The sequence below is a fragment of the Bos indicus genome, chromosome 10 (genome assembly GCF_029378745.1).
Source record: "Bos indicus isolate NIAB-ARS_2022 breed Sahiwal x Tharparkar chromosome 10, NIAB-ARS_B.indTharparkar_mat_pri_1.0, whole genome shotgun sequence".
Taxonomy (NCBI): domain Eukaryota; kingdom Metazoa; phylum Chordata; class Mammalia; order Artiodactyla; family Bovidae; genus Bos; species Bos indicus.
Window position 1 is genome coordinate 20666732 of NC_091769.1, and position 128426 is coordinate 20795157.

Here is a 128426-nt window from a genome sequence, read left to right on the forward strand (position 1 = left end):
TTTATTTTTAGAGTAGTTTTAGGTTCTTAGCAAAGTTGAGTGGAAAGTGCTGTACGGAGTTCCCATATGCCTCCTCCACTCACATATGTGCCACTATCGACATCCCACATCTGTGTGGTGCTTTTGTAACAATAGATGAATCAACACGGACACTTCAGTGCCAACCAAGGTCCACAGTTTACATTAGGGCTGCATTAGGGCCATATTTAAAATTGTATGTATACAATAATGTGAGAACACTGAGACTCAGAGCTGCAGGCGGTAGGGAGCCTACAACCTTTCTAAAAAGGAAGTGGCATGCTTACATTAGTGTTCTGCAAACAATTCATTCACTGCTTCTTCTTATCTGACCCATGAATGTGCCCTTATCTTCTGATATTTATTTGGTTTAGATGCCACAGACACCATTTGCCCAGGCTGTGGAAGTGACCTTTACACTCGTCTGCCGGTCACCAGATGGTCCCACCACCTTCACCCCTGATTTGACTCGGAATCCAGATCTGCAGGTTACAGAAGAATGCCACTTTCTCTGTGGCATGAGTTTGCTCAGACATTTACAGTAACTCCTACCAATGGTTTTCCAATATTCTTATCCATGGAACCCATTTGGTGATGGCAGCAGAATATAATGGTTAAAAGCATAGGCTCTGATATTTGTAGTCCAGAGATGACATCCTACCTAGCTCTAAGAATCCCAAATTCGTCTTTAAAGAGACGATGATAATACTACTTGTCAAGGAGATGGGAGATTATGGGGCTTTAAAGGAGATAAAACACATAAGGTACTTGCATGCATGCTGAGTCCCTTGAGTCGTGTCTGACTCTGTGACCCTATGGACTTGTGGCTCACTAGGCTCTTCTGTCCATGGGATTCTTCAGGCAAGAATACTGGAGTGGGTTCCCACACGCTTTTCCAGGGGCTCTTCCCCACCCAAGGACTGAACCTGTGACTCTAACATCTTTTGCATTGGCAGGCAGTTTCTTTACCACTAGGGCCACCTGGGAAGTCCAAAGTGCTTACTAGCATATATAGTAAATATTTGACAATCATTAGCTCTTAGTGGTTTTGTTAATACTACTTCTCATAGTAAATCTTAAAGGAAGTCTAAAATATGAGATATAAAAATCAGTGCATATTATCTGAACATTATGATTCTACCCAGCTTACAGGACTAATCACTCAGCCCAATCTGATGTCCTTCCACCCCCAAATGCACTGTTCACCTTCACAACATTCATACAATACTGATCATCCACTTTGCACAAAGGTGACACAGACTCTGAATTTTTGTCCATGCTATTCTTTCACTTCCTCTACCCGTCAAAACCTTATCTGAAGTCTGAGGTCCCAATCAAATACAACTTCCCACTTCCTTCTGAAGGCTTCCCTGGTGGCTCAGATGGTAAAGAATCTGCTTGCAATATGGGAGACCTAGGTTCGATCCCTGGGTCGGGAAGATTCCCTGGAGGAGGGCGTGACAACCCACTCCAGTATCCTTGCCTGGAGAATCCCCATGGACAGAGGAGACCAGCAGGCTAAAGTCCATCGGGTCTCAAAGAGTCAGGCACGACTGAGCGACTAAGCACAGCAGAGCAATGAAAAATGAAGCCAGAGCAAATTTTTGTGACAGCATCACATTTCGGAGAACAAGAGATCACCCTCTTGTTCTACTCTCTTGTACTACAACTTCAGGGAAACAATGCGGAGTCTTGATGGAGGCAGGAAATGGAACATAGCCAGAGCCACTCAAAATAGAGTGACTCCCAAATCAGGTGAGGCAGTAGCCAGTGGGGTGCTAAGTTGGAAGTGCTAACATTTTCAGAGTGGAGAAAATAATACCAAAACAACTTAAAATGGCATTGGAGTTTAGCCTCTTTCGCCTTGGAAAAACCTTTCACGCTCTGTATCTTCACTCGTGTTAGGGGTGATAAGATGCTTCAGCACTTGGTTGAATCTAAGTGGTATGGCTTTGTAGCTTTCTTCCTCTGCCTGTTGCCACCATGAGGGATAAGGGATGAAGAAGACTTCTCTGAGACTGAGCAACATCCTTAAAGGACCTAAGAATGGATGTGGAGGGGGCACAGTGAAGGTTCAAAGCAAGTTCTGCCCCTTGTCTCTACAAACACCCAGCCTGTTTACCCATCCCCACTCCACCCAATCAGGGAAGGACTGGGGGGTTGGGGGCAGGGCTTGGACACCCTGTATTTTATCTAGCAACCTTGAGAAGGAAGGTCACCTTCTGTAGCCTCCTCTGCACTCTGCCATTTGTTACATAAAGCTCTTCTTGTTGTTGCTGTTCAGTTGCTCAGTCACGTCCAACTCTTTGTGACCCCATGGACTGCAGCACGCCAGGCTTCCCTGTCCTTCACCATCTCCTGGAGCTTGCTTCAACTCATGTCCATTGAGTTGGTGATGCCATCCAACCATCTCATCCTCTGTCACCCCCTTGTCCTCCTGCCTTCAATCTTTCCCAGCATCAGGGTATTTTCTAATGAGTCAACTCTTTACATCACGTGGCCGAAGTATTGGAGTTTCAGCTTCAGCATCAGGCCTTCCAATGAATATTCAGGGTTGATTTCCTTTAGGATTGACTGGTTTGATCTCCTTGCAGTCCACAGGACTCTCAAGAGTCTTCTCCAATACCACAGTTCAAAGCATCAATTCTTTGGTGCTCAGCCTTCTATATGGTCCAACTCTCACATCCATACATGACTACTGGAAAAACCATAGCTTTGACTATACAGACATTTGTCGGCAAGGTAGTATCTCTGTATTTTAATATGCTGTCTAGGTTGGTCATAGTTTTTCTTCCAAGGAGCAAGCATCTTTTAATTTCATGGCTGTAGTCACCATCTGCAGTGATTTTTGAGCCCAAGAAAATAAAGTCTGTGACTGTTTCCACTGTTTCCCCATCTATATGCCAAGAAATGATGGGACCAGATGCCATGATCTTCGTTTTTTGAATGTTGAGTTTTAAGCCAGCTTTTTCACTCTTCTCTTTCACTTTCATCAAGAGGCTCTTTAGTTCTTCTTCTCTTTCTGCCATAAGGGTGGTGTCATCTGCATATCTAAAGTTATTGATATTTCTCCCAGCAATCTTGATTCCAGCTTGTGTTTCATCCAGCCTAGCATTTCTCATGATAAACTCTACATATAAGTTAAATAAGCAGGGTGACAATATACAGCCTTGTCATACTCCTTTCTCAGTTTGGAACCAGTCAGTTGTTCCATGTCCAGTTCTAACTGTTGCTTCTTGACCTGCATACAGGTTTCTCAGGAGGCAGGTGAGATGGTCTGGTATTCCCATCATACCATAAAACTCTAGCACATTGGAATTGGAAGCAATCTCAGATACAGTTTGGACCAGCCCCACCTCTGCATTTCACTACTTAAAAAATGAGTGATATCCAAATGGGAGCATGAACCCCAGGGCCTTTGATTCCAAGTCTAAAGTTCAGTATCCGGACTGTCTGTCTGCCTCATGTGAAGGCAATCCCGCATGTTTACTTTTCATGTGATTTCACCCATGTGATAAGGAACCGGCTGCAGTATCGTGGAAAACATTGCTGGACCTGGAGTTACAAGCTAACCTGCGAACCCCAGCTCTGTCCCTGAGGAGCTGTGTGACACTCGACATTACTTAAGCCTCCTGTGTCTCAGTTTCCTCATCTATGAAATGGGAAATAGTAATAGAACAACTTCCCAGGATTGTTGGGAGAGGATTAAATGAGGTGGGCTTTTTGAGGGTTTGGTGAGATGCTTGGAGCAGAGTGAGCCTTCCCCAGATGTTATCTACTTCTGTTGCTGCTGTTCTTGGTACATATTTCTGAACCTTGGTTGCAGCAAGCACGGAGTTAAAACACATAATGTATGCTCCTAACACGCATCAGAAAAATGGCAGCTTTTATTATTCACTGTGCAAGGAGAGACGGAGTTATAAACATTGACTCTGCTCTTTAGGACCTTACAATCTAGTAGGAGAAAACAGGGAAAGCTCTCTTAAAAGAATACAATTAACAGGCAAATCTATGATTCCTAGGGGCCACATGACTGTAAATTCTTAGAAAGGGGAATTGATCTTCAAGGGATGGTCTGAGAAACCGAAGAAAATGATATAGCATGGGACGTTCGTAGGAACAGGAACAAGGTCTTGCTTTTTCTAACCTTCCTCCTCCCATCTGCCCACCCCACCCTCCCCCTTGTTACTGCTGCCCCCTGGTGTCTATCCCCTTCCTAGCGCGCCTGGGCGCTGTTCCCTTGTTGACTAGGAGGAAGGGGCCACCACCTGCCCAGGGCACAGCCAAGCGGGACAGAAGATCGGCTAGGTCCTGCTGGGAAGGAAATGAAAAAAGTCAAAGTATTAGTTGCGCAGTCGTGTCCGACTCTTTGCGACCCTATGGACTATAGCCTTGTCCACGGAATTCCCCAGGCAAGAATACTAGAGTGGGTAGCCATTCCCTTCGCCAGGGGATCTTCCCTACCCAGGGGATCAAACCTGGGTCTCAGATGCTTCACCATCTGAGCCACCAGGGAAACCCACTGGGAAGGAAGGGATCTCTTTTCTTCAGGTTCTCCAGCCTGGACAAGGACACAAACAGCAACTGCCTAGATGGAGGGGAGGGAAGAAACCAGGCATTTATGGTTCGCTGGAGAGTGCATCCAAAGTGCCTGGGACACATCCAGTGGCTGCGAGACCTGGGAGCAGCAGACAAAGGGGCCGAGTCTCCAAAAGGGAGACAATTGTGACACGTGAGAACAGGTTGCCCCTCCCCCTCCTAGAGCTTCAGCTTCACTCCCTCATTGGCGTCAGTGTGTAAACATGCTTGTTTTTCCTTATAACAAAGATAAACATCTCAACCCTTTTCAAGATTCACAGTTATATATTTTGTAGAATGCTTGCCAACTTGGGCTTGTTTGGTGCTTTCTTATGAATAGACTGAGGTTATGGGTTTGGAGAAAGAATATCATGGAGGTTATATGAGATTCTTAATGTATCATATCAGGGACCCCCTGATATCAAATGACTTATTGCTGGTGATGTTAACCTTGATTGCTTGGTTAGGGTGGTATTTGGCTGGTTTCTCTACTGTGAAGTTTTTAATTTTTCCCTTTCCATACTCCATTTGTTAGAAGCAATCACTAAGTCCAGACCATGTTCAAGGCAAGAGTTATTAAGCTCCATCTTCTAGAGCAAGGGACAGTACATTAAAACCCTCACAGTAATTAGTAGGGCTAATTTTGGAGCAGATACTTTGAGGCTTTACAAATATCCTGGTCTCCCTGAAAGTTTTACCTACAGATTTTAGCACTCATCAATGGATCTTGCCTATAGCAAGATGGTCTAATGGTGATTTCCTATTTCCCTTATTCCTTCTACACATATTAAGAGAAATTTTTTCTGAAAAGATTATCCCTTCTCTCATTTATTCAGTCATTTATTTGTAGCAGTGTGGACTTACAGAGATTTATTATTTGAATTATAATCTAATATTATCATTACTTTTTACATTGCTCAAATTGTTTCAGCTCTGGCCACTGGAACGTCATTTGAGTTGGCTCTTGTGTCTTTTGAATAGGTGCCTTGCCTTTTTGGCACTTACTTTCTGGCAATGTACATTGCTCCAGAATTACGTCGTATTTTCCCTGTTCCAGTTCTAGAATTAGCCATTTTTCCAAAGAACCCTGGTTCCTTTTATTGGAGAATGGTATTTAGAAGCCAAAAGCTAGATGCTAGGTGTCTCCATTGCTAATGAGTGCCACTCATTTTAGGCTTTCCTAGCAGACAAAGCTTCCAGAGAAGGCAATGGCACCCCACTCCAGTACTCTTGCCTGGAAAATCTCATGGATGGAGGAGCCTGGTGGGCTGCAGTCCATGGGGTCGCTAAGAGTCCACGACTGAATGACTTCACTTTCACTTTTCACTTTCATGCATTGGAGAAGGAAATGGCAACCCACTCCAGTGTTCTTGCCTGGAGAATCCCAGGGACGGGGGAGCCTGATGGGCTGCCGTCTATGGGGTCACTCAGAGTCGGATACGACTGAAGTGACAGCAGCAGCAGCAGCAGCAGACAAAGCTAACAAATATATGTATGTATATTAACCCCTATATACACACAATATCTATATTTATCTCGGCATCTATTTGTGTGTTTATGTGTGTGTAATATGTACATATATATCATAGAGATACCTATGGATTATTGGTCTATGTAGATATTTATATAGCTCTATTATATATATTCTATAACATGTATAATATTATGTTAATAGACATAGACATAGATATCTGTAAAGTGAGAATGAGTTCATTCTGATATCTCCAACTTGAATCCAGCACCACAAAGTTTATTCTGGCCTTCCACTCCCCACATTAACCTAACCACCCCCTTCTTTCCCTGACAGTAGAAACCCTATCTCACTACAATTTATTTACTTACTGTTCAACACTAGTATACAGGTTAAGTAGTATCAGAATTGTTAACCTGTGACCCTTTTACCAGCTATAACCTTTATGTATGATTCCTTTTGTCTTACAGTATCCAGTCAAAACACTGTTTTCCAAAACTACCTGTTTTAGCTCCTCCCCCACATTTTCCGTTTATATTCATAATACAGTTAGATTCATATATTACATTTTGCATTCTATTTAGGATTGAATGACTTTTAAAAGTTTTGATTACAATTAAGTTCTGTCTTTGTAGAGTTCTATAGATCTCGACATAGAAAAGTGGCATAGAGTCATGTGTTCAGCATCATGATAATCACCCAAAACAGTTCCATCACACTGAAAATTCCCATGTGTGATCCCTTTGCAGGCAACAACACCTTGTTCTCTAAGTATTCCCCCTGCAACCACTGATCTGTTTTCTATCATTTTGCCTCTTCCAGAGTGTCATGTAAATAGAATCACACAAAATGTAGCCACTTGAGTCTGGCTCCTTTCACTTAGCAAAGTGCGTTTAATGCTTATGTATATCGTTGCATGAATCAATAGTTCATTGATTTTTACTGCCGAGTAGTATTCCACTGTACGGGGCTTCCCAGGCAGTGCTAGTGATAAAGAACCTGCCTCAGTGCAGGAGATGTAAAAGACACAGGTTCAGTCCCTGGGTCGGGAAGATCCCCTGGAGGAGGGCATGGCAACCCACTGCAGTATTCTTGCCTGGAGAATCCCATGGACAGAGGAGCCTGACAGGCTGCAGTCCACAGAGTCACACAGAGTTGGACATGACTGAAGTGACTTAGCACATACGCATGCATTCCACCACATGGACGTACTACACTTCATCTGTTTACCCACTGAAGAACATCTTGGTTGTTTCCAGTTTGGGTTGTTAATGAATAAAGCTGCTATACACATTTGGGAACAGATTTTTGTATGAACATATTATTTTATTTACCAGGGTCAATATGTAGGGAAGAGATTGCTGGTGGTATTGCATGGCAAGTCTATGCTTAATCTTATAAAGAATACCCACACTATTATGTCTTTAAGTCTTGTATAGTCAAGAGGTTCCTTCCCCATATCCTTTTTTTCCCTTTTCTTTTCTTGAAATGTTTTGTGGAATCCACTAGACAATGATGCCATTAAAACCATCTTCCAAAAATATACCAAACCCCTGCATACTTCCCAAACTGCGTCTGGAGTTTCCAGGAGGTATGTGAGATGTTAATCCTCTGCAGCCTTCTTCCAGACACTTACCAGGTCTGGCAAGGGGTGCTCCAAGCAGAGCCCAAACCCACCTGGAAGCCTGCCCAGGGTGCCCTCCCCACGTGCCTTAGAGGTCCAGACATCCAGCCAGAGAAGGCGACTCGAAAGTTCTAGGGCAGCTCATCCTGCACCAAAGCTCCAGGCTGCCCGGAGACCATCTCAGATTGTCCAGGGAGCAAGACAGAGTCGGGTGAGGGGAGTGGTAAGCTGCAATAGCAAGAATGTGTGTGCCTTTCCCCTCCCCCAGCACACCTTTCCAGGTGACCTTCCACCCAGAGTAGGCCAGACTAGATCTGTGAGAAGGGGGCAGGGAGCTGTTTTAGAGCCTGAAGTGGGAAGGAATGACCCTTAGTTGACAAGCAACTCTAGTTCTCAAACTTCCTTGTCCTGGAGAATCACCTAGGGTACTGTTTAAAATGCTGAAACTCAGGCCTGCCCCCAGAGAATACAACAGAGCAGGTCAGGGGTTGCCTAGGAATCTGTATGAAGAACAAAAATGAAAAAATAAATAAATAAAGCCAAAAACCCTCCCTAATGACTCAAACACAAGTGATCCTCAGACCACACTTCGAGAAACCCTGGCCAAGAAAATGTTTTCTGGCACCAACCGAAGATCCACCCCCCTTCTCCTCTCTCCCCCAACTCCAGCCTCAGGGAGTTGGATGTCTTAGGAACCTGGGAAGAGACAATGACCCTGGGAGCTGACCTACTTTAGGATTCTAATGGGAAGAGGGGTTAGGCCTTTAAATTGTGGGCCCAGAGGGCAGAACAGTGCCCTGGCAGAGCAGTCACAAGGAAGCAGATGAAGAACTGTAAGGCAAATCTACTGTACCAATCCCAACCTGTTGCTGTCGTGATTTAGTCACTAAGTCGTGTCTCTTTGCAACCCCATGAACTGCAGCACACCAGACTTCCCTGTCCTTCACCATCTCCTGGAATTTGCTCAGATTCATGTCTATTGAGTCAGTGATGCTATCTAACCATCTCATCCTCTGCCACCCTCTTCTCCTTTTTGCCTTCAATCTTTCCCAGCATCAGGGTTTTTTCCAACTCATTGGAAAAGTATTGAAGTTTTAGCTTCAGCATCAGCCCTTCCAATGAGTATTCAGGGTTGATTTCCTTTAGGATTGACTGCTTTGATCTCCTTGCTGTCCAAGGGACTCTCAAGAGTGTTCTCCAGCACCACAGTTCAAAAGCATCAGTTCTTCAGTGCTCAGCCTTCTTTATGGTCCAACTTGCACATCCATACCTGACTACTGGAAAGCCTAAGCCCAATCATCTAGTGGGAAAGCACCCTTTACCTTTGGATAGGTTTCCCACTATGGCTACAAAGCGCCTCAGAATCCAGCTGCTGCTTCCCCCTAGTCCTTACTCATGGCGCCCCATTTCTAGAACTTCACCAGTTCTATGAGTGTGCCAAGGCCCTGATTTGTGGGCCCTCCCTCCAGATATAGTCCATTTGGGGGTACTGCCTGGGCCTGCCCTTGCCCCACTCTCAGCCCAGTCAACCCCCAGGTCATGCTTCAGATCTCGGTCTAGAAGTCAACCCCAAAGTTCCCTCTGACCCCCACAGCTGGATGGAGCATCCCTACTCTCTGTATCCCATATTAAAATTATTTATTCCCCCCCACCCATCTGACATACTGTCTGTATAAAACACCTTTACTGAGTTGAATTGTTGAGTTATAATGCGCTGTTTTTAATCTGTCACCCCATGAGGCTACGGGGTCCTCCAGGACCCACTAGCTGGCATTTAGTAGCTGCTCAATAAATGCCTGGCAGTGAATCAATGGCAGTGCCCTGGCAGAGAGTAAAACAGTCTGCCTGGGGAGGCAATGAGCCCTCATCACTAAAGCCTTTCATTCACACAGGCTGATGCGTCCCTGTCAGATCTTGCAGGGGGAGTTGAAGAGTGCTGGCTAGGACATGTGCGCCCTGGGTCCCTCCTGCCGTGGGAGCACTGGGTGACCACACTAGCCCTGCTGGAGGATACCTTTGAGGAGCAGCCATGCCCCAGCGAGCCAATCACCTGATGTCAGTCTGGTTCGCAGCAGTTTGTGTTCAGGAAGATAAAGCAAATTCATTGCAAATCAGCAATGACCAGACCAGAGGTCACCCTGGTTCTCTTGTCCTCCATTCCAGAGCCAGCTTCTGTCACACCCACTCCTGAATACATGGGGACTTGCCAAGCCTGTCTGGACACACTGGACACAGAGAGGCCCCACCAGCCTTGAGGCAAGGCAAGTTCCTAATACCTGAATATCTCTGGGCCATGGCCCCTGCTGTGTGCCAGGCTCTCCCCAACCCACTGGGACTTGGGCCCCCTAGGCTGTGAAGACAGGGGGCCATCCAGCTTTCCCAGGCTGGGCTTGTCAGTGGTGATAGCTGCACATATAGAGCCGGCCGGAGTTCAGGCAAAGCCAGGGCTCCCAGGGAGCTGCTTAGCTTCCTTCAATCTACCTCTGAAGCATAGATCTTTCCCAAATGTCTTCACAGTCCCCGAAGAGGGCAGAATCCAGAGCACAGATGGGCCCAGGCCATTCCTCCCTCAGCCCCTACTCTGCTCCAGAGAAATAAGCTTCGGGGGCCTGACCCCCATGGGTTAGGACATCTGAGGGTGGGCTGGGGGCAGGAGCCCAGGAGTGTAGCGTTCAACCTGCTATTGATTAGCTGTGTTATAAAGGGCAAGTCCATTTCCCTCTCTGAACCTTTGAGCTCTCCTTGATAAATGAGGGAGAGGGACTAGACAGGTGTTTCCTGACCCTGGCTATGAATCAGAATCATCTCAGTGATAGTAAGAGAAAGTAACTTGAAAATACACACATTTTCCCAAAGCTCCTAAAGGAATCTGAATCCCCAGGGAGGAGAGGTTTACAAGCTCTCGCTCCCAACCTTGCCCTGGTGGGTCAGGGGGAGGCTCTGTTGTTGGTATTGTTTAGTCCCTAAGCTGTGTCTGATGCTTTGTGACCCTATGGACTAGAGCCCGCCATGCTCCTCTGTCCACGGCACTTCCCAGGCAAGAAGATAGAAGTGGGTTGCCATTTCCTTCTCCAGGGGATCTTCTCAACCCAGGGATAGACCAGTGTCTCTTGTATTGACAGGCAGATTCTTTACCACTGCACCACCAAGGAAACCCCCTAAGGAGCCTCTGGGACCCTTCAAACCCTCCCCAGCCCCCTGCACCATGACTCTGGGATGCGGTCTTCCCAGCCACAGCCCACCCCTTACCAGGTTCTAAGCTTCCTCCAGCCAGGGCTAGAGTAAGCTGCCCCATATCTCTCTCTCCAAAGAGTTCTGGAGCCGGAAGCACTAGTCAGCGAGCAGTTTATTAGCCATTAGCCTGTCCGGGCCTCCCCTCGCCGAGGCCTGTACACAGTCTAGACAGGGCCTTTGCTCCCGGCAACCCTCCAGTCCTCGTGTGCAGGCCCCACCCAGAGTCCACCCCCACCCCAGTCCTCCACACTCTCCTGCTCCCACCCCTTCAAGGCAGCACCAGATCAGGGGCCACACCTCAGCTAGAGGAGGGGAGAGAGGGCAAGGGAGAGGAGGCGAGAGCTAGGGAAAACGGAACCAGATTGGCCCCCAAGCCTCTGGAACCACCACCCCAGGACAAGGGAAAGTGGGTAGGGCTGGGAGCAGGGTGCCAGGCGATGGTTCAGGCGGGAGGCTCTTCTCCAGGAGGTGCAGGGAAGCCACTCAGGTCTCGGCCAATGATCTCACTCACTGTAAAGGAGGGGCAGTTGAGAGACTGGGAGCAGGGCAGGTCGCCTCCTTTTCCAGAGACCCCCAATCCATTCCAGGCAGGCCTCCCTCTAGGATGCCTCTAGATTTCTCCTGCACTGGCTGGCTTCTCTTCCACTGGGCCTCAGTTTCCCCACTGTGTCCTAACACCTGCTCTCAATCAAATCTTGCTCAACTCTGTCCACGTGGGCTCTCGGGCCCTCATGCCAGCCCCTTCCTGCTGGCTCAGCCCGCACTGTCAGCAGGGCCGGAAGTGGGTGTAGCCGATGGGAAGAAGAAGAGTAGAAATAAGTGTCCTCATCGCCACTCAAGACCACAGTCACCATGTTTGGGGGGAGGTGAGACAAGGGAAAACTTGACTGAACACCAGCAAACCACTGCCCCTCTCTGAAACTCAGTGTCTGAATCTGCAAATTGAGGGAGCTAGATTGAATGGTCTTGCAAGTACTTCTAGCCCTGTGTCTTTGTGATCTGGGGTCGAGGGCCTAGGCAGAAGGGTGGGGCAGGTACTCCCTGCCCCCTTCAGAATTAAGTTAACCGGAGTCAGCTGGCCACACGCACCAGGCACTTGCCTCCTGAGGCCCTCCAACTGGCCCCGAGGGGCCATCAGGGCCCAGTCTCTGGAAAGCCAAACTCCAGCCCTCAGTAAACATGCAGAGCAACCTCTTGCACACACTCACACTCGCAGCCCCGGGTCCCACACCCACCTTCCTCCAGCGTGATACCCTGGATAGGGACACTGTCTCGGAAGCCGCTGCCGTAGCCACCCCTGGATTTCTCCTGCTCCGGAGCCCCCTCCCCAGGGCCGTAGCTTGGCCCTACCTCACTGTATCCCTCAGCAGGTGGGGGGTGAACACTGCCCTGGGGAGGGAAGGGGCCTTCAAGTGGTGGGGATGAAGGCATCGGGGGCCGGAAGGGGGAGGGAGGAGGGAACTGCAGCCCCAGGGGAAAGGGGGAGCCCCGTCCTCCATAGGGGTCACTAGGGAAGGGCCGGGGAAGGAGAGAGACTGGAGGTGGGCGGGCACAACCTGTGGCACCCCCAGTCTCAGGGAACATCCGCAGGCCGGGTCTGTAGGATGGTGGGGGCCCCGTCTGGGGGTACAGAGGGGGCGTGCCATAGCTGAAGCCTTCTGACAGGTAAGGAGTTTCATAAGCAGGGTCTTCATGGGGATAGGAGGGGTAGGGGGGCCTGGGTGGTGAGAAGTCCATGTCAGAGCCAAAGGGGGGGCCCGATGCTGAGGGGAAGCCCCGGAGAGATGCATCCGGCAGAGGCTCCTCCTTGAAGATCACTGGATGGAGGGGAAGCAGGAGGACATGCTGGTGAGAGGGCTGGCAGTCTCCCCACCACATACCCGCTGACCCCACCTCTCCAGCCCAGGTTTCATCCAGCCCTTAGCCCCTCCCCATGGGGCACTGCATCCCTCTGCCCCTGCCTTAGCCCCCACATCCCAACCTGCCACCACAGGCTGTACCAGAACGCACCAGGCAGGAACTTGAAACTCTGGGTAGGACTGCGCTTCCTCCGCCCATTGGAGACGTAAAAGTAGACCTGGACCGGCCGGGACACGCGCTTGTTGCTGTACTCAGGGACGGCCAGGGTCAGAGTCACCTGGGGAGGAGCAGAGGATGAGGCACGGAGCCCTCTGGGATCTAGGCTCAACCCAAACACCACCTCCTGGCTTTTTCCATTTGCGAAGGAGCAAAATTCATCCCCCAGAGGTGTCCCTGCTTCCAGAATGGCCAGGATGCCTCCTCTAGCAAAGAACAGGTCACTTCTGGAGTCCACTCCCAAGGCAAGGGAGTCAGCTGAGAATTTCCTGACTTCTCCCACCCCCAGGGTGGAGACCCTAGGAACACGGGTACCTCATTGCTCTGCAACCGGTTCACCGTGGCCTCCTCCTCCCATTGCAACTTTCCATCTGTGCAGAAAGAACAGGGAGCTCCAGCCCAGCCCCACAGTCCCTGCCCACTGCCATTTCCCCTCTTGCTGAGCTAAGGCCACACTCAGAAGGTCCTAACAAAGCCTGTTTCCTCAATCGAATGGAACAGCCCACTGCCTGTTTACTCAATCGAATGGAACAGGCCGGGTTTACAACTGTCTCCAAGATCTCAAGCCATCAGTTGAGCCAAGAGGAATGGCAGGACCAATCCAGGGACCATAAAAAACTCCTGAGCCCTCCCACCCAACTCCAAACATCATCCCCTCGCATGATAGAGCTGGAAAGAAGTTCAAGGGTAGGAAAGGGTCTCAGCTTGAAGGGAGTCAATAAGACTCCAAGTCTCAGGACCCAGAACCTCTGACTCTGCTCTGATATGGTCCTAGGGTGCTAAACTTGAAGGCAGGGGCTGGGGCTCTGAGCAGGCAGGGTTAGGGGCGAGCTGAGCCTCAGGCTGGGGGGTGTAACTGGGCCCCTCAGTCTTCCCTTCTCACCCCTGCAGCTCTATGCTGGATGCCTCACAGGCTCTTGTCATCATAGCTGTGCTGCCAGTCCGGAAACTCAGGAGGGGCTCAGGGTCTGGCATAGTCCCTGAGGGCTACGGGTATAGTCCCATAGGGCTATAGTCCCATAGTCCCATAGTATAGGGCTATGAGTCCCATAGGGCTCAGGGTATAGTCCCCTCTTCCTTTCTCATCTTCCCCGTCCACATGAGGGTAAATTAGCTCACAGCTGACTCATCTTTAATAAAAAGAATGTGTATTTCTTACATTTATTCACCATCTTGAGCATTTCAGATGGCTGTCATATGCAGGGGAAGCAGTGCAAGAGGAAGGGCATCTTTCCGTTCCATTTTACAGATAAGGAAATTGAGGCTCCACTTGCTAGTGCAGAGACTGTTCACCCTCCCCGTTCCAAGCTCTTCCTCCCAGAATGGGTACTCACCAGGGCCCCTCTCGATGAACACCACCTTGGAGTCTGGCAGGAAGTTGGAGCCAGTCAGCACGAGCTCCTCCCCTCCCCTGACAGAGCAAGCACTGGGGCTGTAGGCCTCCACCTGGGGCAGCTCCTGAGCTGATCGCTGGGCTGCAGAGCAGTGCAGGAAAGGCCTGGCTGGGCTGCTATGGAGAGGACAGGCTCCTGCGCCCCCACCCTGCCTAGGATAACTGCCACAGAGCCTGAAGGAGCCCTCCTCAGCGGCGGACACACAAGAAAAACAACAGTCTTCCTGGGGTCACACAGGCCAGGTAAGGAACCCCTCCTGGGCGGAGAGAGAGGCCAAGGGGCTGCCCAGGGGCAGATGGAGGCTAGGGTTGCTCTGGTCCAGCCTAGGGGCCGAATCTGCAGCCGGGGTAAAATAGAACACTTCCCCCAGCCCACCCACAATAGAAATAAAGGCTGGGTCCCTTAGGGGACCAGCCAGGCACGGCACACTGCGGAGGCCATGGGCAGACAGACACACGGACAAGAAGTTAGCCAGAGACAGAAGGATGGCACAGGGCCTCTTTGCTCACAGCACTCGATGGGTACCGATGCTGTCTGCACCGAGACAACCTTCCCGCTGCCTTGGGGCACGTGTACTCGGAACACCAGCCGCACGCGTGTGTTCTTGCGCCCAATGTCCGTCTCGCCCTTCCGCAGTTCAATATCTGAATTCCGCAGCTTCAGGATTCCGGCACAGTCAATGCTGAAGCCAAAGAACGGAAGGCAAGCCCTCCCATCTGAGGCCAGAAGGGGATGCCTCCCAAGAAGGGAGTCCCCATCCTCCATCCAAAGCCCTAAATGACCTTCTCTGGGAGATTATGGGGGTGGCTGTTTTAACCCAGAGTGCTCCCCACCCCCAAAGTCCTCCTCTAGATAGTAAGAGGGCCTGACACCTCCTAGGGATGATGTCTAACTCCTCTGGGGAGAGGAAGAGTTGGCCTAGCTTAGGCCCCATGGAAAAGGCTAGTCCTAAAGCCCGGAGACCAGAAGGAGATGGAGTGAGAACCTACTTGGCTGCCATGTTGTTCTCAGGGAGCAGGGTCATCTCCAGCACCTTGGTGCCGCTGACTACGGCTTCGTAGCTGGCCGTGGCCACCATCTTGCCGGTGATGCGGTGCACCTGATAGAAAGCGTGGGGCCGCAGGTTCCTCTCGTCCGCCGTGCCGATGAACATCTGCAGGGTCAGGGGCTTCTCGCTGTAGCCCAGGAGCTGGCAGAGGGAGACGGAGGCCACCCGGCTGAAATTTCCCCTGTCTCATCCTTCACCCACACCCAAGTTTTCAGTCCCCCCACCCCCCACCACTCCAGAGGAGTGAAAGATAAAGGACATCCTGGAAGGGATTCCCAGGGGGGATTGGGCACCAACTCTCCACCAGCTGGGGAGAAAACGTGGCCTGGAGTTCACAGTGTTATTCTTGGAATGAGGCCCAAACTGGGCTGGGTGAAGGGGAAAATCTTCCAAGAGAGACTGGCCCAAGTGGACAGAGACAACCTAACTCCCAGTGAACTTTGGCCTCAGCCTAACCCCTCCCCCACATCTGGCAGCCCACCATTTTCCAGAGTAGAGAGGAGGCTGGTGTCCCATGGGATGAATGGAGTGGGGGTGGAGGCACAGAAGAGTAGAAAGTACATCCGGGTCCCTGAAGTGCACCCTTCCTCCCCAGCACTAGTCCCTCCCCCAGGCCGCCTGCAGGGTCATTGCTGAGAGGGAGTGTGGGAAAGGGCAGTGCCATGGGTCTGCACAGCTGCGGCCCATCTGCAGGGATCTGGGACTGGAGAAGAGACAGGCTATCAGGCCTGGCTTCTACCACTTACCTTCACTACAGGGTGACCACCAGGGGCTGCTTTGACAGCTCCCCGGCTGCCCTCTGTCTCATAGTGGGCCCGGTGGTGGGCTCTGGGCTGTACCTCGATCCTCAGCTCCAGCTGCTCATACTGGCTGGGCAAAGGCCAGTCGAGTGGGGGTAGGGCAGAGGTCCTGGAGAGAGACACAGAGAAGCACTGATCACCTGCAGCCTCAGACCTGAGTCAGGGCAACCCTGGGTCCCAACTCCCAGGGGTGTGATGGAGGAAGGGGCGGGGTGGGTTTGAGAGAAAGGAAGTCAGAGCAGAAGTAAAATGGTCCACAAGCCTATAATCAGGGGCACTATGGGACAGGCCTCTCAGAGGCCCTCGAGATAGGGGGGTGGGGGACACCAGGAGTGAGACTCCCTTCTTCCCAGCTCTGAACACTGGGTCTGGTGGGGGTGGGGCAAGGGTTCCCCTGGATACAGAGGAACCCCAAGATGGGGTTCCTAGATGGGAAGAGTCAAATAAAGAAGCACAAATTCAGGGAATTCCCTGGTGGTCCAGTGGTTAGGATTCTAAGCTTTCACTGCAGGAGGCACAGGTTCCATTCCTGGTCTAGTGATCAGGAGCTAAGATCTCGCATTTCAAGTAGAACATAGTGGGCTAAGCAAGCCAGCAACTAACAGAGCAGGGCCTGATCGCATCCCTTCCCAGGCCAGCACACTTTCCACTAGTTGGAGCTGGACGGGTGGGTTCCAGAGAGCTGGGGATACAGATGTGCAACTTCCCTGTAGTGAGCACCCAGACACTCTGCGCCAGGGGATCTCAACTGGTAAGTGCCCGCAGGTGATACTCGGCAATGTTTGGAAACAACTAAAAAGTTGTTACAACTAGGAGAGTGGATAGAGGCCAGGATGCTGCTAAACATTCTACAATGTCCAGCTCAACCGACACAACAAAGAATTATTCTGCTCAAAGTATCAGGAGTGCTGAGGCTGAGAAACCCTGCCCTACAGGAGCCCAGAGGAATGGGTGTTAAAGTTTCTTTCCCCCAGGAAATTTTTCTGGATGAAACCAGCTCAATCTGACATCCAAGATTTAGGATTATAGAAATAGACACGGTTCTTTGAGGGTGAGAAGTGTAGAAGGGCAGTAAGAACTGCTTGTTTGAACATGAATTCTTTGACTTGCAAACACATGCTACTTCATCTAAATTTTGCAGATATACTTTTAAGCCACAAGTCAGGGCCAAGGAATTGAGTTAGAGAAAGGGGACTTCCTGCTGCCCATTGCAGGGCAGAATTCCAGCCCAGGATCCAGCACAGAGCTGAGAGTGGAGGACGCCTAGAGGAATTCCTCCTTTACCTAGGTGGTCCTTCTAGGGCTCCAGGGGCTTTTTCTAATATACAGGGAGTGACTGACCTTCGGCAAATCATCTGTCCAAAGGAGATGCCTGTTAAAAAATTCTTCCTAAAACTGAGTGAATGGCAGCAGTCAAGCTGGTAGTAGAGTCTCTCTTCTGTGCCCTAGGACCTTTTCCAAATTCATCCCTTGACCCTCCTACTCCCTGGGTGGGATGGCTGGAGACAGAGGTGATTTCAGGCACAACCCTCACCTGAAGATGGGGCTGTGTCCCCCAATCCGGGCCTTGGACCACGCCAGTGGAGAAGGCACCGCCAGGTAGTCCATGCCAGCCGCCTCCTTCCGAGGACCCCCAGGAGGAGCCCCGGCCTCCTCTGCTCCCGAGGGCAGCTTCCCATTGCATGGGGCAGGCTCCTCAGACCGAGGCAGAGCCACGGCCTGCTCGCTGGAAGTCCTCCGGGTCTTCTGGGGTATGCTTTCGGCTGATGGGGCTCCCACATAGTCAAAGGGGCCAGGGGAGCCAGGATCCCGGACCAGAGGCAAGGGGGGTGGTGGAGGTGGTTCAGGCCCCTCCTCCCCTAGGCTGCCTCGGCGGGACAGAGCTGGGGAGGCCGAAGATGGGGTTCCCGAGCTGGAATAGCGCCTCTTGCCACATGGAGAGGCAGGTCGTGGGGAGGCTGGGGTGGGCCCAGGAGCGCTGAGGAGTAGCCAGCTATCCTCTGGCCCCCGGCCTCCAGGACTCGGACCATACAGGCTCCAGGGGTCATCGGGGGTCCACGGCCTTGGGGAGGCCCGGGGTGAGGGCAGTGGGGAGCCCAGGCCAAACCGGGAGGCTGCCTCATTTAGCTCAGACTCCACCTCGTCACAGGCCGCATACAAGGCTGCCTCGTCCGAGGCATCCGAGAAGAAGCTCCAGGAGGACAGGCTGCTGCTGCCCGGGCTCGGACTGAAGAACGGGCCCCCACCCTGCCCCCCTGCCTCTCGGTAGCCTCCAAAGCCTTCCGGTGGGGGGTAGTCCCTGGGGGAGCCTTCCCCCCAAGGATCTGGGTTGTCCTCCAGCGCAGCTGGTGGGTCGGGAGTGGGAGAGATAGAGGTGATGCGGATGCTGGGGCACTCAAGAACACGGCCTCCCCCAGCCCCCCCGGAGCTCCCTCCTGGCCCCCCCAGCCTCACTGACCGGGCTGGCTGGCTCTCCCAAGTGCCAGGTGAGGGGGCCGGGCGGGGTGGTGGGGAGTGCATGCCAGGCCGAGGGGGTGGAGGCCGGGGAATGCCAATGGGAGCAGCGCCATAGGGAGGGGGCTCCCCCAGGGCCAGACGGCAGCATGGTGGGGTGTCCTCTGAGTCCAGTTCTGTGGAAAGGGAAGGAGACAGAGACAGGGATGACACAAAAGGCGGGGAGAGAAAGAGGCAGGTGAGATGTCTAGGTTCCTGGAGTGGGCAGCCACCCCTGGCCAGTATGCTACCCCCGCCTCAGCAAAGAGAGGTCTCTGAAATGCCCTTCAGAGCCACAGAGACAAAAGCAGAGTTGGACTTGGGAAGGTGGAGAAGATAGATCCAGAAGTGCCGGACCTTTTCCTACTCAGAGAACTTCAGGGCTCTGGCCCTGGGACCTGGGGTACCAGACAGGGGGCGGGTCCCAAGGCGGGTCGAGAGGGGCTGGAGCTGGGTTTGGAGGCGTGTTTAGGGAAGCATTGGGCTGGGCTGGGGGCGACTCACACATGAACCCAATTAGCAGCGGTTCCCAAACCCCCAAACGGCGCTGGCAGGAGCCCCAGTTGCCATCGCAACGGTGGCCAGGGGAAGGGGGGCTCCAGGGCTGTGATGACGAGGGAAGGTGGCTCCTCCCTCACTCCCCCCAATCCGGGGGCGGGGGTGCAGCGAAGGGGGTGCTGCGCGCCGGCCCGGGGAGGCGCGGGGGGGCGGGGGCGCGGGCTGCGCGGATTCCGTGCGAGCGGCGGCCGCCGCCCCCGGCTCAATCCCAGCCATCTGCCTCTCATTGCGGCCAGACGGGGGAGGGGGAGGGGCGCCCTGGCGGGGCCTGAGAGCGCCCCCAGCCCTCGGCGTCCCGTCTGCGGGCCCAGAGCTCCGTCCCCGAGGGGCAAGCTCCAGAGCGTAATGTCCCCTTTCCCTGGCGGCGCCCTGGGCTCTCAGGACCGTGTTCCCGCCCGCCCCGCATCCCAGTGACAGTCGGCCCTGCCGAGAGGCGGCGCGCAGCCAACGGCACCCCCACCCCCACCCCAGTCACGACCTAAAAAGGAGAAAGTGGTGCCGGGCCCCCAGCCTCACGTCTGCAGATCCCCCCGAGCCCCGCGACTCCCCGCAACCTCTGACCCCCTCATCTCTCACCCCAGGCTCTCTCCCCTGAAGCCCCCAGACTCAGGACACCCGCCCCCTTCCCTCACGGAGCCCCAGACCCCTTCCCAGCCCCGCACTGACCTTCCCCCGCCCCACCCGCGCCCAGCGGGGGGGCCTCCTTTTCCTCCCCGAACACCAGCTTAAACTCCAGCTCCTCATCCTCGCAGCTCGCTGCCCCCATGGGTCCGGCCGGAGCCCCCAGGTCCCGGTCTGGGCGGGAGGGGGGATCTCAGGAGGCTGCAGTGTCTTGACCGGAGACTCCCTCCCTCCCTTCTCTGAGACGCCCCCTCCTCCGCCGCTGACGCCTCCCTCCGGACGCCCCCTCGTTATTATAGAAACTTTTCCAAACTTTTTTCCCCAAACTTCTTCAAAGTGCCCCCCCAACCTGTCTCTGATTGGCTGCCGGGGATGCTCCAGCCCCTCCTCCAGGGATGAGATGGGAAAACCACGCGCCCCTTGTGCCCCCTCCCTCCCGCAAGCCTCCCCGTCTCCCTCCCTCGGTCCTCTCTCCAGTCCCTCCCCCTCAAAAAAAAAAAAAAAAAAGAACAAAACTGAATTGGAAAACGGTCTCTCCAGCGTTGGTAGGACCATAATGATGCCTATTGGCCCTCAGTGGTGACAATCATTTCCCGCAGGGCGCAGTCCCACCGCAATCCCCAACTTAGTCTGAATTCGAGGGCTCTGGGTTCGAATGCCTTAAAGGGGCCACATCCTGGGTCCACAGTGTAGAGGACCCACGGAAGACCCTTTCTGAAGAGTTGTGCAGCCAGCCAGCAACTAGCAAGGAAGCACCACATTTTATCCCCTTTCCCTTGTCTAAGGGCAACCAGGCTCTGGGGTGCAGAATGGCTCCAGGCTGCTCTGAAGTGGAGAAGGCCATTCCTTTGAAGTCCCTAGCCTGAGGCCGCCCCGCCTAATTCTTCTGGAAGGAAGCCTTTGCCTGGCCGAACCAGCCCCTCCACCGGTCCATCTCTCCCTGTCCCCCAAAAGTGAAGAAGAGTTATTGGTCTTGAGGCACTGTTCAAAGGTCCATGACTCCTGATGGGCGACAATCCAGGCCGGACTTTACTGCTGTCCTAGTCCCAGCCACCCGGAGGGGCCATTAACTAGCCTCCAAGGGAAGCCGGCTCTCTCCTCCCTAGAATCTTAGTCGGGAATGAATCTCGGTTCCGCTGGCATCCCGCTCCAGCTCTCCCGATAATCCTGGCCAGGTTTACCGGCGCCCAGCAGTCCCAAGACCGGGTGGGCCCCTGGGCTGGACACCTGTCACCTGGGCGGGAGAAGGAAGAAAGACTCGGACTGGAGTTCCTAGAAAGGCCAGGCATATTGGGGTCCTGTTGTGCGGGAGGGATTTAAGTCGAAATTAGTTATTCAGATGCCGGTCGGTTAGGGTGGGTGCATGGGTGTTGGTACCATTCCCCCTACGCAGACCTTAGGCTACAAACCTATCAGCAGGCCGCAGCTACCTTTAATCTAAAGACCTCCAGCTGAGGGCCCAGCCCGCAGCTGTGCTCGGGCCCCGCACCGAAGGGGTTAAGCGACGGCCCTAGGCTCAGACGTTTACAAACACTTGGGAGCCGGGCGGGGACCGCGCCCGCTACTCTAATGAGAAACAGGCTCGGCGGGGCCAGGGCGCAGGGGAGGGCTGGCCCGGCCGGCCCGAACTCCGCCGCGGCCGAGGCGACTGCCCGCCCCCCTCCCCTCCCGCCCTCCCTCCGGCCCGCCCTGGGGACCCCCCAGCCCCGGGGGACCCCAGTGACGTGCGGAGCTGCCCCGGCGGCGAGCCCAGGACCGCGACGCCGGAGGGGCGGGGAGAAGAAGCCAGGCCGGCGGGGAGAGAAGAATGTTCCGAGGCCGAGCGGGGAGGTGGCCTGGTTTGATTTTTTTTTTCCTTTCTTATTACCCCCGCTTTGGTTTGTCGCCTCAGGTTACATTTCCCTTCCAGCTTCATCATGGAAATAAAGAAAGGAGAGACCCAAGGAGAGAGAGAGTGAGGAGCATCCTGAGACGGACTGCCAACCCGCACCTAAGAGGCTGACCGAGGGCCGTGGGAAGCCGAGGCAAGGCGGGAAGGGGTAGAGACCCTGCCCCTGCTCTAGCTCACCATCCCCGACACGCCGCCTACGCACCCCGCAGCCCCCCCGCCCCCTGCTCCGCAGCACTAGCAGACGTGCGCATTCTTTTCAAATGTCATATTTCCTTTGATCCTGGGCAGCGTTTCTCCATGTGTCTGGCTCAGCTCCTGCCCAGCCAGCCGCTCCCCCCGCCCTCACCCCACTCTGTGTATTTTCCTGAGGTCCCTCCCCCTCCTCCCAGCATCTGGAAGGCCCTGAGGACTGGCGTTGGCGCACATTCCCCTGGAGACTCTGGCCTCGCCTTCCAGTGACTCAATTTCCCCTCTGCGGGTGGGGGCCGGGAGGTGTGGTGCGGGCGGAGAAAAGAGTTGTTGCGCGTAAATGTGGTATGAACAAGCCTGCAGACTGCTCAGAGCGCTAGCTTTCCTCGTGGGGCAGAGGAGGGGGGGCTCCCCTCGACTCTGAAAACCCTCGGATCTGTCTGAACTGCAGCTAAGGGATGGAATTTATAATTTCTGCGAAGTCCTGCCCGGGGAAAAGTGGGTAGTTGTAGGTTTGGGTTGCTCCGCACATCTGCCCCCTGGCGACCACAAAGACCCAGCCGCCCTCCCTCCCGCGGGTCCGGTCTCTCGACCGCCCGACCTTGGTCCCCGATCCCCTAGCGCGCACATCTGAGCACAGCTCCTCTTTCTCACCTTGTGTTCGTGGAGCGTTGACTTCCGCTCTCCACTTTCACAAGCGTGACTCAACGGCCTTGGAAGCGGACGTTTCTTGTTGTTTCTAAATTACACAAAATACAGTCTCCTTGTAAAGGATTCAAGCCATACAAAAATATATAGTAAGCTGTGATCCCCCACCATTTTGTCTAAGTTTATTAACCTGTATATGGTACATATGGCTGGGCTTCTCAGGTGGCTCAGTGATAAAGAATCCTCCTGTCAATGCAGGAGGCACAGGAGACCCCGGTTGTATCCCAAGGTTGGGAAGGAGGAGGAGGAAGTGACAACTCGCTCCAGTATTCTTGCCTGGAAAATCCCATGGACAGAGTTGCCTGGAGGGCTACAGACCCTGGGGTTCCAAAGAGTCAGACACAGCTTAGCGACTGAGCTTGCACACACGCATGCCTGCCCTTTTTGTGTATGTCAGACCATGTTGCAAGCATTTTTCTTGACTTGCTTTTTTTTTTCCCCTCAGTTAACAAATGACTTGGAGATCTTTTCCTGTCAGTACATGTACATCTGAAAATAGTAATAAAAACACTCCTCTTCATTTGAGATTGGTGAGAAAGCTAGGTCTGGAACCCAGGTTTTCTGGGTCCTTGTCCAGTGCTAATTCTACTATACCACATTTTATGTAGGAATCTGTCTCAGAGTGGCCTTCCCCCACCGCCGAAAATCAAACCCTTAAAAAAGAATGAGATGATGCAGGTAGGTTATTGTGGAGAGCAACCACAGGGGACAAAAATGGGGAACTGGGAAGAGTGAAATGGGAAAGCGGAAAAGCCATCCAAACAAGTGATGTGGAGCTGGTGGCCACTTCGAACAACTGGAACATTGTCCCAGCACTTTCTGTGGAGCCATACAGAATGTGATTCCAGAGACAGGATATTCGTCTACTCACCCTCACCCCCAGTGGTCAAAAGTTCCCCTTTAACTGTTAATTCCCTCACTCTTCCAGCTTTACACAAGTGTCAGAAAATGGTAGGTATTCCACAGTGCTGCAGCAAAGACGCCCCCGAGCAAGAGGCGTAAAAGATAGGAGCTATACCTGCAAGCTGGTACTCTCAGGTGACAGGGGCAAGCTATTGGTTGCCATAGTAATAGCTGGAGTAAAAAGATGGATGGAAGATGTGTCCTATCTAATCTTTAATTCACACAAAAAATATGTATTGAGGAACTTCTATGTTTAGAGGCATTTCTAGGCATTGGGTGCCTGTATTTATAGACCAAGCCTCCAAGAATTGTTGGGTATTATCAGGTTAGAGATACATTTCATACTTGACATCTCCTTCTTCCTTTCCCCCTAACTGTACAGAACTGTTTTATTCACAGAGTATCTATCTATCTGTACTTAACTTATCTATCTCCTTCCTTTGCATTCCCTTCATTGCCATTCCAGTGTAGACCTTGATTTTTTCTTAGACTCTCAATAACAGTATTAACATCAATGACATACTTTACACATTTGACAAAAGAAGCATATAATTTTTAAACCCTATCTATATGATTTTCAGTATTAATCATGTATGAAACAATAATAGCCAGAAAAATTGGAAAATAATAATTTTCTTTTATTGACTTTATATGCTCATATGTTTAACAAGGCAAATAAATATATCTATATATATGTCATATAGATATACATGCCATATAGTTACAGATTATCTACATATATATATATATATATATGGCAGTACAAGACAGAAAAAAGCAACAGATTAATAATTGTAATTTTATGCATATAATTTTTATTTTAAATATAAAGGGAAAACATACACTTACATATTGGTCTGTCATAAGAATGAATTATAACGTTACAACTTCTGTCTTAATTTTTGCAAATTTGTCAATGATTTTGTCAAAATTGATCTTCACATATAGACAGTATAGCCAGATTTGTTGATCTCACTTATGGCTGATCAAAGAAAACTTTAATAGTCTTAATTTTTTGAGATATAATCCATATACCATAAAATCCACTCTTTTGGAATGTACAACTCAGTAGGTTTTAGTATATTTACAAGGCTGTGCAACCATCACCATATCTAAGTCCAGGCTATTTTCATAACCCCCCAAAAGAAGTGCCATACCCACTAGCAGTTACTCCCGATTTCCCCCTTCCCTTTCTCCCTGGAAACCACTAATTCACTTTATGTCCCTATAAATTTGCCTCCACTTAGCCTAATGTTTTCAAAGTTCATCCACTGGTAGTACATACCAGTATTCATTCCTTTTTATGACTAAATATTTTAATTTAAAAATATTTTTCACAGACACCGATAGAAAAAAATCTAAGGAAAAGATTGGCACAATTCATTAACAATCCCATTTCACAGTAAGTTCCAAAAATTGCAATATGGTTTTGTTTCTCCTTGAAGCTAACAGCTTTCAGGTGCCTCCTTCACTGAAAAGTTTTAAATACAAACACTTCACATTTTTACTGTAATAGTTTCTATTACTGTATAACAAATCACTTTCAAAACTGGGTGCCTTCAAACCACAATGATCATTTGTTATCTCGAATAGTTTCCATGAGTAAGAAATTCACTAGTGATGAAGGCTCCTTATCTGCTCCACAACGTCTGGTGAGAGACTTGAAGGCTAGGAGCTGTAGCGGTCACATGTCTAGCTATTGACGTTGACCGCTGCATGAAACTAGCCAGAACAACTGGTTGCACCACATACATATGACTGTTCGGTGTGGCTTGGGCTTCCTTACCAAACAGCAGCTTTGAGAGCACGCTTCAGGTAGGCACTACATTCTTTTCATGACCTAGTCTTTTTTTATATATATAATTTTTTTCATTTATTTATTTATTGTTGGCTGTGCTTAGTCTTCATTTCTGTGCAGACTTTTCTCTAGTTGTAGGGCACAGGTTTCTCATTGCAGTGGCTTCTGTTATTGCAGAGCAAGGGTTCTTAGGTACTCTAGCTTCAGTAGTTTTGACATGTGGGCTCAGTAGTTGAGGCTCCCAGGCTCTAGAGCACAGGCTTAACAGTTGTGGCACATAGGCTTAGTCGCTTTGTGGCATGTGGGATCTTCCCAGATCAGGGATTGGGATTGAACCCATGTCTCCTGCATTGGCAAGCAGGTTCTTTACCACTGAGCCATTAGGGAAGCCCATGTCCTAGTCTTGAGTCACAAGCCCCTGGCCAGAATCAAGGGATGAGAACATAAACCCCCCACCTCTGGGTAGAAGAAGTATCGGTTATATTGGAAGAAGAGCATGTAGAATGCACTAAACACATACATATGGTCTTCTTTAGAAAATTAAATCTGTCACCATTTGGTCATAACAATCCACATTCCTCCCACATTCATCCTCTCCCCATAAGATCTTAAAGTCTCATCCCATTACAGCACCAAGCTCAGGCACAAGGGCCCAGATCTCATCACTTAGATCCTGGACCTCAAGCCTGAGCAAATGCTGTTTAACAAACCACCCTGATACTTAGTGGTTCCTTCCAGCTACATATTATGTAATTGGGAGATAAAATATAAAGGTGAAAGTTATAAACTAATAAAAATGTTTAACAATAACCAATAATTCAGGCAATGTAACAAAACAATTCTATCCATAAGAGATGGTTGGTTGGAAGCAACAGAATATGGCTCCCTGTAACTTAAGCAAAAGAGGAACATTTTGACAGGAGAGATAGCAGAACTAAGAGAAAAGGAGAATCCTTATGAACTTGGGGCTTCCCGGGTGGCTCAGCTGGTAAAGAATCTGCCTGCAATGTGGGAGACCTGGGTTTGATCCCTGGGTTAGGAAGATGCCCTGGAGAAGGGAACGGCTACCCAGTCCAGTATTCTGGCCTGGAGAATTCCATGGACTGTATAGTCCATGGGGTCACAGAGTTGGACACAACTGAGCGACTTTCACTTTCGCTTTCTTCACTTATGAACTTGGGTTGAATCTCTCTTGGTCATAGTATATGATCATTTTTATGTATTGTTGGAGTCTGTTTGGTAATATTTTGTTAAGAATTTTTGCATCTATATTTGTCAAAGATATAGGCCTGCAATTTTCTGTTTTGATAGTATCTTTAATTTTGGTTATCAGTGTGAGAGTAGCTTCATAAAATGTTTTTGGAAGTATTCCCAACTCTTCAATCTTTTGGGAGAGTTTGAGAAGAATCAGTATATGGTCTTCTTTGTATGTTTGGTAGAATTCACCTGTGAAGTCATCTGGTCCTGGACTTTTGTTTGTAGGGAGTTTTTGTTTTGTTTTGTTTTTTGGCTATGCCAGATGGCATATAGGATCTTAGTACCCCCACCAGGGATCAAACTCACAGCCCCTGCATGGACTCAACCACTGGACCATCAGGGAAGTCCCTGTAGGGAGTTTTTAAGTTCCAGATTCTACTTCTCTTCTAGTGATTGGTGTGTTCAAATTATCTGTTTCTCCTTGATTCAGTTTTGGTTGGACTATATGTTTCTAGAAAGCTGTCCATTTCTTCTAGGTTGTCAGATTTGTTGGCATATAATTGTTCTTTTTGGTTGTTTGTTTGTTTTAATTTCTGTAGTACCAGTTGCAATTTCTCCTTTTTCATTTCTTATTTTATTTATTTTGATTCTCTCTCCTTTCTCCTTGTTGAGTCTGGCCAGAGGTTTGTCAGTTTTGTTTACCCTTTCAAAGAACCAGCTCTTGATTTTATTGATTTTTTTCTATTGTTTTTTTTAATCTCTATTTTATTTATTTCCTCCCTGATTTTTATTATTTCCTTCCTTCTGCTGACTTTATGTCTTGTTTTTTCTTCTTTTTATAATTCTTTTAGGTGGTAGGTTAGGTTGTTTACTTGAGATTTTTCTCATTTTTTTTTTTTAAGGAAGGCCTGTATCACTATGAATTTCCCTCTAAGAACTGCTTTTGCTGCATCTCATATATTTTGTATGCATTTTGATTCTCATTTGTCTCAAGGTATTTTTTAATTTCCTTGTTAATCCTTTGTTTTTTTAGTAGCATGTTGTTTAGTCTTCATGTAATTGGGCTTTTTTGTCCTTTCGCTTCTTGTGGTTGATTTCTAGTTTTAGTCCATTGCGGTCAGAGAAGATGCTTGAAATAGTTTCTATACTCTTAAATTTATTGAAGTTGGTTTTGTGCCCTAGTATGTGGTCAGTCCTAGAGAATGTTCCATGTGGACTTGAGAAGAACGTGATTTGGGGGGTGGGCGTGGGGGTGTAATGTCCTGAAAACATCAATTAAGTCTAACTGTTCTATTGTATCATTTAAGGATCTCTGTTGCCTGATTGATTTTCTGTTTAGAAAATGTGTCCTTTGATGTTAAAACCTTCTACTACTGTATTCCCATCAATTTCTCCCTTTATGTCTGTTAGCATTTGTGTATGTACTTGGGTGCTCCTATATCAATGAGTGTATTAATAAAATCCTCTTCTTGATTGGTCCTTTTATCATTATATATTGTCCTTCTTTATTTTTCTTTATAGCTTTTGCTTTAAAGTCTATTTTGTCTTGTATGAGTATTATAACTACCACTTTCCTGTCACTTTCATTTGCATGAAATATCTTTTCCTGTTCCCTCACTTCATCCTATGTGTGTCCTTTGCCCAAAGGTGTGCCTCCTATAGACAGCATATGGTAGATTCGTGTTTTTTTAATTTTAATCCAGTCTGCCACTCCATGTCTTTTGATTGGAGCATTCAGTCCATTGAATTTAAGGTAATTGTTGATACATATGTATTTATTGCCATTTTAAACTTTGTTTTCCAGTTGATTCTTTGTTTCTTCTTTTGCTTCTTTTTGTGGTTTGATAATTTCCTTTTATTTCATGCTTGTTTTCTCTTCTGTTTGGCATTTGTGAATCTATTGTATGTTTTTTATTTGTGGCTGCCCTGTTTTTCAAGTATGTTAACCCCTACCTACCTGTTTGCTTTAGGCTGATACAGCCTTTAGTATTGCTGTATTCTTTTAGTTTTTGCTTGTTTGAGGCTCAAACACATTCTGGAAAAAAAAAAGAAGAATCTGCATGTTCTTACTCTCTTTTCCCACATTTTATGATTTTGATGTCCTTTTTTTTTTTTCACATTTTCCTGTTTAACCCTTTTGCTGTTCCTTTTTTTTTTTTTATCATCACTTTCACAAATAGGTGTTTTTTTCCCTTTGATCTCTATACTGGCTAATTTAAGTGATTTACTTTCCAATTATGATTTATTTCTTCCTATATCTTCTTGCTTCTTTTCTATATAGAAAAGACCTTTTGCTATTTCTTTTAGGGTAAGTTTAGTATTGCTGTATTCTTTTAGTTTTTGCTCATCTGAGAAATTACTTATTTCTCCTATTATAAATGATAATCTTACTGGGTAGAGTATTCTAGGATGTAGATTTTTCCCTTTTAAGACTTTTGAATATATTTTTCTACTCCCTTCTGCCCTGCAGTGTTTCTGTAGAGAAATCAGCTGACAGTCTTAGGAGGGTTACCTTGCTATTAAACCTTTTTCTTTTTCTTGCTGCCTTTAGGATCTTCTCTTTACTTTTAATTTTTGAAACTTTTATTGTAATATGTCTTGGTGTAGGTCTGTTTGGGACTCTCTGTGGTGGACAATCCCCTGTGAGCACAGGCTCACGCATCGCTGGTAGGAGTGTAAAGTGATACAACCACACTGACAAGATGTTTAGAAGTTTCTTCAAAAGTTAAATATACCTATCATGTGACTGAACATTCCACTCCTAGATATTCACCTGAGAGAACTGAAAACATAGGCCTATACAAAGACTTGTACATGACATGTACATTTGTAAGAGCCAAAAAGCATTGTCCATGAACAGATGACCTGATGAAGAAATTGTGGTACAACAGAATACTACTCAGCAATAAAAAGGAATAAACTATGCATGCATGCTAGCACTTCAGTCATGCCCAATCCTTTGTGACTCTTTGGACTGTAGCCTACAGGCTCCTCAATCCATGGGATTCTCCAGGCAAGAAAACTGGAGTGGGTTACCATGCCCACCTCTAGGGGATCTTCCCAATGTAGGGATCAAACCCGTGTCTCTTATGTCTCCTGCACTGGCAGGTGAGTTCTTTACCACTAGTGCCACCTGGGAAGCCCGAAACTATTTATACACACAACAGCATAGGTGAATCTCAAAATAATCACATTAAGTGAAAGAGATCAGATAAGAAAAGAAAACATGCTATGTGATCCCATTTATATTAATATAAAATAGAAAAGGCAAACCAATCTAAAGTGACAGAAAGCAGATTAGTGGTTGCCAAGAAAGGGAAAATAGCATAGAAAGGCAGAGGGAAAGATTAGAGGGAAGTTTCAGATGTGATACATATGTTCACTATCTTAATTGTGCTGATGGTTTCACGGGCACATAAGTATGTCAAAACTCATTACATTGTACACCTTAAATATGGGCAATATATTGAATGTCAACTCTACTTAAATAATGCTGTTAAAATATTTAACTTAAAAAAGTTGATAGGAACTTCCCTGATGGTCCAGTGGTTAAGAATCCAAGCTTCCAGTGCAGGAGACATGGGTTCAATCCTCGGTCAGGAAACTAAGATCCCACATGCCAGAGGATGAAATAAAAAAAAAGAAAGAAAGAAAAACTGATAAACTTACTTGATTGATTCAAAGTCCAGCTTCCAGAGGACTCTTTCAGAGGATCTCACCCATAAAAGAAGGCAGCTGAAAGAGCATCAGTTCAGTTCAGTTGCTCAGTGTCTGATTCTTTTTGACCCCATGGATGAAAGAGCATAGACCTGCCTTTTTAAAGTTTTTGTATGACCTTAGACTGTTTACTTAAACTCTCACAGCTTCTCATTTTCTTCATCCATAAAATGGGGCTAATAATAATCTGCCTCACAGGTTTGTTGCTAAAATTTGAGTGAGATAACAGATGAGAAAGCTGTAGGTACATAAAACATGATTTCCCATTTCCAAAGGAGTTAGATTCATTTCTGTTCCCACTTTTGCCCTCTTTCCTTCCAGACAGGGAGGGATCCTAGACACAAAGACATCCAGAGGATAAACAATGAGGAGGAAACATGGCAGAGGGCTGGGATTGTGTTCCCCTGAAAACACCGTCTGAGGCCAAAACATGAGACTTCCGGAGGGTGGTCCCAAAGGTCAGAGAGATGGAGTAGAAAATGTGAGTCAGGGAAGGAGATGATGCCCCGAAAAGCCATCTATTGAGCTAGCTACTGTTGTGGAGCTCAGTCCTGTCAGAGATGCTCTGAAGAGTAATAGGGCATAGCTCAGAATTGACCCTTTGGGGCTTTCCTGGTGACTCAGTAGTGGAGGGTCTGCCTGCCAATGCAGGAGACACAGGTCTATCCATGATCCAGGAAGATCCCACATGCCATAGAGCAACTAAGCCCTGAGCCACAACTATTGGGCCTGCGCTTGAGAGCCTGAAGCCTCACCTAAAGAGCCCTCATGCTGGAACTACTGAGCCTGCGCACCCAGAGCCCATGCTCTGCAACAAGAGAAGCCACCACATTGAGAAGCCCACAGACCGCAACTAGAGAGAAGCCGGAGCAGCAACAAAGACCCAGCACAGCAAAACAATAAGTTTATTTATTTATTAATTTTTTAGATGATAAGGGCCTTCCCCAATGGCTCCGCGGTAAAAGATTCTGCCTGCAATGCAGGAGACACATGAGACATGGATTCAATCCCTGGGTCGGGAAGATCCTCTGGAGAAGGAAATGGCCACCCACTCCAGTATTCTTGCCTGGGAATTTCCATGGACAGAGGAGCGTGGTGGGCTACAGTCAATGGATCCATAAAGAGAAAAGAAAAAAGAGAATTGACCCTTTGAAAGACAGGAGACTGGGGCACTGACCCATGTCCTCCACCACGAGGGTTGCCCCCAAGGCATTAACTCTCCTCTCCTCTCACCACAATTCTGTCAACTGAGAGAGAAAAATTGAGACAGGCCTTTTGGATGGGGTGCTGGCAGGATGGAGGCCGGTTGAGGGGGGCGGGGGGCATATCCACTGTGGGCACAGCTCAGATCAAAGGGGGCCTGAGAATGTGTGGCGGGGGAGCACCAAAAGCAGCTGCTTGGGGCCCAAAGCCCATCTTTGGGTCAACCACGTGACCTCCTCAACCTTAGGCAACCTGACAGTTGAGAAGCTTGTGACCCGGGATTCAAGTCCTCCCTTAGACCACAGGCAGGGACACAACTGACTTCCTCAACTGCTCCCTCTGGACACTTGTCTGGGAGAGAGGAGTGAGAATACCTGAGGGGTGAGTCATTAAAGGGGCCCTGGGAGGAAAGGGCGGGGCTGGGAATTTACCAGAAGGAAAAGCTAGCTATTTCACTCAGCAGCAGTGAAATCATTTTTCTCTGCTCTACAAATAGTGAATTAGCAATACTCCTCAGATTGGAAACACAGTGATACTGATTGTATTAGTGTCTATCACTTATTAAGCACACAACATGCACCTGGAAATGGGCTGTATTCTTTCCCGTGTTATTTCATGTCATCCTCTCAGCCACCCAGTCCAGTCGGTAGTATAATTAATTGAAGTGCAGAGAAACTGAGTAACTTGTTAAATATTAAACAGCTAGTAACTTGCAGAGGCAGAATTAAGTTCCAGGTAGCCTAACCTCAGAGCCTGGACCTTTGACCACTAGATTATAGTTAACTCCCTATGAGAGAGAGCAGAACATTCAGCTGGGAAAGCTGCCTTACTGGGATGAGAGAGACTAGGAGAGCACAGAAATTAAATCATCAACATTAATTAGACACAGAAAGCAAAGAGAGAAGGACTCCACACTGATATTAGAAGGTGAATCATGGTTGTCTGTGTATGGACAGGCTCCCTGGTGACTCGGTGGTGAAGAATCCACCTGCCAATGCAGGAGATGCAGGTTCAATCCCTGGGTTGGGAAGATCCCCTGGAGAAGGAAATGGCAACCCATTCCAGTCTTCTTGCCTGGGAAATCCCATGGACAGAGGAGCCATGGGGTCCATGGGGTCACAAAAGAGTCGCACATGACTTAGCAACTAAGCAACAGCATGTATGGACACTTGTCATTGATGGTTGTTCAAAATCTTTTTAGTCTCTTCATGATAAGGTAGAATAGAAAGAAGCTACCCTTCCAATTTCCCTTGCCTTGAAGGTGCAGACAGCTTAGGTTCTGCCAAACCCGCTCTGTGAAGAGCCAATGGTGAGCAGAGATTCCATTTGCTGAGGCAGGTGGCCCTAGACAGAGTAGTTCTTTGTGAAAGCATCGGTCTCTCCACTTTGCTGAGGAAAACAAGTGAAAAAAGGCTTTTGTCCTCCTTGGAACACTAAAGGAGAAAAGCATGCCCCAGACACTGAAAAGGTTTCCCTCCAAAATGGATCCAAAAGCAGAGAGAAGCAGGAGCCACCTCAGTAGGGATCCTAAAGGTTCTGGACCCAATTCCAATGTGTGTCAGGAAGGGGCAGGTGTCTCACAGCACCAAGGAATTCTGGGACACCAGCAGGGTGTCCTACAATTCAACTCAACCCTGACACTACCTGGAGAGAGCATCAGATCCCACAAGGCAGTGAAGGGCTCTGTTCTACAAGTCTGCCCCTCCCCCAACTTCAGATAGTAGTCTCAACTCCAGGTTATCACCTGGGTTTCTAGCCAACAGGCAATAGATAGAAGTTTCCATCAAATCTTGCCTTGGTGTCAATTAATTGACTAGAGCAATGCAGAACACAAAGAAAGATTGTGCTTACTAGATCTCTGGTTTATTAGAAAAGGATTTAACTCAGAAACAGACAGATGGAAGAGATGCACATGGTGCGGTATGGGGGAAAGGGCACAGAGCTTCCGTGCCCTCTCCAGGTGCCACTCTCCCAGAAAATCAATGTGTTCGCCAACCTGGAAGCTCTCCAAATTCATCCTTTCAGGGTTTGTGGAGGCTTCATTACATAGGCATGATTGATGAACTCATTGCCATTGATTCAATCTCCAGCCCCTCTCTCTGATCCAGAGTTTGAAGATGGATCAGGTACCAAAGGTTCCAGCCCTCTAATCACAAGGTTGGTCCCTCTGGCAACCAGCCCACATCCCTTTGGTACCTAAGGGTTTTCCAAAAGTCACTTCATCAATGTAGCAACATTCCTCTCTCAACACTGGAAATTCCAAGTGTCTTAGGAGCTCTGTGCCAAGAATGGGGCCAAAGAGCAACTATTTCTTGTTAGATCACAATACCATAGATTCCCCTCCAAGCAGAACATTTTCTCCATAACTCTTCTCTGCTCCCTGGATGGGGGATGGGGGAGGGTTGGTTTGTGACTTTTCTAAGTAGGATGCAGCCCAGTCTCCCAAAGTGACAGTTAATTTCCCCATAGTTGTACCCTTTCCCTCGCTGGGGAGGGTGTTTTTTAGCAGCTTGGAGCAGAGAGAAGATTTCCCCCGATAAGCAGAAGCAGCTGTGTGCCAGTGAGGGGAGGACCTGCCCTGCCACAGTAACAGAGGTTCTTGATTTATGTTTGTTCTTCACATCCAGAACAAAAAGAGAGAGAGAGAAATAAAAAATTTCTTCATCTACAAAATTTGACAATAGGTCTGACCTCTCAGAATTGTGATGACATTCTGTGAAAGGACTTTGTAAACCATCAAGTGTAAAAAAGACTAGCTTTTTATCATTGATGATAATGATGATAATAATGACTTATGGTAGGGAAAGGTGACTTAACCAGTCTGGACCCCTTGTCTTTCCCAAAGTTCACACTGTAAAGTTTGCACTTTTGCTCATGACATCCTCTCTGCTGGAATCACTTCTCCCAGGTTTTGTCTGTCGAAACCCTATTCCTCACTGGAACACCAAGGGCCAACTTCAATCAGGTATTAAATGTGACACCAGCAGATGGATAGCTGCCAAAGTCAAGAGGAAGCAGCAGAATAGATTTCCAGGTCAGGGTAGTGATAGGTGGGAGAGGGAAGCTGCTGCACCTCCAGTCCTGCGGGAAAAGGGAGGCTGAGATGTAGCCCTACCAAATAACTTTCATAAATTGACTTTTGTGTTGTTCAGTCGCTCAGTTTGCAACCCCAAGAACTGCAGCAAATCAGGCTTCCCTGTCCTTTACCATCCCCCAGGGCTTGCTCAAATTCATGCCCAATGAGTCAGTGAGGCCATCCAACTATCTCGTCCTCTGTCATCCCCTTCTCCTCCTGCCGTCATTCTTTCCCAACATCAGGGTCTTTTCTAATGAGTTGGCTCTTTACATCAGGTGGCCAAAGTATTGGAGCTTCAGTCTCAGCATCAGTCCTTCCAATGAATATTCAGGGTTGATTTCAATATTAGGATTCGATATTAGGATTGACTGGTTTGATCTCCTTGCAGTCCATCAAATTCACTTTAGGAGAGTTAGAAAATACAGATAAGCGGGACTTTCCTGGTGGTCCAGTGGCTAAGAATCTGCCTTGCAATGCAAGGAATAAAGGTTCAATACCTGGTCAGAGAACTAAGATCCCACATGTCTTGGAGATCTAAGCCCACAGGCTACAACTATTGAGCCTGTATGACTCAATGAAGATCCTGTGTGCCACCAACTAAGACCCAGGACAGCCAAATAAATAAAAATTTAAAAATACATAGAAAAAAAAAAGAAAAAATACATAGAAAAATATGAATATAAAATATAAGAAAATAAAAGCACCTGAAAACCTACCATCCATCACTTTAAACATTTTTCTATTTGTACATTTGGATATTTATATATATCTAAAGTTTAATGTTTCTTCCCAGTAAAATTTAATGTGTGAATTTAACTCAGATGACCATTATATCTACTACTGTGGGCAAGAATCTCTTAGAAGAAATGGAGTAGCCATCATGGTCAACAAAAGAATCCAAAATGCAGTACTTGGATGCAATCTCAAAAACGACAAAATGATCTCTGTTCATTTCCAAGGCAAACCATTCAATATCACGGTGATCCAAGCCTATGCCCCAACCAGTAACGCTGAAGAAGCTGAAGTTGAATAGTTCTATGAAGACCTACAAGACCTTTTAGAACTAACACCCCCAAAAGATGTCCTTTTCATTATAGGCGACTGAAATGCAAAAGTAGGAAGTCAAGAAACACCTGGAGTAACAGGCAAATTTGGCCTTGGAATACGGAATGAAGCAGAGCAAAGGTGAATAGAGTTTTGCCAAGGGAACGCACTGGTCATAGCAAACACCCTCTTCCAACAACACAAGAGAAGACTCTACACATGGACATCACCAAATGGTCAACACTGAAATCAGATTGATTATATTCTTTGCAGCCAAGATGGAGAAGCTCTATACAGTCAGCAAAAACAAGACCGGGAGATGACTGTGGCTCAGACCATGAACTCCTTATTGCCAAATTCAGACTTAAATTGAAGAAAGTAGGGAAATCCACTAGACCATTCAGGTATGACCTAAATCAAATCCCTTATGATTATACAGAGGAAGTGAGAAATAGATTTAAGGGCCTAGATCTGATAGATAGAGTGCCTGATGAACTATGGAATGAGCTTCGTGACATTGTACAGGAGACAGGGATCAAGACCATCCCCATGGAAAAGAAATGCAAAAAAGCAAAATGGCTGTCTGAGGATGCCTTACAAATAGCTGTGAAAAGAAGAGAAGCAAAAAGCAAAGGGGAAAAGGAAAGATACACGCATCTGAATGCAGAGTTCCAAAGAATAGCAAGGAGAGATAAGAAAGCCTTCCTCAGCGATCAATGCAAAGAAATAGAGGAAAACAGAATAGGAAAGACTAGAGATCTCTTCAAGAAAATTAGAGATACCAAGGGAACATTTCATGCAAAGATGGGCACAATTAAGGACAGAAATGATATGGACCTAACAGAAGCAGAAGATATTAAGAAGAGGTGGCAAGAATACACAGAAGAACTGTACAAAAAAGGTCTTCACGACCCAGATAATCACGATGGTGTGATCACTGACCTAGAGCCAGACATCCTGGAATGTGAAGTCAAGTGGACCTTAGAAAGCATCACTACGAACAAAGCTAGTGGAGGTGATGGAATTCCAGTTGAGCTATTTCAAATCCTGAAAGATGACACTGTGAAAGTGCTGCACTCAATCTGCCAGCAAATTTGGAAAACTCAGCAGTGGCCACAGGACTGGAAAATGTCAGTGTTCATTCCAATCCCAAAGAAAGGCAATGCCAAAGAATGCTCAAACTACCGCAGAATTGCACTCATCTCACATGCTGGTAAAGTAATGCTCAAAATTCTCCAAGCCAGGCTTCAGCAATACGTAAACCGTGAACTTCCAGACGTTCAAGCTGATTTTAGAAAAGGCAGAGGAACCAGAGATCAAATTGCCACCATCTGCTGGATCATCGAAAAAGCAAGAGCGTTCCAGAAAAATATCTATTTCTGCTTTATTGACTATGCCAAAGCCTTTGACTGTATAGATCACAATAAACTGTGGAAAATTCTGAAAGAGATTGAAATACCAGACCACCTGACCTGCCTCTTGAGAAACCTACATGCAGGTCAGGAAGCAACAGTTAGAACTAGACATGGAACAACAGACTGGTTCCAAATAGGAAAAGGAGTACATCAAGGCTGTATATTGTCACCCTGCTTATTTAACTTATATGCAGAGTACATTATGAGAAACGCTGGGATGGAAGAAGCACAGGCTGGAATCAAGATTTCCGGGAGAAATATCAATAACCTCAGATATGCAGATGACCCCACCCTTATGGCAGAAAGTGAAGAGGAACTAAATTATGACCAACCTAGATAGCATTTTAAAAAGCAGAGATATTACTTTGCCAACAAAGGTTTGTCTAGTCAAGGCTGTGATTTTTCCAGTGGTCCTGTATGGATGTGAGAGTTGGACTGTGAAGAAAGCTGAGAACTGAAGAATTGATGCTTTTGAACTGTGGTGTTGGAGAAGACTCTTGCAAGTCCCTTGGACTACAAGGAGATCCATGCAGTCCATCCTAAAGGAGACCAGTCCTGGGTGTTCATTGGAAGGACTGATGCTGAAGCTGAAACTCCAGTACTTTGGCCACCTCATGCGAAGAGTTGACTCATTGGAAAATACCCTGATGCTGGGAGGGATTGGGGGCAGTAGGAGAAGGGGACGATAGAGGATGAGATGGCTGGATGACATCACTGACTCGATGGACGTGAGTTTGAGTGAACTCCGGGAGATGGTGATGGACAGGGAGGCCTGGTGTGCTGCAATTCATGGGGTCACAAAGAGTCGGACATGACTGAGCGACTGAACTGAACTGAAAGTTTAATGTTTCTCCCTAGTAAAATTTAATGTTCAAACAAAATAACTAAATGTTAATAGAAATCTTCATATCTCCCTAGCTAATATATGGAATCACATTTTTATCAGGTCTTTTTGTGGTGAAATATACATAACATAAAATCTACCATTTCAATCATTTTTAAATGTACAGTTTAGTGGCATTAAGTACATTCACATTGTTGTATAACCACCACCACTATCCTTCAGAAATTTTCATCTTCCTAAACTAAAACTCTGTACCACGCAAACAGTAACTCCTCATGGCCTTCTCCCCTTAGCCCCTGGCAACCACCATTCTCCTTTCTGTCTCTATGAACTGATTATTCTAGGTAGGTCATAACAGTATAATCATACAATATTTGTCTTTTTTGTGACTGGCTTATTTCACTTAGCATAATAGCTTCCAGGTTCATCCACATTATAGCATGTGTCAGAATTTTATTCCTTCCTAAGGATGAATAGTAGTCCATTGTATGGCATAGACCACATTTTGTATTCATTCGCTGATGAACATTTGGGTTGTTTCCACGTTTTGGCTATTACAAATAATGCTGCATTTACAAATAATATTGTAAATAATGCTTACATTTCACCAATAAATACACTGGTGTATAAATATGACTTTGAGTCACTGCTTTCAATTCCTTTGAGTGGAATTTCAATTCCAGAAGTGGAATTGCTGGTAACAGATCCTTTTTGCTTTTTTCTTTTCTTCTTGGCCATGTGGCATGTGAGGTCTTTGTTTCCCAACCAAGGATCAAACCCATGACCCCTAAATTGGAAACTCGGTTTTTAATCACTGGACAGACAGCAAAGTCCCAGCAGATCCTTTTTAAAATCAGTGAACCACATCTTCTCATTTCTATGCGTCTGATATGATGCTAAAAGATTTTGTGGTTGAACTTATGAGAAAACTGATATTCCTTCTTGCATTTCACATGTTCCTTCTGGGGTAGGTTTTCTTCGTATTCCTGGTGCACATCCACTGGAAATTTCTTTAGGCGACTCTTTAGAAATTTCTTTAGAGGACCCTGTAGGTGTTAAACTCAGTTTTCACTTATTTGAAAGTGTCTTAAAAAAAAATAAACTTTGTCCCCAAAATAACTTTACTGAGGATACAATTCAATGTTTATAGATTTTCCCCCCTTTATTTTAGCACTTTGAATCATTCCAGTGTCTTCCGGTTTCTACTGGCTGCCGAGAATTGTGCCACTGGCTTAGCTGTATTTCTTTGCAGATGCTCTATGTTTTCTCTCTAGCCTTTAGTTTGTTGTTCTAAATTGTTCTGCAGTTTTACTGAATTGTGTCTAGATGTGGATTTCTTCAAATTTATCCTTCTTGGCATAAATCATGCTTCCTGTATTTGTGAATTCCTGTCTTTCATCAATTCTGGAAATTTTTCAGTCATTTGCTCCTCAGATATTGCCTTGCCCCATTTTTTCTTTCTCTTCTCCTCATAGAGAAGCCAATTTGATGACTGAAAGATCACCTCGCTTCTTTTGCCTCAACTTTTTTTATCAGCTTGTCTCTGTTGCTGCATTCTGATTAATTTTTTCAGGTCCATCTTCTAGTGCACTTTCTTCAGCTGTGTCTTCTGTATGACAGTTTTAATTTTAATGGTTACATACAATTTTTTATTTCTTGATAATTTATTTTTTTCCTACATCTCTCCGGGCATTTTTATAATCTCTTATTTCTGGTTTATGTTTTCTATTCCATCTTCTGTTTCTTTAAACACTTCCCAACAGCTTCAGATTCTTCATCTGATTGTTCCAAATTCTGGACCCCTTAAAGATTTAAGCCTGTTGATTATCATTCCTGCTGATACTCATTTGTGGTGATTTGAATCCTTACATATTTATATTCAGTAATTTTTTGATGAGTTTATATTTGGCTGAATTTAATCCAGAAGTTTGGATTTAAGATGCTTTCCTCTAGGGAGAATTCCATTTGCTTCTGTTGGACTTCAAGGAGCATTAATAACATGGGGCCATTTAACGTTTTAAGCTGATGGTTTACTTAAAAAAAGGGAACGTTAAAATTCCAACCACAAATCCCTATGTTAGCAGATCTCACATGGAAGCTAACGTTTTTGTTGATGTTAACATCTAGTGCTGCAGTCTGGATAGGTTTGCTTGTAGGTTCCCTCTGCAAGCAGGTGGACTTCTTCCTTTCTGTTAAGAATGTAGCCCCTTGAGGATCCAAGCTTTGGGGAGAATAGAGTTGTCTCACATGTAGCTCTTTACTCTCTGGTTCTCCCCCAAACTCTCTTACCCCTACCCAGTTCCCAAAGCTCTAAGTTTCTACTTAGTTGACCTCTCTGTTTACTTACGATTTCCTTTTTGCTTTGTATTATTTTGTTTGTTTCAGGGGGACACACTTGGGAAATTATCCTTATTTCCGCAGGACCTCACCAAGTTACTTTAAAAATATGTTTGTTGTGCTTTATATAGCATTTAGGTATTCTGCCATGGGAGGCTTCTATGAACTCTGTCACACTACTGGAAGAGAATTTTTGAAGGAAACCAAAAAAAATGTGATGATATGGTATATATTGTTTTATAACCTGCTTTTTTTCCTTTGATATATGATAAACCCTGTTGTACTAATAAATGCAGGCCTAGAGCAGCATTTTAATGGCTGTATAGTCTTCCACTGTGTAATGTATTCAATCTTTTTCCTATTATTGGGTATTTAAGTTTCTATTTTTTCACTATTTTAAACAACATTTCAGTGAATATCCTGAATCTTTGGCTAAATCTTTGCATACATCATAACCTTTTTCTTTCTTTATCTGTTTATAAAAGTGATACCTGTTAATATAAAATATTCAAATACTAAGGAAAACAACGGAGAAGACAATGGCACCCCACTCCAGTACTCTTGCCTGGAAAATCCCCTGGACGGAGGAGCCTGGTAGGCTGCAGTCCATGGGGTCGTTGAGGGTCGGACACGACTGAGCGACTTCCCTTTCACTTTTCACTTTCATGCATTGGAGAAGGAAATGGCAACCCACTCCAGTGTTCTTGCCTGGAGAATCCCAGGGATGGGGCAGCCTGGTGGGCTGCCGTCTATGGGGTCGCACAGAGTCGGACACGACTGAAGCGACTTAGCAGCGGCAGCAGCAGCAAGGAAAACAAAAATTCTCCATAATCTTTCTTGCTGTCACCTCAATTAATACAATTTGGTCTATAATTGAAATCTCTTAATCAAACAACAGAGGAGAATTAGGGCTAGAATATGCAAGAAGAGAGACCACAGTCTCTGCCCCTACTTGCATCCCAGCAACTAGAAATAGGGAATCAGAGCAGGTACAAAGGATGGTCTGAAGGTCACTGAAGACAATCAGCTATAGAGAACTGAAGGGATGAGAGACACCCAAATAGACTCCAAAGGCCTGGGACAACCAGGGTCAGGTGTCCCCGGCCTCAGAAAAGGCCAGAGCTTCAAAATCCAGGAATCAACTCTGCCTTGCCAGTTCCCCACTGCTGGAAGAAGAAAGCAGAGGTCTTCTCAGGCACTCACTCCAGGCTCCTCTTCCTACCCCTCCTTCTCTTAAAGACGCTTGGTTTGCTTTTTATATTTTTTTAAAATTTCTTGATGATGTGCCTGAGTATGGACTTTTTTTTCTTCGTACATTTGCTGGAAACTAGTGGGCACTTTTGTTTATTTTTGGCTTAGCTAGGTCTTTGTAGCTGTGTGGGCTTTTTCTCTAGTGGCGGCGAGCAGGGAAGACTAGTTGCAATGCGAGGGCTTCTCGTCACAGCGGCTTTTCTTATTGTGGAGCATGGGCTCAAATGTGCACAAGCTCCAGCAGCTGCAGCTCATGGGCTCTAGAGCACAGCTCCAGTAGTTGTGGCACACGGGCTTGGTAGCCCCACAGCATGTGGGATCTTCCTGGACAAGGAATCAAATCTGTGTCTTCTATATGGACAGGCAGATTCTTTACCACTGAGCCATCAGGGAAGCCCAAGTTGGTTTGAGTCAAAAACTATTATAGGTTCTGACACCATCCCCAATCTTACACTTTACAGTAACTTCTTCCGATTCTCAGGCTCGTAGGTCAATCTAAAGAAATCTAGCTGTAAAAGGTTTTTAAATGCACCTCTAACTCCTTTCTGACTACTCTCCTCAAACGGAGGCCAGGTGTTGAGACCATGAGCTCAAAAAGAATCATGAAAGGAATGACTGTCCTCTCTGATGGCTCTTAGCTCCTGAACTAGACTTTTTTGAGGAACTGCCAGACTTGCATTTATATTCTGTGAGATACCACCATATCACCACAAGACTTCAGATGAATTCTGTCAATTCTGCAGGTACAAGAAGACACCCCAAACCATAAAGAAACCCAACCTCCTAGCTCCTCTCAGTTGAGTATGGAGCACCACCTGGGATGATTAGCATCTCAGTGAAGCCTCAAAAAGTTAGGGTTGTTCATTTATTAATCCAATTCAACAAATATTTATTGGGTACCTACCTTGTACCAGCTTTTAAACAGACTACAGTTTAAGAATTCCCTAAATAGGTCAAAAATAGCATGCACTGACTCCATCAGAATTCCAGATGTGTATCCTGGAGCTCCAGTTTCTGGAGAAACCACAGTTAACTGCTGGCTGCTTTTGCTCCGGCTAGAGGAGTCCATGGACCCCTGGACAGGATGGAAAGTTCCACAAGGTGAGCACCTTCCAGTAAGTCTTGCCCCACAACCCACAGGGTTGAGTCTCCCCATGAAGGACTGAGTGCATAAGGCTGGTCGTATCTAATTCCATAACCTTCAGCTACGGTCAGGCCTTGGGCAGGTAAAGTATGAACACCTTCTGTCAACCCTGAATCCTTAAGTCTCCCCAAGCTCCTGAGTTCTCCAAGACCCTTGTCCAGAGCATGTTTGTCAGGAAGATTTATTAATATTAACCAGAGAATTTGCAATGGAGGAGTGGCTGTGGGGAGAGAGGGCAAAGAGGCTCTGCGGTGTCTCCACTGCCGTGTACACCACAGTATCAGCAACTCTCTGGTGGGCTAATTCACCTAGCTGACCACAGCACCCTGGGAGAGGTCTGTATTCGGAAGGAATAGAGCCCAGTGGACACGCCACACTTTCCCTAGTCACCTTCCCCACCAGCTGACCCCTTTGCGAAAATGGCAAAGCTTCACGGTTCAGAGCCAGCTTGACCAGGTGCTTAAACGCTGAGTGCTTTCTCACCTATAAAGAAGTAACAAAAGCAGTACCTATCCCCTTGGGGTTGATGTGAGGATTAAATGAGCTAATGGCATGTGGTGAGCTTTAGAAAAGTGTTAGCTATGATCTTAGGGCAGCTGTGGGAGAACAGAGTCCTAGGACCATGACATCCTACTCAGCGCCACCCCCCACCCAACCCTCCACTCCCCCCAACCCCGCCGCGGAATCCCAGGCTTGGCGCTGGAGCTGGGAATCCTGTGGAAGAAGGGAGAGAGACCAGCGGTAGGAGGTGGCTGTGGGTTCCTGGAGGGTGAGGATACCCAGCGACAACTGGACCTGACCTGACACCTTAGGAACAGCACTAGTTTCTGTTCTGCACCCTGCTCTGTGCCCTTCCCCGCCCTCGGGGCGGGACTGTAGAGGCATCAATTAAAGAAGGAAGTGGTTCGGGCAGAGAGATCAACCCGGCGAAGCGGGAAGCGGAACCGTGAAGGAGCCTGGAGATTGACCCCTCTCCCAGCCCTCAACTCCTCTTTCATCCATCCGTGGGGGCTCGCAACTTCCAGAAGCTTCTCTCATCTTCCAGCCTGATGTCTGGCTCTACGTTATGGTGAGTGGAGAGTGAGATATGGATGCGCCTCGTGCCAAGACCAGGGCACAGTGGGTCACACGGGAGGGGCTGGGGCTCGAACTAACAGCGCTGAGCCGAGTCACGGAGGTGGCGGTGGCGGGGGGTGGGGTGGGGGGGCGGTTAGAGGGGTGGGGATGGGAGGGGAGCAGGGAGGCCTTGGGCCCACGGCCGGCTGGTTACGTGGCCCCCTCTCTCAGGCCCAGCGGTGCCTCAGCCCCGCTGGTGCCCATCGAGGAACTGGAGAACCCGGAGTTAATAGGCAAGGGCGGATTTGGCTCTGTCTTCCGGGCACATCACAGGAGTTGGGGCGTAGAAGTGGCGGTCAAGATCGTGAACTCGTGAGTGACCCGAGGTGGGGGTCTGGTCCGGGAGGCTGGGCCGGGGAGGAGGGGCCGCTGTGCCGCGGGGCGGGGCCTGAGGGCGGCGGGAAGGATCTCTCAGGCTCAGAGCTGACGGCACCCCTCTCCTGAGGGCAGGAGGGCCATATCCAGGGAGGTGAAGGCCATGTCCAGTCTGCGTAACACGAATGTGCTGCCCCTGCTGGGGGTCACCGAGAAGCTGGTGTGGGAGTACGTGTCTGGGCCGGCTCTGGTGACTCCATTCATGGAGAACGGCTCCCTGGCGGTGCTGCTACAGCCCCGTTGCCCTCGGCCCTGGCCGCTCCTCTGCCAGCTGCTGCAGGAGCTGGTGCTCGGGATGTGCTACCTGCACAGCCAGAACCCAGTGCTTCTCCACCGGGACCTCAAGCCCTCCAACGTCCTACTAGACTCAGAGCTGCACGCCAAGGTCAGCCCATCCCTCACCCAGCCCATCTTCTGGACCAAGTCCTGCCCCAGAGCTGCTCAACCCCATCCGCGGGACATAGGACCCGCATCTGCTGCAGCCCTGTCTCCTGAATACCCTCAGCATCTCCCTCTGGACACAGGGCTGCCCAGGTGTCAAGGCCCAGCCTGGAGCTCTGGCCCCTGCCACACCAGGTGATAGAGGCCTTGACCAACGTGGTCAGGTCCACAGGTCCACCCCACCGGGCCCTCCAAAGATCCGTGGCTGATCTAGCCCAGGAGACTCAGACCTCAACCCAGTGCCATGGAGAGGGGACCCAGACCTCCAACCAGAGGCCCACTGGTCCTACCCTTCCCCTAACCCTCCATACTGTCTTTACAAGGCTGGGCCTGCACTTTTGGGGGGAGGGGGGTAAGAAAAGCATTCTGGGAGTTTCTTGGACCTGCCCATTCCCTATCTCCCCCTATTTATCTCCCTTTTCTTCCATCCCCTATCTCCTCGTTCTTATCTCCCTTTTGCAGGTGGCAGATTTTGGCCTGTCCACATTTCAGGGAGGCTCACAGTCAGGGGCAGGATCTGGGGAGTCAGGGTGCACCCCAGCCTACTTGGCCCCAGAACTGTTGGCTAATATAAACCAGAAAGCCTCCAGGGCCAGTGATGTCTACAGGTAAGGCACCCACTCCAAACATATATCCAAACATATATCCCCAATTTCTACACCTGTCTGGATCCTTCGAAGGGATGCTGTATGAAAAGGGATCTTGCCAGCAGTTGGGTCAGGCCTCAGCTTTGTGTCTACTGCAGCTTTGGGATCCTAACGTGGGCAGTGCTAGCCGGAAGAGAAGCTGAGAGTAAGACAGACTCTGGGATCCTTCACCTCAGGTGCCCCCCTCCCCTAAGCCCCCAGTCTCCCAATCTCCAAGCCCTCCTCCTCCTCCAGTTTACCTGCTCAGACTGCCCGACTCCCTCCTCACATCTCCTGCACTCCCCACCCCTTTCCATGATGGGGTAGACTTCATACTCTGAATGCCTTCTCTTCACACCCCCACCCCCACCCTATTAGTGCCCCAGACATCATTGGTGCGGGAAGCAGTGTGTGAGAGGCAGATCCGGCCCCCACTGACTGAGCTGCCCCCGTCTGGGCCTGAGACTCCCGGCTTGGAAGAACTGACAGATTTGATGCAGAAGTGCTGGAGCCATGAGCCCCAGAAGAGGCCTTCCTTCCAAGGTGTGCTGGCCATCCAGCTGGCAGTCGAGATAGGCCTGAATTTGTCAGCAGGGGCTTTTCCCCCGGAAAAGAAATTTTGTTCACCTGCCACCCACTCTGCCTTCTCTCTAGAATGCCGAATAAACACCAAGAAAGCCCTTGATCTGGTAAATAAAGGAGATGTGTCTGGGAGAAAGATGAATGCTGCAGTCTTCATGGTGAGTGCTCAACACCCCCATCCAGGAGCTGGGCAGGATGGCACAACGTGGCTCCCTTGGCCACTCAATGACCCCACTGACCACCATTCTCTAAGCTTTGACTATGGTCCCCCCTCTCTTCACCCCATCCCTGAGTTCCCAGGCAACAGACATGGACCCAACTCCCTTGGGTTTACTCCTGCTCTCCCACCTCCATGCCCAGCCAGCTCCCCATCCTTACAGGTGAAGGAGTTCCTTTCTGAGCACAGGGGCAGCAACAGCCCAGGCCTGGAAAGGACAGAAATAGACAGTCCTAGGGAAACCACAGGAAGCCATGACTCCTTGGTCTCTGAAATGATGAACCTGAATCTCGAGGGGTGCCCCAGCTCTGTTCCTGAAAAATGTACAAACCTTCTTGAGAGCATCGGGGTCCAGAGAGAGCAGGTTCCACCTGCCTGGACAGCAGAGACATCTTCAGATTCAACAGCCCGACCTCCTCAGACTCCAGAGACTTTACCTTTCAGAACCCAGAATCCCTGCCCCACCTCTGCTTGGACCCCAGGTCCTGGACCCCAAGGGAGTCAGGTGAGACACTGGCAGGACTACAGGATGCGCTGGGACTCCTGTGAATCCTGTCCGCTTGCCAGGGGACACTTGGGGCTGAGGGTGTCTGCCATAAGGGAATAGGCCCCAAGACAGGGAGCCTGAGAGCCTGTGTTGTTTGTAGGGGGCTGAGAGATGTGACACCAACTGGCATCCCAGAGGGCTGGCACCAAATCTGGTACCAGGTACCCACTCTCCACTCCTTCCTTTCCCTGCTTAATTCTTCTACTAGCTTCTTCCTCAAGACCAAATACAGATCCCAGGTACTTGGGGAGGGGGAATGAGAAAGGGCTAGAGCCCACCTACCCCAGCCTTCTCATTTTGTAAATGAAGAAACTGACAGCCACGGAGGTCACACAGCAAAGCCAACCTGGCTCCTGAGCATTTGGACTTGCCCCAACACCAGCTCTGTGAACCTCTAAATTCCATTCCACTGTCGCTGTGTTGGTCCAGAGGGTCACCCATCAGAAAAGACCCAAATATCATCAATCCAATGGACTTGAGTTTGAGCAGACTCCCAGAAATAGTGAAAGACAGGGAAGCCTGGCGTAATGCAGTCCATGGGGTCACAAAGAGTCGGCCACGACTGAGTGATTGAACAACATCAGAGTCTCAGATGTTAGTTGCCACTCCTCTTTAGCTTCTGCAAACCCAATTCTGAAGGTGCAGCGTGAAGGGAAAGGCTGAAGACAGTCCGAGACCCCACACTTGCATTTCCCCAGGGTGAACACGAGGTGTCGCTGCCCCTCCATCCTGCTGCTCCTCCTTACTATAAATCTCCAGCCACTTAATCCTCCCAACATCCTCACTCTTTCTCTTAAAGGGCCATGGTTTCCTACCATCTTTAACTGCCAAGGAGTACAGATTGGAAACAACAACCGCCTGATTATACAAGGAGGAACTGCCTTATCCACGAAGGGCGTGGCACCTGGGGGCGTGGATAGGGGCCCTCAGTGCAGCCCTCAAGGAAGAAGTTCAAAAGAAGGACCGCAAGAACCTGAAGCCTGGAGTGGGCCATAGGACTGGTATCATAATAGCAAGAATTGAAGCAGCTTCTCAACTGCCTCCTGGACTTGAGGCTGCTAGCCTAGACTTTCTCTGAGGGCCATCAAGCCTTCACCTGAATTGTCTTTGTGGCCCCAGGAGACAATAAATGTGGAATTTTAACCAAAGCACCATGAAGGAGGCTAAAGCTTCAGCCAGGGGCAGGAAGAGACATGGATGAGAGATGGGGGAGCTGACATCGAGGGAATGGGAGGCACTGTGGTTTCTCTGTGTGGCCAGAGTGGGATGCTGAGGGTTGTGGGTGGGCAATGTTGTGGCACACAAGGTCAGGGCCGTGTTGGCGGTGGGGGCAGGAAGGAATCCTGGCTCCTGGGGCAGCTCTAATCTCAGGGCAGAGCACTTCCTGTAGAGCAGGCAAGACCCCACCCTAAACCAAACCCTGAGGATACAGGCTAAGGTCCTGCCACCACCTTTTCTTCTGAGCTGTAGACACTTGGCAGTGGAGTCCTGGGGAGGGCGCTCTCCCTGGGAATTCTCAGACCCCAGCACATCTTTGCCCTGCATGATGCCCCTAGGCTCTCTCATAGGTCAGCCCCCATACTACCACCTCCCTCCCCCACATATATTCACGCACACATTGCTTCCATGGACACACTGGAAACCTTTGATTCTCAGCTGGTATTTGGGAGTGGACAGCAATGGCTCCATGAAGCTACACGCAGATGTGCCCCTCCCATGGAGCTGGACACCACTGGAGTATAGACCGCTCAGACGTGGCCACAGCACTGCCATCCAGGCTGGAGGGGCAGGGAAGGATTGCCTCTCATCTGGACCTAGACCCTGGTCCCCCTGTGCCACCATGCTTTTCTTCCCCACATCCTTGCCAGCTTTTGCTCCAGCCCACCCTCAGTCTCCCCACACCCAAGGTTTGGGGCCCATTTTGACATTTAACACTTGGTACGGCCCACACCACCCCTTGCATCTCTCCCGAGGTCTACATTCCCATTCCTTGAGGGGAACAGATGTGGGGAGGCTGTGGTGTCAGGAGAGACAATCAGAGTGGGGGAGGAAGCGGGAGTGCCGAGCATGGCTAGGGCACAGGAAGGGCCGGGCCATCCCATCGGGGAAGTAGGAGGGGGCTGAGGTGCCTGGAGGGAAGCGCCTGCTGCCCTGGGCTCAGAGCTACTAACCTAGCAGCACGCTGACTCCATAACGGTGCCCCAGAGTTACTTGGTTCAGCTGCAGCAGCATCGCGGCCGTGAGTTGGGGGGAAAAGGAGGGGGGGGGCTGGGGCTCCTTTGCTTTAACCCTAAATCCTGTGCCCCTGGCTTTTGCCTGAGCACCTCTGCAGTCTGGGTTTGAGGGTCGACATCAAACGAGTGGGGAGTCCCCTCACTGCCAGCTGGAAGAAGGCTGGGAGGCCCAGAGAGTACCTGGAAGGAGATGGGATTGCCGTGAGCTTGGGAGGTCTGGGAGCAAGTGGCGTGGTCCTGGTGAGAAGGGCACAGTTGGGGCTGGTCTGGGCCTCAGACAGTAACTCACCCTGGCCCTCCTCAGCCCCAGGGGTCCACCCCCAGGCAGTGTGGCGCAGGGCCTGGCGAGACCATGGCCCGCCTCTTCAGTCCACGGCAGCCCCCCAGCGAAGACCTCTTCTACGAGACCTACTACAGCTTGAGCCAGCAGTACCCACTGCTGCTGCTGCTGCTGCTGATCGTGCTCTTGGGGCTCCTGGCGCTGCTCCCTGTGGCCTGGGCAAGTGGCAGGGTGAGCAGGGGAGCGGAGGAGGGCTCTGGTGCAGGTGTCCTTGAGGACTTCGGGACAGGCACTGCCTCCAGGGCATTTTCAGGGTTGGGATTAGTGGGTCTTCTTTTCGATGTGTTTTCTTTGCTGGGACCCGGGAAGCAAGTGCTGGACCTTGCTAAGAGCTGCAGTGACCCTGCACAAGTCACTGCCTCTCAGGGCACAGTTCTGGGTCTATGCAAGAAGACAGCTGGCCCCTCGATGCTTCTAATTTTTCTGTGGGTCTGACCAATCTTACCCGTGCCTGTGATCCGCTGGTCCTAGGATTAATCCAACGCCGGGTTTTCCGATTTTCCAGGGGGGAAATTACACTGGGCCCCATGGGAATCTGTTTCCTGGTTTTCTTTCCCTCTTCGGGGGCTGTGCCACAGTTGTACCCACAGACTCCCAGAAAGCACTTTCCATCCTGCTCTCATTTAGTCCCCAGATAACCTATTTCCAGTTTCTTTTGTGGGGGAAAAGGGCTCTTCAGTTCCATTTCTGGAAATATCCTGCTACATGTTTTCTTTCCACATTTCGGAGGCAAGGTGGGAAACCCACTGGATGAGACCAATGGTCCTCCTCCAAGTCCAGGAAGAGGTGGGGACAAACGGTGGAGCCTGGGAACGGGGTGGTGTTTCTGCGCCTTGAGGAATGGGGAGATCCAGCTCCTAAGCAGGCAAGGGAGTTTCTCGGTGTCCCCCTGCCAAAGCACTGGGAGGTGGGGACAGGTTGAAACTCCAAGTCTCAGGCCCCTGGCAGGGAATTTCCCAAGCCAGTTGGCCTGATTGGATACACTCATGCTAAGTCCCTCTGTGAGCTAGAATTTTTCACTTCCTTTGGGATTCCAGGGGTGGGGTGGGGGTGGGAGGGGTGCTACAGTTCCTATCTGACAGATGAAAAACCTGAGGCTCGGAAAGGACATAGATTCACAAGCAGCCAATATGAGGTTGGAGCAAGGTCTTCTGGGTACATGGTCCAGGTTCCATCGCCCTGCAGTATGCAAGTGAGATAGTGAGTTGAATCACAAGAGACTGCTGGCTCTGTTGATTAAAAACAGATTATTCGCATTTTCGTGTATTTCAATCTAATGTGAAAGACAAGTGGAGGCGCTTTGCTCACTGCTGTCTGCTCCTCCTCTTCTTGGATAAGCTCCCCAAACCCCACATTCCAATCTTGCCTCATGTTCCCCCTCCCCACCAGGAGCTGGCCGCAGACCCAGCCTTCCTGACCACTGTGCTGTGCGCTCTGGGTGGCTTCTCACTGCTGCTGGTCCTGGCTTCCCGGGAGCAGCGACTGCAGCGCTGGACGCGTCCCCTGTCAGGCCTCGTGTGGGCAGCACTGCTTGCACTAGGCCACAGCTTCCTGTTCACTGGGGGCGTGGTGAGCGCCTGGGACCAGGTGAGCAGGTGGAGCAGGGCAATGGGGGTTCCTAGGCCTCAAACATGCACCCAGGCCTGGAGGAGCAGCATAAGCTTGCAACTTCCCGTGCCTCTCTCCCCTAGGTGTCCTTTTTCCTTTTTGTCATCTTCACTGTGTATGCCATGTTGCCCTTGGACATGCGGGACGCCATCACCGCGGGTGTCACCTCCTCACTCTCACACTTGCTGGTCCTTGGGCTGTATCTTGGGCCTCAGCCCGACTCTCGGCCGGCGCTGCTGCCACAGGTGAGCACACAGGAAGCACAGGCTGCATCCGGGGCTGGCTCTGCTGGGCGCTGCTTGCTTCCTCTGGGCGTTCACCAGCTGTTTTGTTGAGCTGACTCCATGGCAGGGCTCAGGGTTGAAACAGACTTGGCGGAGCTGGTCCACAGTGCCAGCGCGATGCCTGCAAACGCCAGAAGAGGGCTCTGGCCCCCAGGGAAGGGAGTTCGCCAGGGGACCAGGGTGATGGGGACAGATGTGGATAACAGAACCTTCACAGAGAATGTAAAAATTAGAGCTTGAGTAGTTTCCTGCTGCCGCGTGGGCGGGGATGGTGGAGAGGTATTCTGGCAGAAGGGTTCTAGGCCTAAGAGGCTATGTTGGTGCAGCAACCAAGGGTCTGGATGGGGTGGCGGGGTGAGGGAGAAGAGCCCCCTACAGACTCCACAATGCGGCACCCGTTGCCTCGAAATACTCTTAACTGTAGAGTCCTCCCTGCCATCTCGGTTAGCCCCCCGCCCCCACCCCGGGGTGCCGCGTTGCCTGAGACTGACGCTCCCCGCAGCTGGCTGCAAACGCGGTGCTGTTCCTGTGCGGGAACGCGGCCGGAGCCTATCACAAGGCGCTGATGGAGCGCGCGCTGCGCGCCACGTTCCGGGAGGCGCTTAGTTCCCTGCACTCGCGGCGGAGACTGGACACCGAGAAGAAGCATCAGGTTCTCCGGGCCAGGAGGCCGAGCGGGGCTGGGGCTCGGAGAGGGGAGTTGTTTGGGTCACACAACCGAGCTCCGGAGACTGAATGACTTTAGGCGGGTCACTTGACCTGTTTCTTCCTTTATAAAATACAGCTATTGTCTGCCTTGGAAGGCTGCTGTGAGGTTCAAAAAACCTGAATCTTGTGAAAGCACTTTAGAGCTTTATGATATTAAACGAAGGGCTCTAATTCCTGTGTTGGTGCTGGAAGTTTAATCCCTAACATCGATCAGTGCAGGGCAGAGCTGGAGCCGGGCTGTGGGCGGTGGGAAGGACCTGGGCCATGGCTCTGGTGAACACCTCTGGGGCTGGGGGAGTCTGTGGGCTCCTAGGAGTTTGAGGGGGTGGGGTTCCTGGCTTTAGGGAGTGGGGTGAGGGTTGGTGCTCATAGTTGCCTCCCTCAGGAACACCTTCTCTTGTCCATCCTTCCTGCCTACCTGGCCCGAGAGATGAAGGAGGAGATCATGGCACGGCTGCAGGCTGGACAGGGGTCACGGCCAGAGAGCACCAACAACTTTCACAGCCTCTATGTCAAGAGGCACCAGGGAGTCAGGTATGAAGGATGGCCAGAGGGGAGGGGGTGTGGGCTGAGACCCCAGCCCCACTGATGCTGTCTCCCCTGCCCAGCGTGCTGTATGCTGACATCGTGGGCTTCACGAGACTGGCCAGTGAGTGCTCCCCTAAGGAGTTGGTGCTTATGCTCAACGAGCTCTTTGGCAAGTTCGACCAAATCGCCAAGGTCAGAGGGGGCTTCCTTCCCCACCTTCAAACTCCCCACCCTGGAGAGACCCTGCCAGGGAAAGTCCTGCCTTATAAGATCCCTGTCCCACTTCCAAGCTCACGTGGGCTCCCAGATACTCCACTGCAGTAGGAAACCCTCTCAAACATCCCCAGGTATGGAACTACTCACGGCACACCTCAGACTTGGAGGGATCTTTCAACATCCTCACAGATGTCCCAAACACAACACCCCCGAACAGGCTCTGAGTCCCAGCACAGGTGTCTCTGGACACCACAACCAAATCTAGATGGATTTTTCTGATGCACTAATGTTAGGAGGCCCTTCCAAGGGAAATCTCTGCCCTCTGCATCCTCAGCTTAGCTACCTTGTCAGTCCCCAGGGATGCCCCCAAGGAATTTAATCTTGGGTGTCCTCCCAAAAAAAACCCTCAATCCTGAGATGACTTTCATATGCTCAAATCTGGATACACCCTACATGTGCCAAAGCTGGAGAGATTCACAAACATCCCAACTCTTCAGATGCCCTTCTGAGAAAGACAGCCACATACAAAACCTCAGCCAGCCCCATATCAAGCTGAGGGAGGCCCTAGATCTGATCTCGACACTCTCAACCTCAGAAGTTCTTCAGGGCTACCACATTTGCTCCCACTTGTCCCAGCTCCTTCCTGCCTCTTCTGGCTGCTAACCAGCTGCCGCCACCCCCTGCACACCCTTCCCCTAGGAGCACGAATGCATGCGGATCAAGATCCTAGGAGACTGTTACTACTGTGTCTCCGGCCTGCCGCTCTCACTGCCTGACCACGCCATCAACTGTGTGCGCATGGGGCTGGACATGTGCCGGGCCATCAGGTCAGCTGGGGGGGGGCAGGATGGATGTGCAGAGGAGCAGGCAGGATGGTGGAAGTCCTCCTGGAAAGAGGGAGGGGTACAGTACACCATGGGTAGGGCTGAAGTCAGCATTCAGACTGTTCTCTACACATCTCGCTCAGGAAACTTCGGGCAGCCACAGGCGTGGATATCAACATGCGTGTGGGCGTGCACTCAGGCAGCGTGCTCTGCGGGGTCATCGGGCTACAGAAATGGCAGTATGATGTCTGGTCCCATGACGTCACTCTGGCCAACCACATGGAGGCGAGTGGAGTGCCAGGGTGAGAGCTGGGGCTCCAGGAGGCTATAGCGAAAGACCCATCAGGCCTCCCACATGCCTGGTTTTTATAGTTCTTTAAAATGAGCATGTTCTCAAGTGGGGCTCAGGGAGATCCTGGGGACAGGAAGGGGAGCTGGGAGACACCTCCTGTAGCACAGGATCTTGCTGGAAGTCAGACCTCCAGGAATGATCCTCGAAAGAAATGAGAAATTTGGAATCCCTCCCTCCTGACTCCCCTTGCCCTCTTCTTCCAGACGAGTACATATCACAGGGGCTACGCTGGCCCTGCTGGCCGGGGCTTATGCTGTGGAGGATGCAGCCATGGAACACCGGGACCCATACCTTCGGGAGCTAGGGGAGCCGACCTACCTGGTCATCGACCCCTGGGTAAGAACCCAGCCTGGACCCCATGACCTGGCCCACCCCGACATCCACAGCCAATGAGCCTGATCTCGTCCATGCCAGAGATTGAGCTCCTGGGTCCTGATGTGTGTATCACGAGGGAGGGGACACAAGCCTTAAAGGAGTGTGGGGAGAATGGGGAAGTCAAGTCAACGTGATCTTGACTCTCAGCCCTCATATGGCCCAGGCTGCAGAGGAGGACGAGAAGGGTACTGCAGGAGGGTTGCTGTCCTCTCTTGAGGGCTCCAAGATGCGTCCATCACTGCTGATGACCCGCTACCTGGAGTCCTGGGGTGCAGCCAAGCCTTTCGCCCACCTGAGCCACGTAGAGAGCCCTGTGTCCACATCTACCCCTCTCCCGGTACGTGCACCTCCTTCATGAGCCCAGCACTTAACATCAACCCACCCCCGTGGCCCACTTCCAGCCCTTCCTGCCCCCTCCACCAGTGAGTCACTTGATGACATCCCAAGGTCCTGAACTGTCTGGTCACCCCAGTCACTGGTTCAGGACCTTCCTTGCCCTTCTTTCCAGAGAAAGGACAAAGATGACTTCCCTCTGAGCTGAGTTCAGAGAAGACTCAAGACCCCATAGACTCCGTGCCCATTGCTCCCCGGCCTCCATTCAGGAAGCCCTTCCCCTGGAACCATACTCCCTCCTAACTCTGAGGCCCATGCTACACACCCCTTCTCGCCAGGAAATGGGTCTGTTTAGCTCAGACCGCACGCTCTCTTCTTCAGTCCCTACTGGGACCAGGACAGTGGGGGCCAATCACTCGTTGCCCCCACTCTCCAGCACTTGTACACAGATAAGATGAAGTGAAAGTGAAAATCTCTCATGGGCTTGAAGAAGGAAGTAACAATGAGTGGGCAGCATTGGGGAGAGGACAGGGAGACTGGCCTACCCCTTGTCTGGAGAAAGCTAGGGCAGGATGTTACTGATCTATGCAAAACACTTCAACGTAATGAGTGATTCATCATCTGCCGGGAAAGCCTGCATCTCCCCCACAGGCTCTTGGTACTTGATGACGAGTGGCCTGAACCCCCTCATGCAGGGACCCAGGCCATGTCCCTAAAGGCTTGCCCTGGGATTCGATTCCTCAGCCTCTTCTTCTCCATTGTACCCCATCTTCCCGAAAACTGTTCAGCATTCCTAGCCACTTGTCCACAGATCTTCCCAGAATCTTCTCAGCAAGGTAGACCTGCTTGGATTTATGGGGTGACTCCAGAGTACCCTTTCTGTGTCCCATCCCCCCTCCTCTCCCATCCAACAGGAAAGCAGACCAGAGATCAGTGAGCAGTGGGGTGCGGGGAGGGGTGGAGGACCTTGGCAGCAATGGCTCAGTGGCTGAGTGCCTCAGCGTGGGGAAGGGGAGAGGTCAGAATGCTATGCTGGCAGGATGGAGAGGAAGGAAGGACCCAAGACCCAGTGACTATTGCAGGATGAGGCCGCCTGCTGGGGGTAGGAGAGAAGGGGGCTTGCCCAGGGGCTGTAAGACGGTGTTGAGTGCAGTCCTCATCCATCATGGTGGGGATGCCTCCTCAGAACCCTGCCAGATCTCCCTAAATCCTTCACTGTCATGCAGGCTGATAAGTGTTAGGGCAGAGTGGCAACCCCTTATTCTAAGGTATCTTTCAATGCGGGACCACACCAGCCCAGAAACTCCTTTCTCAGTTCCTGACGTTCCAGGGTCTCATTTAAATGTTAGGGATCCTGAGAATCACACTTGGATTACTATTAAACAGTGTGGAACTGTGGGGTGACTGGGCAGTGTTTGTGTGGTGGCTACCATCCATCCATATCTATTCCTTCTACAATCTTTCATTACCTACTATGTGGCATGCACTAGGGTAGTTCTTGAAAAGACAGAAATGAATGAGATAGTTCCCCGCCTTTAAATAATTTATAGGCATAGGCGTGGGCAGGAGGTAGTTTGATAAAAGTTAGACTCAGGTGTAGATGTATAGATGGTTCCATGCCTAAAACATCTCTCAATCACTCTGTCTCTCCCTCTCTGCTCCTCTCACGTACACAGGGTTTTGGTTTGTGGGCCAAGCCCACAGGGTGGCCCTGCTGTGACCTGTTTTCTTCACGTGAGCCAGGGGAGTGGGGAAAAATGATCACCCTACATCTTGCCACAGGTCGTGGCTGTGGCACTTCACCTCCTTCCTTGGTACTCATCCTCAGTTGCAGGCTGAATCTCACATCTCTGCACACATTGCATATTCCTTTTGGTGCAGAAGAGAATGACCTCAACCAGGTTTCTCTTCCTCTTCCCCATTGTTTTCCATTTTTGGTTCTCTCCCCTACCACCTCCCAGCTCAGCCTGATCATCATGAAAGGGCAGAGGAGATTCAAAGTGTTCTGCATTGCCATTCCAGTTTCAACCAACAGGGATTTTTTTGGCATGGGGTTATGGGCAAGTCACTGCCTTTGGAATCTGTTGCAGCCCTTAGGGAAGATGAGACACAAGAAATCACAGCCATCAAGCCTACAGAAGATCCAGGGTTGCCTCTTAAGTGATAGAAACTATGAGGAAATCAGAGGGCATAGAGATTCTCAGAGTCTGAAAGGCCAGAAAGAAGCTTGAAGAAATAAATGTGGTTTGTGGGCAGGTGGGATTTGGTAGAGATGGAAATGGAGAGAGAAATGGTGATGTGTATATAGAGAGATAAAGATAAAGATAGAAAGGGAGAGAGAGAGAGTTGAGTCAGATGCTCAAGTCAAGGCCCGTGCAAATTTGAAATGCCTCGCTGCAGAGAGGCTCCACCATGGTGAAGGATGCTCACTGTCTTTCATCTTCCTCCATCCCTGTGTTCTCCGTGCAGGAGAAGGCCCTGTCTTCCTTCAGCCCCCAGTGGAGCCTGGACCGGTGAGGTGGTCTGAGCAAATTTGAGTGGGATTGTCCCTGCGACCAACTTCCATCCTCCCTCAGGGGCTGCTCCTGCTTTGCCCAAATGCTTTTGAGGGTCTTCCTGGTGACAGGCTGGGCTCTCACTGTGCAGGAGCCGTACCATGAGGGGACCTGATGAGGAATTAGACACTGGGGATGCCAAGTTCTTCCAGGTCATCGAACAGCTCAATTCTCAGAAGTATGGAGATCTGAAGAGGGCTGGGAGGGCTGGAGGCCAGGGCTCGGGTGGTAGAGGAGGGACAGTGCTTCCTCTGCCCAGAAATGAAGGGAAAACCTTCCCAGCTCTAGCCTTTCCACTCACCTGACCACGCCCCACCCCCCACCCCCCGCCCCTTCCTCTTCCGGGCTTACTGCCCCCCACCTCCCATCAGACAATGGAAACAGTCAAAGGACTTCAATCCACTGACACTGTACTTCAGAGAGAAGGAGATGGAGAAAGAGGTAGGCTGGGAGATGGCACCAGAGGACTTCCCAACCTCAGTTTCTCTGCCTTGGGGAGGGGCAGGCCCTGTGGTCCCACCTCCCTTTCCCAGTTCTGGGCAGTTTGTGACCTTGAAGGGGTGAAGGGCTCGTACTAGTCCTTTGGATTTCTGGTTGGTGATGAGAGGAAGGAGGACAGCTCCTTGGAGAACCGGTAGGGGCTTCCTGGGTCAGAACTGGAGGGTGGGACAGTGAGTCTGGGGCCCACTCCTTGCTCAGGATTGACACCTTCAAGGTGATGGGCAGCACTGGTGCTGACCCCTCCCCATCCCTTGCAGTATCGGCTCTCTGCACTCCCCGCCTTCAAATACTATGCAGCCTGCACCTTCCTGGTTTTTCTCTCCAACTTCATTATCCAGATGCTGGTGACAAACAGGTGAGCGACCCCTAGACAAAGGAAGCCCTGATTCTCCAAAAGAGATCCCCTGGCTCTTCCAGACCCCTAACCCACACTTTCTTCCCTTACTCACTTCCCCTCGGCTCAGGGCACTGAACCACAGAGGAAATGGAAATACTTGTCGTGGGGAACCAGTAATCCTAGCCCTCATCTCATTGTCTTACGTCCTGTGCACTTTCTGCATACCCCCAAGCATTTTCACGTGTCTATCTCCCTGTTCTAACAACAGTCCCACGAGATTTGGATTTCTTTTGTTTCCATTAAGAAATCCAAATCTCACAGCATATGAGCTTAGAGAGTAGGTCCCCACTCCTAGTTCGCTGCTAGGAAGGGTGAGGACTCATTCAGAACTCAGCCAGGTGAAAGAACTTTGGCCCAAAAGCCCAGAGACCAGTCTGATGCAGCCTCGGCCACTCTCATGAGCCCCCGTCCCTTCAGAAATTGTCCCTGGGTTATCCCAGTACTGTCCAAGACCCTGCAGCTTTCCCAGGTCATCAGTATGTAATGTCTTTCATCTGCCCAGGCTTCAGCAGCAGCCAGTTCAGATCCCCAGGACCACTTTTCCCTGTGTCCCCCACCCAGACTGCACACAGAAAGCCTGTTCTGGCTCTTCAAGGCCTCATTCTTGTCTCTCTGTAGGCCTCCAGCTCTGACCATCACCTATGGCATCACCTTCCTCCTCTTCTTCCTCCTCCTCTTCGTCTGCTTCTCAGAGCACCTGATGGTGAGGTGGGCTTAGGGGCAGAGTGGTGAGCTGGGGCCCCGACCATGACCTGGCCTGTAGTGGGTGCTCCAGCTGCATGGCTAAGATTCGCATGCTCCTTCCACAGAAGTGTGTCTTGAAAGGCCCCAAGATGCTGCACTGGCTACCCACCCTGTCTGTCCTGGTGGCCACACGGCCAGGACTGCGAGTGGCTCTGGGCACCGCTACCATCCTGCTCGTCTTCGTCATGGCCATTACCAGTCTGGTGAGAGAGAAGGGGCCCTATGCACCCCCATCAGGCCATGCTGGACCTTCCAGATGCTGAAAGAGGACCCTTGGATTTGGGAGAACAGCTGGACTAAGGCCAGGGGATACTGGAAATGTTGGACAAGTATAAATGAAAATTACAGTCATGCACAGCCTACCACCTGGGCATAATTATCATTAATAACACTTTGGTGGACATCCTTCCTATCTTTTTTTCTATGTAGGCAGCTTTCCTTACTTACCTTGAAAATGAAAATAGTATTAGTCACTCAGTTGTGTCCAACTCTCTGTGACCCCATGGACTATAGCCTGCTAGGCTCCTCTATCCATGGGATTCTCCTGGCAAGAATACTGAAGTGGGTTGCCATTCCTTTCTCTAGAGGATCTTCCCAACCCAGGGATTGAACCTGGGTCTCCCAAATTGCAGGCAGTCTCTTTACCGTCTGAGCCACCAGGGAAGCCCTACCTTACACAATTATGATTTTGAAAGCTGAGTTTGGCAGGTTTTTTAGAACTTAGAATCATTCCTAGAATTCTATCCCTGAAAAACACTTTAGGAATCATCCCCCAACCAAGTTACAAAACCAGAAGCTGAGGCCCAGAGAGATTATGTGGTTGGCAAAAGATCACACAGTGATCTTGGATCGTGGATCTTTTGATCCATGACGGTGCTCATGACACCCACTCCCCCAATCCCTGCTCACTCCCAGCAAGGACCCCAGCACCGAGACTCCCTCACCAACCAGGGAGGATAGCAAGATCTGCCACTTTGGCAGAGTCTGGCCCCGACTCACCCTTGGGTCAGCTGAAACCCAGATGAAGTCACCATCATGCCCAAGCAGCTGCCTGCTGCCTCAGCTCCTTGTCTCCCGCAGGTCTTCTTACCAGCAACATCAGCCTGCCCTTTTCAGGCTCCCAATATGTCCTCCATGGCTTCCAACCTCTCCTGGGAGCTCCCTGGGTCCCTGCCTCTCATCAGCATCCCAGTGAGTGTCCCCCACAGCCCTGAACGTCCCTCCCCCACTCCATCCTGCGGACAGGGACAGACACAAGTCCCACTCGGTGTGTGTTTGTGTGGCTGTCACCTCTGCCCCTCCTTGATGGGACAGGAGCCCTGGGGTGTCCCTCGCCCCTGCCCGTGGGACAGGCCCCACCTCCTGACCGCCCTGCCTGGCCCCACAGTACTCCATGCACTGCTGCGTGTTGGGCTTCCTCTCCTGCTCCCTCTTCCTGCACATGAGCTTTGAGCTGAAGCTGCTGCTGCTCCTGCTGTGGCTGACGGCCTCCTGCTCCATCTTCCTGCACTCCCACGCCTGGTTGTCCGACTGCCTCATCGCCCGCCTCTACCTGGGCACCTTGGACTCCAGGTGCGCATGGCCGCTGCACAGAGGGGCCCAGGCTGGGATGGGACAGAGCAGAACTGTCCGCATCTCTCTGCCTGAACCACCCACAGGGCAAAGAGAGAGGGAGGCAGAGGGTTACATGGGAGCCGGTGCAGGAAGTGATAGGGAAGCCATGGGACAACGCTTATCTGTGGCCTCCTCAGGCCAGGGGTGCTGAAGGAGCCCAAACTGATGGGAGCAGTCTCCTTCTTCATCTTCTTCTTCACCCTCCTAGTCCTGGCTCGGCAGGTAAGTCTCCCAGCTCACCACTCCAGGGCCTCCCTAGGAAGGGTGAGGCAGGGTCCCCATATATGTGACTTAGTCCCTCTCACCCTTTCCCTTAATTTCACATTTCCAGGGGCGAACCCAAATGGTCTGTCCATTGGCAGCTTAAAGTGAAATTTCCTGCTCCCTTTCTTCTTCTTTGCTCCCTAAGGGGTGTGCCCTTAAATCCTCCCCTCCACCCCTCTCTCCCACCCCAATCTAGGAAAATCATGTTTAAGAAAAAAATCCTCCACCCCTACTGCCCTCCCTCATTTGAATCTAGATTTGAGGCAGTCTCCCTGGGCAGAGTTGCACCTTAAGCTTTTCTCTAAACTGGGGGTATGGTGTGGTTTTAAGCATCATGTGTGAGGGGTGAATGCTCAGAAGCCGGGCCCTCCTGTACCGTGCCTCCCCATGGCCCGCTGTGACCCTCCACAGAACGAATATTACTGCCGCCTGGACTTTCTGTGGAAGAAGAAGCTGAGGCAAGAGCAGGAGGAGACAGAGACAATGGAGAACCTGACTCGGCTGCTCTTGGAGAACGTGCTCCCTGCGCACGTGGCCCCCCAGTTCATTGGTCAGAATCGGCGCAATGAGGTGACTCCCCATCCCCAGCTCCTGAGCCCCAGAGGACGAGAGCCTTGGCTTGGCCCATCTTGTCTGGACTCCTGCCTGACGGGTTGGGCAGCCACCCAAGCCCCCATGCCTGTCAGGGGCCTCCGTTTTCACAAGTTCTTAGGCTCTGTCTTTGGTGAGCACAGTCTCTGCCTCCCAAGGTCTTACTGGGAAGGAGTGTTCTCTCTGATGGCTGCTCCCTACCCTTCAAAAGCCTCATGGAGTGTCAGTGGGAACTGTGTGAAGGACATAGTCCTCCCATCCCTCTACCCCTTCACTGTCCACTTTGGTAGCCATTAGCCCCAGTGTGGCCATTCTTTAAAATAGAAGATTCAGTTCCTTGGTCACGCTGGCCCCGTTTCAAGTGTTCCACAGCTGCTTTGGCCAGTGGCCACCATATAGAGCAGCGCAGCCAACAGAACATTTCCATCACCACAGAAACTTCCGCTGGGTGATGCTGCTCTAGACTCTTCTTTTCCCTACTATTGCTTTTTTTTTTTTTTTTTAGTTTGAATAGCAAAATTTATTTCTCAGAGTTCTGGAGGCTATTAGTGCTTCATTTTATCTTCCAAAGTGTAGCTATCTTTGTAAGCTGACTTAACACTTTTCAGCAATAAGATATAAAGATAATTCCCATGGATATGATCCTAGTTCCAAAAGAGACTCCCTTCACGTTGCCGTGAGGTGATCTTGACTCCGAACTTCTCTCTTTCCTGGAATCACAGTGAGACCCAGTCTTTAACTCCTGCGTCACATCCCTGGAGCAACCTGACCCTACCCCTCTGCTTCCTTCCTGATCTTTCTTAAACTGAGGGGGAGGAGTGTGGACACAGGGAGGAGGAGCCATACAGACCCAGAAGGGGGAAGAACAGGGCATAGCCCCTCATGGCAGCCCCCTGGCCCCCCCAGGACCTCTACCACCAGTCCTATGAGTGTGTGTGTGTCCTCTTCGCCTCGGTCCCAGACTTCAAGGAGTTCTACTCTGAATCCAGCATCAACCATGAGGGGCTAGAGTGTCTGCGGCTGCTCAATGAGATAATCGCTGATTTTGATGAGGTGACAGCTCCAAGGGTCACCCCCAGACCCTATGTCCTGGATTCTAGAATTTCCCACCAGGCCCTCCTTCCACTTCACTCTCCTGGCCGGGAGGACCATCCTCCCCTCCCCAGCCCTCCGGCTCCTCCTCTGATCCCCCAGCTCTGCCCTCCCCAACAACTCTGCTCACTGCGACTCTCGCCGTGCCACCATCCCTGACCCCACAACTGGTCCTTTAGCTTCCAAAAGCCTGGGGCTGGGCTTCTGGGAGAGAGCCAGAGAGACTGGGGACACAGCCTCCTTTCTGTACAGCTGCTCTCCAAGCCCAAGTTCAGTGGGGTGGAGAAGATCAAAACTATCTGCAGCACCTACATGGCAGCTACCGGCTTGAACGCCACCTCTGGACAGGATGCACAGCAGGTACCACGTATCCCTTCCTTACCTGCTGACCCTCTTCTGGGCTCTCCTTGGTGGGCCCATAAGTGGGCCTTATCCCTGTGCCTTCATTGACCCGTCCTGGTGGGCTGGCCCTTTGCCAGGATGCTGAGCAAAGCTGCGGCCACCTTGGCACCATGGTAGAGTTTGCTGTGGCCCTTGGGTCTAAGCTGGATGTCATCAACAAGCACTCATTCAACAACTTTCGCTTGCGTGTAGGTGAGGACCCTCCCTTCCTGGGGCAGTTTGGGACTTCCTTCTCAGCTTCCCAAGCTCTCCCTCCCCCAAGTCCTTTGTTAGCTGCTCCCCAGCTCATCCCGGGAAACCCCTGCAGACTCACCCCTTGGGATGGAGCATGAAGCTAGAAGGCCCATACACTTCCTTCCCTAAGCAGCACTCCTCTGGCCTGTCCTTTCCTCCAAGGCCCCCAGCCCCTTCAGTCTAGTTCCCTGAGCTTTCTTCCCCACTCTCCTTCTTCAAAATTCCCCCTCAGGGCCCCTCTTTACCACACCTCTTGTCAGGGTTAAACCACGGACCTGTAGTGGCTGGAGTGATTGGGGCCCAGAAACCACAATATGACATCTGGGGCAACACGGTGAATGTGGCCAGCCGCATGGAGAGCACAGGTGTCCTGGGCAAGATTCAGGTGAGGGAGCCACTCAGAGGCGTGGGGGCAGGGGGACAGGGTTAAGGATACCCCCACATTCCCTCACCCCTTTCCAATTGCAGGTAACAGAAGAGACAGCCTGGGCCCTCCAGTCCTTAGGCTACACCTGCTACAGCCGGGGCATCATCAAGGTCAAAGGCAAAGGGCAGCTCTGCACCTACTTCTTGAACACAGATTTGACACGAACTGGACCTCCCTCAGCCACCCTAGGCTGAGAACCCATCCCCGTCCTCTCCATCTGTAAGCTCCTCAGTAAAGAGACTCTGGTATGTCTGGGTTAGAACTGATGTCAGGAGCTGCTAGTTTAGCTGAGGAGCATCTTCTCCTCGCCTCTCAGTAGGACTGCTTCTTCCCAGGCCACACTGAATATATGTGTGCAAGTGTGAGCATGAGTGTGTTAAAAAGGAGTGATTTTTTTCTCACAAGCTCAGCAAAAGGACTGCCTCTGCTTCCCTGCCTGCCTGCCAACCTGATTCCAGTATTGGGTACCCTTGGAAGTAGAATTTTATCCACATGACTCAAAACAAAGACTTGTCCTCTCCTGCTTCCCACCCACAAATACTGGAAAGAATCTCCAGGAAAATGTCATTTGATTTTTATTTACACAACAAACACTAAATAAGCACCTGTTATGTGCTCACTATGTAGCATAGGTAGGAGGCCTGGGATATAATCTATTAGGTCCCTCCTCATTTCAGCTGCTGTTCTCAAGCTGACCCACCATGCTTTCTAGCAAGGACATGTATACAGTTGGGGGTCTCCAGTTCTCAGGTCTCTCAGATTCTCCATTGCTTCCTTTTGCCTCCTGCCCAGATGCTGATATTACATAGGTCCTAAAGCATCCATGGCTCATTCCTGCTCACATTTTGGGGTCCATGAGAGGTATCTTGATGTGCAGAAGTTACACAAGGATTTTTGACTTTTCTCCTAGGTGTCTTTCTCTTTTTATGCAAGAGATTCAAAAAGTAAACTGCCGCTACCATCTTCTTAAAATGCTGTCAGAACACAGCCAGTCCAAGGCTCTCCAAGACAACAGTCTTCCCAAGTAAAGAATGACCCAACCTTTTCGCTTTTGCAAATCTTCATTTCCTAAGGGTGACCACATCACAGAGGGCCTTCAGCTCCAGCCTGTACCACAGCATTTTAGGGGCTGGCAAGATGCTGATGTGCAGAGTTCTAAGGAATAAGATCTGACGACTTGGCTCGCTGGTGAGACTGCCTCCAGAGAGAGAGGGAAAAGAGGCAATCCCCCAAGACATCTCCCATTGACAGGACAAAGAGTACTGGCAGGAGGTTGGAGTCCCACTAACAAAGATCCCCACCCCAGCCCTCTGGGCAGACACCTCATAGCAGGTCTAAATGTTCTTCCTGTGCTGAGTCAGGGAGTCTGGAGTGATGGGCACGCCTGGGTGGTCCTCCTTGGCCAGCTCCTTCAGGGGTCTGCAGACCTGTGTTGTTCCAAGTATGATCTGCAGATCGCCTTCCTCAGAATGGGGGTGGGAAGGTCTGATTTCTCCGTCTGTGTCCCAGAACTGAAAAGGACAGGGGACTAAAGGACGTGCCACTCTGCTACTGAGAAGGAGCAACCAGGAGCACCCCAGTCTCCCGTCATGAATGCATCACACACACCCGGGGGGACCCAGTTTCAGACTTCAGTTTTAATTGTAAAGCTGCCTGTGGGGACCCGGTTCCCATTCAGCCCTGAGTTGTGCCCCTCCCCGCCTTCCGCTCCACTTTCCCACCAGCGTTCTCTTCCTCGGGGAAGGAGGGGGCTGGTCAAAAATTGGGTCAGGCCAGCGGGGAGGGCATTCCCCCAGGAGGAAAGCTATGGTCCTTGCACTGCAGCCACCCAGCAGGCCTAGTTGAGTTCGCTTCACTCGAGAGGGTTGGTGGAGGCAGTGAGGCTCTCGGCGGGGTCAGGCTCAGGAGAGGCGGGGGTGCCCCTCACTGTCTGGGCCAGGGTGCCCTTGCGACGGCTGCTGGACGTCTCGGAGCCGGTGCCCTCTAACAGCTTGGCGATGAAGCCCACGCCGGCTGAGCGCAACAGGCCGCCCCCGGCACACGCGTACAGCAGGGGGTTCACGCTGCTGCTCAGGAAGGCCAGCGTGATGAGCACGTGGCGGGCCAGGAGCAGCCGCCGACCCACCGGTCCGGAACCCAGGGCCTTGCCCGCTGCCGCGCGGAACCCCTCGGCCAGGTTCACCACGTGGTAGGGCAGCCAGAAGGCGGCGAAGGCCAGGATGATGAGCGCCACCAGGCGGCCGGTGCGGCGGCTGCGGCGGAAGCGCCGGGCCCGCAACCTGCGCCCGATGTCGCAGTAGCTGGCCACCACGACCAGGAAGGGCAGCAGAAAGCCGGTGATCACCTCGAAGAACAGATGGAAGGCCCGATGTCTTTCGCTGGGGTACTTCAGGAAGCAGGTCAGGCTCCTATTGTTCAATCCCAAGTGCACCGTGCGGTACAAGAGGACGGGAGTGGCCAGCAGAACAGACATCACCCAGATGCCGGCCAGCACCCGCCAGGCGACTGCCTTGGTGCGCAGCTTCTGGGACACAAAGGGGAGGGCCACCGCCAGCGAGCGGTCCAGACTCATGGTCATGATAAGTAGGACGCTGGCATACATGCTGACTCCACAGATATAGTGGAACAGGCGGCAGCTGGACAATCCAAAAGTCCAGGTCCCTTGTGCCACAGAGTAGAGGAAAAAGGGGGCAGTGAGCAACACGGCCAAGTCGGCCAGGGCCAAGTGCAGCACCATCAGGGCAGTGACAGAGCGCTTCCGCAGCTTTGCCAGGATGCTCCACACTACAAAGCTGTTGCCAGGAAGCCCTACAGCCAGCGCCACTGACAGTACGATGATGACCAGCAGAGAGATGAAACTGACTCCTGATGAGGAGGGTGCTGCAGGAGATGTAGTGTTCATGGCTATAGCAAGGACCTGAAGAGTGAGGGTGACACGCACATGAAGGAAGGGTTTCCTGACACTCCCGATACACCTAGTCTGGGTACTCTCATCTGTCTTCAAGGTCAGCACCATCAGATGCTGCTCACCAGGGTATACTACCCTTATCATCACCCACTGACCTGTCTTAAGAGGATCTGGCTGAGTAGAAAGATTAATTTCCTAACTGTGCCACATACCCCCTTCCTGCCCATAGACCCAACTGCAAAATGTACAGCAACAGCAGAGGCAGTATTTCCAGACCTGTCAGCCTCCATACCTTAGGAGACCCTAAAATCCAGAACCAAAGTGGAGGCTTTTCTTAACAATGCTGTACCTCTCAAAAGGCTAGCTCCTTTCCCCTACCACCACCCGACCCCTGCCAGACCCTCAGCCCACTCAAGTGCCACTGCCCTCTTCCAATCACCTACCCACTCACCCCAGAGGTGCCCAGGCTCCACCAAGAACAACAGGGATGGGGAAGATTTCATGGACAGGAGACAAGACCAAGTCCTCTCAAGTTCCTTTACCACTGGTCAGCTTTCTTTGGAAGTCCTTTGGACCTTACAGCTGTGCTCCCTCCCCCCACCTCCCCTACTCCCAGGGTACTTACTTAAGGCTTTGCCGGGCACTGGTTGGAAGCTGGTGCCAATCCCAGGGTGAGGGCAGAATGGCGTAGCCTATCCCCAGATCCGAGCCGGTGCCAGGGGCCTGGCCTGGGGTCTGGGTGCTATCAGTTAAGTCAGCTAGAGAGGAAGTACCACAGAGCAGGGGAGGGAAGATGCATCTTCCTAAGGGTGGGGCCGAAACTCCTACCCGCTCCCTTCCCTAGGTGGGGTGGAATAGTCTTTGTGTTCCAGAGTCCAGTGGGGAGGAGGACTCCTCAGGGGTGGGGCCAGAAGAGAAGATCCCCGAAGGGGTAGTGAGAGAGGAAAGAGTGAGGGGGCGGGTAGGCTGCAGTGTGGCCTCAGATGCAGGTCTAGATTGAAGAATTGAACAGAATGATGAATTGTGTCATGCAGGAGAAGGGGGGAAGGAAGCCAGAGAGGGGAAATGGACTCAGACTGAGAGGTCAGAATGTTGAGTATCTTTATATCTTCTGTGAACGATGTAGATTTTCAGATTAATAGGAAATGTGGGCTGGGGCTGGGGCTCAGTTCTGGGCTTGGGTCAGGTGACGTCATGACTTAAAGAGGACAGCAGTCTGTCTTTGCCTTGGTTTCAAGCCATGACTGGGATTTGGTGGAGAGGACTCCCTTCCAGTACCCTCCATCCCTCCCCTCATTTAAAAGAACTACTTCCATTCTAGGTCCATCTCCTTTTTCTTTCGTAGAAGCCAAATGGTCTCTCTAGTATCACAGAGAATGACAATTTCTTCCCCTTCCTGAACCACTTGTCTTGCACTTGCCAATGTGGCTAAGCTGCCACATGAATTTGGACTTAAGATGTGGGCGCTGGGCAAGTAAGTCAGCACCACATCTTTCCTACTTTCCCACAGCTGACTTCTGTCCCACCTTAGACACAGAGGGAAAGCAGAGATGAGCACAAGAAGCAGACATGAGAGAGGGGGGAAACCAGGAATGTGGAAAGCGAAACAGCCCCCAAAAGGATCACTCTTCCCCCTCCCTGGAAGGAGGGCAGTCTCCTCTTCTTGACTCACCTGCAGAAGCTAAGAACCAAGAAGTCTAATTTTCAATCCAATAACTAGCCTTCCTGCTTCCCTTCCAACTCCACCCCTTCTTGGGAAATACGCGTAGTGGTGCTAATGGGTACGAGTGGAATGGTGGTCATTGAGGTCCCTTAACCTTTGTCGTGGCCCCAGCTTTCCTGCTTTGAGAAAAGCCAGAGCAGGACTTCCCTGTGGTTAAGAATCTGCCTGCCAATGCAGGGGACATGGATTCAATCTCTGCTCCAGGAAGATTCCACATGCCAAGGGGCAACTAAGCCCGTGTGCCACAATTCCTGAATCCGAGCTCTAGAGCCTTTGAGCCACAACGAGAGAAACTCACACACCATAACTAGCGAGTAGCCCCCACTCACCACGACTTGAGAAAGCCTGGGCACAGCTACGAAGACCCAGCACAGCAAAAAATAAGTAAATTAAATTCTTTTAAGAAATAAAAAAAGAGATGAGCCAGAGCAGAGTTGACCCAGCAGCTATCAGCTAGAGGATATGATGAAAACAAATGGGCTGAAACCGCAGCAGAAACTGGAGGCAGAGTTGAGGAAGAGCTTTCTGACCACAGCCGGCCTGTGGGATGGGGAATGTGTAACAGAAGTTAGGAAGCCTCTGCTCTGGTGTGGGAGGACAGGAAGAAAGCCATGAAGTCAGTGTTTGAGGGTAGAAGCTTCTGGCTCAGAGCTCTGGGGTCACCCAGAGGCCCCTTCTGACAGGAACTAGGTTGTCTTTGCCTCCTCTTCCACGTTGCTCCCCACCTCCATCTCTCTCTCCCATCTTTCTCCCTCTGCCCCAGACTAGACGCTCTAACCATACTTTCTGCCCGCCCAAGTCCAGAGCTCTGTCCAACCCCAGTTTTGGTGGCCCTGGCCTGACCCTGAGGACTGGATTTCCTCTAACTTGACTTCTGCCTGGGTGGTGTGAACAGTCACAAAAGCAGAACCTAGGGTGATGGTCGGTGTGACCACTCAGGTAATCAAGCATCTAAGTTTGTTAGAGACTCAGGGGTCTGGGACAAGAGACTTGCAGTGCTAAAACTGAGAAAGTCCTAGGCAAATGGGGATGAGCTGGTTACCCTAGTGACCACACGTGTGTGCACATGGACATCCCCTAAAAAGGACTCCATCCTACATTCCCAAACTCAAAAGTGTCAGGATCCAGAACAATTTTGAGACCTAGAGAGATTCCAAAAGATGGGAACCGAGAAGTATTGGGAAGCCAAGACTTGGCAGAGAGGAAAAAGAGAGAAAGGAGAAGTGGCATCTCCCTGAAAAATTCTTTCGTCTTCCAGATATCCACACCGTTCCTCATACCCCTCAACTCCAACCCCCAGAAGCCTCCTGGGTGAATGAGTGTCTGCCCCTGAGCTCCTTTTTTGAGTCAGGTGACCTTTTCAGGGAGAGTTACATTCAGAGAAGGTTAAGTCTCCGACTTCAAGGTCCCTCCCCCGCTGTTCCAACCACAAGACAGACAAGAAAACTTTCCTTCCAAACCCTACAGACTGACTTTCCCCTCCCAGAGCCAGTTTCCCATCCACTTAGCTCTAACAGACCCGGAGAGTAGATCTTATCACCATCCCTCTGCCAAGCACTCACACCTCTCCTTCCTCCTTCTCCTTTCATTTCCAGAGCGATTCTATGGGTTGGCTTGGGGGAACCAGGCCATCTGGGCTGGGGAGGACAGGGTAAGATTGAGGGCTTGCATTGCCCAGACTTGGCCTGACCCAGCAGTGAGCTAGGTGAACATGGGGTAGTTTCACTCAAGTAGGATGAACCACTGGAGGGAGCACTCTTAAGCCACCCTGTAATGTATTTCACACAATTTCACAGTATCTTTCACAATAGCTATTGGCAACAAGTTATCAGCTCTGGCACCGGGCACAAGCCAGCCTGCAGGTACGTGATACTCTTTAATACAGGCCATCACCACTCCCAGTCCTGGGAGGAACCTGGGCCTGCCCCAGATGTATAATAATTCTGCCCAGAGAGATCTCAACGCTAGCGGGAGAAGGATCCCCAAACCATCCAGAGTGGTTCCCTGAGTTCCAAGGGGGCGCTGGAAGGGAACAGGGAAGAGCCTGGTGATAGGGTTTGACGTCAAGGGCCCCAACCCTGACTATCCTTCTGCGCCCCGCCCCCAGGGTCTCCATTGCCGCCGGCCCGCCCCACCACTTTGAGCCGAGGGGTAGTTCGGAGCTCCAAGGTCCCCTCCCTAGAGCGGCCGCCCCCTCGGGCCTCTCCGGAGCCCTCAAAGAGCCGCATGAGGAAGCGGGGACCCGCCCGGGGCAGGAGATCCCCGGCGGTGAAGAGGTAGAGCACCGGGTTGACGCTGGAGCTGAAGAAGGCCAGAGCCGTAGTTCCGGCTCGCGCCGCCTGGCCCGCGCCGCCCAGCCTGGCGAAGGCCCCTTCGGGCGGAGCCAGCGCGGCGAGCGCCTGCAGCACGTTGACAGCGTGGTAGGGGGCCCAGAGCAGGCCGAAGGCCAGCACGATGGCGCCCACCAGCCGGCCCACCCGCGTCACGCGCCGCCCGGCGCCCCAGCGGACGCCCCGCAGCCGCGCCAGCGTCACGCCGTAGCAACCGAGCACCAGCCCGAAGGGCAGCACGAAGGCGGTCAGGGTCTCCAGGCTCAGGTGGGCAGCGGCGTGGGCGGCCGACGGGTGGCACAGCTGGCACACATGGTCCGCCCCGAGGTGACGGTAGACAGCCGCCGGGGTGGCGAGCACCAGGGCGGCCAGCCAGACGGCCAGCAGCAGGCGGCGGGCCAGGGCCGGGCTGCGTAGTCGGGGCGCCAGGAAGGGGCGCGTGACGGCGAGGCAGCGCTGCAGGCTGAGCAGGCCGGTGAGCAGCACGCTGGCGTACATGCTGAGCGCGCACACGTAGTACACGGCCTTGCAGCCCGCCTGGCCCAGGGGCCAGGCCTGCCGGGTCAGGAAGGCCACGAAGAGCGGCGTGAGCAGCAGCACGGCGCCGTCGGCCAGCGCCAGGTGCAGCACGAGCGTGGCCGCCAGGGGGCGCCCTCTCGCGGACCGCCAGCCGGCCAGGCTCCACACCACAAAGCCATTGCCCGGCAGCCCCAGCAGCGCCGCCAGCAGCAGGAAGGCTGTACCCGTGGCCCGCGAGGTCTTCCAGCTCAGCAGCGTCTCGTTCCCCGGAGGACGGTAGCAGACTGACATTCTTCTGTCCTTCCGGGAGGCTGGAAAGAGCCGTGGGGCGCATTCAGGTGGGGCAGAAGCCCACGTTCCGCCTGATGCTAGTGAGAAGGGACTGAGCGTCCCTCACTCCCCTGCAGCCTGCCTCTGTTCTGTCTGGGGGCCTCTGTCTCTACCCCCCACCAGAACCCCAGCCCCAGCTCAAACACTACTTCTTGTAACCCATGTCCCCTGCTCTCTGTCAGGCCACCTCCCCAGTCCTGACTCCCAGGCTGTCCCTGCCTCCACCTCCACTCTTCTCACCTGGCCTCTCCTTGGTCCGGCCCCATTCCCTATATGTATATACCGCAGGGCAAAAGTGAGTGGAGGGGAGTAAGGTCTAGTGGGCAGATCTACTTACCCAGCTGGGCGGGTGCAGGGTTGGGGGCTCTCCAGGGGCCTGGGGAAGCCCAAAGGCAAAGCGGCAGTGGGCAAGTTGCCTAAGTCTGTCCTGTGCCTGTCAGGTTGGCAGAGGGTGAGGCAGAAACAGGGAGGGACAAGGTGGGGCTCCTCTTGGGCCTTTCCAGGAGCCCTCCCTCACCCTGCTGCTTCCCATCACTAACTCGTCCAGGCATGTGAGAGCCCGCCTCCCACATGTGGGCTCCAGGAAACAGGATAGGCTGAGGGGGTGCAGATAAGGTTCCCTGGGTGTGTGGGTGAGTAGGGACACTGCTGGATCCTGCCCCTGGGTCCTGCCTCTGCGCTCATTTCCCCCCTGCAACACACACACACCCCCAGTTCTCAGCCCTCCCACCCTGCAGCTCTTACACTGTCAGGCATCCCTTGCCAGCTCTCAGCAGAGAAGGCAACCCAACTCCTCATTCCCATAGCTGCTGTATCTTTGCCTGTTTTCCGACTCCTGACACTGCTAAGCCCCACATTTCCTCAGCTTCCTACCTACCCCCTCTCACCTCCTGCCTTGGGCCCTGCCCCAGTCACTCCAGCCTCACGGCTCTCAGAGGACTATCAGTGACAGCTTTCAGTGTAAAGCATGGGGCTAAGTTCCCGGGGGGAGTGGGAGATGCACAGAGGTGTGACGGGCTTATAGGCTGCGTGAAGAGTTGTGACACACACCCATGAAGAGGCCACACTGCTGGGCTGCACCGGGATACGAGGTGAGGAAAAAGGAGAGGCTGCGGTGAGAGACACACTGGAAGGAAGCCGTCTCTGGGTGGCGACGTCAGGCAAAACTTAGGAAGGACATTTGGCAGATTGATAAAATTGAGGGAAGAAGGAAAAAGGCTTCTGCCTGTCAACAGCCAGAAAGGGGCTCCCTGGGAGCCAGGACACCAGTATTGTCTCAGTTTGGTTTTCCTCCCAGCAGAGCTTGAGTCGAGGGTGTGGATATAGGTAATCCTGTCTTTAGGCAGTCAGCTCGGGAAGCCAGAGTGAGAGCAAGGGAAGGGGAAGAGGGGAGCCAATAAGAGGGCGTTATTAAGTTCCTTCAGTGGGCTCCAGGAACCTCTGAGCACACAGAATACCTTCCGGAAAGACAGAAGGCAGATGTTTATGTCCAGCTCACCTTCCCCATTGTTTGAGGGTTGTCCTAGAGGCTTTAATGCCCTGACGCACACTTGCAGCCTGTCCTGTACAGCTTCAGACAAGGCTCCTGGACAGTGTGTGTGTGATGTGTTCACTGACAGTGAGAGTCTGAGCTTCCATACAACTGTTAGCACAACCACAGCTGAAGTGAGAGATGGGACACGGGATACCTCAAGTCCATTAAAGGAGGCATTTTCTCTGCCCCCAGCCATGACTGTGTGTGCTGTCGCTCAGTCATGTCTGACTCTTTGCGACCCCATGGACTATAGTCCACCAGGCTCCTCTGTCCATAGGGACCATAAGAATACTGGAGTGGGTTGCCATGACCTCCTCCAGGGGATCTTCCTGACCCAGGGACTGAACCCGCATCTGTCTCCTGCATTGGCAGGCGGGTTCTTTACCATTAGCGCCACCTGGGAAGCCCCCATCCATGACTCCTTCATGCTAATTAAGTGGCCAGTGGAAGGGAAAAGTGAGTGACTAATCCACTGTGACTGAAACAGGCAGTTCTAGAGAAGGAAGTCAGAGAAATGTTAAGCCAGCCCCTCCCCTGGACCACAGAAGGAAGAGCAGGAAAGCAGGAAGGCCAAGGTCCCAGACAGGATCCTGATGATCCTGGATCCATAGATCACACCCCGTGGGCGCACACTGCCTCCTATCCTGTTTTCTCCAAGCCCTGCAGGTCCTCAGCACCCCCTCCCTTTTCCTAAAACTGCAGTAAATTTTTTTTCAGTAGGTGGCAGCACATACAAAGCAAATCACACAACGCAGCTTTGCACAGATTGGCAGCTAGAAGTTCCCTCCATATAAAGAAAAACACCAGAGATTACATTCCATAGCTCCTGTTTACTCTCACATCACACACTACCACCAGAGACACACTCACAAAACCTCCATGGCTTCTGCCTTCCACCACCACACCCCGCCTCCACCCCCACCTTGGACTTTGCCCTGTGTATTGGCCAGGCAGAGGGGGCCAGAGTCCAGGCTTGACTCATCCCCCTACTCACTGGGGCTGAGATCCCAGCTCTGGAACAGAAAACACCACCACTTCAGCTCCAACCCAGCAGAGAAGCACCCAGCCTAGGACGCCAAGGAGAGGCCCCTCTCCGGGTCCCTCCCTCTACCATGGAATACCTCTCTAACCTGGACCCCAGCAGCCTGCTCAGGTGACTCCTAACCCTCCACTCCAGCTCTGGGTGTATGGGCAGAGCCACAACACTCCATTCAGCCTTGAGTTTCCTAGACTCTCCAATTTGTACCCCTCCCCCTCCCTGCCACCACTTTTCACAGTGGGCTTGTCTAGATTCTGACCCACACCCAGTCCCCCATTCTCCTCATTCTCCCCATTCCCCCGCCAGCCCCCTACTTCCTCCATCCCCCACTCGGTAGTCTCTTCCTCTCCCTGGGCTACTCTAATCTGCACACCTAGATCCTCTCTCCCAACTCCCCTAACACTGCAGCTACCCCACCCACGCCCATCACCCCCAGTGCACTCAGCAGACCTCTCACCCCTTCCTGACCTTCATTCCCACCTACCAGGTCAGTATCCAACATGAGCGCCGATTTGGGCCGAAAGGTCTGGACCTCGGCTCCACCACGCCAGCGACCTTTCCGAGTCTGTGATAACAAGCGGACCACCCGGAAAGGCCTGACAGCCGCTACCCGTCAGGAACTGCTAGACAAGGCAAGTGAGTCAAGTCCCTGGGTTCCAAGAGTGGGGACAGCCAAGGAGCTAGTCAAGAGGGAGAGCTTGGAATGACGAGCAGAAAGAGCGGTGGTTATTACATGGCTGCCCCTCCCTCTGAGGGCTGAAAGCAGGGGGGTCAGCCCGATGGCTTCTACTGCATTTGAGACGATTCATTTTTTTTCTAAGGAGCAAGCTTGTCTTTGGGGGTGGGGAAGGAGTGGATAGGGTTGGAGCAATACATTTCAGAACTCCAATGTATGGAACGGCAATGTCTGACAGATCAAATTCAAATCCTGATTCTGCCACTTCCTACTGTCAGACCTTGGGTAGGTATTCAGCCCATCAAAACTTGTAAAAAGGAAACAATACAGCTGCCTCCTTGGGCTGTGGAAAGATGTAGAAGATAAGGTATGAAAGTGCTACAACAGATACTTGACCCTCGTGAAGACTCAAAAAGGTGAAAAGTCACCATTACTGCAAACAGCTCTGGAGAACTCTGTGGGGTTGGGGAGAGTGAGGTGGGGCGTTGGAGATGAGACCCCATCATGGCAGGCCTTGTCAGCATAATACCTTGACCCCAGAGAACTTGGCTAGCTTTTCAATTCCAAACCGGCAGGGGTGGCTTGGAAGCTGGGAGAGGTGACAGTGCCATGGCAGGAGCAAAACAGGACAAATGGGAAACAACGGGCCCTAATGAGGGTTTCCCAACAACCAAAGAACAGCGCGAGCTGGAGCCTTCTGCAGGGACGCCGGAGAGCCGGGGTCATCACCCAGCACCCAGGGCCAACCGTTGGGTGCTGGGCAGCTGGGCAGGGACAGGGCACAGGATAAGCTCTGCCCCTCCCCTCCTGCTTCTTGCCACTGGGCAGGCTCTGGAGGCCCTGGTGCTGAGTGGAGCGCTCACACTGGTGCTGGAGGAAGACGGGACCACCGTGGAGAGCGAGGAGTTCTTCCAGCTGTTGGAGGATGACACGTGCCTGATGGTGCTGGAGTTGGGACAGAGCTGGAGCCCCCGCAGGGTGAGAGGCCCATAGTGGGGCTGCAGTAGACCACTGATCCTTCTGTCTCTCCCAAGCCTCTTGTCTCACCTAGCCCTGATCTTGGGGACAGAGGCTGAGAGAGGTGAGGAGTTGTCAGACTCCCCATAGAGGACAAACAATCCAGGCAAGGGGCAGGGGGTCAGTGTCTGTCCCAGGGCTGACAGGGTTTAGTGGTGAAGCTTCAGTACACTGATGAGGGGGTGCCCTGCAGAGTGGGGTGCTGTCATATGGCCTGGGCCAGGAGAAGCCCAAGCACAGCAAGGACATCGCCCGCATCACCTTCGACGTATACAAGCAGAGCCCTCGAGATCTCTTCGGCAGCCTGAATATCAAAGCCACGTTCTACGGGCTCTACTCCTTGAGCTGTGACATTCAAGGACTCGGCCCAAAGAAAATACTCAGGTCAGAGGCCACACGTCACACTTTTCCACCCCTACAGTTGCAGCCCCAACAATTCCTTCTCACGCTCTCCCCCACCCTGTTAGCTCTCCCTTGTGGAAAACCCCCAGCCTCCAGCCTGTGGCTGCCTCCCAAGCTCCCCCCACCTCTGACTTCCTCTTGTCTCCGCCCTGCAGGGAGCTCCTCCGATGGGCCTCCTCACTGCTGCAAGGCCTGGGCCATATGCTGCTGGGGATTTCCTCCACCCTTCGTCGTGCAGTAGAAGGGACTGAGCGGTGGCAGCGGCAGGGTCGCCTCAAACCCTACTGAGCAGGGGGTCTGGCCCTAGCCTCATTCCAAGACACAGACTGGAAAGGACTGTGACGGCGTCGAGCCTGGGGGCCTGCACAGTGCAGACTGGCCAACTCACCTCATCTCCCCACTGTCCTCTGATGTGCTGACAACAGGCCTGTTGGCACGATCCTTCCAGTCCCAGCCTACACCCGTTCCTGAAGAACACTATCCCTTCCTGACCATCGTTCCAGCCTCCCACTTACCCTGAAAAGCCACAGCCTGTCCCCAGGTGTCTGGATCCCATTCTGATTGCCACTACATCTAGAAGTCATACTCCCCTGCTGTCCCTAGGCTCCTCAGTGCCCTGAACAGAGCCCTCTCTAACCTCACCTTGAGATCTCTCTTTCTCTGTACCCTTCCCCCTGCAACATAACAAAAGTGTTTCCAATAAAAATATAAAAATGTTTATTGGTAAGACATTTGACTCCAATTTAAACTAGAACAGGGCAAGATAGATACTTCCTCTCCTCACCCCCCCATCAACACCCAGTCCCAGATCCAAGCCCTCAGTCTTCAAGTATGGAGTTCAAGGCCCGCCTCCGCTTGGCCACCGCCCCCTGCTCCTGTTCCCAAGCCTCTCGACGCTTCAGGAAGGTAGTCAGGGCCACGTTTCGAGCCACATGGTGGCCAAAAGGGTCTCTTATCAGCTCCTGGTTCCGCTCCCCTGCAAAGGGAACCATTCATGTTCAGTATCACCACGCAGTCATCCCCCTAGGCTTGAAGAGACTCTACTTGGGGAGAAGGTCCCTCCATTTTTCTGGAATCCTGGGTCTGCCTCAGGATAGAGTTAACACCTCACCGTCCAAATAACAAAAATGGAAGCGAAGGGCTACACAGAGGGGCAGACTACATGGAGGGGCAGGGAGAGCAGACTGCTCAAACCCACAGCCAAAACCACCCTTTAGAACTGAAGTCTCTGCTGAATTTAGGTCCACTCCCAGCCATCCAGCTTTTCAGAATAAGGAAAGGGAACGTTTGGAAAGGTCAAAGAGAGGAGCTCACCCAGCTCGGCAGCAATTTCCTTCCGGGCCCCCAAGGCTGCTCCGCTCCAGATAGCATCTAGCACACGGCTGCCATGGCGACTACAGGCCAGCGTCACATAATGTCCCTGCATTGAGGTAAGTAAGGTAGAGCCATCTACTGCTACTGCTAAGTCACTTCAGTCGTGTCTGACTCTGTGCGACCCCATCTAGGGCAGTCCATAAAAGGGTATTGTTGGTGGGGGTGGGGTGGGGAGGTGAAGTTAAGAGGCCAAGTTGAAGCAGTCTAGGAACTACGCATCCTCTCTGTGACTGAAGGCCAGTCCCAGGGAAAGCACACACTCTCCAAATGGAGGGATGGCAGAGGAATCAAACAGGAGCCAAAACTCTAACCTTTAGTGTCTTTAGCACCCGGCGGCGCTGCTTGCGTGTCACGGAGGGGCTAGTGAGGACGGCATCGAGCACATGGGAGCCGGCAGGGCTTTGGGCCAGAGTCAGGAGCTGCGGTCCTGTCAAGGCACTGAGACTCTGGAGTATGAGACAGGGACTGGAGAAGTGCAGCAGATGCTGCAGCAGGAGAGACCCAAGAACTGCCACTTCCCCCAGGCCCCTGGCAGCGGCCATTTCCACCTGAGAGGACAAAGACAGGCAGTTAGGAGGCAGCCACCAAACCGCCACCTTCACTTGGATGAAGCCAAGAGATCCCACCTCCCTCACCTCTGTGGCGAGGGGCTTCCTCAGCTCTGGGAGGCCTGGTTCCCAACTAGTCACAGGCTTGGCCTCTCCCCTGCCTCACCCACCTGGTGCTCCATGGGCACTGCCCCCTCCTCCTCCGCCAGTCCATAGTACACCTCATAAGCCATCAAAGCGGCAAAGAGGGGCACACAGGCCACTTGCCGGGAAGAGGGCTCTGCACAGTGGAATGCCTAGAAGGGAAGACAGAACGTGATGAAGCTGAGAACTACCTCATCTGACACCTCGGCTTTCCAGCCAGGGGAAAGCGTTCAGGACAGGTGCCTGACTCCACAAGAACATAACCTGCATGTGGAGAGGATCTCATCTTCCTTGCTGTATTCACAGCCTCCATATATATAACAGGGGCTGAATAAGTTTTTTTTCCTTAAAAGTTCTTTCTTTGTCCAGGGAGACACTTTTCATTCCAGGGCCATGAGATGGCTCTGGCTTCATTTCCCCCATACCTGTGAACTCGCTGGGTATCAGATCCCACGGGTCCAGAAACACAACAACTGAAGATTAGCTAAATCCTAGCAGGTAGAACTTGAACTCAGGGTACAAAGGGGTTGCGGGTAACCCCCACTCACCTCCAACAGCAGCTGCAGGACCTGGGCTTGGTGGGTCCCAACTCTGCGGCAGGCGCCAACCAGGGCAATGACTACCCCTGGGTGACCCTGGGCCAGCACAGCTTCCAGGGCGGGGCTCAGCTCCTCAAACACAGGGGACAGCTGAGGGGAGACATGGGGTAAAGAATTTGACATTCTGGTAATGGTGGGCTAAGTTATTCGATGAAATCTTCCTGCCAAAAGCAACTAAAAATGCTAGGTGAAACATAAAAGCATTGGCAAAAGCCAAGACTTTGGTTTGGATGGATACGGAAGGCCCAGAACAAAAGGAGTCTTAGAGGGGAGGCCTCACATGGGGAGGGGGGAGCAAAAGGGAGGGCTAGAGTTAAACCTGCCCTTCCATCCTAGCTCTCAACCCAGGGGATCCTGGCAAAGCATGCCTTGGCACTAAACAGCAAAGAGAAAGAGAAGCTACGGAAGCAGTTTTGCTGCTCGCATGGATTTACAGCCAAGCACCCAGAGACTGAGCAAGCCACGGAAGCTCAGGCTGAGAACTTGGATTAAGCCAATCTCCTACTGGCACTGGCACCTGAGAAAAGCTAGAGCACATCCTTTCTGGGAAGAAGGCACCTTCACCCTAAGCTCTGGGAAGCCTCCAGGAGTGACTTCTCAAGGGGAATGGCCAGCACACTGTTGGAAATACAGAGGCATGTACACAATAAAGCAAAGCCCAGTGAACAAGAACTAACAGAAACAGACTCGGCCAAGTTCCCAACTCACCAGCTCAGGGGTGGTGATGGCATCCAGGAAACGCTGCAAAGGGAAGTTGGCAATAGAATGTGCAGCCAAGGCCTGCAGATGTCCTTGGAGGTGATCTTCAAAGAGGCTCTGGAGCCTTGGGGGCTCTGACACTAGCAGCACCTGCTCCAGGAGCCTGGAGCTTGTCTGATCTCGCAGAAACAGCAATAGGGGGCTGGGGACAAGGAGAAGGTGATCAGGTAGTCTTCACTTTATTCACAATGCTCACATCACTGGACTTATCATGGCGATCACCATGGACTTATCATGGTGAAGTGTACTGAAATAGCAAATCACTATACTGTCTAACAGGAACTAACATAATGTTGTAGGTCAATTATACTTCAAGAACAAACAAACGGAGGGAAAAAGATCAGATTTTTGGTTACCAGAGACAGGGGGTCTGGGGGGAGGGGGAACTGGCTGGAGACAATCAAAAGTTACAAAATTCCATTTATAAGGTAAATATATACTAAGGATGTAATGCATAACATAATAAATATAACAACACTACCGTATGTCATATACAAAAGTTGTTAAGAAATTAAATCCTAAGAATTCCCATCACTAGGAAAAAAAAGTTTTTTTTTTCTCATTTCTTTAATTTTGTGTATAAATGAGATGATGGATGTTCACTAAACTTATTGTGGTAACTGTTTCATGAGGTAAACCAGTCAAATCATGCTGTATACCTTAAAATTATATAGTGCTGTATGTCAATTACATCTCAATAAAACTAGACAAAAAAGTAAAATAAAAAAATAAACACACACATACAGAGAATGGAAACAAACAAAATACCCACATCATGTCATTCATTTCACATGGCCCACCACCTTGATCAATCCTGAGGCCCTGTCCATACCTGCCATCTGCTGAGGAATTCCGGCTACTCAGATAGCCAATCACAGCACTGCAGAGGTGGGCACAAAACTGGGGCAGCTTGCGGTGTAAGATCTGTAAGGCCACTTGAAGGCAGAAGCTGGATATCTTGTCAGTGATAAACACTGTGGGGGAGGGCAGAAATAATAAAAGTGGCTTTCCCAAAATCCAGACAACCTACACAACCTCAGGCAACAGGGTATAAGGGACTATGGACACAAATGGTCTAAACAGAGCCTTTACAACAAACCAGGCAAGATTTGAAAAAAAGACGAACAAGACCAATGGAAATAAGAGCCTTGTTTGATGATAATCCTCTCCAAAAAAGAAGATCCGAGATCTTCCTCTATTTCCCTCCTTACCAGCAATGTCCTTTAGAAAGCAGGAGCTCAGGTTCTGAAGGCAATTCAAGAAGGTTTCAGGGACCTCAAAATCAGTTGGCTTACATTCCCGAGATGGGGCCTTTTGTGCTTCTGAAGGAAGATCAAGAACATATACAGTGGTGAGACCACAGACTGCCATCCCGAAGGGAGAAGAATTGCACAGCTGAACAAGGATTTGGCCTGGAGATGCAGAATGCATACAGTACAACTCAATGTCTCATCTCCATGACTGAACTGAGACTACATCTCCCTTTTAATTTTTCTAAGGAACTTCAACCAGCTCCCGCATGGTCCATAGGAAATAGTCCAAACTCCTCAGTCAGGAATTCACGGTGTTCCAAAATCAGGCCTCACCTAAACTCACTACCCTATTTCCCAACGTTTTTCAAAATGTAGGTCCGCTGCCTATGAGTGTATTATGAAATCAATCTAGTGGGTCTCAACAAGCACTTTTTATGTAACACACAGAATAAAATGAAAAGGGAGGGAATTCCATGGTGGTCCAGTGGTTAGGGCTCTGCACTCCCACTGCAAGGGGCAAGGGTTTGATCCCTGGTTGGGGAACTAAGATCTTGCAAGCCACACATGGCACAGGAGAAAAAAAAGGTTGGGGCGGGGGGCGGCTGGTAGAAAATATCAGTGGATTGTATGTAGAAAGGTCTTGCTTCCTGACCTTTGGCTTGAATCCAATATGTGTATGTACACACACATGTATATTGAATGATGCTTGAAAATTGTTTTCTTACTGTGAGCTGTAGTTAAAAAAAGTTTGAGAGGCAATGCTCAAGTGAATCACTTCTTCCACTTACCCCCATTCTTCTAACAGCTGTCCCCTAAACACACATAGGCATCCTCACCTCTGGGCCTCCATGCGCACTAATCTTTGGCCTGCTATATCCCTGTCCTAATTTCACTGCTAATTCTTCAAGGACATGAAGAAATCTTCTGCTTACTCTCTCCTTCTGAACTTCCTAAACTCTCCTTCCCTGGAGGTCCACACCCCTTTCTTGTAATACTTACCAGGTGACTGGGAGCCACGGTGCCTGGCTCTCTCAGACTCCAGAAGAGTCCCTCCCAATACCTGCAGCAAAGTTCTGACCACGAAGCTGCCATGTGTGTCTCCACAATAGAAAAGAAAATCATCACAGACCTCAGCAGCTAGTCCCAGGACCAGCTCCTCCAGGGTCTCCACATGACCATCCTTCCCATCCTCCTCCTCCTCCTCCTCCTCTTCTTCAGGGCTCCCTAGCAATCGAGGCAGCTGTAGCAAAGCGCTTTGCAAAACGTGGACCCCACATCGATGACAGGCCACAAAGCGCAAATTGGAGTGCAGAGCAGCCCATACGCGACACATCGGCTTCCGGGGACTGAACCCCAACAGTTCCTGTAGCATCTCACTGCCAGTCCGGTTTGTGGCCAAGGCTAGGGCCTGAGCCTCCACTTCCTTCAAAACATTGTGCACCATCAGCTCTGAAAAAAAAACAAGAAATACATTAAAGAGAATGAGAGGAGAAGGTTATGCCTTAGGGGAGATGAAACTAAGTCCTCACACCCTGGGGACCCACGAAATTGTCCTTACCTGTCCTGAATTTTATACCCAACCAGTTCCTCCCTTGATCCCTCTCCCCAAGTTGCTCCCTACCTCGTTCTTCTCCCGTCTCGGGGGCCTCTTTCAGCGCGGACAGCGCTTGGCGGAAATACCCCAGAGCTTCTGGGCTCAGGTGAGGGTGCGCATCTGGGGCCGGCTCCGAGCGCCCATCCGGAGGCGAGCAGGGATGTCGCTGGCGGCCTGGTGGAGGGCGCCCCGCGCCCTTGGCCCCGCGCCCTCGTTTTCCGCCAGCTGGGAACCGGCGCCCCTGTTTGTGGGGGGAACGCGGACCCAGGCCCATGGGTGCTTCGGGGCCGCTCCGCCCGGAAAAGCTGCCTTAGCCGCTGGGGGAACCTCAGTCAGCCGGTTGAGGGCCCGGGCCCGGCAGAGTTTCGACACGCCGGCGCGCTTAAGGCGCAGCATTACACGTCATAGCCTCGCGACTGCCTCTCTGGGGAAGGCGTGGCTGAGTCTCTGGATCTCCACGCCCCGCTGGTGGATCCTGGCCTCCGCCCCTTGTCCAGGCTCCTACGTGTCGTACTCTTTGACCGGATCCTCCGAGTCTCCTGCTGAAACCGGACCAGAACGTGTACTTCCACTCGACCGTCGTCCTCTTGACTTCTTGTCCCGCCCCTGCGACCAGAATTAAAACTCCTCGACTTCGAGAACTTTGTGAGCCAGACGGCACGAGGACTCCAGCGGCAGCACAGGTGGCAGGTATGGAGTTCGAGCTCCCTCCACATCGGGCTCAGGGTCCCTGGGCCTCGCGCCAACCCTCCACGCGGAAGCCGCACCTCTGGGCAAGGGGCCTGAACTCCATAGCTCAGGACTCTGTAAGACGTGCCGAGAGAGACTGCCCGCCACAGTCCCACTCAGAGTCCCAGTAGATGGCCGGCCTGGACAGCCCCTCGCAGCCCCCTTCTTCACTCCTTGGTCGCCCAAAAGGGACAGCCAACCTTGTCCGGGGCCTGCGCTAGTTATCCCTCGCAGAAACTTCTTTCCCCATCAAAGGATCTCAACCTTGGCTCCCCTTCCTACCTCTATCAGGATCACCCCCCTTCGACATAACGCAGTCTGCACGCTTCCCTCAGAGCAAGTCCTTTCTTCCACAGATTTAACCCCTTTGCTTGTTGAGTCATGCCAGCTACCATGAAGGGCCAGGTGTGCGTGGTGACTGGTGCCTCCAGGGGTATTGGCAGGGGCATCGCTTTGCAGCTCTGCCAAGCAGGTGCCACAGTTTACATCACTGGCCGCCACCTGGACACACTGCAGGCCACTGCTCAGGAGGTGAGTGCTTCCTCTGGAGTCCCAGGGGGCAGAAACCATCCGAGGGAGCTCTTTCCATTAACTACTCCTCTTAATCCCTTACCTGAAACCAAAATATTCCTCAATAAACATGAACATTTATTCTAAGTGGGATAAGTAAACCCCATAAGTAACTTCAGATCAGGGCACAGTTTGCCATTAAGTGAATTTTATGAAAAAAAAAAAACAAAAAAACTTTATTTGAGAGCTTTAGGGATTTTGGAATTGAATTTCAAGAGTTGTGGACCTGTGCTCTTTCTCTTTTCTTGTTAAGATTTTATTGAATTGTGTTTTCATTTGATTTTTCTACTGAATTTCAGTTAAATAAATTTTGGGGTGCCTTTGATTTGCTAGGCACTGGAGTTACCAAATTTAGTAGGACATAACTTTTGCTCTGAAGTCTAAGGCAGAAATGGATCCTTTCAATGTAATGTGAATACAGGAAGTGATAAGAGATGAAAGGAATGAGTATGAACATGATAAGCAATAAGTGTATCCAGAATGTACTAGAAATGTGAGTGAGCAGTTCGGCAGGGAGGTCAGAGGGTGGGACCCAGAGCATGAATCTTCAGGATATGAAGATTGTTCTTGAATAAATTATTCTTCTTTCTCTGAAGTTAGAGGAGGGGACACATTTGTATAGGAATAGGAAGTAGAGAGCGTTCGTGTCTGAGAGCTTTGTTTTTTCATTTACCAGGCAGCAGTGTTGGTGGAGTGAGGGTAAGAAGGCTGGGGTTGAGTTGAGATTCCAGATGAGTGGTTAGGGGTGGGAGCTAAGGGCACAAGAGATGGAAATGACCAAGAATGAAGAAAAAGAACTCCTTTCTCAAGAGTTCCTCCTTTCTCAAGAGAGCCTCCAAGCCTATTTGTCCCTCAGCCTCCACGTGCAGAGTAATACAATGCCTTGAACAGAGTAGACCTCAGAAAATGTCTGTAGATTTTAAACCTGGGATTCCCCATCCCCCTTGCTCCACGACAGTACCTAGCATTACTGACGGAGAAGGCAATGGCACCCCACTCCAGTACTCTTGCCTGGCAAATGCCATGGACAGGGGAGCCTGGTGGGCTGCAGTTCATGGGGTCACTAAGAATCGGACACGACTGAGCAACTTCACTTTCACTTTTCACTTTCATGCATTGGAGAAGGAAATGGCAGCCCACTCCAGTGTTCTTGCCTGGAGAATCCCTGGGACGGGGGAGCCTGATGGGCTGCCGTCTCTGGGGTCGCACACGACTGAAGCGGCTTAGCAGCAGCAGCAGCAGCAGCAGCAGCAGCAGCAGCAGCATTACTGAAACTCCTCAAACAGACACCAGAGGGCAGTATTGCCCACCATGTTGCCTCAGCTACTGCCTGAGGCCTAGGATTGCCTCGCTCCCACGTTGAGGCTGACGGGAGCTGAGTTCTGTCTCACGTTGTGCAACTCGGAGCTCATATCCCTTCTGTCTCTTTCCAGGCGCAATCCCGGGGAGGCCGGTGTGTGCCCGTGGTATGTGATTCAAGCCAGGAGAGTGAAGTGCGAAACCTGTTTGAGCAGGTGGATCGAGAACAGCAAGGACGTCTGGATGTGCTGGTCAACAATGCCTATGCTGGAGTCCAGGTGCTTTTTGAACTTTGACCCCAGCTCCACACTTCGGACCTCCCCCTCTGACCTGAGTCCTCATCCCCACTGGTTGTCCCCTTCCATTATCCAGCCCCTTCTTGCCTCCAGAGCATACTATTCATCACTCTCCCTGTGCCTTCCAGCCGATCCTGAACAACTCTAAGAAGTCATTCTGGGAAAGCCCCGCCTCCATTTGGGATGACATCAACAACGTCGGACTCAGGTAGGTGCTTCCCCGGCCACCCACTTAAGGGCCTGGGCTCCCCTCAGTCACTCAGCCAAACATTAACAAGCGCCCTCTCCTTTTCCTTCTGATCTCCTCGTCTCTTTGTTCTCCCATCTGTCCTATTTGTCCACTGCCCTCTGAAGGAGTTTCATGCAGGTGAATCTGGGCCCAGGAACGTCAACTTTGGCCTTGTTTCTGTCCATACTTTTCATCTGAACTCGCCCTTGCCCGCTCTCCTGTCTCACTCTCTGCTTGTCCAAATGCATGATCCATAAGGAAGCCTCTTTCCTTTGGTAAAGCTTGCCACGGTATGTCCAAACATGGCTGCTGCTAAGTCGCTTCAGTCGTGTCCGACTCTGTGCGACCCCATGGACGGCAGCCCACCAGGCTCCCCCGTCCCTGGGATTCTCCAGGCAAGAACACTGGAGTGGGTTGCCATTGCCTTCTCCAAACATGGCTAGAGGAAAGAATTATTTTGTTTTAGATCAGCAGAAGGTCAGTGAGGAAGACTGAATGCCAGCCATCTTCGCCTCCCCTCCTCACTCCAGGCCCACAGGCAAGAGTGTTCCAGGTGTGAGTAGAGAGGGCAGGGGTTTCACACGCATCTGGGAAAGGAGTGAGATGAAACACAGCGTGTACAGTTCACCCAGCATGACATACACCCTTCAGGTCTGTGTTTATTGTTGGGAAGCGGGTACCCTCAGAAACTATACTGCATGGATGTGATCAGCCACCTGTGGGAGTCACCCAGAGATTACATGCAAATCTACATCTAAAGCATCTAAGGAAACCCTCGGCTTCTAGTGGCAATCTCAGGGATCTAAAGCATCTAAGGAAACCCTCGGCTTCTAGTGGCAATCTCAGGGAAGCAGGATTACAATCCACTTGTCATTTCCAAAGTGGAATAAATGTTGTGAGGAGATGGAGATGGTCAACCAAGCGTCAAGAAAAACCCAAAAAGTTTGAAATTGGCAACACCCATGTCCTTAGCCCTCTAAAGAGAGGGGCCTTCCACACTCTCACCTCTTGCTGGTCAGGGTTTTGAGCCTGCAAAGCAGAGGCCCAGACCCTGGCACCAGAGCCCTGATGAATGGTCCAAAGCGCAGGTTACTCTGGGACCCTGCTGGAAGCGCACCAACACCTCCTCTCACCACTCACACACATAATTATCGTGCCTCTCCTCTGCATTGCCTGAGGTTGGCCTTCTTTTTGATACCGTAACTCACTCTACTTGTTTTCATCTGGAGAGTCCTGTCTCCTGTGCAAAAAAAATGTTTTTCTGGTTATCAAGTATGTGTGTGTTATTTTTTTTTTAATATACTGTGTAGACCAGTGTAATCATATTCCCCTAGTCACCACCCCTCTCTTTTGCCTGAGATATCGTTGTTGTTCTTTAGTCACTAAGTCATGTCTGACTCTTTTGCGACCTCATGGACTATAGCTTGCTAGTCTCCTCTGTCCGTGGGATTTCCCAGGCAAGAATACTGGAGAGGGTTGCCATTTCCTTCTCCAGGGGATCTTCCTGACCCAGGGATCGAACTGACATCTCCTGCATTGGCAGGTGGATTCTTTACCACTGAGCCACCAGGGAAACCCCCAAATATACTGGGTAGATTAGTATAATCTTATTCCATAATCACCAACCCTTCCTCTTTTGCCTGGGATATAGCTACTGTTAATAGCCTAGTATATATTCTACCATTCATTTAAATATTCCACTGGGAAGAGATACCATAATTTATTTATCTAAGCCCTTATCTGTTGCAGTAGTGGGAAAAAATTAGGCTAAAAAATATGTACCTCAGAGATTTTAGTAAACATTATCAAACTGTCCTCTAAAAAGACCCCACCAATTTATAATCTCAGAACGATGAAGGAGAGTATCTGTTTCCCCATGTCTTCTATTATACTAGACAATATCGGGCCAGGAGGTCAGGCAAGTTTGGCCGTTCTAATAAGCCAAAGATATCTGAAGATGTTTTTTAAATTCACATTTCTCTATTATTTGTGAAGTTGAGCTTTTGTTTTTTACATTTGTATCGGTTCTTTATTCTTTCGTGAGTTGTGTTACTAAATTATTCTTTTTACATCAATTTATAAGAGACCTTTGTAGAATAGATCCCTTTAATGTGTGTTTTACAAATATCTTTCCCAATTTATTACTCATTACTTGCCTGCATGCTTTCTTCAGCTCTCTAAACATACTTAAATGTATATACATGTATGTATTTGTATATCTACGTATATACATGTCTTAATGTATAAGTCATTTATATCTTGGTATGGTACTGAGACAAGCTTCCCCATGGTAAAGCGTCTGCCTACAATGCGGGACACCCGGGTTCAATCCCTGGGTCAGGAAGATCTCCTGGAGAAGGGAATGGCAACCCACTCCAGTATTCTTGTCTCCCCCTCCAAAAAAGGGGCTCAAAGAGATATTAGAGAAGGAAATGGCAACCCACTCCAGTATTCTTGCCTGGAGAATCCCATGGAGGGAGGAGCCTGGTAGGCTACAGTCCATGGGGTCGCAGAGTCAGACACAACTGAGCAAATTCATTTTATTTATTTATACTTTCTTTTATTGCTTTTAGGCACTCATTTTTTTATACCCAAGTATTTTGGGAATGCATTTTAAAGCAATAAATGAGGTAGAGAATCCATCCCACCTACTAAATAACTGACTGTGCATACACGCTAAGTCACTTCATTCATGTCCAACTCTGAAGTGGACTGTAGCCTGCCAGGCTCCTCTGTCCTTGGAATTCTTCAGGTAAGAACACTGGAGTGGGTTGCCATGCCCTCCTCCAGAGGGTCTTCCTGACCCAGGGATCAAATCCGCGTCTCTTATGTCTCCTGCATTGGCAGGCGGGTTCTGTACCACTAGTGCCCCTTGGGAAGCCCAAATTATTTGTTGGCCAGATGTTTGTTGTTCAGTCTCTCAGTTGTGTCTCCAAGGGTTGGACACCACTGAGCGACTGAACAACAACCATCTCTCCCTGTTGGTTTGAAATGTTCCCTTACTACTTTGCTGAATTCTTCTTTACACTTGGATTAACTATTGAGCACTTTGTTTCATTGACATATTTAGGTATTATAATGCCAGTCCTGAATTCTTTTTTTAAAAATATTTACTTATATGGCTGAGCCAGGTCTTAGGTGTAGCAGGCATGATCTTCGACCTTTGTTGTGGCATGTGGGATCTACGTGGGGTCTAGTTCCCTGACCAGGGATTGAACCCTCTACATTGGAAGCTCAGAATCTTAGCCAAAAAAAAAAAAAAGAATCTTAGCCAGTGGACCACCAGGGAAGCCCTCTGCGTTCTTTTAACTATTACGTCATTGTACAGTTTATGGCAGCATATCCCCCTCACCCACAAGATATTCTTCTTCCTTTTTCAGAATTTTCCCGGCTATTTTCACACATTTATTCTCATTGACCTTTAGTTTATTACCAATTTCTCCAGAAGTCTTGAGATATCACTCAAATTGAATCTGTGGATTAATTTAAGCAGAACTCAAGTTTTACATGTTGGTTCTTCTAAACAGATTCTGTCTGTACTTGTTCTTTTTTTACATATTTAGGTGAGAAGTGGATTATTTAGAGAGAAACACAGTCCATACGTAAAGTGTGGGCCATCTCAGAGGGATAGAGCGGCCTGTATTCTTTTATATTAAATAGAGCTTTATAGTTTTTCCTTGTAGATCCTATGTATTTATTATATTTTATCCCCCAGAGTTATTTTAGCTTTGTCATTGCTGTCATGACAGAGCACTTTTCTTCCGTTACAGTCTTCTAAAGATTGCCATTTCTCCTCTTTCAGTGGTTAATTTTACCTGTGGGTTTCTTAGAATGTGACCTCAGGCCCTTGGTTCACCAGGTTGGCGGCCCTGTTGGAGAAGGAAATGGCAACCCACTCTAGTATTCTCGCCTGGAGAATCCCATGGGCAGAGGAGCCTGGCTAGCTACAGTCCATGGAGTCACAAGAGTCGGACGTGACTTAGTGACTAAGCCACCACCACCACCTGGCTCAGAAGCCACTAGGGGGCAGAAGAAGCTTCTCGAGACAGCCCTGACGTGGTTCATTTCTTCTCTGCCCCACCTTCTAGAGGCCATTACTTGTGTTCAGTGTATGGGGCTCGGCTGATGGTACCAGCTGGCCGGGGGCTCATTGTGATCATCTCCTCCACTGGGGGGCTGCACTATCTCTTCAACGTCCCCTATGGCGTGGGCAAAGCTGCGGTGAGGACCCACTGGCGCAGGGGTTGGGGTGGACAGTCACAGTTGCCAGAGCTCAGGAGAGATGGTCCCCGGTGGCCCAGGCGGTGAGGCTGACTGGCCCTCCCCTCTTCCTCTCCCCTGTATAGACAGTTCCTTAGCCTGGGCTCCTCTCCGCTGGCCGGCCAGTGCACTGGGGAAGGTGGATAGCTAAGACGGGGCTCCTGGGAAGGCCAGGGGTTGGGGGCATCCTCGGCAGAAGCAGGCAAGGCAGGAGAGGGAGGTGACACGACCAGGTGCCTTGACTCCCACCCGGCCTTCTGTCCCTCTGCAGTGCGACAGGATGGCTGCGGACTGTGCTCAGGAGCTGCGGCGCCACGGGGTCAGCTACGTGTCTCTGTGGCCGGGGCTGGTGCAGACAGAGCTGCTGAAGGAGCACATGATGAAGGAGAATGCTTCAGATCCCCTGATTAAGCAGGTGGCCGGGGGAGGGCGAGGGTGGCAGGGAATGCAAGGAACCAGTCTTTCCCTCTCCAATGACAAAACAGTAACAGCAACAGAGAGTAGATACCAGGGCTCACCGTGGCGGGCGCAGGGCTGAGCACTGACGCGCATTCTGTCCTTCACTCCGTAAGGGAGATGGTAGCTCCATTTTACAGATTGGGAGACTGAAACTCAGGGAGGTTAAGAAACTTGCTCAAGTCACATATCCTGTAAGTGGAAAGACTATCCGCCTCCAGAGCCCATAGTCTTGACCTCCACTCTGAACTAATCTAGAAGGCCCAGATGCGGTTGGCATCCCCATATTCTTCCACTTAGGAAAGGCAGAAAGGCAGTGGGTACCAGTACGTGGTTACAGGGCTCGCGGATGTGGGAAGGAGTGATTCCCGTACCTTCCCAGATGCTGAGTCCTGCAGGCGCGGTGACAAGCGCCTCCCTCTCCTGGAACAAAAGCTGAAAGCAGGAAAGGGACTTGGGCAGCGCTCTTGGAAATTAACCCTTCACTCTCTGCCCCTGTATTTCAGTTCAAATTTCGTTTCTCATCCGCGGAGACCACAGAAATGAGTGGCAAATGTGTGGTGGCGTTGGCAACAGGTGAAAAGGTTGGGGGCGGCTGGTAATGAGAAAGGGCATGGGGGATCTGCAGGGTGGTGGCCACTGGTTCTGGGTCCTGAGCCAGGAATACGCCCTTCTTTTCTATGGCTTCTGGACACCCAAAGGGTCCAATGCCCAGTTTGAGGTGTGGGAGCCTCAGCAATTGGATCCTGGGAACAGTGGCCAGGAGCCAGAGGCCCAGAAACCAATATGGGCTCTTAAGCCTATCTTGGTGATGCCCTGTGCCATTGGGCCCAGGCCTGGTCACCCTGGGCCATTTGCAGGCTGTCTCAGCTGTCTGTGTGCCCACAGATCCCAATATCCTGAGCCTGAGCGGGAAGGTGCTGCCGTCCTGTGACCTCGCACGACGCTACGGCCTGCAGGATGTTGATGGTAAGAGCTCTGGCCCAGCAGCCAGCCTGAACCTCTCTTCCTTCCGTTTCCAGCTCACTCCTTCTCCCCTTCTCTCCCTTCCTTCCTCACATTCCACTCGGTCTCTGCAGCCACGTGGGGGTGTCTGAGGAATGGGAAACAAGGATCTAATCCTTCTTTTCCTGTGGTCCACAGGCCGCCCTGTCCAGGATTATTTGTCTTTGAGCTCCGCCCTCTCCCATGTCTCCAACCTGGGCTGGCTGGCCTCCTACTTGCCTGGGTTTCTCCGGGTGCCCAAATGGGTCATGACCCTCTATGCTAGCAAGTTCTAACCCTGCTGGCCTCACACAATTCTGCTTCCCTTTGGGCTGAGTGGTTGGTCTATCTCAGTTGGAACACAGCCTCCTTCCCTGCCTACCTACTGCACACCGTTGATCTGAAGAGAAGCCTCTGCTGTGCCCTGGTTGAGCCCTGGGGGCCTTTATAGGTCCTTCTTCAGGCCTTCCTTACCCCATCATTTTACTTTTTGCCTTAACACTGAAAAATGTTCTAGGGGCTAATAATAAAGCTCTCATTTCTCCTTCAGTTCATTTTCAAGTACTTATCCTTTGCTCAGCAAGGTGGTAGGTACTTTAGAGGAAGACCTAACGATATGCAACATGTTGAGGCTCTCAAGGAGCTGCATCCACAGGACAAGGCCCCTTTCCTCCACATCTGCTCCTGCTCTTCCCTGCAGAGCTGCCTGTCCCTTGCCCCAGCCAGGGAGCGGGGTACCTCCCCAGCCAGAAGCAGGCACACCCACCCCTTTTCCTCACTGCTTTCCCACGCCCTCATTCCGCCGTCTCTTCAGGGATGCCCACTGCCTTCTAGCTGGGCCTGATCCCAGGGTGAGGCCCAATCCAGGGAAGGCAGAGTCCATGATATTCAGGATTTCTTGGAACTGGGGAGGAAAATCCCAAGGGAGAGGCAGAGGAATAGTTGATGACACTGACACACTCGCATTCTTGGGATGACACCCCAGGAACTGTTTCCTGAAGAACTGATCACAAGAACCTTTCAGAGCTGCTTTCCCTGCTTGGGGGTCTGTCCCAGCCTGAGGCAAGGCAACAGCGGGTGTGTTCCAAGGAGGAGCCAAGGGCCCCTTTGAGGCCACCTTCCCGCCAGCAGCTCCACGGTCATCAAGGTAATGGGAGAGCTACTATAAATCAGAGTGGCAGAGGCCATTTCTAATCTTCCAAAAAGGCAGGGGGAGAGCCGAGGCCTCCCACAGCTGCCTACAGAGCCTATGGAAGCTGCGATCTTCCCGTGGCTTTCTGGGAATAGCCCCCAGTTACTGCTCCAGTGACTGCTGGGGTGGCTCTCTCACCCATGAGAGCTGATATGTGCATCTCCTCCAGTCCTGCAGCCAGCCACTTCACGGTGGTTGCTTGAGTTTAGCCATGGTGAAAATATACATGCTACAGGAATCAACAACTGCTGTCAACCAGGGTTTTTTTTCTTTCTTTTTTTTTTTTCAAAAGAGCCAGCCAGCTTGCAAGCATGTGACTGGAACTGCGTACCTAAACTCCACCATTTGCTGAGGCACCCTGTTTAAATCAGAGCAATCAGATTTCCTCACCACCCTCTCACCCCCTTCCACTCACCACCCTAATCCCCCTGAGACTGGTCAGGGGCAACAGCAATTGCCTATATGCTTTAGGAAGGACAAGGGCCTCAGGATCTCCTCCAGCCTTCCACAGCCATCTTTAAAAGCCATCATTTGGACAAATCCTTTCATGAGGGCCTTGTCCCCTAAAGGTCACAAGGCATGATGGGAAGAAAATGGGCTTCAAAGGTGTACAAATCTGCATACAAACCCTGACTCCACTCCTTTGAAAATTAAGTGAAATAACATATGGGCCAAGCAATATGGAGCCAGTAAAGTCAGTTCTTTCTCTTGACAAATATGCAAGAGTGTGCTTTGCAGCAGGCACAGTTCTTGGCTTTGGGAGAGCAGAGAACCAGACAGAGTAGGCTCCAGTCCACAGAGGACTTTCATTCAGCCCTGGAAGACCTTAGAAGTCAGTACAAACCTTCCACTTAACGTAGGAAGTGAGTGAACTGGGGCCCAAGAGTCCACACCATGCAGGGTACAGCCTTGATCCTGGTGTCTCAAGAAGCCAGAGGGAGCGGTTTTCTTCAAAAGACACCACATTGCTTCCCTCCAACAAGACTTAATTAATCTTAGAAATGTAAACAGTAGAGTAGAGGTCTGAGAGAATGAAACACGGAGAGTAAGTGTTGATTGGCAGGAGAAGAGTGTCAAGATCTGAGAAACCCAATAGCAGAGAGTCTTAGGACGTGTTGGGAGTCAGTATTCATTCAGAAACATTTCTTTTGACACCTGCATTCTGCCCAGCACCATGCTAGAGAAGACTGGTTCAATTTGACGAGATGGGTGCTGTAATAAGTACACAGTACAGAGTACAGGAGGAAGCAGCTGGCCTCATTAGGGAATTGAAGGGAGTGATATTGATCAGAGACTTAAAGAATGGGGGTGGAGTAGTTTTTCCTAACTGAAAAAAAAAAAGCAGGTATTGAAACACAGAATGTTGCAGGACAGCTACAAGTTGCTATGATGTGACTGTAGATGTGATATGGGATAAATTTTCAGAGAAAGGAGATGAATACAGATCAGTGATTAAGATTTAAATTGTGGGTGGTAGGTTTCCACATGAGGGATTCATCTAGACGCTGAGTGACTCTTAAGGCAGAATACCCAGGGGAGGTAGGTGGTTGGAGAGAGGCCAGCTGGAGCTCCAGTTCAGCTGTGGAGGTGACTTCCCTCGGAGCCCAGCAGGACAGCCTTAGAGTGTTCGGCCTCAGGGTAGCCCTGCTGGGACGAGAAGCTGGGCTTTCATTCCCCGCCACCACTACCACTGAGCAGTTGCCAGCCACAGCGTGGCCCAGGTGGGGCTGGGCGGGGTAAACCAGGTCCAGATCAAGGGCAGCCCTCCAAGAAGAGCTGCAGGTGTCAACCCTGAAAGCACTTGAAGGGGGCGTTGGGTACAAAAATGGAAAGGGGCATCCAGGCAGAGCTGGGCAGAGCACTAATGCTGTTGGCTACAGGAGGATGTAAGCGGGAGAGGAGTGTGCACAATTTGTATCTGAGGAAGCTGACTGGGGCTCAGGGGTGGGGAAGATGGACCGGGGGAAAACAGGCAGGCATCAGAAGAGCTGCGTGGAGTCTGACCAGTGTCCCAGGATGTGATGGCAGTGGGGATGTGGATTCAGGAGAGATTGCAGGAGGCAGAGTCAAAAGACAGGGCCTGTCAGAAGGGAGGGGGCTGCTGCAGGACTGAAAGCAACAACAGGCACAGAGAAAGAAAGAGCATGCTGAAGCTGTGAAGGAGACACCAGCCTGCTGGAGGTCAGCCCTGGCGAGACACAGGCTGCTGAGATGGAGCCCCCACCCCTACCAGAGCAAATCTAGGGACTTGATCAGTCCCCAGGAGATGCTTAATCCCCTAAAGGAGCTCAGGCCAGGATGGAAAAGAGACTTTTGATTAGCATTTTAAAATGTACATTTCTAACAGCATTGTTTTAGAATGTGGGTCAGAATCCAAAAGGTATACAAAGGTAACGTGAGAAGCCTTCCTTTTATCCCTACTCACCACTGCCAGTCCCAACCTAGGAGCAGCCACAGAGAGAGCCCAGGCCTGTGCAAGCGGAGAGCTAAGCATACTCAGAGAAGAGATTTGACTGCATGCAAATCTGGGCCTCTCTTGTGCTAAGGGGTTGTATTTTCCAAGCTCGAAAGGCCTGTTCTGGCTCCTGTGTTCTACACTTCTAAGAAGGGGCAGCCCTGGGTCCAGAGGCCCCACCACTTCCCACGTTCTTATGCAGCTGCTCCCATCGCCAAAACCTTCCCTACCCTGGTAGCAGGGAGAGTAACAGAAACAGCAACTGAAGGCCCAAGGAACGGAGACAAATGGCTGCAAGAAGCAGCAGTGGTGCCGAGGAGCTGGGCCTCAGCAGCCTGGCCAGCCCTGGGCTCCTCAGAAGCGGACCCACACTGCTCCTGCAAGATGCATGTCACACCTGAAGTGGACTCCTCTTTCTAGAGCAACTGCCCAAGCATTAGGGGTGCCCAGATGAGGCCACCTGTGTAGCTTCTGTCCCCAGAGAGTCCCCAAGGAGGTAGCTCTGACCAACTGGCTGACACAAAAAATGAGAAGGTGATGGAAGCAGGGCAGAACCATGGGGTATCAGATTCCAGCTTTCGGTCATTGTAATACGTTCAGTTCAGTTCAGTCGCTCAGTCGAGTCCGACTCTTTGCAACCCCATGAATCGAAGCACGCCAGGCCTCCCTGTCCATCACCAACTCCTGGAGTTCAGACTCATGTCCATCGCGTCAGTGATGCCATCCAGCCATCTCATCCTCTGTCGTCCCCTTCTCCTCCTGCCTCCAATCCCTCCCAGCATCCGAGTCTTTTCCAATGAGTCAACTCTTCGCATGAGGTGGCCAAAGTACTGGAATTTCAGCTTTAGCATCATTCCTTCCAAAGAAATCCCAGGGCTGATCTCCTTCAGAATGGACTGGTTGGATCTCCTTGCAGTCCAAGGGACTCTCAGGAGTCCTCTCCAACACCACAAGCTAAATGACACACCCACCAGTGCCCTGACAGTTCTAAGGCCAACCATCAAAGATCAAAACGTGGGTGGTGGCCCAGTTCCTGGAAATCTCTGTCCCTTCCCCAAAATGGTTGGAATAACTCACCCACTCATTAGCCTGTGAAATTACCCAGCCCATAAAAACTGACACCCCATATTTCCGGGCCTCCTGTCTTCTGAGACGGCCCACACTCTGTGAAGCATGTTTCTCTCAAATAAATCCACTTCTTACCTATCCCTTTGTCTCTCACTGAATTCTTTCTGCAATGAGACATCAAGAACCGGAGCTTCATTAAATTCTGAGAACAGGCCTGTGATCTCAATTAAAAGACCATGAAGGGGGACTTCCCTGGTGGTCCAGTGGTTAAGAATCTGCCTGCTAATGCGGGGAACACTGGCTTGATCCTTGGTCTGGGAAGATTCCACATGCCACCAGGCGACTAAACCTGTGCATCACAACTACTGAAGCCTGTGCGCCCAGAGCCTATGCTCTATAAGAGAAGCCACTGCAATGAGAAGCCTGAGCACTGGCAGCTAGAGAGTGGCCCCCACTTGCCCCAACTAGAGAAAGCCCACGAGCAGCAAGGAAGATCCAGCAGAGCCAAAAATAAATACAAATTTAAAGTGTGACTCTCCATAAACTTAAAAAAAAAAAAAAAAAAAAGATGATGAGGGATTTCCCTGGTGGTCCTGTTGTTAAGAATCTGCCTTGCAATGCAGGGAACGTGGGTTTGATTCCTGGTCAGGGAATTAAGATCCCACATGCTATGGAGCAAGTAAGACCACATGCCGCAACTACAGAGCCTGCAAACCACAAGTAGAGAGTCCGTGTGCCTAAAGGAAAGATCGCACAGGACACAGTGAAGATCCAGAGTGCCACAAACAAGACCCAAAACAGCCAAATACATAAACAGTAAAAAAATGTTTAGCCTTTGACATTTAAAATAAATACACAAATAAAAAACTGTGAGTTCAAGTCCCATCCTGGGTTTAGGCTGGACTCGAGTCACAGTCAGAGTTACACGGTTTCAGCAGTGTAAACAGGGGGCTGGCTGTAAATGTCTAACCTGGAGCCCATCTATTTCCTGCCTCAACCTCAGCTCCCTGCCCCCTGCTCAGGGGTCTGGGGCTTGGGAGAGGACTGCACAGGACAGCTGCCAGCTGTGGGGGGACCGGGGGCCTCTGTGGGAACAAGCCCTGGGGAGGCTGGCCAAGCCTGCAAGCTCCCTGAACCTCAGCTCCAGGTCCTCCCTGCCCCACCCTTCCACTCCCCTCGGAACTCAAGCCTGAGTCATGATGGGTGCAAAGGGGATACAGAGACACAGTGTTGCTTTAGTCAGCAATTCCAGCCGTTCTGCTTCTTTGCACTGAATTCAGAGGTTCCACACCACTCCCTGTCCACTTCCTCCCCACCTCACATGAGGCCTAGGGTGCAGACACCTCTGACCACCCTTCCCCACCTCACCCTAAGCTCCCAGCTCTGGGATCTAAAGGATCTAAGTCCCAGCTCGGCCTCCTCTTCCCCACCCAGATGGGTGCAGCATATCTTGCTCTGACTGCCATGGCTCGTCATTTATTCACTCACTCATTCATTCTTTCCCAGGACCCCTACCACCACCACTAGCTTTATCTGAATGCCCTAGGGCTATTTAATTTTCCTAGGGGCACTTACGACTCAATGAGACCATCTTTTGTATGTATTTGCTTCTATAGAGTGGGTCTCCCCAGCTTGAGAATAAGCTTTATGAGAGCAGGCACCTTGGCAGTCTTCATCATGCTGTGGGGTGAGCTGTATTGGTACTCAGGGATTACTACTCAAGGACTGACTGGCTGAATTATGTAAATGGTTGTTGAGTGGCTACCATGGTGCAGACACTGGACTAGGTGAGGGGACATGCAATCAAAGCAGCCTTCTTAAGAGAGCATGGCCAGAGAGAAAGCAGGGATGTGCACCCCTACAGGATGACCTGACTGCAGGCACCATAGGGTCTGCTGCTGGGGAGGCACAGAGGAGATGCGTGTTTGAGCCCCAAGCCAGGATTCCTCCCCGGCACCTGCAGCCCCAACTCCAAGCTCACTTCCCTGGGAATCTCACCCACTAGCATAAGAGCTCCTCCAGAGTCACACATGTCTCTCTAAGGGCAGAGCCATAATGTTACATTTGCCTATAACATTACTTGACTGCCTCTCTATACTGTTTCCAAAGGTTCTGTGGACAGCCCTGCTCGGGACCATAACTCCATGCATCCATATGGCCTCCATGCCTACCATGGCGTCCAGTTCTGGGGCACCCAGTCACTCTCTGTTGAACAAAGGAATGGACAGGGAAGAGGTAAGGGCTGGGTCCTCCCCCAGGCAAGCAGCTCCTCCTTCCTGGGACTGTCCTCTGTCCCTTGTTCTCATCTACCAGCCAGAGCACCCCACAGTCTCTCCTTGTTCTAAGGATTCTGTTTCTCATGCAGGCGTAGAATCCAGGGCTACTACTTCTTGGCACCACTCGCACTGTATATGCCCCAAACCCAAGGCATGCCCTCGACTTGTGCACTGGTGGTTGTCATCCAGGCCATCAGGCAGTGAGTTTCTTGGCCATGTTCCCAGCCTTACCATACTCTGGGCAATTTTAAGGCAAGGTTGTCATCTTCACCAGCCACCATGCAGTACCTGGCTTTTGTAACAGAGACTAGTTCTGGCTCAAGAAGTTTTTCCAGCTTTTCAATTGCATTTCCTGGTTGCTTTCCCTTCATCTCTTCCCCTAGATTTGCCAACCTGAGTCAGCACCTGCCACACCCTGGGGGAAATAAGATGCTCTAGCATCGGGACTTTCCCTCTGGGGCCCTTCTGTCTTTGGGGCCCAGCCTTGGCACCCTGCCCTTCCCTCTCACTGGCCAATCTATTCCCTCTTCTTCTCCAGTTATGGGTATCTGGTGGCACCACTGGTCATCAAGGAATTTCCCCAACCTGGCAGAGCAAACTGAGGAGCAGAGAGGAGATCTGTAGCCCTCAGATCAAGTACAAAGGACCCCAGAACCTTGGGGAGGTGGTGAATATAAAGGATCTTCTTGGACTTTGAGTCATTCTAGCCCTCTGGGCCATCCCAAGAGTCAGATTCCTTCATAACTTTGGAGAACATTCTAGTCCTCGAATATTCTCTACCCCATTTTCACAAAGTTGTTGACCAGCACACATTTGGTTATCCCCCTCTCTCATGATGGTGAATTCACCACCACTTATTTAGGCCCATTCTATCTTTGGACAGCTTTAATTGTAAGAAAGTCTTCCCCCATAGCAAGTGTATATACATTCACTGGTCTTTGTTCTTTGCTCTCAAGATTAACAGAATCAATATGGCTTCTGTTCCAACTAGAAGCCCTTAGAATCTGAAGATCCTCTGCCCCTTGAGTCTTCTCCCCCAGTTTGACATTCCCGTGTCCTCTTTCTGGTCATGGCCTGTTCTCACCGTCTTGATTTCTCCCTCCGGACCTTGCTGATTGTCCCTGTCCCTCTTAAAATGGACCACACACTCCCAACAGGGTCTGACCATCACAGATCTGGGGCCTCTGCACCCCCTCATTCTGGGTCCTAAAGTTCTCTTCATACTGCTCAAAGTCAGGCCACTACTTCTGGCAAGGTGCTAGCTCTTACCAACCCTGTCCCAACCAGAATCACCCTGTCTGCCCACTGGTGTCATTCCATTGCCCACACATCATGCCCTTGTGCAGAGGATGGTTTGAGGACCAAAGAACCAGACTGTGCCTCTGTCCCCGTTCGATGCCATCTGGTCAAATCTGGGTCTCAAATTAAGTTTAGATCTGGATTCCATCATCCAGCATTGCTCCCAACTATGTGTTAGCAGCCTTCAGTTCTTGAGAATGGCAGTGTGCTCAGCCAGCATGCCACTGAAAAGTGCCACCACCAGTAGAGACTTCCCTCTAAGTTGACAAACACACATTAATCACTGTTATTTGGAGATGAAATTCCTACCAGTTATATCTACTATCCTATCATCCTACCCACAGTTAACCATTTTGTCCCTAAACATGTCCCAGGATGGAGCTGATGGCTGCAGAACCTCTGTGATAATCACTGGGAAACCTGGTTTCCAGCCCTGGCTGCCACCAACGTGTATGTGATTTCATGTTACCAAGTGTGTAAGGGCTGCTGGGAAATAAGCAGGAGCCAGATGATCCATCGAGCCCTCTCCAGCTCTGACGTCCTGTTCTGGTGGTGGTCAAGGTTAGAGAGAAGGTTCAAGAAGCTGAGGGAGAGGAGCTTCCATGTTGCAAGAGACAGGAAGTGGGCACTTCTGCTCCTGTGTAGAGAAGCTTCATCTCCGCCCTTCCTTCAGGGTGGCAGGTGGCAGGCTCAGATATTCCCCCTTGCAACTCCTTTACTGCCACTTAAGCTGATCTCTGGGCTTCCCAAAAGCCCAGGATGGTAAAAAAAAAAAAAAAAAAAAAATAGTGCTGATGGTAAAAAAAAAAAAAAAAAACAACCCTACCTGACAATGCAGGAGATGTAAGAGATGCCAGTTCAATCCCTGGGTCAGAAAGATCCCTTGGATGAGGAGATGGCAACCCACTCCAGTATTCTTGCCTGGAGAATTCCATGGACAGAGGAGCCTGGCCCAGACTTCCCAGCATTTGATTTCCCCTCAAGTGCCTGGGGTGCCCCCTCCAAACATCTAACCACTGCTTGCTTGATACCCTGCAGAACTATGGCCTCAAGAAGATCCAGACCATCAGTTCTGACCATCATCCAGACCATCAGTTCCTCCCAGTAGAACTCCCTCCCAACCTGGCTCTCCAGAACACCCACCCCAGCTTCCCAGAAGTCTTGCGACGCTTCACATCCCCATACTCTGGACGTTTGTTGGGCACAGCTGAGCACAGTGAACAAGCTAGATGGAGGGAAAGTAAGGTGTCTTCTGAAATCAGACAGCCAAGGTTGGTTGGTTGGTCAGTTTGTTTTAGAGAAGGAGAAAACTTTATTGTGTGTATATAAAGGGTGATTTCAGTTGTCCTCTGAAGGGCACCCTGACTTTCAGCGTGAGACCAGGCTTCATCACTTACAAACTGTGTGACCTTGGGCAGAATCTCAGTTTCTTTTTATCCTGGTTGTAAAGAATTTAGTTGTTATTAATATTGGCTTCAAGGTCACAGAACCTCTCTTCACAGTCTATTTTTTCCTTCACTCCCCAGTGAGGATTCTTCACCCCACCGCCCAAGTCTGGCCCTGACATGCCTCTACTAGAGTTTGTCGGTGGGTCTCTCAACTCTGCCTCCCGTGGTCCCCATTCCCTACTGGGTGGAATTCCTGCCTGCGCCCACCCTGCCCTCTTCTGTTATCGACAACAGCAGTTTTAGTCATCTGACTTTGGTTGATTGGTGTTCAGTTAGCACAGGATTGAGATCAGAGGGTATACATATTAGTTAGAGAGACTAATCACAAACTCGGTGAGTGAGCGCAGTGTTAGGGGCACTTGGTTTCCTCCCAGCTGTGTGGCCTTGGGCAAGCAACTTGACCTCTGTGGGAACCCACTGAATGCACTGGTCCTCACCGTGCAATCATGATAGGTGGTGAGTGCCCCAAATAGGATGTCTGGGCCAGGTCAGTACTCGGTTATTCTTGCTCTTTTCTCTGCACAGAAGGGAGTAAAATCCTTTCCTCAAGCATCATTCAGACTGTGGCCTCAGACACCTGCCTGCTTCCCACTTATCCCACACAGGAGGCCAAATATAACTCCTGACACATCCTTTTGCCTTAAAGCAAGAGGCTTGTCTTGGCTCCACTGCTCTTATCTCTACAGGCACCTGGTTCAGTCTCTGCCAGCCAGCTAAGTCTGTTTGGCTATCTCTCACCCACCTTCCTGTCATAACACGTGCTTGAAATGCCCTTCCTGTCCTCTTTCCAAAACCAGGCCCCACCTTCTTGGAAGCAGATTTAAGAATCACTTCCTCCCTTAAGTCTGCTTGACTCAAACCTCCCAGTTTCAGGATTGCTAATCATGAAAAAATATTTCATGCCTACTGCAGCCTTCCTCCACCCCGTCTCCTCCACCCTTTGCGACTATGACGTAATAAGATTGCACCTGTCACATCTGTACCTGTGGGCACCTGTCTTCCCAGATATCTGGTTGTACATGTGAGTGGTTACAGAGTAGGAGGCAAGAATATACAGTGACCAAAAACTCAACCAACAAAACAAAAAAGTAGCTGGTGAGGTGGAGAGAGGACTGGGCCAGATCAGAACTATGTCCATTTGACCACTTACTACATGGGTGACACTTAGCAAGTTACTTAGCCTTTCTCTTTGAGCCTCTATCTCCTGGCATATTTGTTAAGAAAATCAGAAAATTACTAGGACTTCCCTGGTGGTCCAGTGGTTAAGAATCTGCCTGCCAATGCAGGGGACATGGGTTTGATCCCTGGTCAGGGAACTCCAGCGTTCTTGCCTGGAGAATCCCAGGGACCGGGGAGCCTGGTGGGCTGCCGTCTATGGGGTCGCACAGAGTCGGACACAACTGAAGTGACTTAGCAGCAGCAGCAGCAGCGGCAGGAAACTAAGATAGCACATGTTGTGGGGCAACTAAGCCCGCAGGCCACTAGTAGAGAGAAGTCCCCACACGCTGCGATGAACACCCAGCCCAGCCAAAAAGAAAAAAGTACTACTATTATTATTTACCTTACCCAGTACTGTCCTTGCTCAGTACTGTTCAGACTCTGTCCTAAACACTTTACATAGACTTTTACATTTAATTTTCACTCAACACTAGCAGGTAGGTAACATTATTTTCCCTATGCTTCAGTTGAAAATACTGAGACACAGTAGAAACTCAACACAAATATTAAGTACCTTGCCCAGGTCACATAGCTAAACAATGGCAAAGCCAGAATTTGCACCTAGGCCGTTGGATCCCAGAGTCCATGTTCCTAAGCACTCTCCTTACTGCCTCCCACATGTAATCCTGTGTGTGTGCAAAGCCCTTGACACAGTGCTTGTCACTTCAGTCCCAGTGAGGAAGGTGACTGCAAGTGTAGGAGGCCAGGGCAAGTGTCTCTTTCCCTGAAGCATGTCAGGACAGAATAGAGAGCGGACACTTTACACGCATTTCCAGGGCCTAAGAAAGGTGGGGAAGAAATATAAAGAATTTAAAGCCATATTTTCCTACCCAGATGTGTCTTATAAACACACATATGCCACATGGACACACACTTCTCACAAATACATCACACTCACACATACACAATCAGTGGCCACTCTGAACCCATGAAACTTCCATCAGGAAACCTTCCTGAGCTGGTCCAGGCCTCACAATCTCTCAGATCCCTAAATGTGTACAGCACTGACCATTAGGCCCAGCCAAGCCAGCCCTCACTATGTAGTGTTCTATTCATTCAAATAACTATGCAATAACTACTGAAAATCGGGACCAAGTATTGGAGAAGGAGGACCAAAAAAAATGTTGTTTCTGTCCTCCAGGAACTTTGAATCTCCTAGGAGAATCTAGCATACACATCAAGACGTCACAGTAGGACAAAGGAATAAGTGTTGTCAGTGACAGACAGGTATTTTGGAAAGCTTCCTAGAGGTGACACTTGAGTTAAATTTTAAAGGTGAACAGGAGTTATTCTGGCAAAGGAAGAGGTGTGGAGGAAGGAGAGTAAGGAAGAGGGAACAGGTTAACAAGCTTGGGAAACCCCAAGTCGTTCTATCAGCTGAAATGAAGAGTTTCTCATAGAGGCAGAACATGAGGCCATAGGGATAAGCAGGGCCCAAATGCCAAAAAGCCTAATGTGCTGACCTGAGAGATTCAGAGTCTTTCCCAAAAAGCGTCATGGAAGGGTTTTTGGCAGAGAAACATCACAATCGAATCTGCATTTCAGAAAGGTTGACTCAGCAACACAGAGATAAAGGGGTGACAGGGTGAAAATGAGGGGACATTGAAAAGACTTTCAACTATCTCTGGAATAAATGAACTGAAATTCTTAGCACAGTGGGAATGGAGAGGGTATTTATGAGATACTATGGAAAAGTGCGGAGGTCATCCACTGATATAGGTAACATGAAGGTCAAAGGTTAGACTGGAAGGAGAGGAGCCAATGATACTTTTTGACTTCTGGAGTTCCAGGTGTCTCTTGGACACCCAGGTGATACCTAATAGGCTTATGAATATGTGTGTGTCTGTATTTTTCCCCATTATTACAGTTTGCAAGACATATGGACTGGAGATACAAGTTTGAGTGCCAGGGCAGTACAGGTAGCAAGAATGTCGATGTAGTCACTCAGAGAAAGTGTGGGCCAGGAGGTCTGTGGACTCAGGACTGAGCTCTGAGGAGCTCCAACTTCAAGCAGTTGAAGGCTTGGATTTGTGAACATTCTTCCAGGAGCAGGGTGTGAAGAAAGGAGTGAGAAAAGGAGATCAACAACATTTAGGGGAAAACAAGGTGAACAGACGAGAAGAGAGGGACGAAACTGCAGGAGAGACCAGAACACGGTGTCAAGTCGAGGCAAGTCAGTAGCATCAAACACTGCAGACGTCAACGAAGATAAGGACAGGAAACTTCATGTTAGGTTTGGCAACTAAGAGGTGGCCAGTGCGGCCAGAGTGAGGTCACTCGAGCGATGAAAGGGTGGGTTTCCGGCTGTTGAAATCTTTTCAACTGAAACGCAGTTTGAGCATCTGGCTGGGAGCTGCACCCCGCGCTGCTTTCCCGAGTTCATCAGAGTCGAGCGTTCACACTGACACACCAGAAGACTAACAGGAACTTTGCGTTTTCGAACAGAGCGCGCAGGAATCCTGCGCAGGCGCTTCCGAAGTCGGTCGGCTCTCCCGCGAGCCCCTCCCCAGGCCTGCAGAGGGAGCTGCGCCTCGGAGAATCCAGGGCGTGACGCCGCTCTAGCCAGCGCTCGGGCTCGGTGGCGGGCGCCGCAGCTCCGCGTCCGGCTCGCCTCCTCCCAGCACAGGTGGGTCCGCCCGCGGTGGGCAGCAGTGCCTGGGAGCCGTGGGGCGGGCGGGTAGCGGCAACCTCTGGGCACGGAGTGGTCCCCATCACCTACGTGCCCCAACTCGGGCTCGGCTCCGGCGGATCGGGCTGTGGCCAGGGCCGCACGTGTGCAAGTCCGGTTCGGGTGGGTTCCTCCTGGACTTGCAGTGTCTGTCCCAGGACCCCTTAACACCCCAGGGGTCTCCGCCCGGGCTTGCTCACGGCTTCCTGGGGACATCGAGGGGCGGAGCTCCAAGGGGCGGGACTCCCATGATTGACACGTCTTTCGCCAGGTTTCACGGGCACCAGTGGACCCTTCTTCCCCTGCCCTGAATCTGAGCCAGCACCATGGTGAGAACCCTGAGCCCAGCTCCTCACCTCCGCATGCTCATGCCCTTGCCCTTGTCCGGCGTGGGCTTGCCTCCGTTGCCCGATATAAACCTGGGGCTCTGCAGGGGTGGTTCCGGTGGGTCTGCCCCAGCAAGGCAGCCTGCACTCTTGCAACCCGCCCATCCCTATAGCACGGGCGCCTGAAGGTGAAGACATCGGAAGAGCAAGCGGAAGCCAAAAGACTAGAGCGGGAACAGAAGCTGAAGCTATACCAGGCAGCCACCCAGACTGTATTCCAGAAGGTGGGGCCCTCAGAGGTAGTCCTCTCCCACCGTGGCTCCCTTAGCATAGTACTTGGCCGAGAACTGCGCCTCAGAGTCAGGTTGCTTGAATCCACATCTAGGTTCTATCACTTACTAGCTGTGTGTCCTTAGGCAAGCTACTGAATCTCTTTGGACCTCAATTTGCCCATCTGTAAAACAGGGCTAACGATTGCACTTACTGCATAAGGCTGTTGTGAAAATCAACGATTGCAAGATTACATATTATCCCATAAAGGGCTTTGTATAGTACTTGTAGTAAAGTGTGGCATTCACAGAACATTCAGTAGTTCTATTTATGTTATGAGGCTCTGTAGCAGAAGAGTGATGTGATCCCTGATCCTGCTATCTGTCTTCTCAGCGCCAGGCTGGAGAACTGGATGAGTCAGTGCTGGAACTGACAAGCCAGATTCTGGGAGCCAACCCTGACTTTGCCACCCTCTGGAATTGTCGACGAGAGGTGCTCCAGCAGCTGGAGGTCCAGAAGTACGTAAGAGTTTAGGGCCCAAGGAAGATGGCCCTCGCTCTGGCCCTGCCCGGCCTGGGTCCAGGGGTGAAAGAAGAATGGGGCAGCCAGGGGCATAGGCGGAGGGCTGGGTGCAGAAAGTCAGGGGTGAACTGAGACTGGGTGTTGGAGGGCCCTGACCCCCATTCCTCTGGGCACAGGTCCCCCGAGGAGTTGGCCACTTTGGTGAAGGCAGAACTGGGCTTCCTGGAGAGCTGCCTGAGGGTGAACCCCAAGTCTTATGGTACCTGGCACCACCGCTGCTGGCTGCTGAGCCGCCTGCCAGAGCCCAACTGGGCCCGGGAGCTGGAGTTGTGTGCCCGCTTCCTCGAGGTTGATGAGCGGAACTGTACGTGCCTGCAGATTCTGTCTCCCTGCCTACACCTGCCCCATGTCCTGGTAGTAGGGCCTCAGTAAGGTCCAGAGTTGGGAGGGATGGCCAGGATGGGCCCACTGAGCTGATGACACAAGGGATGATGAGGTCAAATATGTCCTCCATGGAGGGCACAGAGGTGTTTCTTGGGGTCTCCAAGGGGATGCCAGGGTCCCAGCCAGGCAGCTCTTCTTGCCCTGCTTCTGAGATGTGTTGTCTGCCTATCCCCCTAGTTCACTGCTGGGACTACCGGCGGTTTGTGGCTGCACAGGCAGCTGTGCCCCCTGCAGAGGAGCTTGCCTTCACTGACAGCCTCATCACCCGAAACTTCTCCAACTACTCCTCCTGGCATTACCGCTCCTGCCTCTTGCCCCAGCTGCACCCTCAGCCAGACTCAGGACCCCAGGGGCGCCTCCCTGAGGATGTGCTGCTCAAAGGTAAGCAGGGTCAGGGCGTGCTTGAGAGGACTCTGCCATGCTGCCCTTCTGACCCTGATGCCTAGACCTGCTCTTGAAGCTACCACTCGGGAAAATGCCTGGCTCTGGGGATGCATAAGATCCAGCCCCTGGCTGCAGAGAGCCCAAGTGTCTACTTGGCTCCTGATGTATGCAGCCCCTGGGTAAGGCTGGCATATAAGTGAAACTGAAGGCAGGAAGTTCTCCAAAGAGAGGGCAGTATGTGGGGGTAGACAGGAGCCCAGAAGGGTCCTAACCAAAGCCCCATGCCTCCTTGGCCCCTGCAGAGCTGGAGCTGGTGCAGAACGCCTTCTTCACTGATCCCAATGATCAGAGTGCCTGGTTCTACCATCGGTGGCTCCTGGGACGAGGTGAACAGTACAGAAGAGGTGGGGATTGGAGCCAAGAAGGAATGGAAGGATATTTAAGGAGACCTGAGACTATTTCTTCCCACAGCTGATCCCCAGGATGCCCTGCGCTGCCTGCACGTGAGCCGGGATGAGGCTTGCCTGACTGTCTCCTTCTCTCGGCCCCTCCTCGTGAGTCCTGAAGCTTTTGCTGAAGGGTACCATGGATGGTGGGCCTGGTGCCGTTGGAGTGATGGTCTGTCTCTGTCCCCTGCACCAGGTGGGCTCCGGCATGGAGACCTTGCTGCTCATGGTTGATGAGTCACCCCTGGCTGTGGAGTGGAGGACCCCAGAGGGCAGGAACCGGCCTAGCCACATCTGGGTATCCCAGGGTTGGTGGGTGGAGTCGGGGCTGGGACAGGGCTGGGGTGGGACAGTCAGAAAAGTGGTGCAGCCTGGGCTTTCTCTTAACCCTGTGCTCCCAGCTCTGTGACCTGCCCGCCACCTCCCTCAACGATCAGTTGCCCCAGCATACATTTCGTGTCATTTGGACGGCAGGTGATGCCCAGAAGGAGTGTGTGCTCTTAAAAGGTGAGCCAGCCTGCAGCCTCCCCGCTTTGCAGCAGCACCCCCCATCCCTGTCTTCCTCTCACAGGTGTCCTCTCCTACCCCTGCTCTGTCTCTCAGGCCGCCAAGAGGGCTGGTGCCGGGACTCCGCCACGGATGAGCAGCTCTTCAGGTGATGAGCACAGGGAAGCACACAGACAGGAGCAGGGCTGTGCACTCTGGGCAGCTGGGTGGGATGCCGGGGGCTCAAGTAGATGTCTCAGACTGGCTACTGGGGATGACCAGCACTGCTCCCCCACCCTGCCCACCCTCAGGTGTGAGCTGTCAGTGGAGAAGTCCACGGTGCTACAGTCGGAGCTGGAGTCCTGTAAGGAGCTGCAGGAACTGGAGCCTGAGAATAAATGTGAGGCCCGATTCCCCTGAGCTCCTGCTTCTCTAAGGAGGGCCCATCCTAGACAGGCTCCTTGCTAGGACCTTCCTAATCCCCGCCCTCTCCCCAGGGTGCCTACTCACCATCATCTTGCTGATGAGGGCGCTGGACCCCCTGCAGTACGAGAAGGAGACACTGCAGTACTTCCAAACCCTCAAGGCAAGTTGGGTCCGCGGGAGTTGGCACGGGGGCAGCCCAACACGCAGGGGGCAGGCAGCTGACACACAGTCCCTGTGCCCTCTTCTCCCTGCCAGGCTGTGGACCCAATGAGGGCAGCGTACCTGGACGACCTGCGCAGCAAGTTCCTGCTGGAGAACAGCGTTCTCAAGATGGAGTACGCGGAGGTGCGCGTGCTGCACCTGGGTCACAAGGTAGGGCGTGCGCATGCGCCTTCCCCACCCTCGCCCGCTGGCCCGCCTCCCTCTTCCTCAGGACCCGGCAGTGTCTATATCTGCTCCTCAGGCCTCAGCCAAGACACTCAGCGTCCCCCGCTTTGCCTTCCATCTCACATGCCCTTCTGGACGTTTCTTCCTTAGCTCATTCCATGCTTCTCTCCCTGGGGCAGACCCCACCACCTAACAGCTGAATAGTTCTCAGAGATTTCTGACAAACTCCTGACTCTCTTTTTCCTCTGTAGTCCTTCCTAATCAATCTCCCCAACACGTTATTTTTATCATGGCGCTGCTGCCCACCTTTGCTCCCACCAAACCAACTCCGGGCTCACCAGGCCCTCCCCCGCTAGTGGTCTGTGTTCATCCCAGCACCGTGTACCTGCCCTGCTCCCTGCACCACAGGCCACCGTGGCCCCGTGTCCTTGATCTGCAGCATGTACTGCCAGGGGTGGTGAGGTATGCTTCCCAGCTGCTCCCTCCTGTCCTCAGCTGGGGTCCCCTAGGGCCTGTGTGGGGCGCACTGGGCGAAGGCCTGATAAACGACAGCTGAGAGCTGTCCCCCAGGCCTCGCTGGGTATCTCGTCCCCCTCCTCAGGATCTGACGGTGCTCTGCCATCTGGAGCAGCTGCTCTTGGTCACTCACCTTGACCTGTCACACAATCGTCTCCGAGCCCTGCCCCCTGCCCTGGCTGCCCTGCGCTGTCTTGAGGTAAAGCCCCCAATCCTCTGTCATTGTTCTGGGTTTTCCTTTCTGCCTCAGCGATTCTCTTATCTACTTCTTCTCATGTGTCCTTGTGAATACATAGTAACTCATGCTAATGTCTGGGCTTCATACCACATTCCTCAGTTTATTTCTTATCTTTCTAAATCCTGTTGGCCCCTAGTGTCCTGAGCTCACTTTCTCTAAAAAGGCTTCTAACCACTAATATCTCCAAAATTCCTAATCCCTATAAGCTATAGTAAAATATGCTAACATTACAACATTCCTTAAATCTTTAGCTTCTAACTATTTTAATTATTCCTAAGCCCTTCAGCAAACTCCTTTGCCATAAACATTTCCCTCACAAACAGGTTTCAGATAGCAATCCATCCCATGGCCTCAAGCTGTGGCCTACGTGCTCATCCTGGAACACTCTTCTGTAAAGGTCCTTGAACGAATGTCAATGATTAACTTTATGAATTATTCTCTGAGCACAGCTGCAGAAGGCTTTGTGCCTTCTCATGCTCCTCTCAAGAACAATAAGCACCTTAATATTCCTTTCAACTCAATATTCCTTTCAACTCAGCCGAGGAGAGGAAAAAACAAGTCAGAATCACAAGGCCTAACTCCTTCATCCCAAGTCTGTGCCTGCGGGACAAGGAGAGGGAGTTGGGGCTGTGCCTCCATTTTGTCAGTAATGCCTAACGTGGCTCCTGACACCTTTCCCCTTCCTCCACCTCAGAAGTCTCCCCACCCTACTAAGAGATGTCAGGGTCCTCCAGCCCCTACAGATGACCCCAGCCTTCTCTTCTGTCACCCAGCCTGATCCCAGGAGCCCTTCCATACCCTGTAAGCTGATCACCCTAGGCTCCCCAGTGGCTTGTACCAATCCCATACTGACAGCTGCCTGCCTGCCTGCCTTGTCTTCCCTGCTCCCAGGTGCTGCAGGCCAATGATAACGCAATCGAATCCCTGGATGGTGTCACCAACCTGCCCCGGTTGCAGGAGCTCATCCTGTGTAACAACCGTATCCTTCCGTCTGGGTGCCGTTCAGACAGCAGGGAGGGCAAGGTGCCACACCAGGAAGGGATGGCCAGGAGGCGGGATGGGCATGCCCTGGGCGTGAGGAGGGGGTGTTGGCCATCTAAGCTGAGGAGAGGATAGCCTGGCGCTGTATGAGGCTGTCATTGAAAACTGTCATTGTCATTGAAAACTCTCACTGGTAGAGTTTTGCAGGATGGAAGGAAGTGACTCCCTCAAACCTGAGTTCACAAACCGCTGCCTATAGATGCTCTTGGGTACCACGTTGTATGTTTAAAATAAGGAGGTTTTATATTCTTTAAAAAATGTAGAATTCTGATTCTTCTCAAAACGTGTAAGTTGAAGCATGCTTTGGCCTGCATTTCTACTTGGGAGCCCTTGGCCATTGATGAATGATGGGCGCCTCTGCAGCAGGGGCTGGCTTTCCCCTTGGCCACAGTTTCCACCACTCCTCTGGGACCATATCGCATCAGGGTCCTACGCCTCCTGCCTGGCCCCCGGCAGGTATCTGCAGCCTAGAGGCCTGTGTCCTACTGGGAAGTGGCCAAGGGGCCCATCCAGCAGGCTGCTCAGTAGCAGTGCTCGTTCTGCAGTGACAGGTGTTCAGGAGCAAGCGGATCTGGAGAACCAGCTGAGCTTTCCTTGACTCCTGCCCAAGGCCTCCAGCAGCCTGCGGTGCTCCAGCCTCTCACCTCCTGCCCCAGGCTGACCCTCCTCAACCTGCAGGGCAACCCGCTGTGCCAGGCGGAGGGCAGCTCGGAGCACCTGGCCGAGCTGCTGCCTTCGGTTAGCAGCATCCTCACCTAAGAGGCCCTGCCCCCACCCTTGCCCTTTAACTTATTGGAACTGAATAAACAATGAAGAGGTCCCTGAGCGCTGCTAAGCTGCTGCCGCCACCACCATTATTGCTGTCACCACTGCATTTCTGGACAAGAAAGGGAGAGAGATGTGTCGGCTCCCCCTCTCTGCTTCCGTTTTATGCTCAGTCTTGCTGTTCCCTGTCGCAGAGCATCAGAACCTCCATTTTGGGGGCAGAATCTGGGCCACGGCTAGATTGGAGTCTGCCTTCTGCTTTGGGGCTGGGCTGCGCCTAAGCTGCAGGCTGGCATCAGGTTTGGGTTCAGTTCTAGTTGGAGTGGGGCTACAAAGCACCTGGAAGTCTCTCCAACTAGAAGGGCTCAGAGAAGTTTCTTCCGTGATCTGTGCCCCTTCCAGATACCCTGTCTGCCCTGGCTCTCCTTCACCAAAGCTATTCCCAGGAGGTGTGTTCAGAGCGCCCTGGCTCCACTCTCTTATAACAACATTATTAGTCCTCATGAGTAGCATGCCCAGGATAAAGAGCCCTTGAAAATACTTGATCCCATTTGATCCCCACAAGCTCTCAGGGCTGAGATGATTAGGCTCATTGTGCTGATGAGGAAACTGCTGTTCAGACGCACCCAAGGTTGCTGAGCTCAAGTGCTGGAGCCAAAGCTGTCTCTGTAACTTGGTCTGGGATTCCAGATTCATGTTCTTGCTTCTGGATTGGGCAGAACCTGGACTTAGCTCCTGAAGTACCGAGATGGTGTCTTTTCCCAGGGTCTCCCCTCCAACACACACAAGTACCTTGTCCTGACTCTGAAAGCCCTGCGGCACTTGAGCCTCCCGGGAGGACAGGGGAGTGGCTCAGGGGTGAGGGCACTGAGTCAAACCTGGCTGGGTGGGGAAACAGAAAGATTGATTGAAACAAGAGGGAGCGAATGTGACCAGGCATTTTCCTGTTTCCCTGAAAATCTACCTGGGCCTACATGTACACACACAACTCTCAGGGCCCTCCCTGTCCTTTTGGTATCCAGAGTGATACACAAATAGCCTTCCATGAAGCCCTTTGGCTGACCTGCCTGGAAATTGGATTCCTGCTCTTGAATGTGCTGGAGCTGGGGTTAGACACCCCCTGCCAGGTCTGGAGCTTAGACTTGGACAGGAAAAGGTCATGGGGATGTGGAGGGCTCTGCCAGGTCCTGGAGCCTCCGTCCCCACTCCCCAAGGCACCTCCCTGCCACATGCATCACCAAACTCAGCCTCTCCTCTCGGCAGCTTCCTTGTATCTCCTTGCCCTCCCTGTTTTTACTGTCTTCTGTTTAGTGTCCCATGGGCAGAGCTGGGACAATGGCAGGATGGAGAAAAGAGAACCCAAGAACAGGTCCCAACCTTCCGGAAGATGCCTGACCTCCTCTTTGCCTTGGGGTTCTCTCAGTGGCCTCCGTGGTGTTTCTCCCAGGGTTGGGATGGAATTGGGCAGGTGCCTGCAGCCGGTTGGTCAGGATTCCTAGGAAGAATTCCAAGTTGAGAACCGTGGCCTCCAGCTCACCAGACATTTGTCTCAGTGGAAGAAGGGGGTACTCTGCAGCCTGGGGGCAGAGACTTCATTCCCACCTGAGCCTCAGAGCAAAGACCAAAGTCACCTCCAAACCCCTGGGGGGTTGGGGAAGGGTGACCGTTAGAAAACGAAATCGCTTCCACTCTGACCTTCCTAACCCCAAAGGTGGAGGGACCCAGGGAGCAGGAAGCAGCTCTCACTCATACTGGGGGCTTGGCGGAGCCAGAGGAAGAAGGAGGGACAGGTGGATGGTAGGGTCAGAGGATCTGGTAGAGCCGGCAGGTCAAGGGCTGGCTGGTGGAGCCAGTCTGAGGGCCAATTGCTGATGTCACCAGTATGTAACAACTTGGGATCCAGGGACCTCCCTGGACTGGGTGAGTCCTAAGAGCCCATGGGCAGTTTCAGAGACACAGCCAGGCAGCCTGAGCTTGGGAACAGCAAGTCTGCTGGATAGAGGTGTGGGTGGAAGGGGCTCCCTGCCCCATTGCCCTCTGAGCTTCTCCACCGAGAAGGTGCCTCTGATGCACCCAGTTTGGCAGGCAGCATCCCCCAGACAGGTGGTCTCACCGAGTCTTTCCGACTTCAGCCCTCATAGACTCCAACCGTGCCCTCTCCCTACACGTCGGTCCTTAGTTCCTCGAAAAGGGAAAAGAGGGTGTGGCCCAGCGTCATTTCCCGGCCCCCAGACGCTGGACCTCCTCCCCCACGTGGGGGGACGAAGCAACCTTCCTTCCTCCTCTTCCCAGAAGCTCGGCCCCGCCCTCCCCCCTTAAAAACCACTTACCAGCCCGCCCCACGCCTTCCATTCGTGCGGCGGAGTCCGTCCAGTCCCATCGGTCCCAACCTGTTCCACCTCCGCCGCGGGACTCAGAGATGCCGTCGCCAACACCTTCATCAGGTGAGGGGCTCCGACGGGGCACTGCTGAACCCCAGCGATGCTGTCTGGCGGCCGAGGTCGGGTCCCAACAAGGTGGAGTGCGGGCCAGCCAGAGCCTGTCCGCCCCAGCGAGGCTCCCGGAGACCAGAGATCCCCTGCCTGGGAAGTCTGACTTCAGGCACCTCAGGCCCCTCCCAGCAACTCCTCATGGGTGTCTGACCCAACGACATGGGGAAATGCCAGGACCCCCGGTGGTGAATGTCACTTATCTGTCTAATTCAGAGGGCAGTGGGTGGGGGATTCCTTCTAAGCAATGGGTCCTTGAGGCTGTCAGCATTGGATCTCTAGACTGAGGAGCTGGCAGGGGGAGCAGGCTCAGGATGGTCTGTGCTGCCACCTCTCGAAGCTGTGACAAGTGTACACTCGTTTCCTGGGATGAGTGCTGGAGCAGGTTTCTGGACTGGGCATCTGCTTTGGAGGATGTCCGTGTGAGGGTGAGAGGGGAAAAAGACTCGTCTCTCTAATTTGGGGAATTTCTCTAGGTGAGTGAAAGGAGTCTTTGGGGGAAGGTCTCTGGGTGGATCTGAGGGAATCTCAGGGTCAGGGTCAGATCATCTGTCATCTGGCTGGGATGGAATCAGCTCTCTGGATGGAGGGTTTCTGGGTGAGCTGACTGGAGCATCCTGTAGGGGTAAAGGAGATCTGAGTGAGTGATCAGAGCCCCCCTGCCTCTTTCACGTAGGCGGTCCTCGTTCAGATGTCGGCCGCTGGGGCGGAAACCCCTGGCAGCCCCCCACCACACCTTCTCCAGAGCCAGAACCAGAGCCAGACAGACGTTCTCGCCGCGGGGGCCGTTCCTTCTGGGCTCGCTGCTGTGGCTGCTGCTCTTGCCGGAACACAGAAGACGATGACTGGGGGCCTGAGCGCCATGGAGACCGGGGAGGTCGAGGATCTGGCTCCAGGAATCGAAGACCCGACTCCCGGGGCTCAGACTCCCGCCAGCCTGGCTCCCGGGACTCCCGCCGGCCTGGCTCCCGGGACTCCCGCCGGCCTGGCTCCCGGGGCAGTGCTGTGAACGCAGCTGGAGATGGCACCATCCGGGGTGAGGCCCACCTGGCCACGTTATCTGAGAGCCAAAATGCCTTAATTGGGCCTGAGGCTCATTCTGACATCTCTGGGGGCCTGGGAGGCTAGTGGTGGGGGCCTGGACGCCCCGTGGGGCTTTACTGAGCTGGAGCTGTGGCCTTGCAGAGGGAATGCTGGTGGTGACTGGTGTGGATCTGCTGAGTTCACGCTCAGACCAGAACCGCCGAGAGCACCACACGGACGAGTTCGAGTACGATGAGCTGATTCTCCGCCGTGGGCAGCCTTTCCAAATGGTCCTCTTCCTGTCTCGTCCCTATGAGTCGTCTGATCATGTCACCCTGGAGCTGTGCATCGGTCAGTGGAGCCTGCAGTGGGGGATGGGGATGATGGTGGTGAAGTGAAGTAGGGGTGGTGGTGGAGTAGGGATAGGGAGCTGGTTAGCAGGGCTGCCAGCCCTGGTATTAGGGTCACAGGGATGTCTTTAGGCTCCTCCCTTACCCCACTCCTCACCCCTGCCAGCTAAGGCAGGTGTAATCATGTAAGTATGTCCCCCGGAGGGAGGGTCTTGGCTTCCCTGTTTTCGTTTCCTAAGCTCACCCTCTCTGAGCCTCCAGGAGCATTTGTCCCAAGATACTTTTCCTTTGGATCCTTACTACTGCATCCTCTCCAGTGTTGCTGCTTTTGGGTATCTTTCTTTCTGGGTCTGCCCTCCTTCCCCAGGATGTGACTTCACTCTCTGTCCAACTCTGTCTCTCTGTTCCCATGGCCCAGGGCAGGTGCCTCCCTCATTGCATTGCTTGGTGGCCATTGACTGCCTAGGCTGATGATTATACTGCTGCCGGGGGCGGGTGACTCCTGGTACCCTTTGATTAGGGCCTAGCCTTGCCCACCCCAGCCTCTAATTTCCCAGGTACCCTTACCACCTCCAGCAGGGATGCCCTGGGCCCTGGCATCTGCAGCCCCAGTGAGCAGGCAGGCTTTCAGGACAGGAACTGTGCTTTCATGTGGGGCAGGGCCACCTAGACCCAGACAGGGCGGCTCTGCTCCTCCTGCCCGGGTACTGGGACAGTCAGGCAGGTAGAGGGTGACGGTGACCTGGTCTCTTCTGCTCACCTCCGAGCTAAGTGCAAGGGAACAGGTTTGGGATGTTGGACTGGAGCTCTGCCCTGACATGTGGGCACGCATCGGGTGGGGACAGAGCTATTCTCAATCTGGCCCAGGTAATTGTCCAACTTGGGACACACATCCTGGGTGGGGCTGAAAGAAGTCCAAGGCTCCATCCCCCTGCTTCAAGTGGGCTGCAGCAGCTAACTGGTGTTTCCTCCACGGCAGGAAATAATCCTGAGGTGGGCAAGGGCACCCATGTGATCATCCCGGTGGGCAAGGGGGGCAGTGGAGGCTGGAAGGCCCAGGTGACCAAGTCCAGTGGGCAGAATCTGAACCTACGGGTCCACACCTCCCCCAATGCCATCATCGGCAAGTTCCAGTTCACCATCCGCACACGCTGCGAAGCTGGAGAGTTCCAATTGCCCTTTGACCCCCGCAATGAGATCTACATCCTCTTCAATCCCTGGTGCCCAGGTGAGCTGCTGGAGCAAAACACGGACAGGAGGGGAGGGCGTGTAAGGCTTCCTTCGCTAGATCTGGCTACGCGCCTGGGTGCCTAGCCCTAGGAGAAGCCAGCTTCCCAGTGTCCAGGTGAGGGAACCTCGATGCAGGACGTAGAGAAGTGACCAGCCCAAGGTCACAGAGCCGCATCACCTCTCCTGGTGAAGGGCCCTGGTAACAGCCACCCTTCTCCCATTATCCCCTATCCTGTTTGCTCTGTCCTTCCTGGAAGCAGTGCTGTCAGGCTAGAGGCGTCCCTGCTCTTCCTCTGCAGTCATGAGCCCTGCAGAAGCAGCTGAGGGGCAGGTGGGACCCAGGGAGAGGGCTGAAGGGAACCAGGCATATGTGTTTTGGGGACACAGAGGACATCGTGTATGTGGACCATGAGGACTGGCGGCAGGAGTACGTGCTTAATGAGTCTGGGCGAATTTACTATGGGACAGAAGCGCAGATTGGCGAGCGGACCTGGAACTACGGCCAGGTAGGGTTGGCTGGGGCCTCGTGCCCTTAGGGGCACTAGAGGCAGGTGAGGTGGGGTGGGGGCGCAGGTGCTAGCCTAAGGGTCACCTCTGCCCTGGCTCCCCCCAGTTTGACCACGGGGTGCTGGACGCTTGCCTGTACATCCTGGACCGGCGGGGCATGCCCTATGGAGGCCGCGGGGACCCCATCAGTGTCTCCCGGGTCATCTCTGCCATGGTGAGCCCCCTTGAGTCTCTGAGCCCTACTGAGTGTCTGCCTGCTGTCTCCCGCCCCCACTCCTACCATTTCTGATTCTTCCAGGACCCCAGCCCTGTCCGTGCCCTTGCAAAAGGTACGGTGGGAAGGGATCTCACTCATCTCCCCTCCCAACCTGCCCCCTAACCCTCCCCTTCCTGGCTCCAGTTCCAGCTCTTGTGGAATGTAGGGCCAAACCCCAAACTTGGCACACCCAGGATTCACATTCCTGTGTCAGACCAGGATGGTGGGGCAGAGGGCTGTGGGAGGGGCAGGCAGGACTCAGGCTGCCTCTGAATCCTGAGCGTTTAGGGGTGAGGGATGGTTGCAGGGCCAGGGGTTGGGCTGGGGGCCACATGGCAGGCCCTGAGCCTCTTCCCCAATTCTGCCCCACCCCATCCTGTCCTGGACAGGTGAACTCCTTGGATGACAATGGGGTCCTGATTGGGAACTGGTCTGGAGATTATTCCCGCGGCACCAACCCATCAGCATGGGTGGGCAGCGTGGAGATCCTTCTCAGCTACCTACGCACCGGCAACTCTGTCCCCTTCGGCCAGTGCTGGGTCTTCGCTGGTGTGACCACCACAGGTAGTGGAGGGATGGGACGGGAACCGCCTGGGCTTTACACGGAGGGTGGAAGGAAGCTAGGCTCCACCTTCATGAGCCCAGCCCAGTTGTGGCTGCAGTGCAGGGACGGGCGGGGGTGGCTGGCAGGCTGGCCTTAATTATCATTAATTAGTGTTAACAACCCAGAAAGGCCTAGAGGAGAGGAGGGAGAAGGGACAGTCAGGCACAAGGCCAGGCAGGTGGCCTGGCTTCCCCTAACACCCAACACTCCCTGGCTCGGTGAACTTCTGACTCTAGTGACCCCTGACCCAGCTTGGCAACCCCAGTTGCCCCTGTCCCCTTGCTATTCCTGACCTCATGCCTCACCTGCCCCCCTACCCCTGCCCTGGCCCCGGGCCCTGAACCCAACCCTGGCCGCCCCCCTACAGTGCTGCGCTGCCTGGGCCTGGCCACCCGTACTGTCACCAACTTCAACTCCGCACACGACACAGACACTTCCCTCACCATGGACATCTACTTCGATGAGAACATGAAGCCCCTGGAGCACCTGAACCATGATTCTGTCTGGTGAGGCTGGGGCTGGGCTGGGCTGCCTGTCCCTGCTGATGACCAGAGACCCGAGGCCTGGATATCGAGAGCAGGGGATGCTGGGGAGGCCCCAGGTAGGCAGCCCACCAAGCCCTCCATCTATGTCCATCCAGGAACTTCCACGTGTGGAACGACTGTTGGATGAAGAGGCCAGATCTGCCCTCAGGCTTCGATGGATGGCAGGTTGTGGACGCCACACCCCAGGAAACCAGCAGTGGTGAGCAGGGCCCCTGCCTGGCTCCTAGACCCCACTGGGGGCCCCTCCCTGTGTCCCCAACTAGGGGAACAAACTCCAGTGTCCTGGACGGGGACTTGGAGTCAGATCCTTTCGTTCCACAGTTCTTCAAACGGACTCATGAGGGCAATCACCATGTGACCCGTCATTTATTTTCACCTTTCTGCATAATTATTTGCCCCAATTTTATTTATTTATAATGGTTATTACACTCAGATGGCTCAAAAGTCCAAAGATTTGAGAGAATTCAGGGAGAGGTTTCCCTCACCCAACAAATCCACTTTTTCTACTTACATTTTTATTTACATGTCCTGGAGATAATTAATTGAAAGACCTTTTTATTTATATATATATATATATTTTATAGTTTAAAAAGTCACTATTTTAAGTAAAGAGCTTCCCAGGTGACTCAGTGGTAAAGAATTCACCTGCCAATTCAGGAGATGCAGGTTCGATCCTTGGCTTGGGAAGATCCCCTGGAGGAGGTCATGGCAACCCACTCCGGTATTCTTGCCTGGAGAATTCCACGGATGGGAATTCCCTGGTGGGCTACAGTCCATGGGGTCATAATGAGTCGGACACAACTGAGTGACTAAGCACATTTTAAGTAAAACATGCTTGGAAGAAAAAAATATATAGAATTGTGTAACATAAAATGGAAAATTTCCTATTCTCTCTCAGGTGGTTTCAGTTTTGTTTCAAGGAAATTTCTAGACCTGAATTCCGGGAACAGATTCCAGAAATCTGTGTGTTTGGAAAGTTCCCCTGGTGATGTTGCAGATCGGCTGGGTTAGAGGCTTTCTCTAGGGCACAGTGTTAGGTCAGCAGCAGTGTGAACCCAGCCCCTGACTTCCTCTCTTTTGACACATATTCTTGCTTTTACCAAGTTCTTCTCATTGCTCCGCTGAGTTATATATATGGTATGGGGGAAAAAATCAGGGTTCAGGTAGGTTCAAAGGAGATAACAGCTTCTATAACGCAGTCCAGCCTAAGAAATAATCACTGATGGTGTAACCTACTAGTCTCTGTTCCACAACGAATGTTTCTGCAAAAATTAGATCTCCCCAGACTTTCCTGGTGGCCCACTGGTTAAGACTCCACACTTCCACTGCCAGGGCTGCAGGTTCGGTCCCTGGTGGGGGAAGTTTTGCATGCCATGAGGTGCAGTCAAAAACAAAATTAGATCTCAAACAGGTCCCCCACACCCTTCCCACTTAATAATCTGGCCCCAGGGAGCCCTCACCTGCCCCTCCAGCTGCTTCTCCCCTCCCTGCCTCCCCCTTCTCCCTTCCTCACCCTGAGTCAGATAGCCCTCCCCTAGCCTACCTTCCTCTTCTGGTCTCTGACCAGACCTGTCCCTCTCAATCATCTCTGTAAATAGTGCCCCCTGAGTTATACAACCCCAGAGATGCCTGTGATGTTGAAACAGCCTGTCACAGGACACCAGGAGACATGAGTTCCAGTCCCCACTCTAGGAAGTGGGTGGGCTAGGTGGCAGGCAGGGATTCTGAGGCCAGCCAGGCCCGGGCTTGATTCTAGCTTGATCACTTCTTAGATGTGTCATCTTAGGCCAGTTCCTTGCACCTTTGAGCTCTGGTGTTCTTGTTTGTAATATGGGGATGATGTATACCTTATAGGGTGATTGGGAGGAACCAATGAGAAGTCATATTAGACTAGCAGCATGGCTGGAGCTTAGTAGCTACTTAGTAAGGATTAGCTCCTTCCAGTCTCTCTGTGTCCGGCTGTCTTACATCTCCTGGCAGTCACTTTGCCTTGCTGAGCCTATTTCCCCATCTGTAAAAGGAGACCCTAGTTCAAGGTATTTTCTAAGATTCTCTCCTGTTGGACAGCCCTCACTTCCTGTTCTGTGTCCTCTCAGCCACACCTCCTCTCTATCAACCTGTCTCCTCCAGAAAGCCCTCCAGAGCATGTTGAAGACAGACATTGTTTCCTACCAGCTCCCCTGTCACCTCCCCACAGAAAGGATACCGTGGGCTATAGAGCTGAGGGTGGTTCTGGATCTTTCTGGAATGGTGACTGTGATTTCATCTGTTTCCCAGCTGGCAAGCAGAGCCATAATGGGCTCTGGGTTTGTTTTGATGTAGGATGGGGTGGGTGGGGTGGGATCTTGACCTCTGGGGGTCATAGACAGCCGACATCCAGCTTCAGCCAATGGAGGAAGTGTGCCAGCAATTCGGTTAACAAGGCAGGCTTATCCCCCCTACAGTCGTCACTGCCCCCCTCACTCCCACCAATGACTGAAGCAAAATAGAACTGCTCTCCCCTTTGTTTGCCCTCCCTGAGCTGGACTGTGAAGTGAAATCAGTCAGTCGTGTCCAACTCTTTGTGACCCCATGGACTGTAGCCTGCCAGGTTCCTCCGTCCATGGGATTTTCTGGCAAGAATACTGGAGTGGGTTGCCATTTCCTTCTTCAGGGGATCTTCCTGACCCAGGGATCAAACCCAAGTCTCCTGCATTGCAGACAGACTCTTTACCATCTGAGCCACCAGAGAATCTGGACTGGTGGGGGCTGAACCTGGGCAGTGGGCACTGGGTGGGCTTGGAAGGGTGGGCCCAGGATCTGGGGGTCCTACTCAGCCTCCCTGGATCTCTCACCCCTGTGGTGCCCTCACTCCCATAGGCATCTTCTGCTGTGGGCCCTGCTCTGTGCAGTCCATCAAGAATGGCTTGGTCTACATGAAGTACGACACACCCTTCATTTTTGCAGAGGTGAGAGCTGTGCGCCTGGTGCCTTCATGGGCGGCCTGGGGAGACCAGGGCACTGGCGTTGGTCCTAGGTTCTCCAGGCGTGCCCCACTGCTGACCAACTACCTCTGTGACCTTGGGCAGGTCACTCATTCTGCAAATCTTAGTTTTCCCAACTGTAAAAAGCCATAATAATGGCTGCCGTGCTTTCTGTGCTCAGGATCAAAAGAAATAATGGGTATGAAACTGCTTTATAAGTCATGGAGTCAGCAAGTGAGTGCAAGGGATTACTGTTATTAATGCCCAATGCACTGTGAGGAGCCTCCCAGATAAACTTCTTTCCTGCTCTCTGGCCTTGTCTGGCTCAGCTTGAAAAGTCTCCCAGTTTCACTCTGCCAGGAAGCTCCCAACCTTTGGATCCGGCCTTCCCTGCAGTTCCTAGGATCCGGGAAGGCAGCTGGAGGGTCATGCCCGCCCTCAGACCCTCTGGCTCATTCATTCCTGGCTCACACCCCTCACAACTGCCCTCCTGACAGGTGAACAGTGATAAAGTTTACTGGCAGCGACAGGATGACGGCAGCTTCAAGATCGTGTATGTGGAGGAGAAGGCCATCGGCTCACTCATCATTACGAAGGCCATTGGCTCCAACATGCGGGAAGACATCACGCACACTTATAAGCACCCAGAAGGTAGCAGCTCCCCATCCCGGCCAGCTCTGGCCACAACCAAGGGTGCCTTCCAAGCGTCCGCCCAGCCAGCAGCAGCTGTAAGCTCACCCTTGACCCTCAACCCCCAGGCTCAGAAGCAGAGCGGAAGGCAGTGGAGACCGCGGCCGCCCATGGCAGCAAACCCAACGTGTATGCCACGCGGGACTCAGCGGAGGATGTGGCCGTGCAGGTGGAGGCGCAGGACGCAGTGATGGGGCAGGACCTGATGGTCTCCGTGGTGCTGACCAACCGCGGCAGCAGCCTCCGCACCGTGAAGCTGCACCTCTACCTCTCTGTCACCTTCTACACTGGCGTCGCGGGATCCGTCTTCAAGGAGAGCAAGAAGGAGGTGGTGCTGGCGCCGGGGGCCTGTAAGTGCCCCGTCCCCAGCCTGTAGCACCCGCCTCCATGGCTGGGTAGCCCAGGGCTGGGGACATGGAGACCTGGGGAGGCTGGGTCTGGGGAAGCAGGCCTTGGTGACACCAGGCCTCTTCCCTGCAGCGGAGCGTGTGACCATGCCTGTGGCCTACAAGGAATACCGGGTCCACCTCGTAGACCAGGGGGCCATGCTGCTCAACATCTCAGGCCACGTGAAGGAGAACGGGCAGGTGCTGGCCAAGCAGCACACCTTCCGTCTGCGTACCCCAGACCTCAGTCTCACGGTAGAGCAGCGGGCTGGGCTGGGGCAGATTGGAGGGCAAGGCGCAGGGCACTAGGCCAGAAGCAGTGGTGGGAGGAGGTCAGGGACCAGCCTGGGCTCTTGGGCTTCAGTTCCCTTTTCTGGAAAATCAGGTCTCCTTTCCCTTACTCTGGGGTGGCTTCAGCTGGGGAGTAGGTTGGAGTTTCCTCTCTGGCTTTGGGTGAGCCCTCCCCCAGAGGCAGGAATGTGGGGTCAGGGCGGTCTTCATTCTAAGGAGCTTTCCCTCCCTCTCTGGTGGGACTGTCCAGTCCCATAAATTTGGCCCGAGGCTCTGATAATGGGGGTCTCTTTCTCTCTCAGTTACTGGGAGCAGCCGTGGTTGGCCAGGAGTGCGAAGTACAGATTGTCTTCAAGAACCCGCTGCCTGTCACCCTCACCAACGTCGTCTTCCGGCTCGAGGGCTCCGGGTTGCAGAGGCCCAAGATCCTCAATGTTGGGTGAGTGCAGCCCCTCCTTCTGCCCCAGCCACTGCCCTTGCCAGCCTCCTGGCTGCATGGGTCCCACCTTTGTCCCTCTCCTGCTCAGGTCAGGACGGTAAGGTCTGTCACTTGGGGCCAGCCAGCAACACCTCCTGCCTGAGTTCAAGAAGGCCTGCTTCAGGCAGTGCTCCTCGGTGTCCCTGCCCTGCCTTGCTGGCTTGTTAGGGAGCTAAAACCTCAAATAGGAATCACTAGTAATTTGTCACTACTGTCGCCCAGCACTCAAGAGTTGAGCAGGCACTTTCAGGAATGTAAGCTCATTTGGAGACCCCCAATACCCTTTAAAGTACATTAGAGATAATCATATGATGAGCTTCAGGTCCTGGCTTCATCACTCATGGGCTGTGTGCTCTATGTATGATCTTCTCTATGCCTCAGTTTTCTCACCTGTAAAGCAGGGATAACAGTAATAACCTGGCTCTGAGAATCACAGGAGACAATGCATGTAAAGGCCTCAGCGTGGTGCTGGGCACAGCATCAGTGCTCCGCTGGTAGCTGCCCCCCTTTACAGATGCGGCAGCTGAGAATCACAGGAGACAATGCATGTAAAGCCCTCAGCGTGGTGCTGGGCACAGCACCAGTGCTCTGCTGGTAGCTGCCCCCCCTTTACAGATGGGGCAGCTGGTGGCCACATCTCCCAGAGGGTCTCGGCTCCTAAGGGGCAGGCTCCACTCCTCCACCACAGTGAGCACCTCACGCAGGCTCTCGAGCTGGTTGCTGGGCTGGTGTGGTGAGCAGAGTGAACAGTTCCTAAGGAGAGAGCCCTGTGCCTCAGGCCCTCATCCCACCTGCTGGGGCCTGATCCCAAGGGGAGGCTGTGTGCCCAGCAAGTGCCCAAGGTCGTGTTCCCAGGCCATGCTGCCACCTCTGACATGGACTCACACATGCAGGAACAGGGAAAGCAGAGAAGGCCAGAGGCTGACCTTTAAGATCAGCTTTCTGGTGACAGGAGCAGGCATTTTCCTCATCCAATAAAGAGCACCCGAAGGAAAGTGATCACACTCACGGAGGGGCTGGGTGGGGAAACAGAGGGTCCCTGACCACCCTACCCATCCCTCTCCCCCAACACACAGGCTCTGCCTGGGGGTGGCCACCCCTTTCGCCAACAGACCAGAGCTGAAAAGGCTGCTGTTCTGACCTTTGCCCCATCCTGGGCTCCTGGGTGATGGGACACCTCACAAAGGAGCACTCTCCTCCTATCGCCCTAAAAGAGTTTCTGGCAGCTTAGAGAGTGGAGCTTGGAACTCCCAGGCAGCCTGCTTGCTGGGGTCTCTCACCTGCCGCTGACAGACAGAGGTTCCTCTGTCCTGAGGGGTCCCCGGAGCTGGGCTCCCTTCAGCTTCTCTGCCAGATCTTTGATTCTCTTCCCTTCCAGGGAGTAAGGCAAGGGCCACCCACACTGCGTACTGGAGACTCAGCCCCTCTCTTCAGCTGTGGGGCTTGTATGGGCCCAGTCTCCCCACCAGTAAATGAGAGGGTTGGATGGTGGTTTCTCAAAGCAGGCACTCGGTTGACATTCTGTGGCTCCTCCAGCTACTGTGAGCCCAGGCGGGGCCTCCAGCACGGGTGAGAGCCCCGAGCTGCTGATTTGGGTATATTATTGGCTGGCCAAAAAGTTCGTTTGGGTTTTCCCCTAACATCTTAGAGAAAATCCCTGAACAAACTTCTTGGCCAACCCAAGCAATTCCAAAATTGGCATTACTTTGCTCTCATTTGCACATCAAAGGCTGTGGTATGGAGCCTCATTATGGCAGAAGGCATGCCACCCCACCTGCTGACTGGCCACTTAATAAACATTCCAGCACTTACTCCTCCAGACAGCTGTTGTCACCACTAAAGCAGTCACCAGGGGAAGCTAGAAGTCTGCTCCAAACCCTTCTCGGGAATTTCCCCCAGAGCCTGAATCACATTCTCTAGAATGTCCTTAGAGTGGTCTTCTAAAGGAGTGAATTTGACTTTGGGGAGACAGCTTCAAGTCATTTAGAACTAAGATTGATTAATAAGGTAAATAAGTGAGCCGGGTGGGTCATAATGCCCTTTTCAATCAGAAATGAACCTTGGCTGTAAAGGAGGGACAGTGACTTGGCCAGGTGTGAGTGCACGCCCAAGTGGGTACATGTAATGTGTGTGTGGTTTTAAATGGCTGTGAAGGAAAATCTGAGAGGAGCTTTTTTAAATGTTCAATGTGGTGGAACAAGAGCATAAATGCTAATTTGATGCTAATACTCAAATTGGCATCAAAGACAATGCTAATTTGGATGTCTAAGTTCTGATGTCCTGTCAGGGAGTTTGTTTTATTACTGGCACTCAGTTGTGGGCACATTCCAGTGTTCGTAGCTGATGTGTTTGCCTCAAACTCTCAAACTAGGGTGCAGTCAAGGTCTCGCCCGACACTAAGATCAGGGTAGGGAGAGATCTTGACATCCCTAGTTGGAACCTAGAGAGCAATTTATCTTGGAAATAATCTTATAAATAAAGGCTAGGCTCTGAAATAGTACAGTTCAATTACACATGTGTGTGCTCAGTTGCTTCAGTTGTGTCTGACTCTTTGTGACCCTATGGACTGAAGCCCACCAGGCTCCTCTCTCCACGGGGATTTTCCAGGCAAGAATACTGGAGTGGGTTGCCATGCCCTCCTCCAGGGCATCTTCCCGATCTGGGGATCAAACCCATGTCTCCTGAGTCTTCTGCATTGCAGGAAAATTCTTTACCCCTGAGCCACCGGAGAAGCCCCACAGTTCAATTATAGTATGGGTAAATAGACTTTTGAAGGCTGGTCTGAACCCAAACAACCTTTAACCTCATATCAATGGAAAAGTGGGCACAAATTAAAAACACAGATTTGTTACCAGGCAGAGTACAGCTTGAGGCTTCTGCTGTAACTCAGTGGTAAAGAAACCACTTGCAATGCAGGAGCTTAGGAGATGCAGATTCTGTCCCTGGGTTGGGAAGATCTCCTAGAGGAGGGCATAGCAACCCACTCCAATATTCTTGCCTGGAGAATCCCATGGACAGAGGAGCCTGGTGGGCTTCAGGGCACAGGGGCTCAGAGTCAAAGATGACTGAGGCAACTGAGCACGCACGCAGAGTATAGCCTACCTGTTAAGTTGTAGACTGAATTTCAAGTTGGATATTCTGATAGGAAGTCTAGAAATTAAGTCTACAACCTATCAGGTAGGCTATAGACATCTATCTTCCAGACTTTCCTACTTCTCGCCTTCATAGAGCTTGGAGGCACCTTCAAGACCGTCTGATCCCACCCCATCATTTTATATTCACTTCCATTTTACATCAGAAAGTGAGGATGACTGGTACGTGTTCTAAACTACACAGTTAATGGGGTAGAAGGAGTACAGAGTGGTCCAGGGACATCCCTTGGCAGCAGGCTCCAAGCTAAATGTTTTGCCCCAAGGAAATCTTTGATGTTGGGGTGTTGGCTCATTCCCTTGGAGGACTGTGGTGTTTGCACAAGTCTGGCTCCAGAAATCGTCCCCAAGGCAGGCTCAAGTTTAGCAGGGGCCAGAGGTAAGGGTTTCAGGCAGAGGTGGGAAAGGACAGACGCTAACAGGTGTGATCAACTGCAATATACATTCAGTCACAGTCAGTGTGTCTGCGCACATGCAGATTGCTGGAGGAGCTCAGAGAAAGGCGAGATTCATTTTCCTGAGGGTAGGAGGTGCTCCAGGGAGCCCCCAGTGAAGAGGAGGTGTGAACTGGGTCTGGAGGCAGCCCAGAGGCAAGGCAAGAAAACGGGGTGAATTCAGGGGAGGGGTGGAGCTCACTGGGGCTGGTGGGCAGGAGGAATGTGGTGGGGGGTGGGGAATGATCCCAGGCAGGCGGGGTGAGTCAGAGTGAGCCTGTGTGTCAGGTCGGGGAGCTACAGTTTTGTCTATCTCCCAAGCAACAAGGAAGCCAAGCCCTTGAAAGGCTCAGTTCACCTCTGAGTGACTGGAAAAATGAATGGAAAATGAGATGAGAGGCAAGGAGGGCAGTTAGAAGGCAGGTGAAATTGTAAATTCCTGGAGAGGTGATCTGGGACTAGAGGTCCCTGGGAAGGAAGAAAATAAAGACACTGAGGTGTGTGTGTGTGTGTGTGTGTGTGTGTGTGTGTGTACACTAGCATGTGTATTTCTCTCACATACACACTTGCGTGTGTGTCAATTTAAAGATGCCAATTGTCTCTGTTCTTGGGAGGGACTGCAGTGTTGTTTGCTTGCCTTTTAGGGGACTCCAGTTTTGTTTTGTTTGTTTGGGCTTTTTTTTCCTTTTTCTTTTTTTTTTGAGATAACATCCTAAGAGGTGATGGTAGCAGAGAACTCCTTTTCTTCCACCTTCTTCCTTGGCAAGCCTGGAAGTATTTGGCAACACTGTGTCAAGCCCCAAAGTCTCCTTTTGAGGTTTCCTTGATCTTGGAAACCCATTAGGGGATGGGGCTGACCTGGTTGGGGCAGGAGCATCAGTGATGGAGAGGAAGGGGGCTGTGCTCGCTCTTCGCCCAGATGTTTGTGAGAGCAGGGAGGGAGGAGTTCTGAATGCCGAGGAGGTTTCCAGCTCGGCAGCTGGCTGAGTAGCTACTGATCACGCTTTGTGGAGGCGGACTTGGGGTTCAGGCTCTGTCCTCCTGTAGGTTAGGTCGTGGGTGTAGAGATTCCAGCTGAGCCCAGAAATGCCTGAAGGGCTCCGCCTGCTGCTCCTTCCTTCCAGCTGCCCCATCAGCCCTTACTCCCCACTCCACACCCTGTCACCCCAGGCCCATGACCCTATCTCTGCCCACAGGGACATTGGGGGCAACGAGACAGTGACCCTGCGCCAGACGTTCGTGCCTGTGAGACCAGGCCCCCGCCAGCTCATTGCCAGCTTGGATAGCCCACAGCTCTCCCAGGTGCACGGGGTCATCCAGGTGGACGTAGCCCCGGCCAGCGGAGGCGGGGCCTTCTCAGACATTAGAGGCAGCGGTCGCTCAGGGGAGACCATCCCCATGGCCTCTCGAGGTGGGGCTTAGCCCTGAGCCAGGAGCAACGGGACTGATGTCAGATGAGCAAGGACACTGCCTCAAGACGGGGGGCTACGGCAGAGAGGCTCCCCAGGGGCTTAGGTGGGAGACCCGGGCCCCTGGGAGGAGCTGATCTCATTTGCACAGATGCTGGACGTAGATGCTAATAAACTGTTTTTTAATAAAGCTGCTGTTCTGTCCATGTGTCAGTCTATGTCAAGCCAAGGAGTGTGGGCTCACGGCCTATCCTGGGGATGCAACTTGGCATTTCTGACACGCCTAGTTCTGAGAAGCGTGGTTGTCAGATCACCAATGGCACCTCTCAACAGCTCTTAATGGGGGCTGCTTGGCATCAGGACAGCCTCCAGTGCTTCCCTGGCCAGTCTCCCCCCACCCCAGGGTGCTTCTACTGACCGAAGCCCTTCTGAAGCTACCTGGGCTGAGGGGGACTGCCCCTTCCACAGCAGCCCCTAATGGAGAGAAGGAGCTAAATTCCTTTCTATGGGCACATGTTTGAGGTAGAAATAGGCTGGATTTCTCTGGGAACAGCAAAAGTCACTTTCCAGTATTGATCTTCAAATATCCTTGTCAAAGAATTTTTACAAAAGTAATACATGTTCAGTGTTAAGCATTAAGAAAATACAGAAAATGGTAAAGGAGAAAATAATAATCCTCAACTCCCACCATGTACAGAAAGTAACTTAACATTGTTTCACATGCTGCTTGCCACCATCCCCTGGAACCCTGCCCATAAATTCCTACAGAGTTAAATATTCTTTGAAAACACCTTGGTTAGAGACTAGATGGTAGACTAGGCCCTCCTGGTCCCTCGAATCTCTGGCTGCCGTTCTCACTCTCTTCAGCTGGTACCTCTGCCTCTGCTCAGGTGACTCAGGCCTCTGTCCTGGGCTGTCTGTCATCCAGCTACACTCTGCCAAGGTGAGCTCTGCCAGCCTTGAGGTTTTAAAGACTCCCCAAGTTGTATGTGTTCCTTGAACCCCAAACTTGTATA

At 51.6% G+C, this 128426-nt stretch overlaps 10 protein-coding genes across 24 annotated transcripts; 6 read left to right on the top strand and 4 right to left on the bottom strand.

Moving 5' to 3' along the window:
* Nucleotides 1–11019: 11019 nt before the first annotated feature.
* Nucleotides 11020–20337, bottom strand: NFATC4 (nuclear factor of activated T cells 4). The gene is made up of 11 exons (XM_070797070.1): nucleotides 20265–20337; nucleotides 19961–20089; nucleotides 17778–18873; nucleotides 16190–16352; nucleotides 15385–15584; nucleotides 14905–15077; nucleotides 14336–14476; nucleotides 13317–13372; nucleotides 12936–13062; nucleotides 12161–12742; nucleotides 11020–11435 (listed from the first exon to the last, which is right to left on the bottom strand). Exons 2-11 carry the CDS (start codon nucleotides 20058–20060, stop codon nucleotides 11368–11370), a joined length of 2706 nt encoding a protein of 901 aa, XP_070653171.1. The 5' UTR covers nucleotides 20061–20089; nucleotides 20265–20337; the 3' UTR covers nucleotides 11020–11367.
* Nucleotides 20338–43395: 23058 nt separating this feature from the next.
* On the top strand, nucleotides 43396–47684 carry RIPK3 (receptor interacting serine/threonine kinase 3). Of its 4 annotated transcripts, XM_019968263.2 has the most exons (10): nucleotides 43513–43701; nucleotides 43920–44060; nucleotides 44199–44508; nucleotides 45027–45172; nucleotides 45310–45356; nucleotides 45569–45733; nucleotides 45845–45930; nucleotides 46153–46494; nucleotides 46637–46697; nucleotides 47336–47684. In XM_019968263.2, exons 1-10 carry the CDS (start codon nucleotides 43682–43684, stop codon nucleotides 47530–47532), a joined length of 1515 nt encoding a protein of 504 aa, XP_019823822.1. In that variant the 5' UTR covers nucleotides 43513–43681; the 3' UTR covers nucleotides 47533–47684. The 4 variants fall into 4 exon arrangements, with proteins under 4 accessions (XP_019823821.2, XP_070653172.1, XP_019823820.2 ...); XM_019968261.2 differs by having other exon boundaries at nucleotides 43500–43701; nucleotides 45845–46494; XM_019968262.2 differs by lacking the exon at nucleotides 46637–46697 and having other exon boundaries at nucleotides 43396–43701; nucleotides 45845–46494.
* Nucleotides 47685–48616: 932 nt separating this feature from the next.
* On the top strand, nucleotides 48617–64340 carry ADCY4 (adenylate cyclase 4). 7 transcript variants are annotated; one of them, XR_011568748.1, is made up of 27 exons: nucleotides 48632–48775; nucleotides 49075–49281; nucleotides 50500–50697; nucleotides 50802–50963; nucleotides 51505–51654; nucleotides 52096–52244; nucleotides 52319–52430; nucleotides 53154–53281; nucleotides 53422–53580; nucleotides 53834–53966; nucleotides 54169–54342; nucleotides 56808–56851; nucleotides 56985–57071; nucleotides 57265–57334; nucleotides 57652–57749; nucleotides 58410–58494; nucleotides 58601–58738; nucleotides 59616–59726; nucleotides 59923–60107; nucleotides 60287–60371; nucleotides 60825–60983; nucleotides 61911–62057; nucleotides 62349–62456; nucleotides 62576–62690; nucleotides 62993–63117; nucleotides 63201–63404; nucleotides 64070–64340. XR_011568748.1 is itself a non-coding variant. In XM_070797065.1 (27 exons), the coding sequence occupies exons 2-26, from the start codon at nucleotides 49123–49125 to the stop codon at nucleotides 63351–63353; spliced, it is 3234 nt and encodes a 1077-aa protein (XP_070653166.1). In that variant the 5' UTR covers nucleotides 48632–48775; nucleotides 49075–49122; the 3' UTR covers nucleotides 63354–63378; nucleotides 64070–64340. The 7 variants fall into 7 exon arrangements, 5 of the variants coding, with proteins under 5 accessions (XP_070653167.1, XP_070653166.1, XP_070653165.1 ...); XM_070797065.1 differs by having other exon boundaries at nucleotides 63201–63378; XR_011568749.1 differs by lacking the exon at nucleotides 64070–64340 and having other exon boundaries at nucleotides 48620–48775; nucleotides 62965–63117; nucleotides 63201–63421.
* Nucleotides 64341–64781: 441 nt separating this feature from the next.
* Nucleotides 64782–70950, bottom strand: LTB4R (leukotriene B4 receptor). 2 transcript variants are annotated; one of them, XM_070797074.1, is made up of 3 exons: nucleotides 70864–70950; nucleotides 66693–66825; nucleotides 64782–66076 (listed from the first exon to the last, which is right to left on the bottom strand). In XM_070797074.1, the coding sequence occupies exon 3, from the start codon at nucleotides 66059–66061 to the stop codon at nucleotides 65012–65014; it is 1050 nt and encodes a 349-aa protein (XP_070653175.1). In that variant the 5' UTR covers nucleotides 66062–66076; nucleotides 66693–66825; nucleotides 70864–70950; the 3' UTR covers nucleotides 64782–65011. The 2 variants fall into 2 exon arrangements, with proteins under 2 accessions (XP_070653175.1, XP_019823824.2); XM_019968265.2 differs by lacking the exon at nucleotides 70864–70950 and having other exon boundaries at nucleotides 66693–69830.
* LTB4R2 (leukotriene B4 receptor 2) lies at nucleotides 69549–70930 on the bottom strand. The gene has a single exon (XM_019968266.2). It carries the CDS (start codon nucleotides 70928–70930, stop codon nucleotides 69854–69856), a length of 1077 nt encoding a protein of 358 aa, XP_019823825.2. The 3' UTR covers nucleotides 69549–69853.
* CIDEB (cell death inducing DFFA like effector b) lies at nucleotides 70255–76355 on the top strand. 2 transcript variants are annotated; one of them, XM_070797076.1, is made up of 5 exons: nucleotides 70255–70387; nucleotides 74030–74174; nucleotides 75047–75196; nucleotides 75429–75619; nucleotides 75793–76355. In XM_070797076.1, exons 2-5 carry the CDS (start codon nucleotides 74043–74045, stop codon nucleotides 75923–75925), a joined length of 606 nt encoding a protein of 201 aa, XP_070653177.1. In that variant the 5' UTR covers nucleotides 70255–70387; nucleotides 74030–74042; the 3' UTR covers nucleotides 75926–76355. The 2 variants fall into 2 exon arrangements, with proteins under 2 accessions (XP_070653177.1, XP_019823828.1); XM_019968269.2 differs by lacking the exon at nucleotides 70255–70387 and adding an exon at nucleotides 73463–73656.
* Nucleotides 76331–82308, bottom strand: NOP9 (NOP9 nucleolar protein). The gene is made up of 10 exons (XM_019968267.2): nucleotides 81936–82308; nucleotides 81314–81763; nucleotides 80273–80383; nucleotides 79894–80035; nucleotides 79011–79203; nucleotides 78252–78392; nucleotides 77730–77855; nucleotides 77323–77559; nucleotides 76952–77057; nucleotides 76331–76613 (listed from the first exon to the last, which is right to left on the bottom strand). Exons 1-10 carry the CDS (start codon nucleotides 82180–82182, stop codon nucleotides 76456–76458), a joined length of 1911 nt encoding a protein of 636 aa, XP_019823826.2. The 5' UTR covers nucleotides 82183–82308; the 3' UTR covers nucleotides 76331–76455.
* An 81-nt stretch (nucleotides 82309–82389) lies between these two features.
* Nucleotides 82390–91280, top strand: DHRS1 (dehydrogenase/reductase 1). 2 transcript variants are annotated; one of them, XM_070797075.1, is made up of 10 exons: nucleotides 82390–82598; nucleotides 82994–83168; nucleotides 84641–84784; nucleotides 84931–85010; nucleotides 85503–85586; nucleotides 89120–89252; nucleotides 89563–89706; nucleotides 90254–90323; nucleotides 90636–90716; nucleotides 90891–91280. In XM_070797075.1, exons 2-10 carry the CDS (start codon nucleotides 83019–83021, stop codon nucleotides 91025–91027), a joined length of 1023 nt encoding a protein of 340 aa, XP_070653176.1. In that variant the 5' UTR covers nucleotides 82390–82598; nucleotides 82994–83018; the 3' UTR covers nucleotides 91028–91280. The 2 variants fall into 2 exon arrangements, with proteins under 2 accessions (XP_070653176.1, XP_019823827.2); XM_019968268.2 differs by lacking the exon at nucleotides 85503–85586 and having other exon boundaries at nucleotides 82391–82598.
* Nucleotides 91281–104157: 12877 nt separating this feature from the next.
* RABGGTA (Rab geranylgeranyltransferase subunit alpha) lies at nucleotides 104158–110666 on the top strand. 3 transcript variants are annotated; one of them, XM_019968271.2, is made up of 17 exons: nucleotides 104158–104313; nucleotides 104627–104684; nucleotides 104855–104965; nucleotides 105345–105469; nucleotides 105650–105837; nucleotides 106095–106298; nucleotides 106604–106687; nucleotides 106773–106855; nucleotides 106944–107045; nucleotides 107149–107254; nucleotides 107351–107402; nucleotides 107545–107633; nucleotides 107731–107819; nucleotides 107915–108031; nucleotides 108648–108761; nucleotides 109692–109779; nucleotides 110452–110666. In XM_019968271.2, the coding sequence occupies exons 2-17, from the start codon at nucleotides 104682–104684 to the stop codon at nucleotides 110598–110600; spliced, it is 1704 nt and encodes a 567-aa protein (XP_019823830.1). In that variant the 5' UTR covers nucleotides 104158–104313; nucleotides 104627–104681; the 3' UTR covers nucleotides 110601–110666. The 3 variants fall into 3 exon arrangements, with proteins under 3 accessions (XP_019823830.1, XP_070653174.1, XP_070653173.1); XM_070797073.1 differs by lacking the exon at nucleotides 108648–108761; XM_070797072.1 differs by lacking the exon at nucleotides 104855–104965.
* A 135-nt stretch (nucleotides 110667–110801) lies between these two features.
* On the top strand, nucleotides 110802–127600 carry TGM1 (transglutaminase 1). Its single transcript, XM_019968270.2, has 15 exons — nucleotides 110802–113050; nucleotides 113772–114131; nucleotides 114281–114469; nucleotides 115448–115696; nucleotides 116086–116204; nucleotides 116312–116419; nucleotides 116851–117025; nucleotides 117433–117571; nucleotides 117706–117809; nucleotides 120470–120558; nucleotides 121071–121224; nucleotides 121332–121613; nucleotides 121744–121904; nucleotides 122243–122379; nucleotides 127198–127600. The coding sequence occupies exons 1-15, from the start codon at nucleotides 113026–113028 to the stop codon at nucleotides 127421–127423; spliced, it is 2517 nt and encodes an 838-aa protein (XP_019823829.2). The 5' UTR covers nucleotides 110802–113025; the 3' UTR covers nucleotides 127424–127600.
* Nucleotides 127601–128426: the final 826 nt, after the last annotated feature.

Excerpts from the sequence above, each read along its gene's own strand:
- NFATC4 (XM_070797070.1), bottom strand. The coding sequence starts at position 20,060 with ATGGGGGCAGCGAGCTGCGAGGATGAGGAGCTGGAGTTTAAGCTGGTG. Across the intron at positions 15,078-15,384 it reads GAGAACAACATGGCAGCCAA|CATTGACTGTGCCGGAATCC; the intron begins GTAGGTTCTCAC and ends CTTTGGCTTCAG. Across the intron at positions 12,743-12,935 it reads GAGTTTCAAGTTCCTGCCTG|TGATCTTCAAGGAGGAGCCT; the intron begins GTGCGTTCTGGT and ends CCCTCCATCCAG.
- RIPK3 (XM_019968261.2), top strand. The coding sequence starts at position 43,682 with ATGTCTGGCTCTACGTTATG. Across the intron at positions 44,509-45,026 it reads ACTCAGAGCTGCACGCCAAG|GTGGCAGATTTTGGCCTGTC; the intron begins GTCAGCCCATCC and ends TCCCTTTTGCAG. Across the intron at positions 45,357-45,568 it reads AGCCGGAAGAGAAGCTGAGA|TGCCCCAGACATCATTGGTG; the intron begins GTAAGACAGACT and ends CCACCCTATTAG.
- ADCY4 (XM_070797065.1), top strand. The coding sequence starts at position 49,123 with ATGGCCCGCCTCTTCAGTCCACGGCAGCCCCCCAGCGAAGACCTCTTC. Across the intron at positions 51,655-52,095 it reads ACACCGAGAAGAAGCATCAG|GAACACCTTCTCTTGTCCAT; the intron begins GTTCTCCGGGCC and ends TGCCTCCCTCAG. Across the intron at positions 53,967-54,168 it reads ACCTGGTCATCGACCCCTGG|GCTGCAGAGGAGGACGAGAA; the intron begins GTAAGAACCCAG and ends CATATGGCCCAG.
- LTB4R (XM_070797074.1), bottom strand. The coding sequence starts at position 66,061 with ATGAACACTACATCTCCTGCAGCACCCTCCTCATCAGGAGTCAGTTTC.
- LTB4R2 (XM_019968266.2), bottom strand. The coding sequence starts at position 70,930 with ATGTCAGTCTGCTACCGTCCTCCGGGGAACGAGACGCTGCTGAGCTGG.
- CIDEB (XM_019968269.2), top strand. The coding sequence starts at position 73,616 with ATGGAATACCTCTCTAACCTGGACCCCAGCAGCCTGCTCAG. Across the intron at positions 74,175-75,046 it reads GTCAGGAACTGCTAGACAAG|GCTCTGGAGGCCCTGGTGCT; the intron begins GCAAGTGAGTCA and ends GCCACTGGGCAG. Across the intron at positions 75,197-75,428 it reads AGAGCTGGAGCCCCCGCAGG|AGTGGGGTGCTGTCATATGG; the intron begins GTGAGAGGCCCA and ends GGTGCCCTGCAG.
- NOP9 (XM_019968267.2), bottom strand. The coding sequence starts at position 82,182 with ATGGGCCTGGGTCCGCGTTCCCCCCACAAACAGGGGCGCCGGTTCCCA. Across the intron at positions 80,384-81,313 it reads CCGTGGCTCCCAGTCACCTG|AAGCACAAAAGGCCCCATCT; the intron begins GTAAGTATTACA and ends ATCTTCCTTCAG. Across the intron at positions 76,614-76,951 it reads GGAAATTGCTGCCGAGCTGG|GGGAGCGGAACCAGGAGCTG; the intron begins GTGAGCTCCTCT and ends TTCCCTTTGCAG.
- DHRS1 (XM_070797075.1), top strand. The coding sequence starts at position 83,019 with ATGCCAGCTACCATGAAGGGCCAGGTGTGCGTGGTGACTGGTGCCTCC. Across the intron at positions 84,785-84,930 it reads ATGCCTATGCTGGAGTCCAG|CCGATCCTGAACAACTCTAA; the intron begins GTGCTTTTTGAA and ends TGTGCCTTCCAG. Across the intron at positions 90,717-90,890 it reads CGGCCTGCAGGATGTTGATG|GCCGCCCTGTCCAGGATTAT; the intron begins GTAAGAGCTCTG and ends TGTGGTCCACAG.
- RABGGTA (XM_019968271.2), top strand. Across the intron at positions 108,762-109,691 it reads CTGCCCTGCGCTGTCTTGAG|GTGCTGCAGGCCAATGATAA; the intron begins GTAAAGCCCCCA and ends CCCTGCTCCCAG. Across the intron at positions 109,780-110,451 it reads GCTCATCCTGTGTAACAACC|GCCTCCAGCAGCCTGCGGTG; the intron begins GTATCCTTCCGT and ends CTCCTGCCCAAG.
- TGM1 (XM_019968270.2), top strand. The coding sequence starts at position 113,026 with ATGCCGTCGCCAACACCTTCATCAG. Across the intron at positions 117,572-117,705 it reads CTGAACCATGATTCTGTCTG|GAACTTCCACGTGTGGAACG; the intron begins GTGAGGCTGGGG and ends ATGTCCATCCAG. Across the intron at positions 120,559-121,070 it reads CACCCTTCATTTTTGCAGAG|GTGAACAGTGATAAAGTTTA; the intron begins GTGAGAGCTGTG and ends CCCTCCTGACAG.